Source organism: Rhinolophus sinicus, linkage group LG13 (genome assembly GCF_036562045.2).
Source record: "Rhinolophus sinicus isolate RSC01 linkage group LG13, ASM3656204v1, whole genome shotgun sequence".
NCBI lineage: Eukaryota > Metazoa > Chordata > Mammalia > Chiroptera > Rhinolophidae > Rhinolophus > Rhinolophus sinicus.
The window spans coordinates 55,297,359-55,420,805 of NC_133762.1; the positions used below are offsets into that span (position 1 = coordinate 55,297,359).

At 38.3% G+C, this 123,447-nt stretch overlaps 3 protein-coding genes across 8 annotated transcripts; 1 reads left to right on the forward strand and 2 right to left on the reverse strand.

The window, feature by feature from the left end:
- Window positions 1-909: 909 nt before the first annotated feature.
- DZANK1 (double zinc ribbon and ankyrin repeat domains 1) lies at window positions 910-97,761 on the reverse strand. Of its 4 annotated transcripts, none has more exons than XM_074317621.1 (22): window positions 97,459-97,761; window positions 95,471-95,650; window positions 94,136-94,210; window positions 92,742-92,895; window positions 85,534-85,648; window positions 83,928-84,024; window positions 82,856-82,980; window positions 76,633-76,688; window positions 60,763-60,880; window positions 47,767-47,880; window positions 40,675-40,767; window positions 30,469-30,591; window positions 29,467-29,631; window positions 27,993-28,182; window positions 16,046-16,149; window positions 14,049-14,123; window positions 11,497-11,593; window positions 10,626-10,726; window positions 7,376-7,456; window positions 6,770-6,897; window positions 2,976-3,050; window positions 910-2,535 (listed from the first exon to the last, which is right to left on the reverse strand). In XM_074317621.1, the coding sequence occupies exons 2-22, from the start codon at window positions 95,577-95,579 to the stop codon at window positions 2,412-2,414; spliced, it is 2,319 nt and encodes a 772-aa protein (XP_074173722.1). In that variant the 5' UTR covers window positions 95,580-95,650; window positions 97,459-97,761; the 3' UTR covers window positions 910-2,411. The 4 variants fall into 4 exon arrangements, with proteins under 4 accessions (XP_074173722.1, XP_074173723.1, XP_074173724.1 ...); XM_074317622.1 differs by lacking the exon at window positions 47,767-47,880 and adding an exon at window positions 53,751-53,864; XM_074317623.1 differs by lacking the exon at window positions 94,136-94,210.
- Window positions 97,762-97,897: 136 nt separating this feature from the next.
- POLR3F (RNA polymerase III subunit F) lies at window positions 97,898-112,801 on the forward strand. Of its 3 annotated transcripts, none has more exons than XM_019710716.2 (9): window positions 97,898-98,029; window positions 99,092-99,209; window positions 102,047-102,114; window positions 102,598-102,665; window positions 104,761-104,873; window positions 106,890-107,033; window positions 107,247-107,354; window positions 107,837-108,028; window positions 109,093-112,801. In XM_019710716.2, the coding sequence occupies exons 1-9, from the start codon at window positions 97,968-97,970 to the stop codon at window positions 109,168-109,170; spliced, it is 951 nt and encodes a 316-aa protein (XP_019566275.1). In that variant the 5' UTR covers window positions 97,898-97,967; the 3' UTR covers window positions 109,171-112,801. The 3 variants fall into 3 exon arrangements, with proteins under 3 accessions (XP_019566275.1, XP_019566276.1, XP_019566277.1); XM_019710717.2 differs by having other exon boundaries at window positions 97,918-98,613; XM_019710718.2 differs by lacking the exon at window positions 97,898-98,029 and adding an exon at window positions 98,039-98,291.
- On the reverse strand, window positions 111,379-119,276 carry RBBP9 (RB binding protein 9, serine hydrolase). The gene is made up of 5 exons (XM_019710739.2): window positions 119,090-119,276; window positions 117,762-117,804; window positions 116,949-117,054; window positions 114,206-114,291; window positions 111,379-113,793 (listed from the first exon to the last, which is right to left on the reverse strand). Exons 1-5 carry the CDS (start codon window positions 119,186-119,188, stop codon window positions 113,567-113,569), a joined length of 561 nt encoding a protein of 186 aa, XP_019566298.2. The 5' UTR covers window positions 119,189-119,276; the 3' UTR covers window positions 111,379-113,566.
- Between the last annotated feature and the right edge of the window lie 4,171 nt (window positions 119,277-123,447).

Here is a 123,447-nt window from a genome sequence, read left to right on the forward strand (position 1 = left end):
AAAAATCTGATGATAATCTAATGGGCTTTCCTTTGTAAGTTACCGTCTTCTTTTCCCTGGCTGCCTTGAGGATTCTTTCTTTGTCGTTGATTTTAGACAGCTTCAATACAATGTGCCTTGGAGAAGGCCTGTTAGGATTGAGGTAATTAGGTGTTCTATTTGCTTCTTGGATTCGAGGATCCAGTTCTGTCCACAAGTTTGGGAAGTTCTCATCGACAATTTGTTTGAATATATTCTCTGTTCCCTTCTCTCTTTCTTCTCCTTCTGGTATGCACATTATTCTTACAGTGCTCTTTCTGATGGAGTCAGAAAGTTCTTGTAGAGTTCTTTCATTTCCTTTAAGTCTCAAGTCTCTTTCTTCTTCCATCCATGTAATTTCCAGCTTTCTATCTTCAATGTCACTGATTCTTTCCTCCATCTGGTCAACTCTACTACCTAAGCTGGTTATTTCATTCTTAATTTCTTCTATTGAGTTCTTAATCTCAAGAAATTCTTTTTGGTTCTTTTTTAAAATTTCAATCTCTTTCGTAAAATGCTCAGGCTGTTCTTTGATTGTGTTTCTGAGTTCATTTAACTGGCTTTCTGTGTTTTCTTGAATCTTGTTGAGTTTTTCAGAACTGCAATCTTGAATTCTCTGTCATTTAAGTCACATATTTCCATATCTTTAAGTTCCTTTTCTGGAGACTTTTCACTTTCTTTCTGAGCTGTCTTGTTGCCTTAGTTATACATGGCAATTACTGATTTATTATTTCTCTTCCTAGACATCTACAGTAGTCGCTCCTGCAACAGGTTGATAGGAAGAGGTCTTTCTTTTGTTTTCCAGTACTTGTTGGTAGAATGTTTTATTTTTTCTCCGACTGCAGCCTTTTTTTTTCTCTCTCACACGGTAGTGCTGTTTTCTCTGCACTATTCCAGCTTCTCACACAACGGGGGGATTCCCTGGGAGATGGGCTTCTCCTCTGTTAATAGTTCGTCTAGGTCAGAGGGCGCAGTGTCCGTGTTGGTATGTGGATAGCTTTTGAAGTTCCAAAGCTCTTCCTGCACCAGATTCAGAGTGCGTGTGTTTCAGCAGCTCTGTTTACTCCTGCAGGGATCCGCCCTGATAGGTGGGGCCATGGGCGGGGTGAGTTGTGAGAGGTGGCCCAGAGCAATGGCAGCCACCACCACCACAGCCGGTCCTGCTTCCACAGCTCCCTCCCCTTTGCCGGAACTAGTTGGGCTGCGAATCTGTGTCTGTGGTCCACAGATCTCAGAACAGCAAATATTCGGTTGTTTTGATCTGACAGTGCTACTGTTCTGTTTCTAGCACCAGGGAAGGTGGGGGCGGGGTGAGCTCTGGGAGGGTAGAGAGGGGGCGGCTAGTCTCAGTGTCTAAGGCTTCTGTTCTCTCTTGGCAGTGAGGGCTTAAACCACCGTTTTCAGCCTTCTTCCCTCAGTCTTTTCTCTGAGGTCTCTCCCATGAGCGTTGGGTTCAGCCGTGTTATATGCTGCCCCCTCAGCCCTGTGGGCTATAAACGGACCCCTAGCAGTCCGAGTTCTTCCCTCTCCCACAGCTGTGATAGTTCCGGGATGCCGGGAGCTCGGAGTACTGAGCTAGGTCTGCGTCCTGCTCCCGTGCAGGTCCGTCTCCGTACTTCTCCCTTTCCTCCTCCCCCGCTCACGTGATTCGCCCACCTTTAGGTGAATTCAGTAGTGGACCTCTTCATCTTTCCCATCCACTGTGCAGGGAGTCCTTTGTGGTTATAGTTGTTTGATTAGGTGTAAATTCCAGGGGAGCTTTACAGAGGCTCACCTCACGCTGCCATTTTGATGACGTCTCTAAATAACTAAATCTTTATGTACTAGTTTAGAACTTCCTATGAGACATTTTAAGCAAAAGAACAAGATGCAGAACAGAGTGTGGTTTGCTACTGTTTGTTTTAAAAGAGGGGAAAGAGTATGTATGTGTTATCTATATACTTCTGTATACTCTGTATATGTACATATGCATATGTTATATACATGTGCTTACATAATCCTATACTATTTTGGGAAAGACACAGATGACACTGGTATCATTGGCTGCCTCTGATTGGGGAAAGTGGGTGGTGTGGGACATAGACAGGAGGGAGGTTTTTCATTACATAATACTTTATACATTTTAGCATTGAACCAAGTATAGTCAGTTGAGAAATAAATTAAAAATTAAAAGAAAGAAAAATATAAACCATTTAAAAACATAAAGTTCATCACCATCCAGGGCACATTAGGAAATACCCATGATGTACCGGTAGCTTACACTGTCATAATTAAAAAGAAAAACAACTTACTGAGTTCCTCTCAACCTCAAATACACATTTCAGAAAGAAATGAACAAAGAATAGCCAGAGCTGGATGAGTTCTTTAAGTGAGCCCCGCAGAGGCCCTCGGGACTAATAGTCATCCAGGCTGCTCTTAGCAGCAAAGAGCGAGGTAATGAGGCCATCCCCAACTGTCAGAGCCAGGTCATGGGCTGTCTGGCCTCTCGTATTCTTCTTTTGGATGCTTGCATTGCATCTGTGAAGGGAATGAGGATGAATAGAAGGACTCAGGCACTTGGACCTCAGGGCCTGGCTCTTCCTTAACAGGAAGGCCAGTCTGGAAGTCTCCTGGCCCCACACGCCCCCTTCCCATACCTGTCTCCAAGAGGCACCATGACCTCCACTCACAAGGGTGGCTCTACCCTGACACCTTTTGAAGGGCTCTGTGATTTCAAATGTTCAATTGCCAATCCTGGCCATTGGTCCCCATTGCATCAGAGTCCTACAACCACATGTGTTTAAAGGGAGCAACATTTTCATTGTGTGTTTAGAAGCCCTTCATGCCGGAGCCATGGTGGGATGGAGGGTGGCCCCCATTCATTGGGACAGCTGTTCAGGGCCCTCTGAAATCATCCCCGGTCAGCAAGGGGATCACTGTCACCCTCAGAAGTCTCCCCCAGAGACCAGGGAACGTACCGCAGTAAAGCACTGACGCACTCCCTTCCTGCCAGGCCAAGCAGAGTTGCTTCATGAAGAGCTGTATTTCGGAGGCTGTTTCCGGAAAAAAAAAAATCATCCTGGCTAAATCCTTAGTTAGCATCATCAAGCAATTAGAGAGGAAGCATATGACCAAAGGGGCCTTAGCTTCACCCACTGAGTTACCTAACTAACCTGGGGTAATCTCCTGAGTCTCCCCTCTCTGCCTCTTCTCTTGGAGGGATACTGTGAGGGTGGGTAAGCTTGGCTATTAGATAAACAGTGAAAAGTGTATAAACACATTCTTTTTTAAAGTGAGACACCCCACAAGGATGTGGTTTGTAGTTGACTTAATAAATGCTAATAATACTATTTTAGTAAATTTCCTGTCAGAGTTTATGGAGTATGTTGCACATAGTCTTACCCGTGGCTTAGACCTCTTGGGCATTGTCTATATGATAATAACCTTTCAGGGTTCAGGCTCCCATACTTGTGTAGGAAAAATGACTTTGGCTTCAGTGAGTTTAGCCTGTATGATATGCAAGTAAACACCAATCTTAAAACCCAGAGGGTAGGCCTGAGAGGTCATATAGAGCGTATTTTATCGCATGGCAGACTGTTTCTCCACCTTGCCTGGTCAGGTTTAGCCCAGAGAGAGAGTGATGGTGGATGGCTGAAATGAAGGATAGTACATTACCTGCATTCTAGAACTCACGAAAGGCTCCTGATCAGAAGTGGCAGGAGTGTTGGAATGTGGAGTCATGATTAGAGTACAAATGGGATGAGGAATTGAAGTTCTTCATTCTCGCAGCCCCTGCTGTTTCCCTTAATGCCACCACCTCATCCCCTGCACCTGTAATGTACCTGTAGCCACAAATTTATCCCAATAGAGAAAAAGTATGGTGGCCTCTTTTCTGAAGGAGATAAACGAAGCATCTGGTGAAAACTAGGCCAGCAATTGCTATGCCAAAGGAAGCCTTCCACTTGTCCCAGCTGGAAAGCAGCTTCACCTACCTACAAAACTCCCCAGTTGCAAGCTCCACTCATGTACACAGAATCCCCACTCATCCAGCCTATTCCCCATTATCAAACATGGATGGACAACAAAGGATCACAGGCATCTGAGAAAAACCTGTAGCATCAAAGAGGAACACTGAGATACACCAACATAAGAAAGTTAAAAAAGGACGAAAACCTAACAGGTATCCTCAGAATGACTGAACACAATAGCAAATAAAATCATGAGGCTCTGAAGAAGAAACAATCAGAACAAAAAGTAGCTCTTAGAAAGTTAAAATATGATTGTTGAAATGAAAAGTATTCAATAGAAGGGTTAAGAAAATCTCTTAAAACAGAAAAAGGGAGGGGAACACATCATAGGTTGTGTAGATGCCTGACCAATGAGCTGTACACCTGAAGCTCAAGTGGAATACTATTGAATGTCAAATATATATATACACACACATATATATATGGTCCACCATCCAACTTACAGAAATTCTAGGAGAGAATAGAAAAAAACAGAGGAGAAAATTCCAGAGCTAATATGAAAAAATGCTCAAGCGCTCAATATCACTAATAATTAGAGAAATGCAAATAAAAACCACAATGAGATACCACTTCACTCTGGTTCTATCATCAATGGCTATCATCCAATGGCTGTCATCAATAAATCAATAAGCAAGTGCTGGTGAGGGTGTAGAGAAAAGGGAACCCTCGTGTATTGCTGGTGGTATTGCAGATTGGTGCAGTCACTATGGAAAACAGTATGGAGGTAACTCAAAAAATTGAAAATGGAACTGCCTTATTCCACTCTTGGGTATCTATCAAGAGAAATCCAAAACACTAATTCAAAAAACTATATGCACCCCTATGTTTATTGCAGTGCTATTCACCATAGCCAAGACATCAAACAACTGAAATACCCATCAGTAGATGATGGGATAAAGAAACTGTGGTACATTTACACAATGGAGTATCAGCCATAAATAAGAATGAAATCTTACCATTTGCAACGATATGAACAGACCTAGAGACTATTATGCTAAGTGAAATAAGTCAGATGGAGAAAGACAAATACCATATGATCTCACTTATAAGTGGAACCTAAATAACAGCATAAACAAACAAAACATAAATAGACTCAGAGATATAAGGCAAAAAACTGATGGTTGCTAGATGGGAGGGGGCTGGTGATGGGGGAGAAGTTAAAGGGATTAGAAAATACAAATTAGTAGTCACAATACTGTCACAGGGATATGAAAGACACTTTGGGAAATACAATCAACTATGTTGTAAAGATTTTGTAGGGTGTCAGACGGGCACTGGACTTATTAGGGAGACCACTGCATGGATTGTGTAGACAAACGCCTGACCACTGCACTGTATAACTCAAGCTGAATAATACTGAATGTCAACTATAATTAAATATATATATATGTCTGTGTGTGTGTGTGTATGCAAAAAAATTGTACACAGTTTAAGAAAGGAAAATCTATTAAAATTGTAATACTCAATATATACTGATAATAAAAGATGAATACAAGTCATGTTTGACTTCTGTAATTACAAGAGGTGTTCATAGTGCTTACCATCAGTGTCCAGAGACTTCTGATTATGGCAAACTACTGCTTGAGCAACGTTGACCAAAGAGCCTACTTGTATACATTTTTTTGGCGCCCCCAGTATATATATGGTCCCAGGATGTGGAGTATAGGGAGCACAGGTAATAGAATCAATGGAATTGTAACAGTTATATACGATGTCAGGCGGATAGCAGACTGGAGCAGGTGGGTTATCACTTTGTGAGGGGTGTAACTATTACATTGTTTTGTACACTTGAAACTAATTTTAAAAAAGTAAGCATATGCTATTAGAAGTTGTGAGATGGAAGGGGAAAGAGAGGTAGCGGTAAATGTTGGGAGCACTAATATAAGGTTATATGCACTTATAAACAAGGCAGTCAAGTAATACCAATGAAAGATGATGGTCAAAACATAGACAGGAGTTTCAACATATTATTCATACTTATAAGAGTAATTAATAAAGGAACCAAAATTATTAATAGAATGATCAAAACATGAAGGTGGGGATAGAAGTGATCAGGTGGGGTCAGTGAGCCAAATCATCATCTGTCAAATTTAACAAGAAATTTATTGTTTGTTCATTGCTGTAATTCAAGCTCAGACATTCTCACAAAGGCACACAAAACACACAACAACAATAATGAACACCACTCAGCAAGACACCGCCATACATCGACACGAACACAGCTGTGAGATACTGATACACCAAGGTTATGAAACCTTATCAAGCTGTTTGTAGAGTGCTGCCAATGTCAGTGATGGTGGCAAGTTTGCACACTTAATTGTCAGACCTTGTATATCGTTTTCTTTCTGCATTAACTTCATGAGTATATTTCCACGGGACTCTCTTTTCTTATGGGCCTTAAGAGTTCAGATCATGATGAAAACATTGCTTAATACCCCAAGTGCTAAGGATCTGTCAGCCCCACAGTATTATAATTCATAAGTTAACAAAATGCATCATCATTTCTAAAAGCTACTAAAATTTAGGCAATCCAACAGTCCATTTAAAAAATTTTGTTTTACCAAGATTTGGAAAACAGAAGCAGTTGAGTCTCTTATTAAGGCCACAGTGGGTTTAAGTGGTTCTTAAGTGGATTAGATTGAACAGGGCACACATGTAGACTGATTCTGCTGCAGCAGAGCCCCTGAGCTGTCAACTGGCTGTGACATGGCACCAGAACTCTCCTTTCATTGTGTTTCACTTACGGTCCCCACTGCTGGTTTATGTCTGCTCCTCTCTGCACGAGAACCGGGATCACTTCATGGTGCTTATTGATCACAGCCACGGTGATAACGGGTCGGTTTTCATTATCACAGCAGTTAGGATCAGCTCCCTGCAGCATATAAAAAAGGACAAACTTGCCACAAAACCCTGCACTCAGCAGCATCCAATCGCCATCCAATTCAGCAACAAACATCCCCGATGGAACTAAACTGCTTTAAATCCAAAGAGAAGAGAATTAGGAATGCTGAGACCCAACATATAATAGACAAAGCTGTCATGTCAGTTGGGCGATAAAACTTGTTACCACACCAGGAGAGGCAAGCACTCAGACAACCTTGCTTCTTTAGGAAATGTAAAGGTAATATGGCGTCAAAGACCAGGGAGTCTGTCCACCTTCATACACGTTATTTAGGGTCATGGTAACAATTCATGTAAAACTTTGGACTGGCCATTTAATCCATTCCCAGGCATTTTTAAATTAAATGGCTCTGCGATTATCACAATATTGAACAAAACTTCCATCTGAAAGAGACAGAGGTGAAACACAAGCTGAAATCCTTAGAAACTTGTTCTTTGGTTGCACTTACTTCATCAAGCAATTGTTCAATCACAGAGACTCTTCCTTCCCCAGTTGGTCCAACTTCCTTCAGCAGGAGTCTGTTTTCAAGCTGCAGGATTATATAGAAGTTTGTCATCTCCACTGCCACAAAATATTTTTTTTACTGTCCAGTCCCACTTGTCCAGGCTCAACCCTCAAGGCAAATGTTTCCTCTCCAAGGTTAACTTCTAAGCCCTAGGGCCAGGTGAGCATGAGAAAGAGTGTGTGTGTGGGAGGGAGGGGGAGCGAAGGGGGAGGGTGGTCTTCAACAGCCAGCAGCACAAATAAACACATCTGAGGTAAATCTTGCTGGTCTCTGAAACCCTACCTTGGGGAAGGACACCACATTCACATTGCCTTCCCCCGCCTTCTTCTGCTTCCCCACCCCACTCTGGTTCAAGCCGTTGTTTCTCAGTCTAGTTGTGTAGGACACAGCTCTCTGGCCCATGCTGGTGTTATGAGCCTTGTACTCCTCCAGGCTGAGGTAGTTGGTCACTGGTTGACTGCTCACAGCAGCTCGCGTCTCCACTCATGCTGGCCACTGGCCACTCCTGGCAGCCCCCAGCAGCCCCCAGCAGCGCAAGCCCCGGACCTCTGGCTGCTCACAGCAGCCCAGCTCCAGGGAGAGCTGTTGTTCACAATCTTAGCTGTAGAGGATGCAGCTCACTGGCCCATGTGGGAATCAAACCAGCAACTTCGGCGTTAGGAACACGGTGTTCCAACCACCTGATCCACTGGGCCGGCTCACATTGTTTTATATTATTAAGGGATGCAATGAGAAATGGCAACAAAATTCAGAAGCCCATACTAGTTTTATTATGAATATTTCTAGGAAAAACAATCAGGTGAATCCTAAAATTTACATGCTTTATAAAGTCTTCAAAGTCAGCCAAAGTATGCCAGTTCAGAGAACATGCTCACCTGAGGCGTGAGTGAGCCAATAAAGTAGACCTCTTGCTTAGACAAAAAAAAAAGCTCTCATCTATCATCAGGAACCTGAAAATTTTATCTTTCAACTTTTCAAAATGCAATGAAATTCATCTTTATATAATCTTTCTTTACATACAAAGGATTTCAAATGCTGGTTACTGGAAGACTAAAGGAAGCAGTCTAGAAAGCAGGAGACATTACTTTTAAAGGTTTCTGCCACTGGATCCCAGGGGTGACTGTGGGTGGTCCCAGGACCACCATTTCTCTGGTGAAATAATAGAAATAATCCCTACCCCTCCCTGGCTCCCTGGGAAGCCATGAGGATGAGGACATTGGTCAAGGCTGCTGAACCTTTCAAAAGAAGAGGTTCACCCTGTGTTCTCAGGGTGAGTAGTTTGGAACAAGGTGCTCTAATCAGTAAACCCCCCATCTCCCATCTTGGGGACGCTTGTTTATACTGAACTCCATTCCTTATGGAAAAATGTACTAGAATGCATTAGAATGTCAACTTCATGAGGTCTTTATCTTTTGTTTGTTTTATTTTCAACACCTAGAACTGTGCCTGGTATACCTGTGCTCTAAAATAATCAGTGAATGAGTGAACAGATGATATCATTTCTGTTACTTATCCCCTAAATGCAGATGAGAAAATAAAGGCATGTAGCAATGGGGATTCAGGTCACATACAAAATAAGTGTGTAGAGTCTCCAAAACGGTAAAATTGTTATTAAGTTTATGGAGCGCTATACTTCTCTTATACTTATTAACAGTATTTCAAACTGGGAGAAGGTGGAGAGTGCAAGGAATCATAAGCAATAAAAGTTAAAACAATTCTCAGGTCTTCTTCCCAAATTTGTTGGTGTTTCTGACACAAGATAAGGAGCAGAGTCCCTGCCTCCGGAGAAATCACAATGCAAGCTGGGTGGCTGGTTTGTGCACCCCTGAGGATGCCCTGAGAGCTCGGCTTAACTGAAGCTGGAGGGAAGAGCTGACGCTGCCCATCTCCACTGAAGGCCTGGAGACCCGGGTTCTGGGCTTGTTACTAAGCTCATCTGTTCTTCCTACTGTAGCCAGAGGACTGCTAAAACGAAAGGAGGTGAACAGAGCAAGAGCATCCACTATCTCTTTCTTCAAAGTTCCCGTTGAAATTATTGAGAGTCTGTATTTTTAAAAACAAAACTCTTAACAGCTGAGGGAAACTCTGAAGGGGAACCATCAGTGGATCAGAAATTGTGAGGAATCCCAGAGATTGAAAGTAGATGGAATGTGACTGACAGGGAAATCCAAGCAAAGAAAATCCAGCTGAAGATACCAGAGGGATGAATGTGTTGTCTCCAGGGAGCCCTGCAGATGCTCAAAGTTAATCACCAAGGAGGCTAGAACTTGGGTGCAGGCTGAATTCATGAGTGTATTATTACAGGGCTTTATTGTGAATAGCTGAAATGGCCGATGTCCTCCTCCCTCTCCCATGCAAGAAGGACAGAAGCCTTTTGTTCTCTGCTTAAACACTGATAACTATTTTCCAGAGAGTTCCATGATTGGCCTAACAAAGGCTTCTGCTTGGAGCACTAGGGCCCAAGCAGGGCAGAGCCCAGACCTCTGTGACAGACACAGAGAAGAGTTTGGAAGACAGTTCCATTCAGGAATGAAAGACATGAGAGCACTTCACAGCATCACCTTCTTCACCAGAGAAAAGGCCTTCTTACACTAGCAACTAAAGAGACCCAAAGCTTTCTCCTGTTCCCTGCCCACAAACACTCCAGGGAGGTCAGCCGAGGCATACCCATCCTCCCACACAGCGACCCCAGGCCTAACTACCCATACCAGGTGCCTGGGATAATCAAACTAGTCCTTCATTTGTCAACATGACCTGACAACCAAGGATCATCACATTTGAGACAAACCAAAAACAAGGAGGGGAAAGATGGGCATACAAAACTGACCCAGAGGAAACAGAGGTGATACAGAAAATTGATGAGAACTGGAAAATAATTCTAATTAATAATCTTGAGATATTGAAGGATTCTAAAAAATAAAAATACACTGTTATAAAAAAGGAAAAGAAAACGAAAAAGTACCGTGTTTCCCCCAAAAATAAGACCTAACCGGAAAACAAGCCCTAGCATGATTTTGCAGGGTGACATCCCCTGAACATAAGCCCTAATGCGTCTTTTGGAGCAAAAATTAATATAAGACCCGGTCTTATTTTCGGGGAAACACGGTATTTTTCCATTTAAAAAATTTTCAAAATAAAATATTAAATAGACAGGCCAAAGAAGACAGCTGTAATGACCAAGGGATATACATACTGTAAGCTGCTCCTTCTTTTCTTGAAATATTTTGGTATTGAAATTCTTTGTCCTCTTGACTTTTTCAGTGGTATCTGAGGTGTTCTGACTGCAGTCACTCACTAGAATGACAAAGAGTCAAGGACCAAAATGATAACAACCCGGCCCTTCTCCACGTGTAAAGAATTAGAGTCCACTGCCACGCCCCTCAAGAAGCCAAAGGACAGTTTTTGTAGAAATTTCTATTTGAGTAAATGTGGCAGGAAGGACTCCTGGAGCCACACCTCTCAGTCCAGGACCAGAGGATGGCTGGGAAGGAGGGGAATAGAAGTTATTACAGTTTTTAGGCCCAAAAAACACACACACTCCTCCTCTTCTCCGCCCTCCCTGCCCACAATTAATCTCCCCAAGCCTGTGAAGACTTCAAAAGTCTCACTTCAGCTTTCAGGGAAGCCAGAGGAATAAACTGGCTGGGCCATGAAAGATGTGTGGTTGGGCGGGCAAATTTTAAGCAATTCTGCCATCCTTGCCATGTCAGTGTGTTCTTGGTCAATGACTTTAAATTTTTATTTGGCCCTTCACCCTTTATTCTTTTATTTATTTTTATTTATTTAATTTTTTAAATGAAAGTTTATTGGGGTGACAATGGTTAGTAAAGTTACATAGGTTTCAGGTGCACCATTCTGTATTACATCATCTATATATCAATCCCATTGTGTGTTCACCACCCAGAGTCAGTTCTCCTTCCATCACCATATATTTGACCCCATTTACCCACATCTCCCACCCACCTCCCCCCACCCTCTGGTAACCACTAAACTATTGTCTGTGTCTATGAGTTTTTGTTTCTTCGTTTGCAATGACTTAAAATCAGTGGAAGGGAACAACTTACCCAAGCTGGACCTGCTGCCGAACAGCCCAGTACCACCCTCGGTGACACTGCTCAGAAAGTGGTCGCTGAAATTCACGGCCTTGTTGAGGTAAAGGTTCTGGTCAATGAAAAAATTCAAGCACCATGAGTGATGAGGCTGCTGTGTCCCAACAGAATGATCTCCCTGTCAACCTACTCCTTTTTGTTAATGATGGCTCTGTACGCAGAGTCAAACCTGAAACCTGGATATCCTTCCTACAACTCCCTCACCTACCGTGTTCTGTCCATTTTGCTTTTATCTTTCCCGTTTTGCCTCTTATACAGCTCCAGTCTGGCCCCTCCTTTTGGTCATTACAGCCACAGCCCCCTTTTCTCACACTGGGATCATTACAACAGCCTCTCAACAGGTTCTTGCCAGCCCAGCTTCCACGTCGCTGCCCTAGTCACCTTTATACAATCTGTAAGTAACTATGTCCTTCCCCTGCTTCAAACCCTTCTGTGTCTTGGAATTAGGGTGGCATGATGGGAAGCTCAGGCTGCAGAGTTTGAATCCTGGTTCTTACTAGGTTAGGGATTTTGGAAGCAGCAAGTTGCTTACCTTTTCTGAGCCTCAGTTTACTCAACTGTAAAGTGCAAATATTATGACCTACCTCAAAGGGATGTTGCAAAGTAAAATGAGGTGAAATAGATGTTTATAAAATGAAAATGATACACAGGCCAGAGCTAGAATCCTGTATCCACCTTTTTCGATTCCAAAGCATGACATCCTGTCCCATCCTAATGTGGCTGCCTGCTCTTGCCACAGAGAACCACCTGCTACTTCCTGAACACTAGAACACACAGGTTAAGAAAAAAACACATATGCGGTGTGATCACAAAATACAGTGAATGCTGCTGCTGAGAGCCATCCAAGGGGAAAGCAGGGATCTTCAATATGGGAAGTGGTGCATCAAATCTTAATAACAGTGTGTGACAAGCTTAGCTTATTCGGTGCAGTCAGTTGGGTGTGCACTATGGTTGAGAGAAGGTGTGTTTTAAAGTGTGCAGTAAGTCATCCTCCATCATGACAGACAACACTCTGTCACACATCACTTCTGGTATACGGCAATTTCTGTCAAATAACATTACATTGTGTCCTCATCCATCTTATTCACTAGATCTGGCACTTCTGGCTCTTCTCAAAGTCAAAATGATTCAGGACATCAAGGCAGCCATGACAGCACAACTAAAGTCACTCACGAAAGACGACTTCCAGAATTGCTTCAGAAAGTGTCAAGAATGATGGGATAAGTGTGTTCAAAGCAAGGGAGAGCATTTTGAGGGGGATTAATGGCAATGTGTCTTTTATTGTAATTTTTTTTTTTAATTTAAACATTCACTGTATTGTTTGATCACACCTCGTAGTAAACCTGGGGATAGCTACTCACGATGTAGATGCTATTGGTGCTTGCCCAGTTCCCCTTAATAGGTCAGTATCCCAGCTACTATGTTGACTGCTAACAGCTCACAATGATCCCCTTCTCCAGCCAACTGTCCTCACTAGGGGGGTGCTGCGGTGTCTTAGAGATTATGCCCCTCCTCTCCTGCCTCAGTTGGGGACAACTGTATGGTGTCATTCACACTCCAGAGTTCCTCATGGATCAGGCTAAAGCTAGACATCACTTGTGAACACCTGCTCACTCAGCCCCTTCCCTTGCCTTGTCCAGCGTCCCTCACCCCCCTTCTCCTGAAGTACCTCCCTGACCCAAGCTCTGCTCTAGACACACAACCTAAATGATGGTATTTAGTGCTTGACTTGGTTTCAAATCACTTTCATGTGCATTATCCCATTGGATACACTCAGCCTTCCTTTGAGTTAGGCAGGGCCATGTATCTATCCTGATTTTAAAGACACCATTAGTGCCCTGCTGGGCCTGTGGCAAGGGCCTAATAAATGCTAGTTCCTCTCCTTTGCCTTGCTTTCTTTACCCATCTCCTCAATCCATTGATTCTTTTGTATATGCTGACTTCTTGTCCAATGACCCTAAAGCTGCCCATGTTTGTTACACACTTACAGGCTCTGTGGTAATGACCCAGTCACCATGTAAGAGGGCAGATCAAGGGAGACACGGCCACAAAGTTTGGTTTCTTTTTTATAGGCAAATAGGTCAAAGTACATATCAGCAAACATTTTTGTCAGTCTTTTCCCAAATCAGTTGTATCGCAGATCTGTCATCAGACATCAGTGAGTATAAATAAGCCTGAGAACTACAGGACCGATGGGGTGGGTGATAATTCCTGTTCTTACTATTAGGTTGGTGCAAAATTAAATGCTGTTTAAAAGATTGAAAATAATTGCAAAAACCGCAATTACTTTTGCACCAACCTAATATATCATTATGTGCCTGAAAGCTTCTCTGAGGCTTAGCTCAGTTATTTATCTAATTCTATGATTGCTGGCCTACAGTCAACTTTCATAATATGTGAAACTTTTCCTTTCTATGGATTACAAAGAAAGATTTCAATAAATTGTAAGCCACAGTTTACTAGCTCAGTCAATTCTCCAATGAGTAACTTCGGAAGGTTTCACTTACCTTGTTTGAGACTTGAATATAATTCAGCCTGATGCTAACTTCATAGCCGTCTTCATGGACAGTAGCAGAGATAAGCTTTAAAAAAGTGTTAGAGAAAATTCACAACTGTGGGTATGAGACTCAGTGCCCTGAGCAACAGCAAAGAAATTCTGAGATGTTAAACTATAAATTTAATCACATATTTAATTAATACAAAAGAAGGCAGGAAAAGAGAAACAGAGGAACGAAAACTAGATAAAATAGAACACAGACATAAATCCAGTGATATTTATAATTCCATTAATTATAAATGAACTAAATAAATACCCCAATCAAAGAGCAGAGGCTGCCAGAATGGATAAGAAAGCAAGACCCAAATTTATACTCCTGATAAGAGACACACGTTAAGTTTAATCAAGCCACATGGCTAGATGTCATCACCTGGAAAAGGTGACCTGGGGCCAGGCCTTGGCAATCGAGGGCTAAGTATCACAGTTGAGCAGTTTTCTCTATAAGCAGCGGGAGGGACTCAGATCAAATCAGGGATCACTAAATGCTTCAAGGATCATATAATAAATGTTTTAGCTTTTGTGTTGTTTCTGTCATGAATACTCAACATTGCCATTGTAGCACAAAAGCAGCTACAGAAAATGTAAACGAATGAGTATAGCTGTGATCCAATAAATCTGGGTGGTAGGCCAGATTTGCCCCACAGGCCATAGTTTGCAGATCCCTGGATTAGGTCAAAAAATTAATAAGCCAGCAAAATAGATTATCAAAGGAAATTGAGCAATACTTGACAATGTTGGCCTATTTAGTGGCACAGGAGCAGGCATGCTGATTTTTAAAGGTTCCTTCTAGTCTCATGACAAACAGAGGAACAGGTCTTCTCATAGAGTTCTCTTTAATGGCAGAGAAAGGGCATGGGGTCTGGAGTCTGACAACCTGCTCCAAATCCTGAATCCCCTGAGACCGAGCAGTGTGGTACTAGGCAGGTCACCAAACTTCTCTGAGCCAGTTTTCCTTGGTGTCAAACAAGGTTTGTTCTGATTATCTACTGCAGTGCCAAAAACTCCAAACTCTGTATCATTAAACAACCCCAATTGTATCATGTTCATGAATTCCGATGGGGCCCAGCAGGGATGGCTTGTGTTTGTTCCACATGTCTGAGGCCTAAACTGGGAAGAATCAAATGGCTACAGATGGCTTCATGTTTGGGGACTGGAATGACCTAGAGTCTCGTTACTCATCTGCCTGACTCAGGACTGGGTTCATCTGGAGCTGCCGGCAAGTGCACCTACATGTGGCTACTCCATGTGGCTTGGGCTGCTCACAGCAGGATGGCTGGGCTCCAAGAAGGAGTGTTGGAGGTGAGCATGCCAAGCGAAAGGAAGCCACATGGCCTATAAGAGCATCCCTTGGGATTCTCATAGCATCATTTTTGACATAATCTATTAGTCCAACAGTCACAAGCCCACCCAGATTCAAGGTGAGGGGACACAGACTCCATCCGTGAAGGGAAGAAAGACTGTCGAAGAATCTGTGGCCATGTTTTAAAAACTGCCACAATGGTAATACTCCTACCTTGCAAGTTTGTTTTGAGGACTAGACATGATGAACACAATGCAGATACTGAGTGCACTGTTAAATGGTTAAATCTTATGATTACTATTGTTGTTAAAATATCTTTAAGTATACAATTTGAAGATTAAACTGTTCTGGGTCTTTTAGCTCTGACCATCAGAATTTCCAAGGATGTGGCATGTAAAAGCATGAGATGTTCACAATTGACTGTCTTAGGTCAGGTACCCAGGAGCAGACTGTGAGACAACACTCACGTGCAAGTGATTTATTAAGGCAGTGCCTGCAGAGGAGGACAGGAAGGAAGTGTGGAAAGCAGGGCAGGAAAGGGAAAGGAGCCAAGCAAAGTGCAATTTCAGGTGAAGTCCATCGAGAGTAACTTCAGCCTGATCCCATGGGATGCTGTGGAGTGGAAGTTCCATTCAGAGTCCACCCACCTTTCCCATCCTGGGTTCAGAAATCAAGGCCCGGAATTCAGGGTTGTTCTGAGCATAAGACCTGAGGTGAGCAGATATGTGATCCAACTGTTTTCTCCAGTATCCTAAAGAAGAAGAGAAACTCATCCACATGGATAATTCTGAGGCTAAGAAGGAAAATGCTGCTATGGATCATGTATCCTCAGAGATGCTATTTTTCTTTGCCAAACTTTGTGACAGATTTTACTTACTGAACCTCAGTTATGTACTAGAATAAGCTCAATTTTTGTTCCCACCTTCTTTTTATACATAATTAAGCATAGATTCTAGAATCTCAAAACATATTTTTATTGTTGCACATGGGGGTCTTTTTTTCCCTTTTTCTTTTAAAATTAACCGTATTGAACTATAATATGAATAAAACACACCTATTTTAAATGTACAATTTGAGTGACTCATTACACAGAACATTCCCATTACTCTTACAGGTTCGCTTGTGCCCCTTTCCAGTCTGCATAGGGTATAAAACACACTTGAATGGTCGCCACCCTTTAAAACGAGGGAGATTTCACATGAGTCGAGCTTTCTGGTTTCTCAAGTGCAGGTGACAGATGCAACAGTGCTGGGCCTGCCTTCCTGCACAGGCTTGGCTACCTAAGGCAGAGGGGCAGCTACACACTTTGGACAGGGCACAGGCCTCCAACCACCCACAGCCCAGGCAGGCCCAGCTGCCTTCCGTTATTTCCTGATTGTGCCTTGTTGGCACTTGAGTCTGCAAGTCTGCATTAGATCCTGCCAATGAGGACACTAAAGCTCAGAGCAATCAGCTAGCATTTGCAAGGTTACCCAGGGTGATTTCCTAGAAAGAAAACATGATTTGGAGTTCATACAAGCCTGCATTTAAATCCTGAATTTACCATTTATTAGCTTAGTAAACTTGAGCCAGAAACTTTAACCGCATTAAGACTTACTTTCTTTGCCTATAAAATGGGACTAATACCTCTTACCTCATACGTCATTATGACATTCAATAAGAGAAACTAAGTATCTTAGTTTGGGATCTCCTGACAGCAAAGCCTTAGAACAGGTGATTTCTTACAAAGGTGACCCTGAGAAACACAAGTGCTAGAGTAGTGTGAATGCCCCAGCACTTCTGAGGTGCACCAGCCCATGGACAGGAAGTCTTCTGCAGCTTTGGAGAAAGTCTGAGGTAGAAAACCAAAGAAACGTTGTGGCACATTCAAATGTGAGGGATGCTAGCAATGATGCATGACCACCACAGCTGCACTGAAACTGGAGGGGCTGAGGGGTATGGTGTGGTGCATCACAAGAGTCCACAATGAACATCACAAAAATGGAGGCATGAAGAGTGCTTCTTGAAATCACCCCTGGAAGTTACAACAAATTGAACAGCTATAATTCAACAAAGGATAACTTAAGCAACACACAAGCATGCCTGAGAGATCTGCGCATCAAATCACCCGAAGGTGGGCTCATTCGGTGAGCAGGGGAGAAGGGAAGAGGGAAATGCAGAGACGTGGGCCGTGGGCCAAAGGATGCAGTCTAGAGCTCACTGCAGTCTTAGGAGAGGGAAGAATTCAAGCTGCAGGAGGACTCCCTGTGGCCCACAGTCCTGTCTGAGGGATCAGCATATAACATGGCTGAACTGAGTGTTCGGGGCAGAGACCTCAGGTGAGAACTGTGGTTTAAGCCCTCACTACCAGAAAGAAAACAGAAAACAAAGACACAGAGCCTGGCTGTCTCCCCCTACCCTCCCAGTGTTAGAGGTAGGCTCTGGAAGAAACGGTAGCAGTATCAGATTAAAGAACAGAATATCTACAGTCCTGACAACTGGAGAGATGGTCCCCCAGTCCAAAACACACAATGCAACTAATTGTGGTGATAGGCAAAGAGCTGTAGGGGCAAGACAGCTGTGAGCTGGTAGGAGCCATTGCTTGGGGCCACAAACGTACCAGCTGCCTCTCAGAGCCCACCCTGCCCCACCCTTCTGGGCAGATCCCTGTGGGGCAACCACAGCCACTGAGATACACAGGTTCTGTATCGCGCTGCAGGGGCAGCATTGGGATTTCAGAAGCTCAGAACTCTATTGCCCTGAACATCCTCCCACGGAGGTGGTGCCCTGATCCAGGCCACCTGCTCACAGAGGAGAAGCCTACCTTCCATCGCGTGAGAAGCTGGAACAGTGCAAGGGAAAATAAAATGTTACAGCAAAAGAGAAAATAAAAGGCTGCAGCAGGAGAGAGAATAAAATATTCCAGCAAGACCTAATGGAAAGCAAAAGAAAGTCTTCTTCATATCAACCTGCTGCAGAACCCACTCCTGTAGATGTCCAGGAAGAGAAATAACAATTCATTAATTGCCATGAATAACCAAGGTAACAAGACAGCTCAGAAAGAAAACGAAAACTCTCCAGAAAATGAACTTAAAGACATGAAAATATGTGACTTAAATGACAGAGAATTCAAGATTGCTATTTTTAAAAAACTCAACGAGAAGCAAGAAAACACAGATAGACCTCAGTTTAATGAACTCAGAAACACAATCAAAAAACAAAATGTGGGGCAGCCGGTTAGCTCAGATAGTTAGAGTGTAGTGCTCTTAACAACAAGAATGCCGGTTCAATCCTCACATGGGTCACTGTGAGCTGCAGCCTCCACAACTAGATTGAAAGAACTAAGTGACTTGGAGCTGATGGGTCTAGAAAAACACACTTAAATACATAAAAGTCAAAAAAATGAATATTTTTACCAAAGAGATTGAAATAAAATTTTAAAAAGTAGAAATTCTGGAGATGAAGAACTCAGTAAAAGAAATGAAGAATGAAATAGCCAGCTTAGGTAATAGAGCTGACCAGATGGAGGAAAGAATTAATGACATAGAAGATAGAAATCTGGAAATGACACAGATGGAAGAAGAGAGAGACTTGAGACTTAAAAGAAATGAAAGAACTCTACGAGAACTTTCTGACTCCATTAGAAAGAACAACATAAGAATAATGGGCATACCAGAAGGAGAAGAAAGAGAGAAGGGAACAGAGAGTATATTCAAACAAATAGTCGATGAGAACTTCCCGAACTTGTGGAAAAAACTGGATCCTTGAATTACAGAAGCAAACAGAACACCCAATTACCTCAATCGCAACAGGCCTTCTCCAAAGCACACTGTATTGAAGTGGTCAAAAATTAATGACAAAGAAAAAATTCTGAAAGCAGCCAGGGAAACAAAAGCAGTAATCTATAAAGGAAAGCCCATTAGTCTATCATCTGACATGTCAGCAGAAACTCTACAAGCCAGGAAAAAGTGGAATCAAATATTCAAACTATTGAAAAAGAGAAGTTATGAACCAAGAATTCTATATCCAGAAGAGATATCCTTTAGATATAAATAAGGAATAAAGACCTTTCCAGACATACAGAAGCTGAGGGAATTTCTAACATATGACCTGCGTTAAAGAAAATACTGAAGGAGGCTTTTTGACCTGAAACAAAAAACCAAAGGAATACAAAATGATGAGCAATATTACAAACAGACAGACAGAAGCAGGAAATGGTAAGCCCTACACAAAATAGGGCACTATACACTTAAAAATAACATAAAGGGTAAAGAAGATAAAAACATTTAAAAAAAAGGAAAAAGAGAAGAGAAGGACAACTTGCTACAGGCAACTCAGAAATTAATTCACAGCACAAGTGAATTAAGTAAATAAGGGACAACTTGTCACAATAAAAACATAAGGGGAGAGAGTAAAGGTCTGAATCTGCAAGTGGTAATGGAGATAAGAAACATACTGAAGAAGAAGGACTACTGTATATATGAAATTTTCTTTTACATAAACTTAATGGTAGCAACTGAAAAAAAAAATCCATAACTGAGATATCTAACAAAAAAAGAAAGAGAGGGAAAAATCATAGAATACCACCACACTAAAATAACATACAGCAACAAAAAGGCAAAGAAACAATGGAGACACCAAGTTACCAGAAAACAAAAGACAAAATGGATATAGGAAATCTTCCTATATCAATAATCACCCTAAATATAAATGGACTGAACTCGCCAATAAAAAGGCACAGAGTAGCAGAGTTAATCAAAACACAAAACCCAGTCATATACTGCCTGCAGGAGACACATCTCAGCTACAAGGACAAATTTAGGCTCAAAGTGAAAGGGTGGAAATTGATACTCCAAGCAAATGGTATCCAGAGAAAAGTGGGTATAGCCATACTTACATCAGATAAAACAGACTTCAGGATAAAAAAGGATAACAAGAGACAAAGATGGACATTTCATAATGATAAGGGGGACAGTACAACAAGAAAGCATATCACTTATCTATATATATGCCCCAAATCAGGGAGCACCAAAATATACAAAGCAACTACTAACAGAACTAAAGGGATAGATTGACCAAAACACAACTATAGTAGGGGATCAAATACATCATTGACAGCTATGGATAGATCATACAAACAGAAAATCAGTAAGGAAATGTCAGCCTTAAATGACACACTAGATGAAATGGACATAATTGACATTTACAGAGCCCTTCATCCTAGAACATCAGACTATACATTCTTTTCTAGTGTACATGGAACATTCTCAAGAACAGACCATATGTTGGGACACAAAACTAGTCTCAGCAAATTTAAGAATGAAATCATATCAAGCATATTCTCTGATCACAAGGCTTTGAAATTGAGTATCAGCTGCAAAAAGAAAGCAGGAAAAACCACAAATACGTTGAGAGTAAACAACATGTTTTTAAAGGATGACTGGGTCCAAGAAGAAATAAAAGCAGAGATCAAAAGGTTCATAGAAACAAATAAGAATGAAAATACATCCTACTAAAATTATTGGCATGTAGCGAAATCAGTAATAAGAGGGAAATTTATATCATTACAGGCTTATCTCAAGAAATAAGAAAAATCCCAGATAAACAACCTAACATTATACTTTAGAAAACTAGGAAAGAATAACAAATGAAACCCAAAGTCAGCGGAAGGAAGGAAATAATAAAAATCAGAGCAGAAGTAAATGAAATAGAGAACAAAAAGATGATAGAAAAAATTAATGGAACAAAGAGCTGGGTCTTTGAAAAGATTAATAAAATTGACAAACCGTTGGCTAGACTCACTAAGATAAAAAGAGAAAAGACACAAGTAAACAAAATCAGAAATGAAAGAGAAGTTACCACAGTAGCCACAGAAATACAAAGGATCATACAAGAACACTATGAAGGACTATATGCTACCAAATTCAATAACGTAGAAGAAAAGGACAAGTTCTTAGAAACATATAGCCTTCCAAGACTGAATCACAAAGAACTGGAAAATCTAAATAGACCAATCACCAGTAAGGAAATTGAATCAGTCATCTAAAACCTTCCCAAAAGCAAAAGTCCAGGACCAGATGGCTTCACTAGTGAATTCTACCAAACATTCAAAGATCTAATACCTGTCCTACTCAAACGCTTCCAAAAAATTGAAGAAGAGGCAATACTTCCTAACTCATTTTATGAGGCCAACATTACCCTGATACCAATACCTGGTAAGGATAACACAATTAAAGAAAATTATAGACCAACATCTCTGATGAATACAGATGCAAGAATCCTAAACAAAATTCTAGTAAATTGAATACACTGTATTAAAAAGATTATACATCACAAACAAGTGGGGTTCATCCCAGGGGCAGAAGGATAGTTCGACATATGCAAATCGATCCATGTGATACATCACATAAACAAAACAAAAGATAAAATTCATACAATTATATCAATAGATGCAGAAAAAGCATTTGAAAAGATACAACATCCATTTATGATTAAAACTTTAAAAATGGGTATAGACAGACAATACCTTAACATAATAAAAGCCATATATGACAAACCCTCAGCTAATCATAATTTACAGTAAAAAAACCTGTTTTTAGAGCCTTTTGATCTATGTTCAGGAACAAAGCAGGACTGCCCCCTCACCACTGCTTTTTAACATAATGTTGGAAGTCCTAGACAGAGCAATCAGGCAAGAGAAAGAAATAAAAGGCATCCAAATTGGGAATGAAGAAGTTAAGTTGTCACTTTTTGCAGATCACATAATTCTTTACATAGAAAACCCTAAAGACTCCACAAAAAAGCTATTAGACCAGTACAGTAAAGTTGCTGGCTACAAAATCAACATACAAAAATCCATTGTATTCCTATATACTAACAATGAAATTTTAGAAAAAGAAAATTTAAAAACCAATTCGTTTTGCAATTGCAACAAATAGAATAAAATACCTAGGAATAAACTTAACAAAGGATGTGACGGACCTATATACTGAAAACTATAAGACATTTTTAAAAGAAATTGAAGAAGACACAAAGAAATGGAAAGACATTCCATGTTCATGGATTGGAAGAATCAACATAGTTAAAATGGCCATGTTACCCAAAGAAATAGACAGATTTAATGCAATTTTATTAATTCAATCCCCATCAAAATTCCAATGGCATTTTTTAAAGAAATAGAACAAGAAATCATTAGATTTGTATGGAATCACAAAAGACCTCACATAGCCAAAGCAATCCTGAAGAAAAAAAAAGAGTAAGTCCAGAGGTATCATATTTTCTGACTTCAAATTATACTACAAAGCAACAATAATCAAAACAGTATGGTATTGGCAGAAAAACAGACATACAGACCAATGGAATAGAATTGAGAACCCAGAAGTAAACCCACATAAATACAGACAGATAATTTTTGACAAAGGAGCCAAAAGCAGACAATGGAAAAAAGAAAGCCTCTTTAATAAATGGTGCTGAGAAAATTGGAATGCCATGTGCAAAAAAATGAAACTAGGCTGCTATCTGTCACCATATACCAAAATTAACTCAAAATGGAATAAAGAACTAAACATAAGCCCTGAAACAATAAAATGCATAGAAGAAAACATAAATACCAAACTCATGGACCTTGGGTTCAAAGAAGATTTTAGGAATTTGACCTCAAAGGCAAGAGAAGTAAAAGCTGAAATAAAAGAAGGGGACTATATCAAACTAAAAAGCTTCTGCACAGCAAAAGAAACTATCGATAAAACAGAGACAACCAACTGAATGGGAGAAGATGTTTGCGAACAATGCCTCCGATGAGCTAATATCCAAAATACATAAGGAACTCATACAACTCAACAAAAAGACAAACAATCTAATTAAAAAATGGGCAGAGGACATGAACAGAAACTTCTCCCAAGACATCCAAACTGCCAACATACATATATATAAAAAAGCTCAATTTCACTAGCTATTAGGGAAATGCATATGAAAACCACGATATCACCTCACACCTGTTAGAATGGCTGTCATCAACAAGACAAATAATAACAAGTGTTGGAGAGGCTGTGGAGAAAAAGGAACCCTCATACACTGTTGGTGGGAACGCAGATTGGTGCAGCTGCTATGAAGGCAGTGTGGAGGTTCCTGAAAAAATTACGAATAGAATTACCATATGACCCAGCAATCCCTCTCCTGGGGTATACCAAAAAAATCTGAAAACATTTATTCATAAAGATGTATGTACTCCGATGCTCACCGCAGCTTTATTTACAGTGGCCAAGACATGGAAACAACCAAAGTGTCATTCGATAGATGATTGGATAAAGAAGATGTGGTATATATCCACAATGGAATACTACTCTGTCATAAGAAAAGATGAAATAGTACCATTTGTGACAACATGGATGGATCTTGAGATTATTATGCTAAGCGAAATAAGTCAGACAGAAAAAGTTGAGAACCATATGACTTCACTCATATGTGAGATATAAAACTGAAAACACCAAAGGAACAAGACAAACAAATAAAGAAACAAAAACTCATAGACACAGACAACAGTTTAGTGGTTACCAGAGGGAAAGGGGGGAGGGAGGTGGTAGAAGAAGGTAAAGGGGATTAAATATATGGTGGTGGAAGGAGAATTGACTCTAGGTGGTGAGTACAGAATGTGATATGTAGATGATATATTATAGATTTGTACACTTGAAACCTATATAATGTTACAAACCACTGTCACCCCAATAAATTTAACTTACAAAAGAAAAACAACAGAGAAAATCAGCAATACTAAGCTTTAACTTTTTGAAAAAGAGCAATAAAATTGACAAATCTTTCTCTAGACTGACCAAGAAAAAGAGAAATGATTCAAATTACTAGAATCAGAATTAAATAGGTGACATTATAACCAACATTATGACATTTACTGAAATAAAAAGGATTATGAAGGAATACTATGAACAATTGTATACTAATAAATTAGAATACTCAGATGGAGTAGACAAATACCCAGAAATAAATAAACTTCAAAAATTGACTTGACAAGAAATAGAAAATCTCAATAGACCTATAAGAAGTAAAGAGATTGAATTAGTAATCAAAATTACCCATTAGACAAAGTTCAAGCCCAGGTGGCTTCACAGGTGAATTCTATCAAATATTTAAAGGAGAGTTAATATCAATACTTCATAAGCATTTCAAAAACAAGGAAAGGAAAAAAAAAACTATAGAAGAGAAGACTAAAGGCCAATATAATGCTGATACCAAAACCTGACAAAGACATCACAAGGAAAGAAAACTGGAGACTAATAATTCTTATGAATATAAATAGGAAAATCTTCAACAAAATACTAGCAAAGTGGACCCATAAACCTATAAAAAGATGTATATACCACAACCAAGTGGTATTTATCCCAGGAACGAAAGGTTGGCTTATCATCTGAAAATCAATTAATGTAAAATACCATCAATTAAATGAAAGGGAAAAAATCACAGGATCATCTAAATAGATATAGAAATAGCATTTTACAAAACCAGAAACCCTTTCATGATAAAAACAAATATTCAAAAATTAGAATTAGGAGGGGATTTCCTCCATCAGAAAAAGGGCATATATGAAAAACCCACAGCTAACATCATACTTAATGGTTAAAGACTGGATGCTTTCCCCTAAAATCAGGAACAAGACAAGGATTCCTGCTCTTACCACTTCTATTTAACATTGTACTGGAGATTCTAACCAGGACAATCAGGTAAGAAAATGAGAAGAAAAAAGAAAAAAATGAAAAGAAAATGACATAAAAACCATTTGGATTGGAAAGTAAGTAAAACTATATTCATAGATGACATGATTTGTATATAAAAAATCCTAAGGAATTTAGTAGAGAACTATTAGAACTAATAAGAAAGCTCATCAAAGTTGTAAAATACAAGATCAATATACAAAATACACTTACAATGAACAATCCCAAAATAAAACTGGGAAAATGATTCTATTGACAATAGCATAGGAGCAAAGTTAAAAAAAGAGGTACAAAACTTATACTCTACAACCTACAAAATACTACTGAATGGAATTAAATATATAAATAATTGGAAATACATCCCAGGTTCATGACTTGGAAGATTAATACTATTGTTAAGATGGCAGTACTCCTCAAACTGATCTACAGATTCAATACAATTCCTATCAGAATTCCAGCTGGGTTCTTTGTGGAAATTGGAAAGCTGATCATAAAATTCATATAGAAATTCAAGGACCCAGAATACCCAAAACAATCTTGAAAAAGAGGAATAAAGAAGAACTCACACTTCTCAATTTCAAAACCTACTAAAAAGCAACAGTCATAAAAACAGCATGGCTCTGGGCCGGCCCGGTGGCTCAGGTGGTTGGAGCTCCATGTTCCTAACTCTGAAGGCTGCCGGTTCAATTTCCACATGGGCCAGTGGGCTCTCAACCACAAGGTTGCCAGTTCGACTCCCGCAAGTGATGGTAGGCTGTGCCACCTGCAACTATCAATGGCAACTGGACCTGCAGCTGAGCTGCGCCCTCGACAACTAAGACTGAAAGGACAACAACTTGAAGCTGAATGGCACCCTCCACAACTAAGATTGAAAGGACAACAACTTGACTTGGAAAAAAGTCCTGGAAGTACACACTGTTCCCCAATAAAGTCCTGGTCCCTTTCCCCAAGAAAATCTTAAAAAAAAAAAAAAAAAAAAAAAGCAGCATGGTTCTGGCATAAAAATAGATATATAGATCAGCAAAATGAAATTGAAAGTCCAGAAATAAACCCATGTATCTGTGGCCAACTGACAAGGGTGCTAAGACCATTCAACAGGGATATAATTATCTCTCCAACTGATGGTACTGGAACAACTGGATAGCTGCATACAAAATAATGTAGTTGCACACCATATACAAAAATTAACTCAAAATGGACCCAAGACTTAAATGTGAGAGTTAAAACTATAAAAACCTTGGAAGAAAAGACAGGGATAAATATTTGTGACCGGGATTTGGCAATGGATTTTACATATGACACCAAAAACACAAGCAACAAAAGAAAAAATAGATAAAATGTGGACTTAACCAAAATTTAAAACTTCTGTGCTTCATAGGCCACTTTCAAAAGTTAAAAGACAATCTACATACAGAATTGTAGAAAATGTTTGCAAATTATATATCTGACAAGAATCTAATATCCAGAATATATAAAGAACTCTTACATCTCGATAACAAAAAGACAACCAATTTAAAAATGGACAAAGGATCTGAATAGACATTTCTCCAGAGAAAATATACAAATGTCCAACAAACACATGAAACATGTTCAATATCATGACCCATCAAGGAACTACTATTAAGACTATAATGAAATACCAGTTCACACCTACTAGGATGGTTATAATGAAAAAGATAATAATAAATGTTGGCAAAGATATGAAGAAATCAGAACATTCATACACTGCTGGTCAGAACACAAAATAATGCAGCCACTCTGGAAATCCCTCAAAAAGTTAAACATAATGTCACCATTTGACCCAGCATTTGCACTATGTTTGTACCCAAAAGAAATGAAAACATATGTCCACAGAAAAATTTATGAATGTTCACAGCAGCATTATTTATAATAATTAATAGGTGAACAAAACTCAAATGTCCATCAACTGATAAATAGAGCAATAAACTGTCATAAATCCTTATAAGAGAATATTATTCAGCTTATTATAAAAAAAGAATGGGGGCGGCTGGATGGCTCAGTTGTTTAGAGTGTGAGCTCTCAACAACAAGGTTGCTGGTTCAATTCCCTCCGTGGGATGGTGGGCTGTGCCCCCGCAACTAAGATTGAAAAGGGTGACTGGACTTGGAACTGAACTATGCTCTCCACAAGTAGATTGAAGGACAATGACTTGGAACTGATGGGCCTTGGAAAAACTCACTGTTCCCCAATATTCCCCAATAAAAAGACTGAAAAAAAAGAATGAAGTACTAAACATGCAAAAACATGAATGAACCTTGAAAATATACTTAGGGAAAAAAGCCAGTCGCAAAAGACCATATGCTTCCATTTATATGAAATGTCCGGAACACGTAAATCCACAAAGACAGAAAGTAGATTCGTGGTTGCCAAACACTTGGCAGAGAAAATGTGGGTAGTGATTGCTAAAGAGAACAGGGTGTACTGTTGGGGTGATGAAAACATTCTGGACATAGCAAGTGGTGATGGTTGTATAATATATTGTTAATGTACTAAGTATCGCTGAATTGTATGCTTTAATAATGGTAAAAATGGTTAACTGTTATGTAAATTTTACCACAATACAAAAAGAGATAATAGCAGATAACAATAACTACACAGATTAACAACATTTCTGCCAAAATAGTAGAAATCCATATATGTGCTATTTGATTTACAAACCAGACAAGGGTGCTATGAGTCAAAATATTAGAGTACTAAAAGTTTAAGGAAGAGCAATTATTATTCATGCAAATGAAAATTACTTGAAAAAAAGAAAAATAAAGGAACTTATTTTTCACATATAAAAATAAATGTAAAGGAAGATAAAGTGAAATTTTGCTGTCAGAGAAAAAGTGTGTTCCCTCCTGACAAGAAAGCATATGTTTTTCCTCACCTCTTCCTGGGCTGATGGCTGTGAGGAGGGGTTTATGGTCACTCATTTTCTCCTGCCTCTGCTTTTGGGAAGCCATTTCCAGTTCCTTTTTTGCTAGTAGCTTGCCAGATGGGTAGAACAGACCAGTGGTCTGTGTACCTATATCCTTCTTAGTCCCAATATCAGGTTTGCGCAAAGGAACATTTAGGGACTGCCAGGCAGAACAGGGTTATGAGCGAGGCAGAAACATAAAATATTAGAATATAACTTAATTAATCCTTCATATTATCACAAAAAACAACTGTAATCAGAAGTAAAGTATCTCCAAAAACCTGTACTTTGAACTAAAAAGGTGTTTTTAGCCCTTGCCTCATGTTTGCTTCTGTCTTTCCCTTAGCAACTCCCAGCCCCATCCCTTTGGCCATTTACTGTCTCAATTCAGCAAATCAACTGATGTTCTTGCCCTGTCTAAAGCCTGGAAGATATCTATCCTCTCAGCTCTACAATCCAATAAAGAATAGGTTATACTACCCATCCATACCCAATTACTGAACACCAATATTTCCTGTGAAATAGTCTCCTGCATCTGGACCTGAGGCCCTAAGAGGACCACCAGGTAAGATTGTGTAGGTTGTGCACTGCACTACAGCATTTCAGCTAAAGGGCTACCATTCACATAGTGGACAAATTATATATGCATATTTATTAGGACAATTTTTCTAGTAGATGGGAGAAAATATCTAACAAAATTAGTATATTGCAATCAGTTTTCAACAGATGGCATTCAAGAGTCTTTAAGGAAAGGACACATTTGCACAAAGGGCCATGTAGACTATTGGTAGTCCCAGGATCTATAACTCAATCTGGGTTAAGAAGTTATGAGCTTCCTAAAAATGAATGTAAAATTACTGAGTGCATGTGCAGTCTAATGATTATCAATCTTCAAATTCTTCTGAAGAAGAGATAAGAAGAAACCTGAAAAGTCTTTATGTGGCTTAGAGAAATTTTCAAAAGGCTAACACATAGCGAGTGAGTATTAAGTCCTTCTGAGAATAATCTTGTGAGATTTTCCTCAAATTATATCCAGTTGTTATAAATAGCAAAAGCAATTTTATATACCTTATATAAGTTTTCTAAAATATGAAAGAGCTGGGGGGAAAAGTTCTTGGTGTTCTACATAAGGAATTCAAGAGAAGGTAAATTCTTTTTACACCATGTATTTTAAATTTACTTCTCCCTAGTAACATTATATCTGTTGCATTGCAAATGCAATTAGACCTCAATCTATTATAAATACATAGATATTTGTTTTCTGAAGCAGTCGCTCAAGTTTTTAAAACCTAAATTAATTTATTTACACACCTAGTTGAAAAGTCCATGTGAAAGGTCTATATGTTTTGGCTCTTTTTCCCTGTGTTGATTCATAGGGTACTGTACACAAATACAGTTACCACCACTTCCCAGGTCCCAATTCTTACTACAGTGGAGGCCTCACCTCAGCAAAAGGGCCAGGTTCGCCAGCAGCTAGAGCCAGCCTGTTGTCCACACTAAGTTTTGCCAAGGACGTCACGTAAATACCACAGGAGCCACAGAATCGGGCAGATGGGTGATTGCTGGCCCTACATTTAGGGCAAACAGAGTAGCAAGCAGGAATGCCAGGCTAGAGGACAGGAAAAAATTTTATATTTTCATGAATAGTAGAGTCAGAATTTTCCCAAATGAATTATTACCACAGTATACAATCTCCAGCCATCAAAATAACACATACCCGTACCTTCTGACCCTGCAATTCTACCTTCTAGAATTTATTCTACAAAGTACACAAAGAAGTATATTCAAGATCATTATCTGCAGAATTGTGCTTTTATAAGATATATTAATAACTGGAAACAACCTAAATGTTCAGCAATTGGGGATGACCTAAATATATCATGATACATACCAACCGTGGATTATGAAGCCATTGAAAAGAATGAGGAGGTTACTAACAAGAAACATTGCTAAGTGAAAAGAAATGGATCGTGTTCATATTAAACTACCAGTTTACTTATAAATGCATTGAATGTCTAAAAGAACACCACAGAAACTGGGTAACGGTGATGACTTCTGGGGAGAGAAGCTGTGGAACTGGGATGAGAAGGAAGACTAAGCCTCACACTAAACCTTTTGTATTATTTACATGCAACACTTATTTAAATAAATAACTTTTAGTGTTTTATTGAAAAGGTAGGCAGACAATTCATAAAAGAACTACCAATAGTTAACAAATCGGTGAAAAAGTTTAACCTCAAAGAAATGCAAGTCAAGACAGCAATGAGAAACTATTCTCAATTTAAGAGATTTAATTAACTCTGTCTCCAGATTCTGAAGTAAACAGATGCTAGTACCGAAATTCAAAGCAGTGATTTCTGCAAGGCTGTGGAAGCGGAGGAGCCTGGCTCTCTCTAGGTGGTGATAAGGTGCTCAGCACAAAGAAGCTCAGTTTTTAAATACCCACCGTGGCTCCACACCAGTCGCAGAAGCAAGCACCCCGGCGATTCCGGTGACCACATTTGGAGCAGGAAACCATCTCCCCTTTCTGAGTGGGCGCAGGAGGAGCTTTATCTCCACTGCACATGGACTGGTGAACACAACGGCATTTATAGGCAGATCAATACCATATCCTCCAAACCCCCTCCCAATCCAGAAAAGAAAAAAGTCCCAAATCAATGCAAGCCCTGGAAGTAAGGTATTTCTGCCCCAAAGAGGAAAATTATCATGAGCTTCAAATGAGTTCAAGGAGCACACATTCCTTCACAGAAAGTCGATGAAACTGGTGCCTCACACGTCTTGATATTCCTCAGTATTTTTAATACCAAGTGTAGCAAGACTACTGCTGATTTACTATACTAATATTAATAAAGAATATAGGAGAGCTGAGCTACCTAAGGCGTCACAATTGAGGTTTATCGTCTATCCTTTGGGGTTTGGGTTTCCATATGGAAATGTGAATTTGTTTTCCACTCCCAACAAATGAAAATAATTGTTTTATTTTGAGGAGGAGATAGAATAGAATGGTTTTGTGAGAATTTCTGACACTTCCTAACACTTTGTTAGGTAGACCTGGATTAGAATCTTTGTTCCTACTACTTACTCACTATTGCCTAGTAAGAGATGCGTATGTGATCACCTACCATGTGCAGGCACTGTTCTGAGCACTGCACCTGTACCCTTACATCAAATCCCATGACAGACCTGTGAGGTGAGGTTTTACAGAGAGGGAAACTGAGGCACAAAAAGGTTACGGCACAAGATTTGAACCCAGGCCATGGCTTTTATCCATGACTTCATGCATCCAATACAACAGTTTCCTCACAGGTCTGTAGGGGGATTTGAGATAGTTAATGGCAATTAAGTATGTACGAATGCTTAGCACAGGGTCATACTCCATATGTCAGCTTCCTTCCCTTTTCATCTTGCTTTCCACTAGATCCTGATTTCTTTAAGGAAAATGGCTATCATTTCACATTTCTTCCCCACTAGCACAGTATCAGGTATATTGGCATATGGAAATCAGTCAAGTAGTTACTGAATGAATGAATAATTGATTCAATTGATAACTGAATATATGTACTGTCATATATTATGTGTCATACATGTATAATACTAACAATGAGCACACTAGGAAAAATGTTTTCTAAGGACAACTTTCCCTCAAAGACTGATGTTATCTTAGAACAGACATCTCTCCAGAAAGAGGCCACATCAGCCCCCAACATCCACAGAGACTGAGAAAGATATGTCTTCGTGTATACTTATCCTCGCCCCATTTCTGTGCAACTAGGGGCGACTTCTTGGGATAAATCTAAAGAGAAACCCTTTACACACTTTGGCTTCAGACTTAAATTTCAATTTATCCTACTGTTAAAATAGGGTTTTGATAAAACTTGCTGACTGGATTTCCAAATATAAAGCCTTCAGACCTTTTGTTTAAATGCATCTACTGTTCATGTGGGTTTTTTGTTTTTTTTATATAACATTGCTTTAAAGAAAGAAAAGTAATCTTACCCCATTCATATTAATGCTGCTAAACAAAGAAAAGACATAAAGCTATCAGATGGAACATGCATTGTTACTTCAATGGCACTTCAATGATACTTTCATTGTGACCTCTAAACTCTCTGCCATACCATTCAGACAAAAATACAATGATGAAAACAAATTCAATTTTGTAATTGTCCTTGAAACAGTTTTGTTCATAGGTGAGATCCAGAAACAACTATATCACTGCAAATTAATACAATCAATTAAATTATTTTACTATTTATATAAGAAATCCAAAATGAGAAAATAAATCTTTTGCTCGGCAATTTACATAAATCTATCACCAAGATCACTCCAATAACTCCCAAGTGCCACTTTTCTCTCTTTTTATGCTTTCCCAATCTCACTACTTTTTCTCCCTAGTGCCTTGGAAAATTATAAACTGCAATTTCATAATGGGAGAGTGACATAAAGTCTGAAGCTATGTTAAGTCATAGAGATAATCAAATAACTATCAAAAAAGACTACTCTAAAATTGCAACAGATTTGATTTGGGAAAAGGTGGGTTTTCTCATCAAATTTGCCAGCTCATTAGCATAGTTTTAGTCTCAGTTCTGAAAAAGAAACACATATTATGTAACAGAAATCATCTTTTAAAAAAACTATACAGATTTTCCTTCTGGTCATGGTGGAATAAGACCATACCAAATGATTCCCACACAGAAACTATAAAATCTACTCATAATACATATAGGAACAGAAGCAGACAGACACTTGTAGCAAGAACATGTAAGCGGAGGGTGATATACAAAGTTAGTTCTGTTTTAGCCTGGGGCTGAAGGCAGTCCACATAGTGTATGTGAAGTGGTGGGAAAGGGGCAGTATTTCTGACTATGAGAACCAGAAGCTGGGTAATGTTTGGCTACTGAAGAGGTAGGGAGCTCCCAGAAAGAAAAAAGACAGAGAGGAGCTACCCAAATTCTGTGCACTCACATCTCTTACTGACCCATGAACAACACATGCACAAAATAGTCAAAGCAGCTCAGCCAAAGATGAAGTATCTGAACAGAGACCAGACTTTTTGCTATCTACTTCCCCGCCCCCCCAAAAACACACACACACACACAGTTTTCTTGGTTTTTCAGTATCTTGAGGAATTTTAGATTGTATCCTGGCATTATAAATGTTAAGTTGTGGTTATTCTGGATTCTGTTAATAATCTCTGGTAAGTGCTGGATTTCTGTTGCTGTAGTTGTTTTAATTTAGCAGGCAATAAAATACATGACTAGTTTGAGGAATGTACTGCCTAGAATGAACTAGAACTAAATGCCTCTGACTTCTGATCAGAAACCATGGAGACAGTAGAACATCCTTAAAGTTCTGAAAGAAAGTCAACCCAGAGTTATATATCCATCGAAAATACCCTTTGAGAATGAAGGCCAAAAAAAGACATTTTTGGATAAAAGAAAACATAGACAATTCACTGCTAGTAGACCTGCACTGTAAGAAATGATAAAGATAGTTCTCCTTGAAGGAAATGACACTGGAGAGGAACTTGGATCCTCAGATAAGGGTAAAGAACTTCAGAAATGATAAATATCTGTGTAAATACAAAAAAAAACAAAAACTAGTTTTTATCATTTTTGCTTTTTCTTCCTAATTCTTTATATACCATATAATTGTTTTTAAACACTTTTCATTTTTCAATTACAGTTGACATACAATATTGTATTAGTTTCAAGTAAGCAACATAGTGATATAGTGATAGATCTAGTACTCATTGTGATATAGTGATAGATCTAGTACTCATCTGACACTATACATAGTTATTACAATATTATTGACTATACTCCTTATGCTGTACTTTACATCCCCATGACTATTTTGTAACTGCCAATTTGCACTTCTTAATCTCTTCCCTTTTCTCACCAGTTCTGCCCAACTCCTCTCCCATCTGGCAACCTTAAAAATGTTCTATCTATGAATTTGTTTGTTTGTTCATTAATTTTGTTCTTTAGATTCCACATATAAGTGAAATCATATGGCAATTGTCTTTCTCTGTCTGACTTACTCCACTCAGCCCAATACCTTCTAGGTCTATCCATGTTGTTGCAGATGGCAAGATTTCATTCTTTTTTTATGGTGAGTAATATTCTGTTGTATATATGTACCACCTCTTCTTTAACTGTTCTTCTAGTGATGGACACCCAGGTTGCCTCCATATCTTAGCTATTGTAAATAATGCTGCAATGAACATATGAATGTACATGTTCCTTCGAAGTAGTGTTTTCGGTTTCTTCAAATAAATACCTAGAAGTGGGCTTACTGGGTCCTTCTTTGTCTCCTTATAGCCTTTGTTTTAAAGTCAATTTTATCTGGTTTAAGTCTTGCTACCCCAGATTTTCTGCTTGTTGGTTTCAATTTTTATGAAATGTCTTTTTCCATCCCTTTACTTTTAGTCTGTGTTTGTCTTTCGATCTGAAGTGAGTCTCTTGTAGGCAGCATATGTAAGGGTTTTTGTTTTCTTATCCATTCAGCCATCTAACGTCTTTTGATTGGAACACTCAATCCATTTACATTTAAAATAATTGTAGATATCTATGTATTTCTTTTTCCATCATATTTTTTATACTCTTCCTCCCCCTCCCCCCTCTCTCCTCCCCTTGGCCCCTTCTCCCTTTCCCCTTCCCCCTGCCTCCTTCCATCTCCTTCTCCTTCTCCTTCTCCTTCTTCTTCTTCTTCTGGAATTCCCTTTATCATTTCTTGTAATACTGGTTTGGTGTTGATGAACTCCTTTAGCTTTTTCTTGTCTGGGAAGCTCTTTATTTGTCCTTCAATTCTAAATGATAGCTTTTCTGAGTAATTTATTTCAAGAAAAAAAGACAGAAAACTTCCCTAACCTGAAGAAAATAGATATACAAGCCCAAGAAGCACAGAGAGTCCCAAACAAGACAAACCCAAAGAGGCACACAGCAAGATATGTCATAATTAAAAAGCCAAAGTTTAAACACAAAAAGAGACTCTTGAAAGCAGCAAGAGAAAAGCAGTTAGTTACCTACAAGCGAGTGTCCATAACAATGTCAGCTGATTTCGAACAGAAGCTTTGCAGGCCAGAAGGGATTGGCACGAAATATTCAAAGTGATGAAAAGCAAGGACCTACGATCAAGATTACTCTACTCAGCAAAGCTATCATTTAGAACAAGGGCCCCTTTGGTGATGGAAGGAGAACTGACTCTAGGTGGTGAACACACAATGTGATATATAGATGATGTATTATAGACACTTATTATTGTACACTTGAAACCTATGTAATTTTACTAACCACTGTCACCCCAATAAATTTAATTTTTAAAACATGAGGTACCTTAAACTATCCTTTTTTTTGTTATTTTTTTCTTTTTGCTGCTCTGATTGGGTGTTTTCTGCTACCTTATCTTCTAAATTGCTAATTCGATCCTTTGCTTCATCTAATCTACTATTGATTGCCTCTAATGTATCCTTTATTTCATTTATCGTACTATTCATTTCTGACTGGTTCTTTGTTTTTTCGCTTTCTTATTTTTGTTTCCTATCGCTTTGTTAAAGGTCTCACTGATATCACCTATATCACTGAGCATCTTTATAACCAGTGTTGTGAACTCTGAATCTGGTAGATTGCTTGTGTCCGTTATTTTTAGTTCTCTTTCTGGAGCTTTGTTCTGTTCTTTCATTTGAGGCATGTTTATTTTTCTCCCCATTTGGGCTGTCTCCTTGTTTTTGTTTCTAGGTAGTAGGTAAAACTGCTATGTCTCCTGGACTTAGTAGAGTGGCGTTATGTAGTAGATGTGCTGTGGGGCCCAGTGGCACAGTCTCCCTGGTCACCAGAACCAGGTGCTCCAGGTGTATCCCTTGTGTGGATTGTGTGTGCCTTCCTGTTGTAGTTGAGCCTTGGTTGCTGTCTGAACATCAGTGGGAGGAATTGACCCGCAGACTGATTGGTTGTGAGGACTGGCTGTGATTCCAGTGGAAGAGCTGCTGTGCAGGGGCTGACCCTAAGCAGCAGGATTCACTTTAGTATGGCTCTGGTGCCTTCCTAGTCTTCCCTTTGAGTTTCTCCTTTGTGGAGGTGATTGGGTAGTGCTCTGGTGTTATCTGAAGCATATGCTGAGTGTGTTGGTTCTGGAGCTTCTTGGGATGGGCCCTGCTGCAGTCCAAGGTCAGCTACTCCCTGTGCCCTGCCTGGGGCCACTTGGTATGAGCTACAAAGTGATGGTTGCCATTTGTGCTGGCCTTAGAGGTGCCTGAGAGAGGCTTAGTTGGGAAATGATGCCAGTTGCTGCTAGTGCTGGGCTCAGGGCTGCTTAGCAAGAGGTATGGGGCACGCCAAGGCCAGATGCTATTCGTCTGGGGTTTGTGAACCTTTGGGAGATTATAGTAAAGTGCAGAGCATGAGCCAAGACAGGCCATTTGTATGGAATAGCCACTGGAAGCTGCCTGGGTGGGCCTGCAAGTTGGGTTGGGCAGGGTCTCGGGGAATCAGCAGGGCAGAGCAAATGGTTAATGGAGACTCAGGTATAGCAGCCACCTGACTTTGTATACTGGGTTGGGGGTTGGCTCAACAAAGGAACAATGGCTTCTGCCAGCATATCTCTCTGGGAGGGAGCTGCCTCTCCAGCCCTCATGCTGAAGCCAGACAATTCAGTTCCTCCCCATATGTCTCTGGCACCTTTTGAGCTACTGCCCCAGTGACGGAGCTCAGAGTGAACGAGTTTGTCAGTGAGTCAGTTCATGTGCAGGCCCTTGAAGAGAAATACCTGGGACTCCAGCATCTCACCAGAGCTGCTCAGTGGCTCAGCCACAATCTCCACTGATTTTCACAGCCAGTTGTGGTGACTTTTCTTCCTGGCACCAGAACCCCCTGGGCTGGGGAGTGCAGCGTGGGACTGGAACCCCTCACTCCTCAGGGGTGACCTCCGTAGCCAATATACCTCTCCTGATTTTTAACCTCCGTATGTGAGTGTTGGACCAGCCTGTTTTGTGGCTCTATCCCTCCTACCAGACTCAAGGTGGTCTCTTCTGCATATCCTTAGTTATATCCTATATCCTATATTCTATAGGACTTCTGTTCAGCCAGACTTCATATGACTCTCAAAGATGGTTGTTCTGTAGTTTAGTTGTAATTTTGATTGACCATTAGAGGAGGCAAGCACAGCATTTACCTACTCTGCCACCTTGACCAGAAACCCACCATATAATTGTTTAAAGCAGAAATCACAACATTGTTATGGGGTTTATAATGTATATAAATGTAACATAAAGGATGGAGGTAAAAAGATGAACCTATCTAACTGCAAGATTTCTGTATTTTACCTGGTGTGATACAATAACTAATTAAACTAAAAAGTTAAAGATGTATACATTAATCACTAGGATAATTACTAAAAAAGAATGCCAAGATATTCCACAAAAAGCCAATAGGAAAATTAAAATGTAATTCTAAAAATTATCGAAATAGCCCAAAATGTAGGAAAATAGAAACAAAGGAAACAAAACAAATGGGAAAAGTAGAAATCAAGTAATAAAACTGTAGCTCAAAACCCAACTATATCAATAATTACAATAACTTTGATGGACTAAACATTCCAGTTAAAAGGCAGAGATTGTCGCAATGGACTTTTCAAAAAAAAGAAAACGAAAAAGAAACTACATATAAGCCACACACAAGACACAAGTAAATATACAGAAAACATATTCCATTTAAACAATAAAAATAGTGGTTCTATCATATGGGATAAAACAGGTTTCAGGAAGAAATGTTTTATGAGAGATAAAGAACATTTTATAATAATAAAAGTTAAATTCATCAGGAAGCTATAACAATCAAAAATGTTTATGTGCCTAACAAAATACATGATGTAAAAAGTGACAGCATTAAAGAGAGAAGTAAACAATTCCAGAATCATAGCTGGAGGTTTTAATACCTCTTTCTCAGCATTTGCTTGAACCATTAGACAATGATCAGTGAAGGCATATAAAATCTGTGTAACATTACACTTTGACTTAAATGATTTTTATAGAATACAATATCCACAATAAGAGAACACATATTCTTTTTAAGTGTGCCTAGTATGTTTTCCAGGTTAGACTATATACTGGCCATAAAACAATTCTCATTAATTTAATTGAAATCATACAGAGTGTTCTCTAACTACATTGGAATTAATAACCAACTTATAAATCATAGGTCAAAGAAGAAATCACAGGTTAATTACAAAAGAAATTATAATAAAAATATAATAAAACTGAAATGAATTACAATAAAAATTCAATTTATATAAATTTCTGGAATGTTAGTAAAGAAATTCTTAGACATAAATTTGTAGTTTCTTTTAGAAAAGAAGAAAACATTTAAATCAATAATCTGAGTTCTCACCTTAAGAAATTAGAAAAAGTCTCTTAAATTAAACCCAAAGCAAAGAGAAGTAAATAATAAAGAATAAGACTCAAAAAAGGAAAACCAAAAAATAGAGAAAACCAGTGAACTAGAAGCTAGTTCAATAAAATTTAAAAGTATCTAGCTGGAGACAAAGATTGGTAGAGAGAGTAAGGCAGAGAGAGAACACAAATTACAGATATCAGGAATAAAAGAGGGGATAGCACTACAGAGCCCATAGACATTGAAATAGTAAAAAAGGGAATATCTTGAATAAAATGACTGATAATACTAAGTGATGACAATGTAGAGAAACTGGAACCTTCATATATTGTTGGTAGGAATGCAAATAATGAGGCCATTTTGGAAAAAAGCATGGCAATATCTTATAAAATTAAACATGAACTTAGATAGTACCCAGCAGTCCTACTCCTAGGAGAAATGAAAACTATGTCCATACAGACTTTAACGTGAATGTTCACAGCAGCATTATTTATAATAGCCTATAACTGGAAATGACACAAATGCCCATTAACTAGTGTATAGGTCAATTAGTTGTATTATATCCATTCTGTGGAATAGTACTCAATGATCAAAATGAAAACAATATTAATACATTAAATAACATGAATAAACCTTGAAAACATTGTGCTAAGTAAAGGAAATCAACACACAAAAAATTACATAGTTCTGTAAAAGGTAAAACTATAGTATCAAAAGAGATCAGTATTTTCTGGGGCTAGTGATCAAGGGAGGACCTCAACTGCAAAGGGGCATAAGAGAACTTTTTAAGGTAGTGGAACTGTTTTACATCTTCATTGGGATGGTGGTTAAAATGACTGTATATAATCACCAACATTCATTAACCTGTATAATTAAAGTAGATGAGTTTTATTGCATGTAAATTATACCTCAATAAATACTGGAACAAAAAGAGTTCCTTCAAATCAACTAGTCTCAGACTGTCAATAATTAGACACAACCATAAAGATATCTTGTCCAACTCCCCTGTTAGGGGATGTCTCCTCCAAAGAGATTATGTTGGAGTCCTAACCCCCAGTACCTCAGAATGTGCCCTTATTTGGATATAGGACCTTTACAGAGGTAAACAAGTTAAAATGAGGTCATTATGGTGGGTCTTAATCCAATATGATTAGCGTTTTTATAAAAGAGAGAAATCTGGACATAGATACAGGCACACACAGAGAGAAGATGATGTGATGACATACAGGGAGGAGGCAGCCATGTGACTGGAGTGATGCATCTACAGGCCAAGGGAAGCTTGAAGCTACCAGAAGCTAGAAGAAGTATGGAACAGTACCTTCCTTAGAACTTCAAAGAGAGCGTGACCCTGCCAACACCTTGATTTTGTACTTCTTGCCACCAGAACTGTGAGATAATAAATTTCTGTTGTTTAAGCCACACAATTTGTGGTGTTTTGTTTCAACAATACCAGCAACTAAATACACCCCCATTTGATACTAACCATGTTTACCACAGTAATTACTACCCACCTGTCCAGTTTCCCAAGGAATCTCCATAAGATGAGAACAAACCCCCCAAATATACATATTTATATTTATTATATTTGTGTGTGTGTGTGTGTGTGTGTGTGTGTGTATATAAAATGGCCCCAAAGAAGCAAGATATTTTTCCTTCTAAGTTGGCTAGTAAATGCTGAGTTCTTTTTCGTATTGTTAGGCCAGGGCAAGAGTCAGCTGGAAGCAATTTTTAAAGCCTCCTCTTCATCAGAAACATTTTATAAACATAAAACAGATCATCTAAACAGAACCCATTCTTGCTATATAAACTGTACATACTCCTATGCCTTCACTTTAAACACTCAAAATTGGCTGGTAGGAAAACCAGAAATTGAGTGCCCATAGTGCACTCAATTTCAAAAAACCGCATGGCACAGTCAATGAAGACATACCTGACTGTACATGAAATATGAATGCATCCATTTTCCCACTGGCTGCTCCAGGCTTCCATGTAAAGTTACTCAACAAAATTGTAAGTAATGAATTTTATTGAATCCCCTTGAAGACTTTGAAAACAATTTTTTATTGGTGAATATATAACATTCTCTCCACATTTAGAAATGCTGCTTTCTTTACTATGAAAAGTTTCTTTAAAAAAAGTTTCTTTCGGTCTCTCTGCCTCTTCCTACTTCCTCCCTGTTCTGCAGATTATATTTATTTATTATCATTAAACATTGAAGATTTAGCAGCCACTCAGTATAGGACTGGCACATGCAGTCAACCTACCTCTTGTGGTGAAGGCAGGGACCTCTCACAGGTAACACAGTATTTAAGGTGAGCAGGATTCCCTGTGCCACAGGTATGGCAGATCAGTTTCTCCTTGAAAACAGGAAATAAGAAATACATGTTCCTCTGGGCAAAGAACTGTGCAAAGAAATCATCAAACACAGTCTTTTCAGTCAATCAGCCAGCTACAGATCCTACTTTAACACCCAGACCTTGAAATTGATTTGATTTAGGAAGTATTACAACATAAATAATACCAAACGAATGTAATTTTAAAAGAAACAAAACCCCCCCAAAAATATTGAAAAAGAGTATTTGTCTGACCTTGGGAAGACAAATGAAATATTTTGCACTAATTATGTGTGAGTTATTACATTTTTAAGTGTGGAAAAAGTGACAGTCAGTAGGCTCTCCTCCATCTCTTGGCTTGAACAATAAACAAAAGGCCTAAGACCAGTAAAAGCTTATCTATGTTTTTATAAGTAATCTAGTTCTTGGACTGGGGTTTACCCCAAGGGGCTTGATGTTAAATATCAATTTAGGTTTGTTCTGTAGTTTCTCACCTAGAAATGGCAAAGTGGAAAGATTGCCTTAGAAAATGAATGGTAAGTGCGACTTTCCAAGTCAGGAACCTGGGGATAAGCTGCAATACAGAGAGAAAGAAAGAAATGATGGTGAAAGTAGTCTAACTAGAGTACGGTTATCAGAGGTTTAGTCACTGGACTACTCTACACTAGCATGATACTATCGCTTTCAATTGTCAATGACTGGTGACACTCAAACATCCCTTTCTACTTTAGTACCTGTGTTCTCCAGGTGTCCTGAAACTCATATAGTGTGTTTTAACGCTGGTACAGATAAAGATGATCAAGAAAAAATTTACTTCTCATTTGTTTGTCTTGTTTTTTTGTTTTTGGTTTATATACCGCATATCAGTGAAATCATATGGTTCTCTTTTTCTGTAATAAATTAATTTAAAAAAAGAAAAAATTAAAAAAGCCCAACTCCTGAGGTTTTAGTTCTAATGCCACTAGGTAGGCCTATGAAGCTCAGCCTTTCCAACACTGGTTAACTCCACTTCAGTAGAAGACTCCAAAGTCTTCCTAGTAAGTTGAACCAACTAAGGGAAATCACAGTTCCCAACCCATAAAACTTCTAAAGTGCACAGGCTGACTGACTGCTCTTCAAAATGGCAGAGAATCACAGACTTGCTCTCACTGGGTCCTGACACTCCCTGGTTTAACCTTTCTTCAAAGTGGCTCAGAGTGTCCACATGTAATCTACAATCGCCAGTTTTTCTGTGAGATTTAGGGTTGAGATTGTTCCGAAGATGTTCCTCAGAAATGATCTGGTGAAACCCACTGAGAAGTGAAACAAATTTCCTGTCCCTATGCTAAAAAATATTGAGATCAAACCAAAATAATCTAGCTGTTTGCTGCAGGAAACACTTATTCTAGAAAGAAAACACTGTAAACCAAGTAAGACTGCTTACTTATTAGGTCCAATAGCTTACCTCAAGACCCTCAATCTACTGGGCCCACAATCCAAAACTAGTATGACCACACATAGTTACTGTGTGCATGCGCGTGTGTGTGCGCGCGCGGGGGGTGGGGGTGGTGGGGTGGTGACAGCACCTGAAATCTACTCTTAGCAAACTTCCAGTATACAAAGATGGATATGTTAGCTTGACTGTAGTAATCATTTCACTATGTATATGAATACCAAAACATCATTACCGTAAACATATAAAATTTTTATTAAAATAAGTAAATAAAAATTTTTAAAAATTAACATGTCAGAACTCTGCCCAATCCCAACCCACCTTGCAAACTCTCTTTTTAAATTTTTTAAATTAATAAACTTTATTTTGCAGAGCTGTTTTAGGGTCACATCAAAACTAAGCAGAAATTATACAGGGAGTAAATATAGGGAAACTACCTGTTCCCACACACATACAACCTTCCCCACAATTACATTCCCCAACAAAGTGATACATTTGTTACAACCTGTGAACTTACACCAACACATCGTTATCCCCCAAAGTCCATAGTTTACCTAAGGGTTTACTCTTGTCAAATTCTCTTTAAAATCACCCAACTGCAGCACTAAAACCCTATAAATACCTTTCCCTGTCTTATCCCTTCTAAGACACTACTGAAACAGTCATACTGGTAGTCTATCTTACTGCATTGGGTCCAACCTTAGACACCAGGTTTCTCTAGTGGTTTTTGTGATGGCTTCCTGACACCATGCCTTGGCTCACTTCCTTAAAGAGCAGTGATCATGACACACAGATAGAAATACTTTTATATCATAATCACTACACTCACAGATTAATATATATTCATAGGAATGATTTGGGACTGAGGCCACAAATCAGCCTGCCTTAATGAGGATGAGAAACATCAAGGACAAGGACTTTAAAAAAGAAGCCAATACCCTCAACTGCCATCTCATCCACAGCATTAGCAACCTAGCTAGTTGAATGGTTCTAGGCAATTTAGTGAATGCAACTTAGTCACTAGGTAAAACTTTTACTTACAAAGTACATAGAAGATGAAAGCAATTTCCTAATCTCCCAAATGATAAGCTTTAATTAACACAATGAAATGAAGAATGTTGGAAACAAACTAGTAGGTCATTGCAAACTTAATCTCAAAGTTGATTTTGTAAGATGCCAAGTCAAAGTTCTGCTTGATGCAGAGCTGTGGTTACACTGGCTTTAGCCCAGAAGCTGGGGTCTCATAGGAGGTAACTGTGCCCCAGTTGTAGGAGTAATCAGATCGTTTTCAGAGGATCCCAGTCTTAAGCCTCTGAGGTTTGAGGAACCCCATATATGACTAGAGTTCTGGAGGTAATACCATATGTCACTAGTTAAAGTCCAAAGGAAACTGAAAATTTCTTACTAAAGGAGAGTTCGTGCATTTTGGTAACAAGGGAGATGCTACTAGTTTTCAGCTTTAGAAAATGGCCAATGTGATACATTTGTTTAAAAAACAAAACAAACTCTAAATGTGTGAATATATATGAATATGTTTCTGTGCATCTAGAAAAATATATAGAAAGACACCTATTAAACTGCTATTATTGGTTATTTCAGGGGAGTAGAAATAGAAGTGGGTGGAAAAATTATGCACTTCTTTATATATCTATGAACTATTTCACTTGTTTCAAAAATTGGAGAATTTAGAAAAGTATAAAATCCTCTCTTATTCTGAAACACAGACACCTTTGCCAGAGGGTAAAAGAACAAACTCCTGTTACTGTATCTTTTAATCAGGGAAGGTGAAAAAAATATATGATAGAGCAAAATTCCTCAACATTGACAACTACTGACAGATATTCCTGGGAGGACATTTTCTAAAAATCTATCGCCCTCGTAATATCTGAGAAAGTCACTGGGATGAAGAATTTCAGCCCAGGATTTCCAAACAGGTGTCCTTTTGTGAGTAGAAGCAACAACACTGATTGTCCAGGTTTAAAAATGAGGCGTTTCCCTCCAGGATCGATGTTATGGTGATAAAAGTCTCTCTAAAAATCAAGTGTGATTAAAATCTGTTCCTGCTTTCAACACTTCAAGGCCCAGCAGAAGAAAATCAAGCTGGGGACAATAGAGAAGGCACCATCTTCCACAACCCACTGCTCTCCAGCATTTAGCTCTGCAAAACCAAACTGCTTGCTAAGTTTTGAAGCACACCCTGCAGTTTCCAGTCTCGGTGCATTTTCCTGGCAAGTCCCACCTCACACATAAACACATACTCACAAGTGACTTCTCTTTGGCCCACCCCTTCCCCATCTGATAAATGCGTATTCCTACACAATATCCATTCAGATGAGACCCCCTTTTTCAAAGCTATCCCTGGCCCTGGTCCCTGTTAAGAGTTACTGAATTCCTCTCCTCTGTGCTTCCCCACTGTTGTCACACAGCAGCCTAGCAGACTGTCTCCTCATGTCTTTCCTTGTAGAAAGAAAAGTCTGTGAGACTGTGCCTTTTTGGGACGTCATTTATCTCAATGTTTTATACCTCATGTCTCTCTATCTAGTCTCCAAAAGAGGGTTTGCAGCCAATGACGATTAAGATTCCCCACGGGGGGGTGGGGGGGCGGACAACTCAAGCCAGGTGGAACCCCATGGAGACCCCCCAATGAGCTGCCTTAGAAAGATCTGGGAAGGGGCCTTGTTTCCCCTTCCCCCTGCCTGGGAAAAGCCGCTGCTGACTCTAGCTTTCCCCTCTCACCTAATTGTGAGAAAAGTCTTGAGAGGGATAAGATTAAGCTCTCTCTGCTCAGCTCTGTGAAATAATTTCAACATGTGATATATGTCCCTTAAAAGAGTTGCATACCTCACCTCAAGGACTTTCTGCTTCGGCTGTTTGAAGATCAACAGAATTGGTTTGAGTTGTTTCTATAACGTAATAAATGAGTCCCACAGACCATGCCAGAAAAACACTACTACTCCCTTATATACTTATCAATAAAAACCTCCAGCCGGCTTTATTCTGAGCTCCAATCTTTCAGAACTGTGAGACCCCTGGCCTTCTGAGATTTAAACTACATTAAATCTCTGTATGTTTCTTCCTTAAAAGCTTAACCCAAGCCACCCCTTCTCGTACCCTCACTGCCCATGTTGCACTGGACGCGATACCCCACCACCAAGACTGCCACCTATACCATGGCAAGAAGCCCAGGTCATTAGATCAGGCACTGGAGCAGGAGGTCTAGGGGTCAGAGCCCAGGGACTGCAGTGTTCAGAGTGGTTCAGGTAGCAGCATGCTGGGAAATGTCACATCAAAAGGCATCTTTGAAAAAGCCCCTCAGTACCTGAGGTCTTGCACTGGAGGTATAAGACGGAACCCAGAAAAATTGGGTGAAACTGAAGGAATGCTCATGGCTACACCATGGTGAAGGATACCAGCTGCCTGTGGCAATGCCCAAATGCCTGTGACTACTGGAGGCCTGCCTCGAGGCCTCACTCCTTCCTCAGATCCCTCCCCCCACCAATCCTCCCTCTTGTGGGGACCATAAAGTGGGTGGCTAGAAACTTTCTCAGGCTCACACCAATCCTTATGCCATCTTGGCACTGCTGGGAGTTTAAATGTATTCAAAATTCTTAGGGTGCAGAATATACTGTGTGTATGGTTAAGTTTCCAACCAAAACAAAAGAAGAGGGAGTATCAAAAGTGATTCAAATGTTTTGGTAAAAGTGAAACAATTAAGTGCTTCGTTATTAATAGTATAAGATACACACACTTGTTGAAGATATGTCTTCATTAAGAGTGATAGTAAATCATAACAAGCTAATGCTAAAACAAACAAACACCAGGGAAAAACATGGTGCCAATAGAAATAATCACGAGATTCTCAGTTCTGGATAAAATGAGAAAGGCAATACCCTAAATCATTATTTCCTGTGATCTTGAGAAAAATTAACGTTTCAGAGAGCCCTTTATGGAAGCTGTACCAGTTCCAGGAATATTTAGCTAACGTTGAAGCTTGTTACACAGTAATTTCAAAATTCGTAATTCCCTTTGAAAACTCAACATCAAAAGTTAAACAGGCTTGAATTTCTCAATTTCATCTTTGAATTCTTAGCTGGTTTCCTCATTATGAAGTACATGTTCTGACTTCGGCCCATAAATAGAGTAGAAATAAATTGCAAGTGATCATCTCTCGCTCATAAAAATTCTGCTTTAAAAAGGGATCACTTCTGGATTTAATGCTACTAATCACTATAGAAGTCCTGTGTTTATGCTCAATATAGGATCTACAGTTGAAGAAAACAATTACTTACTTAGACCTTTTACTTCCCTGCCTTTCCACCAAATGGGAAGAACTCTGGATTTCAAATGCTGAAGGTGACCTGATATATATATATATATATATATATATATATATATATATATATATATATATATATACACACACATATATATATTGAACTTGGCTCATAACCAATACTCACCCTTATTCTTCCAGAATAGTTCAAAGAGTTTGGATGATATACTCTTCAAATACCCTGGGTATGTATTAGTAAGAATAGGTTCTGCTGTGATTAACAAAACATCCAAAATAACAGTGGCTTGAATAAGAGAGAAATTGGTTTCTCTCTCATTATAAGAAGTCCAGAGATAAACTTCCAGGGCTGTTTGGTGGCTTCCTGGGGTAACTTTTAAAGTTGTTTTTTTTTAAGATTGAAAATAGTCATCTAACAAAAAGAGCAGTAAATTTGCATCTACCTGACTTTGACCCAGCAGTGCTTCAAAATCTCGTTTCTGAAGGCTTATCTAGCCTGGGACACTTTGGAACCTGGCACAGTGAAGGGGAGCTTGGAAATGGAAGGAAAGTCAACTTATTTTTTCTCTCATAAAATTCAATACATTTGCCCATATAAAATCCACGTGGTCATTTTAGGAGTGTTACAGTTCTAATTTTACATTAAGTCCACAAATTTCCCTTATTGTTAATAAATTCTTCCTTTTTTATCCTCCGAATTCTCTATTAAATCTATTTTATCCTCTAGTGATCTTTACTTGAGATTAAAGAGGAGGTGAATAGGCCTGTACACTGAAAAATGAAGAAATGATACAGTTGTGTATTCAATAATTCTACCAAAATTTTTTTCACAATATATCATTTATCTAGAAAATTTTTTGGATGTATGCAGTGATGCTTAATTTTTTTGCCCATGTGACTATTAATAGTTCTAATCATTCTTTTCTACATAATAGGGACCCATAAACAAATAAAGCAAATGAAACCATGAAGCCACTTTAAGGACAAGATTAAAATTCAATATTAATTGCAATGATCAAGTTTAAATATAGAACTAAAAAATTGTCTAAGTTAGCTTTAGTGCAATTTGTCCTCCAACCACATTCAGTATATTTTTATATATTTCTCTTAACATTATAGATCCAATTGGCAAGTTAAACTCTTAGGCAGCATGCCTTTACAAAAATTAGAGTGGATTTTGTTCACAGATTTAACTTATCAATTGTAAGCCAATTCCATCAGCTGAAGAAAGACATTTAATTGTTCAAACAATACTTTCTATATACTTTATTCATGTTTTTATAAAATCACATTTCATTACCTTCAAGCGGAGGCTGGCCTGTGGTTGCAACTGTAGAGCAAGAGGAGTCTCACACACCACACAGACTGGAGTGTTCATGGGCACCAAGTTTCCACATTCTGCACATAAGTACATCTGCACAAAGAAAAAGGTCAAGTTTATCTTGGGATCTAAAAATGGAAGGCGTAAGTAGACCTTAGAATGTAAGATTTAGCTTGCTTTTGTAAAAATAATTTTTAAATAATTACTTTTATTTTTATTTTTTCCTATTAAGAATAAAAACATGTCTATTGTAGAAAACAGAGGTGCAAAAAAAAAAAAACATAAAACACAGATAGGCAGTTAAATGAACTCAGAAACTCAATCAAAGAACAGCATGAGCATTTTACGAAAGAGATTGAAATCTTAAAAAGAACCAAATAGAATTTCTGGAGATTAAGAACTCAATAGAAGAAATTAAGAATGAAATAACCAGCTTAGGTAGTAGAGTTGACCAGATGGAGGAAAGAATCAGTGACATCGAAGATAGAAACCTGGAAATGACACAGATAGAAGAAGAAAGAGACTTGAGACTTAAAAGAAATGAAAGAACTCTACAAGAACTTTCTGACTCCATCAGAAAGAGCAATATAAGAATAATGGGCATACCAGAAGGAGAAGAAAGAGAAAAGGGAACAGAGAATATATTCAAACAAATTGTCGATGAGAACTTCCCAAATTTGTGGACAGAACTGGACCCTCGAATCCAAGAAGCAAATAGAACACCTAGTTACCTCAATCCCAACAGGCCTTCTCCAAGGCACATTGTATTGAAGCTGTCTAAAATCAACGACAAAGAAAGAATCCTCAAGGCAGCCAGGGAAAAGAAGAGGGTAACCTACAAAGGAAAGCCCATTAGATTATCATCAGATTTCTCAGCAGAAATTCTACAAGCCAGGAGGGAGTGGAAGCAAATATTCAAATTATTGAAAGAGAGAAATCATGAGCCAAGAATAATATATCCAGCAAAGATATCCTTTAGATATGAAGGAGGAATAAAGACCTTTCCAGACATACAGAAGCTGAGGGAATTTTCTAATACACGACCTGCACTACAAGAAATACTAAAGGAGGCTATTCGACCACCATCAACAGGGACAATTTGTGGCAACCAAAACTCAAAAAGGGGAGAGTAAAGGCCTGAACCGAATATGGGAATGGAGAAAGTAAGCGTGCTGAAGAAAATGGAATACTCTAAATATCAAACTTTCTTTTACATAAACTTAAGGGTAACCACTCAAAATAAATCCAGAACTGAAATATATACTGAAATAAAAGAAGAAACAGAGGGAAACATCATAGAATACCACCACACAGAAATAATAGACAACAACAAAAGGCAAAGAAACAATGGAGACACAGCCTTACCAGAAAACTAAAGATAGAATGACAGGAAATCCTCACATATCAATAATCACCCTAAATGTAAATGGACTGAACTCACCAATAAAAAGGCACAGAGTAGCAGATTGGATCAAAAACTAAACCCAACCATATGCTGTCTCCAAGAGACACATCTCAGCTACAAGGACAAGCATAGACTCAAAGTGAAAGGGTGGAAATTGACACTCCAAGCAAATGGTACCCAGAGAAAATCAGGTGTAGCCATAATGATATCAGATGAAACAGACTTCAAGGTGAAAAAGATAACAAGAGACAAAGATGGACATTTCATAATGGTGAAGGGACTGTACAACAAGAAGACATAACAGTCATCAATATTTATGCCCCAATCAGGGAGCACCAAATACACCAAGCAACTACTAACAGATCTAAAGGGAGAAATTGACCAAAACACAATTATACTAGGGGACTTAAATACATCATTGACAGCTATGGATAGATCATCCAAACAGAAAATAAATAACGAAATAGTAGCCCTAAATGACACATTAGATGAAATGGACATAATTGACATTTATAGAGCACTTCATCCTAAAACATCAGACTATACATTCTTTTCTAGTGTACATGGAACATTCTCAAGGATAGACCATATATTGGGACATAAAATCAGTCTCAACAAATTTAAGATTGAAATCATACCATGCATATTCTCTGATCACAAGGCTTTGAAATTGGATATCAACTGTAAAAAGAAAGCGGGAAAAAACACAAATACATGGAGATGAAACAACATACTTTTAAAGAAGGACTGGGTCAAAGTAGAAATTAAAGGAGAGATCAAAAGATACATAGAAACAAATGACAATGAAAATACATCCTACCAAAATTTTTGGGATGCAGCGAAAGCAGTTTTAAGGGAAATTTATCTCATTACAGGCCTATCTCAAGAAACAAGAAAACTCCCAAATAAATAACCTCATGTTACACCTTAAAGAACTAGAAAAAGAAGAACAAGTAAAACCCAAGGTCAGCAGAAGAAAGGAAATAACAAAAATTAGAGCAGAACTAAATGAAATAGAGAACAAAAAGACAATAGAAAAAATTAATGTGACAAAGAGCTGGTTCTTTGAAAAGATTAACAAAATTGACAAACCCTTGGCTAGACTTACTAAGATAAAAGAGAGAAGACACTGATTAACAAAATCAGAAACGTAAAAGGGGAAGTTATCACGGACACCACAGAAATACAAAGGATCATCCAAGAATACTATGAAGGACTATATGCCACCAAATTCAACAACCTAGAAGAAATGGACAAGTTCTTAGAAACATATAGCCTTCCAAGGCTGAACCATGAAGAACTGGAAAATCTAAACAGACCGATCACCAGTAACGAAATTGAATCAGTCATCCAAAACCTTCCCAAAAGCAAAAGTCCGGGACCAGATGGCTTCACTAGTGAATTCTACCAAACCTTCAAAGAGGATCTAATACCAATTCTGCACAAACTCTTCCAAAAAATTGAAGAAGAGACAGTACTCCCTAACTCATTTTATGAGGCCAACATTACCCTGATACCAAAACCTGGTAAGGACAGCACGAAAAAAGAAAACTACAGACCAATATATCTAATGAATACCGATGCAAAAATCCAAGATAAAATTCTAGCAAATCGAATACAACAGTGCATTAAAAAGATTATTCATCACGACCAAGTGGGGTTCATCCCCAGGGCACAAGGATGGTTCAACATACGCAAATCCATCAATGTGATACATCACATAAACAAAATAAAGGACAAAAATCATATGATTATATCAATTGATGCAGAAAAAGCATTTGACAAGATACAACATCCATTTATGATTAAAACACTTAATAAAATGGGTATAGAAGGAAAATACCTTAACATAATAAAGGCCATATATGACAAGCCCTCTGCTAATCTCATAATTAATGGAGAAAAACTGAAGCCCTTTGCTCTACGTTCAGGAACACGACAGGGATGTCCCCTATCACCTCTGCTTTTCAACATAGTGTTGGAAGTCCTTGCCAGAGCAATCAGGCAAGAGAAAGAAATAAAAGGCATCCAAATTGGGAATGAAGAAGTTAAATTATCACTCTTTGCAGATGACATGATGCTATATATAGAAAACCCTAAAGACTCCACCAAAAAGCTATTAGAAACAATCAACGAATACAGTAAAGTTGCGGCTACAAAATCAACGCACAAAAGTCCATTGCCTTCCTATATACTAACAATGAAATCTCAGAAAAAGAAATACAAAAAACAATTCCTTTTGCAATTGCAGCAAAAAGAATAAAATACCTAGGAATAAACTTAACCAAGGATGTGAAAGACCTATATGCTGAAAACTATAAGACATTTTTGAAAGAAATTGAAGAAGACACAAAGAAATGGAAAGACATTCCGTGCTCATGGATTGGAAGAATCAACATAGTTAAAATGGCCATATTACCCAAAGCAATATACAGATTCAATGCAATCCCCATCAAAATCCCAATGGCATATTTTAAAGAAATAGAACAAAAAATCATCAGATTTGTTTGGAACCACAAAAGACCCCGAATAGCCAAAGCAATCTTAAGGAAAAAGAACTATAATGGAGGTATCACACTTCCTGACTTTGGCTTGTACTACAGGGCTACAATAATCAAAACAGCATGGTATTGGCAGAAAAACAGACACATAGACCAATGGAATAGAATTGAGAACCCAGAAATAAAACCACATAAATATGGACAGATAATTTTTGACAAAGATGCTTAAAACATACAATGGAGCAAAGACAGCCTCTTCAATAAATGGTGCTGGGAGAATTGGATAGCCACGTGCAAAAGAATGAAACTGGACTGCTATTTGTCACCATGTACCAAAGTTAATTCAAAATGGATCAAAGACTTAAGCATAAGACCTGACACAATAAACTGCATAGAAGAAAACATAGGTACTAAACTTATGGACCTTGGGTTCAAAGAGCATTTTATGAACTTGACTCCAAAGGCAATGGAAGTAAAAGCTAAAATAAACGAATGGGACTATATGAAACTTAAAAGCTTCTGCACAGCAAAAGAAACCATTGACAAAATAAAGAGGCCACCAACTGAATGGGAGAAGATTTTTGCAAACAGTGCCTCCGATAAGGGGCTAGTATCCAGAATATACAAGGAACTCATGCAACTCAACAACAAAAAACAAACAACCCAATTGAAAAATGGGCAGAGGACTTGAAGAGACATTTCTCCAAAGAGGACATACAAATGGCAAATAGACATATGAAAAAATGCTCAACATCACTAATCATCAGAGAAATGCAAATCAAAACCACAATGAGATATCACCTCACCCCAGTCAGAATGGCTATCATCAACAAGACAAATAGTAACAAATGTTGGAGAGGCTGTGGAGAAAAAGGAACCCTCATACACTGTTGGTGGGAATGCAGACTGGTGCAGCCGTTATGGAAGGCAGTGTGGAGGTTCCTCAAAGAATTACGAATAGAATTGCCATATGACCCAGCAATCCCTCTCCTGGGTATCTACCCAAAAAATCTGAAAACATTTAGAGATAAAGACACGTGTGCTCCAATGTTCATTGCAGCTTTGTTTACGGTGGCCAAGACATGGAAACAACCAAAATGTCCTTCGATAGATGAATGGATAAAGAAGTTGTGGTATATATACACAATGGAATACTATTCGGTAAGAAAAGATGATATAGGAACATTTGTGACAACATGGATGGATCTTGAGAGAGTAATGCTGAGCGAAACAAGTCAGACAGAAAAAGCAGAGAACCATGTGATTTCACTGATATGTGGTATATAAACCAAAGGCAACAAGGAACAGGACAAACAAATGGGAAACAGAAACTCGTGGACACGGACAATAGTTTGGTGGTTGCCAGAGGGTAACGGGGTGGGGGTGGGGGTGGGATATGAGGATGGGGGATCGAATATATGGTGATGGAAGGAGAACTGAATCTGGGTGAAGAACACACAATGGGATTTATAGATGATGTGATGCAGAATTGTACACCTGAAATCTATGTAATTTTACTGACAATTGTCACCGCAATAAATTTAATTAAAAAAAAAAAAAAAAAAAAAAAAAACAAAATTTTTTTCACAATATATCATTTATCTAGAAAATTTTTTGGATGTATGCAGTGATGCTTAATTTTTTTGCCCATGTGACTATTAATAGTTCTAATCATTCTTTTCTACATAATAGGGACCCATAAACAAATAAAGCAAACGAAACCATGAAGCCACTTTAAGGACAAGATTAAAATTCAATATTAATTGCAATGATCAAGTTTAAATATAGAACTAAAAAATTGTCTAAGTTAGCTTTAGTGCAATTTGTCCTCCAACCACATTCAGTATATTTTTATATATTTCTCTTAACATTATAGATCCAATTGGCAAGTTAAACTCTTAGGCAGCATGCCTTTCCAAAAATTAGAGTGGATTTTGTTCACAGATTTAGCTTATCAATTGTTAGCCAATTCCATCAGCTGAAGAAAGACATTTAATTGTTCAGACAATACTTTCTATATACTTTATTCATGTTTTTATAAAATCACATTTCATTACCTTCAAGTGGAGGCTGGCCTGTGGTTGCAACTGTAGAGCAAGAGGAGTCTCACACACCACACAGACTGGAGTGTTCATGGGCACCAAGTTTCCACATTCTGCACATAAGTCCATCTGCACAAAGAAAAAGGTCAAGTTTGTCTTGGGATCTAAAAATGGAAGACGTAAGTAGACCTTAGAATGTAAGATTTAGCTTGCTTTTGTAAAAATAATTTTTAAATAATTACTTTTATTTTTATTTTTTCCTATTAAGAATAAAAACATGTCTATTGTAGAAAACAGAGGTGCAAAAAAAAAAAAACAAAATAAAACTTCCTCCATGATGGAGTGAGGAAGTTGACAATCCTCTCCCCAAAAAGCAATTATAAAGTTGGATAAAACTGTCAAAAAAACAATCATTTCAGGCTCTGAAAGTAAGCCAAAGACAGGCAAAAAACTGAAAAGAACTGAACTTCAAATAAGAACACAAGTATGTATGGTTCTAGCATGAGGCCACTCCCATTCTTCTCTAGCTTTATTAGCATGGTAGCTCTACCAGGGCAGAGCCGGCTGTAAAACTCAGAAGCCTTGTGACTGCTCATAAACATGGCTCACTTGATTTGGAGAATTTCTAAGGTGACTATCTCAGTGGCAAGCAAACAGGGAGGGCCAGTGGCTCCACTGTCTTGAGACTGTGGTTCTGTTTGGGGCAATCAATGGACCAGCAAGTAGCCAGGAATTTAACAGGGAGTTAAATTCAACGATATATAATAAGTCAATTATAGGGGACTAGACAAATACTCCACATGCCCTTAGTTCAACTATATATAGTAAGTCAACTACAAGGGACTAGATAAACACTCCATATACTCTTAGTTGACTGGAGGTTATGTGCATGTGCAGCATAAGCCAGAGTGAGCCCAAGCCACCCACACATTCCTGACTGCACATGGAGATTCAAGAAAGCTCAGCATAGGGGTGGCCGGGTAGCTCAGTTGGTTAGAGTCTGAACTCTGAACAACAGGGTTACTGGTTCAATTCCCACATGGGGCAGTGAGCTGCGCCCTCCACAGCTTGAAGACAACGAGCTGCAGCTGAGCTTCCAGAGGGGCGGCCAGATGGCTCAGTTGGTTAGAACCGAAGCTCTCAACAACAAGGTTGCCAGTTCAATTCCCACATGAGATGGTGGGCTGCGCTCCCTGCAACTACAGACTGAAAACAGCAACTGGACTTGGAGCTGGGCTGCACCCTCCACGACTAGATTGAAGGACAATGACTTGGAGCTGATGGGCCCTGGAGAAACACACTGTTGCCCAATATTGCCCAATAAAATTTTAAAAAAGAGAGACAGAGAGCTCAGCATAAAGTAAAAGCCAGGGCACACTTCAAGACAGCCTGAAGTTTGAATGTTCTATACCCACACATAACTCTATCAACAGAGAGTGAAAGCCTTACTTATTTGAGCACAACTTCTGGCCAATCTTCAGTTATGTACTCACTAAGTTATGCACACCCAGGGGTAATCCCAGACTCATAAGTAAAAATAAGGGGAAAAAACCCCGATATTATTGGCCAGAAATTGCAGGAGACACTGCAGGAGAAACAGACATTAAGATTTAATCCAAGCAAACAACAAAACAAGAACACAAGGAGAAAAGTCAAAATCCACAGTTATTACAATATGTTATGTAAAATGTCCAAAATTTAAAAACATTGAGACATAGCCTGCTACCGCCCACAAAAAAATCCACAAAGTGCAACTCATACATACTCAAGGGGGAAAAATACAGTTAATAGAAATGGTCTTTGAGTATCCTGAGATGTTGAATTTAGCAGACAAAGATTTCAAAACAGCTATTATAAAAATGTTCAAAAAACTAAAGGAAACAATGTTTAAAAAATTAAAGAAATCATGATAACAATGATCCAAAAAATAGGGACTCTCAATAAAGAGATAGAAATTATTCTAAAAGAACCAAGCCAAAACCTGGAGTTGAAAAGTAAAATAATTAAAATTTTTAAAATTGTCAGAAGAATTCAACAGCAGATCAGAGATAATAGAGAAAGAATCAGTGAACTTAAATATAGTTCAATAGAAATTTTCCAATCTGAAAAACAAAGAGATAAAAGATTGAAGAAAATAAACAGACCATCAAGACCTGTGGGGAAACACCCAAAATACGAAAATACATGTAATGGCAGTCCCAGAAGGGGAGTAGAAAGGGAAAGGGGAAGAAAAAGAATTTGAAACAATAATGGCCAAAAACTTCTCACATTTGAAAAAAAATAATAATCTACAAGTCAAATAAACTCTATCATTCTCAAAAAAGATAAAGACAAAGAGGTCTACACTTAGACCCATTATAGTCAAACGATTAAATGTTAAAGACAAAAAGAAAATCTTGAGAGCAGCAAGAGAAAAAACTATTTATGATATACATCAAAACTGTGGAGGTAGTAAAATAACATGTTCAAGGGGCTGAAATTAAAAATAACTAACAAACAAGAATTCTGTAAAACTGCCTTTCAAAAGTGAAGGTAAAAGGGCCGGCCCGGTGGCTCAGGCGGTTGGAGCTCCGTGTTCCTAACTCCGAAGGCTGCCAGTTCGATTCCCACATGGGCCAGTGGGCTCTCAACCTTTCCCGCAAGGCATGGTGGGCTCCACCCCCTGCAACTAAGATTGAACAGGGCACCTTGAGCTGAGCTGCCACTGAGCCCCTGGATGGCTCAGTTGGTTGGAGCGTGTCCTCTCAACCACAAGGTTGCCGGTTTGACTCTTGCAAGGGATGGTGGGCTGCGCCCCCTGCAACTAGCAATGGCAACTGGACCTGGAATTGAGCTGCGCCCTCCACAACTAAGATTGAAAGGACAACAACTTGACTTGTAAAAAAGTCCTGGAAGTACACACTGTTCCCCAGTAAAGTCCTGTTCCCATTCCCCAATAAAAAAAAAAAAAAGTGAAGGTAAAATAAACATTCTAAGATAAACAAAAACAGAGAGAAATTGCTAACAGACATGTCTTTAGTAAAGGAAGTCCTGTCACAGTAGATGATAACCTGAGTTCACAGTAAAGAACATGCTCTAGGCTCAAAGACACAAATACGTTGAAAGTAAAAGTACAGAAAAAGATATATAATGCAAATAGTAACAAAAGACAACTGAAGTGGCTACATAAATATCAGGAAAAAAAGACTTTAAAACAAGAAATATTACTAGAGACGAAGAGATATTTTGTGATGATAAAACAGTCAATAAAGTAGGAAGATACAGCAATTATAAGTGTATACGAACATAACGACAAATCACCAAAATACATGTAGCAAAAACTATGAATCAGACTTTTGGTAAGACTCCATCTAGCATCTGATCACTCTAAGTCTCGGTTTTTACTGATGGACAATAGCGGTATTTTGGATCTCCAAGAATTAGCATCATTTCAGAGCCAGTATCTGGTAATCCCCAAAGTTTGGGGCATTACCTTTTCCACAATGCATAGTCACTCTATTGACAGCAACAGGTTCCTTTGGAAAAGGCTTTGAGAAAGATTTATGGTTGAGACCCAGTCTCCTTCAATCAAGGAGCTCTGGGTTTGTGACTTGACTTAGATCTGAAAACTAGCTGACAGACTTAGATGTTCTATTGTGATGACTCAAATCAGGTTTCTGGCTACAAGACCTAGTGTTTTTGTTTGTGTGTTTGTTATATAGACCATGCAACAAATACATCTATTTCATTTCTAGGAACTACATGATCAGGTTCTGATTACTGATGTCACTGCTGCCCTTTACAGTAGATGTGTCCACTTTGTCTTTGGCAGTTAATGCTGTCACTTGACCTCTGCTATTCTGGACCCTGTTAGCCCCACTCAAATCAGGGAGCCCATCTCATGGCAGCATCCCCCATGATCACGTCTGGCCTACAAAGGAAAGCAGACACAGAACTTTTCAAGGATGCAGGTACTCCTTTCACTAATGAATCCAACAGTGCCTTAGTGAAGGAAGTATTCTGGGCCTTCTTGTGAAATGTAGGTGAGAGTTGGGGGTATAGGGCACACATGGTAGAGCTACTCCAACATTCCTATCTTCCCCCACATGATGTCAAGGAGGTTCTGATATCTCAGTCTTACTACACACAGGCCCCTACTGAACCCAAGTTTTAGTCAGCTAACCAAAAAAGCAGTCAGAGCCACCTCCAGCTGTGTTAGCTAATATCCAGGATCTATAGAATGTGTACACATTATCAATGAATTTGGCCAATTTAGTGTTATAGTCTGCCTTCATTTAAAATCCACTCCTATACCTGTTCACCAAGACCCTGCCAATACATATTAGCAAAACTGGGCTGTTGTTTTAATGTGTAAGCTATTTTCTCCTGATCACAGTGTGCATCTGTCCCTCTACAGCAGGCTTGGAATGTCACAAGTTACTTGTGATGGGTCTAGAGGAGAATACCTTTCAAGGTACTGCTCAGGTGAGGTTATCACAAAGATGTCAAGCAAAAGAAGGCCAGTATCATCAGACAGGAAGGCAAGCTACATCCATGGGGAAAGAGGCTCAGAGTGAGTTAGGGGTTCAAGATTGTCCGTTTTATCTGGGTCCAACCCGAGATCGCCATTGCAAGTTTTAGGATCTCTTTTTTCCCCACTTAATGTCCCACCACAAAAGAAACTTGGTAATAAGGTAAATTCAGCTGATGTTATAACTCATCAACATATACAATTAAATTTCATGTTTGGTTTCAGCAGTATAACCCTGGTTATAATAGTTTATTTTAGGACAGTCATGGGAGCTCTGGTTCTCACACTAGGACTTAACGGTCCTGAGCTTGTCAGTTTCTGTGAATGCTCCTATGTACCCAGGAGAATTCCCCCCCACACCACGGTCCTTGTAGTCAGCTTTGCTGCCATTAACAGTCAAGGGCGCAGCTACCTGGCTACTCAGGACACTTGCTTCAGGTAGCACTTCATCACAGCTTAATTAGTTGTGGTGCCACTTCATGCTATGGAGCTCACACTGCTCTTGAGCAAAGGGAAAGACTAAGACATTTCCAAGACCTCATCTTTGCAGGTCTATTTCCTTGGGCCACTCCTGGTACCAATTCTGTATAAGTGAGACTCCAGTCAGGAGACAGAAATCACATAGCAATTTGAACAGGGAAAGTTTAATAGAAATAATTAGTAACTAGTAACAAGGCATTAACTACCAATGGGTAAAGCAAGCTCTAAAGAATGTAGGAATACCCACTATTAGGCGGAGGCACTGCCTCCATGACTGAGGCAGAGAACTCAAAGAGGATCGAATTTGGAAGATGCACTTATGAAATGGGGTGTGGCATCACCCACTGGAGTGTAGCAAAGTTCACTGGGGCAACACAGACTAGAGTTAGCAAGGGAAAAGCCACCCACTGGGGTCCTATGAAACTCATGAGGGGTCACTTTCAGAGGAACTGGCAGAACATGCTGGGAAACCACGTGCAGGGCTGTTGCCGCTGCTGAAACTTGTTGGGAAACCGACCAGTAGGACACTGAGACTATCTGGGAAGCTGGCTGAGGTGCCAGCACGCTGAGAGCTGTTGATAGGATGCCACTGAGATTCACTGGGGTTCAGCACAACTAGGTATCCTGCAAGTCAGCTGAGCACCGTCGGAACAAGAAGAGAGGAAAGCATCCCAGACCACGGAAGAGATACCAAGCCTATTCTTCTGCAGTGTCCTTCCACCGCAGTGTCCCTCTACTGGCAGAAATGAACATCAAGCCAGCTGGTGAAGGAGAAATGTTTAAAGGATTACAAGGCAGGGCAATGACAGGTGGAGTTGAACCTTTGCATCTCTCTAAGGAGACTCTTAGTGTCTTGAGTCTAAGATCCTAGGAGTACAATTTGACCCTCTGAATTCCAGAAACTCAGCTGAGAGCAGAACACAATAAGTACTCGGTAAATAATTTAAATTACAAAGCTGTTTATACATTATAAAATATTTATAAATATAATTTGGGGCCAGTATCGATGTTTCAAAGTTCATCATTTTAAATATTTATAATCTCTGATAACCCTTTCTCTCTGTAAAAACAAAGAAAGTTCTGAAAATCTGTTTTCTGGCAGGTAAAAACTAATTTTGATATTGCACCAATGAATATAAGCAGGGAAAACTCAAACCAATGAGATTGTTCATATTTTATTTGCTGTATTATCTTCAAGGAGTTCAAAATATATCATAGAAGTAAATTAAACGAACAACATATCCATTTAGTATCTGACCCCTAGTTTGAAGTCATAACTCAATTCTAAAACTCTGGACTTTGAACTCACTGAATTAGTGATGTGTTCTTAATGACTATCTTTTTTAAATGATCATTTTTTCACTCAACTTCCCAGAACCTTTTATTTCATGTAAACTCCAGTTTAAAAAAAACAAAGCATCAAGTGCATAAGAGATGACACATTTTGATGAAGGTTTTGATTTTTAGTAAGACACGTGTGTTTTCTAACTAACCACAAACTTAGTGGTACGAGAATATCAATTACTATCTACCTTAGCCAAAATTTTTTAATTTAGATACACTGATCAATCTATACCTTATTTAACAGAAGTTAAATAATCTCTGTTCACAGATATGATGATCTTATATGTAGCTATATATAAATAGCTTTTTTGGACAGAATGATGTATCTTATGGATAGATATAGACCTGTAATTAGTACTTCTTGTCATTTATTTCCTTATTGTATCCAGGTTATGAACAGAAATATTATGTAAGTAGAAAATATGTATTTACCCATCCACGCATCATTAAAACAATAAGATTTCAGTCTGTTTCTGAGCCTGCGCCTCTGCAAGGCCACAGAAAAGAAATGGCATTGCAAACAAGTTTTTTTCATTCCTAAATAGGTGTCTGGATAACAAGAAATTAATCTGCCAGTAATTTTTTCAACCAGTATTTATGTTTATACTTTGTGTGTGCCAGGTACTGTGCTACTGCTGCAAATAAACATCAGATAAACCAATAAAAAAAGATTTTAAGGATTCTGCTGCTCACCTGAGCTCCTTCTGGGGGTGGGAGACGACAGCCAAATATGGGTGGGACAGGTGAGCCACATTCTTGACAGAAGCGAGCAAAGGGATCAGATGGGCGGGGGGCAAGGCAGTGTGCACACCTACAACAAAAGAGGTTCCTAATTGGCCATGTTCTGACAGGTTTACATTAAGAAGTCAGATGAACATCTAAAAGTATTCAAACATTTTTCCCCCTTCTGCCGCCTTACCCCCGTTCTACTCCGGTTCAAGCCGTTGTTTCTCAGACTAGTTGTGTAGGATACAGCTCCCTGGCCCATGCTGGTGTTGTGAGCCTTGGGCTTACCCTCCCAAGCCAAGGCAGTAGGTCGTCGGTCAGCCGCTCACAGCAGTTCTCGCCCACTGCCGGCTGCTCACGCTGGCCACCGGCCATTCATGGCAGCACATGGTAGCCCACGGCGGCACTCGGCAGCCCACGGCAGCCCACGGCAGCCCACGGCAGCCCACGGCAGCCCACGGCAGCCGGCTGCCCAGCTCCAGGAAGAGCTGTTGTTCACAATCTTAGCTGTAGAGGGCGCAGCTTACTGGCCCATGTGGGAATAGAACCGGCGACCTCTGCTTAGGAGCACAGCGCTCCAATCACCTGAGCCACTGAGCTGGCCCACAAACATTTTAAAAACTAAAATAAAAAATAATGAGCAGAATACTCTCAAAGACTATGGGATAAGATCAAGATGTAAAATTCTTCTCTAGTCATTATAAAGTGACGTCACAACTGGAATCACTGGTGCCGTTCACCTGTAGGCCAGACCCATCTCACTTCCTGACTGCAGCTGAAGTTTATCAGCAGCCTTGATCACACTTCTTTGTGGGGCTCTGGCTTGTCCTTTCACATTGGATTTGATGTGTCTGAGGGTGAGCCTTGGGAATTCCAGGAATGTCTACGTTGCATTTTTATGACTTCCTACCTGAGCACTGAGCCCAGTCTGTGTGACACTTTGGAGGGTCACTGTTAGTCAAGCCCTGCCTTTGTCTTCACTCACCTGGTCAGAATCCCAAAGCCTTGCCCCAGCAACATCTGACCCCATTTCTTGGGAAGCTGGATGCCATCAATTAGTTCTCATCAACCTACCTGGATTCTGGATATCAGCCAAAGGGAAAGCATTGACAAAATTCAACACCCTTTCATGTAAAAAAAAAAAAAAATTCCATAAACTAAGAACAGAGGGAAACATTCTCAACATGATAAAGGCCACATATGGAAAAACCCACAGCTAACATCATACTCAATGGTGGAAGACTGAAAGCTTTTCCCCTAAGTTCAAGAACAAGACAAGGATAGCTACTTTCTATTCAACATAGTATCAGAAGTTCTAAAAAGAGCAATTAGGCAAGAAAAGAAATAAAAGGAATACGTTAAATTATCTCTGTTCACAGATAGATGATCTTATATGTAGAAAACCTGAGAGAATACACACACACAGTAAATTATTAGAACTAATAAATTAATTCAGGCAAGTGGTAGGGTAAAAAAAAAAAACCCAACACACAAAAATCAATTGTATTCCTATGAATAATTTGAGAAAGAAATTAAGGAAACAATTTCATTTATAATAGCATCAGAAAGAATAACATACTTAGGAATAAATATAACCAAGGAGATGAAAGCTTTCTACAACGAAAACTACTTCTCTGAAAGAAATTAAACATAAATTAAAGGAAAGATGTCCTGTGTTCATGAATCAGAAGACTGAATATTGTTAAGATAAAAATACTCCCCTAAGCCGGCCGGCCCAGTGGCTCAGGCAGTTAGAGCTCCATGTTCCTCCCTCCGAAGGCTGCCGGTTCAATTCCCACATGGGCCAGTGGGCTCTCAACCACAAGGTTGCCAGTTCAATTCCTTGAGTCCCGCAATGGATGGTGGGCTCTGCCCCCTGCAACTAAGATTGAACACAGCACCTTAAGCTGAGCTGCCTCTGAGCTCCTGAATGGCTCAGTTGGTTGGAGCGCATCCTTTCAACCACAAGGTTGTCGGTTTGACTCCCGCAAGGGATGGTGGGCTGTGCCCCCTGCAACTAGCAATGGCAACTGGACCTGGAGCTGAGCTGCGCCCTCCACAACTAAGATTGAAAGGACAACTTGACTTGGAAAAAGAAAAGTCCTGGAAGTACACACTGTTCCCCAATAAAGTCCTGTTCCCCTTCCCCAATAAAATCTTTTTTAAAAAAATCTACAGATTCAGTGTAATCCCTATCAAACTACCAATGACATTTTTTGCAAAAAGAAAAACTCATCCTAAATTCATTATGGAATCACAAGGAACCCCCAATAAACAAAACAGTCTTTAAAAATAACAACAAAGTTGGAGGACTCACACTTCCTGATTCCAATGTTTACTACAAATCTAATAAAAGCAGTGTTGTTGTAGCAATAAGGGCAGACAGAGACCAATAGAATAGAATAGAGAGCCTAGAAATAAACCCTTGCACATATGGTCAAATGGTTTTTGAAAAGGGTGCCAACACCATTCAAAACTGTCTTTTTAACAGTGGTGCTGGGAAAAATGGGTATCCACATGCAAAAGAATGAAGTTGGAACCTTACCTTATACCATATACAAAAATTAACTCAAAATGGTTCAAAGATCTGAATGTAAGAGGTAAATCTATAAATCTCTTAGAAGAACACATAAAGGACAAGGCTTTATTACACTGGACTTGGCAGCGATTTCTTGGATATACCAAAAAGCACAGTCTATAAAAGAAAAGAAAAAAACAGATAAACTGCACTTGATCATAATTAAAAACTCTGTATCAAAGGATACTATCAAGGTAATGAAAAGACAACCAAAAAATGGGAGAAAATATTTCCAAATCATACATCTGATAAGGAATTAATGATATCCAGAGTATATAAAGAGGTCCTGCAACTTAACAAGAAAAATAAACAATTCATTGAAAAATGAGCAAAAGACTTTAGTAGATATTTCTCCAAAGAAGAAATACAACTGGCCAAGAAAGATATGAAAAGATTCTCACTATCACTTGCCATTAGGGAAATGGAAATCAAAACCAAAATGAGATGCTGTTTTTTGTCATTAGGCTGGCTATTAACAACAAAAATGGAAAATGAGAGTTGACAAGGATGTTAAAAAAATCGAAACACTTGTGCATTTCTGATGGAAACATAAAATGATGCAGCTGCTGTAGAAAACAGTTTGGCAATTCTGCAGAAAGCTAAACATAGAGTTACCATATAATCTGGAAATTTCACTCTTAGGCAAATACCCAAATGAATTGAAGGCAGGGACTCAAAATAAATACATGTACACCAATGCTCACAACAGCATTATTCACAATAGTCAAATGGTACAAATAACTCAAATATCGATCAACAGATGACTGGATAAACAAAATGTGGTATATACATACAATGGAATATTATTTATGTTTAATAAGGAATGTAATTCTGATACATGCTACAGCATGGATGAACCTGGAAAACATGCTAAGTGACATAAGTCAGACACAAAAGGACAAATATTGTCTGATTCCTCTTACAGGAGGTAACTAGAATAGGTAAATTTATAGAAACAGAAAGCAGAGTAGAGGTTACCAGGTGTTACAACGAGAGGGTAATGGGGAGTTCTTGTTTAAGGGGAATCAAGTTCTATTTAGAATGATGAAAAAGTTCTGGCAATGGATAGTGGTGATGGTTGCACCATATTGTGAATGTACTTAGTACCACTAAATTTTACATTTAGTGTTAAAGTGGTAAATTTTATTTATGCATATTTTGCCATTATAAAAAAGTATAAAGGACCTCAAAAATAACTGATTATATGAAACAAAAGTAGTATTGCATTGTGGGTTCATAATATTTATAAAAGTAAAGTGTATGACCACAATAATAGAAAGTCTATTGGTATTCAATTATTGGAAATATACTGTCATAAGGTTCTTGTGCTAAAAATGAAGTAGTATAACACCACTTGTATATAAAATGTAATAAGTTAAGAACATATGTATACTATAAGCCCTAGAGCAACCACTAAAAATAAGGTATAACTAATAGACCAACAAAGGAGATAAAATAAAATGGAATTATATTAGGTTGGTACAAAAGTAATTGACGTTTAAAAGATTAAAAGTAATTGAAAAACTGCAATTACTTTTCCACCAACCTAATAAAACATATCCAATTAATCCAAAAGAAGGCAGAAAACAAACAAAAGACAACAAAGAATAGATAAGACTAACAAAACAAATAGCGCGATGGTTGATTTCAATTCAAACTTATCAATAATCAGAATAAATATAAATACTCTTAACATTTCAATTAAAATGCAGAGATTGTCAGACGTGATTTTCAACAAAGCAAGACCTAATTCTATGCTATTTTTGAAGAATCCAACTTTATAGAGAGACACAAATAGGTTAAAAACAAGAGGATGAAAGATTTACCATGCAAACACTAATTTTAAGAAAGCAGGAGTGACTACATTAATATCAGACAAAACAGATTTCTGAGCAAAGAATATTACCAGAATTGAAGGTTATTTCATAGTGAAAAGGAGGGGCCAATTCAGCAAGAGGACAAAAATCCAACAGGTTTATATACTTCATAATAGAGTTTCAAAGTACATGAAGCAAGCTGATAGTAATGCAATGATAAGTAGACAAATTCACAATTATAATCATAGATTTCAACACAATTTTCTCAATAGTCGATTAAACAATAGACAAAATCAATAAGGACAGAGACATTTTAAACAATACTTTCAACCAACTTAACCTGACATTTATAGAACAGTCACCCTAGCAAAATACACATTCTTTTCAAGTGCACATGAAACATTTTCCAATCAAATCATATAATATATGTTCTCTGACCAAAAAAGGAATTAAATCTTAAATAAACACCAGGAGATATAAGGAAAATCCCCAAATATTGAGAAATTCAATAAAACACTTCTAAATAGCTCATGGGTCAAAAAGAAATAACAAGGATAGTTAGAAATGGTTTGAACTAAATAAAATTAAAACACAATGTATCACAATTTGTGGGCTTCAATTAAAGCAGTATTCAGGAAGAAATGCCTATATTAGAGTTCTAAATGCCTATATTAAACAAGGAAAGGCTTCAAATGAATGGCTTCGTCTTCCACATTAAAGAAATTAGAAAAAGAAGACCAAACGAAACTCAAGATTCACTCAAAAAGAAATAAATATGAAAGATGTATCTATTAAACAAATTGAATAATGTGCAGTTTTAAAATTGTCCTTAAGACTCTGGACCTCAATGCTTTCACTGGTAAATTCTACCAAACACGTGAGGAAAAAATACCAATTCTACACAAAATCTTTCAGAAAATTGAAGAAGAGAGAATATTTCCCAACTCATTTTATGAAGTCAGAATTATCCTGATAAAAAAACTAGACAAAGATATTATTACAAGACAAAAAACTATACACCAATATCTCTCATACACATACGTGCAAAAAATCTTTATAATTTAGTGGATCAGATTAAACATTATGAAAATGGAATTTTTCTCAGGAATGTATAGTTGATTTAAAACTTGAAAATCAATCATTATTATTCACCATATGAACAGAAAAAGAAAAAACATATAATCATTTTAATACATGGAGAAAATATTTTGGACAAAATCCAACATTTAGTCCTGATGAAAAAAAAAGAAAAACAAAACAAAAAAACTCAGTAAATTAGAAATAGAAGAAAATTTCTTCATTCTGAAATTTCAAGAAAAACCCTACAGCTAATATCTTTAATATCAAGAAATGGAATACTTTCTCCCAAGGATCAGGAATAAGGCAAGGATGTCTACGGTCACCATGTCTATAACAAATTTACTGGCAGTTTTGGCCAGTGCAGCAAGTCAATAAAAAGAAAGAAATGGAGCCTATATAGGAAATGAAAGAGTAAAATAACTTTTTAATTGCAGTGACCTGATCACTTAAACAGGTAATTCTATGGAATCTACCAAAAGAGCTAAAAGAATAAGTGAGTTTAGTAAAGTTCCAGGATATATGGCCACTACACAAAAATGAATTGTATTTTATATTCTAGCAATAAATAATCACAAATTTACAAGCAATAACATTCATGACAGCATCAAAAAAATGAAATACTTAGGGATAAATTTGACAAAAGATATGTAAAGCCTGTGCTCTAAAAACTACATAATGTTGCTAAAAGACATTAATGAAGACCTAAATAATGATGTGATATACTATTTTCCTAGACTTTAAAGACTCAAAACTGTTATGTCAATTTTCTTTAGATTAATATATAAATTTAATGCAACCCAAATCTAAATTCTAGTAGACATTTTACAGATTTTGACAAGCTGATTTTAAAATGTATTTGAAAATGTAAAGAACCTAGAATAGCCAAAACATTTTTGTAAATGAAGAAAAAAGTTGGAGAATTTATAATACTTGGTTTCAAAACCTATTATAAAACTCTAGTAATCAAAGCAGTGTAGCAGTAAATAAATATAGACAAAAATCAATGAACCAGAATATAGAGTCCAGAAAACAGATTAACACAGATATTGTCAATTGCTTTTAAGCATTCCAAAGTAATCAATGGGGAAAGGATCATCTTTTCTGGAATAAATGGATATCCATATGCAAAAAATATGAGCCTGAACCCTTACCTCATACCACATTCAAAATTAACTAAATATGGATCACAGACCTAAATGTAAGAGATAAAACTTCTAGAAGAAAACATAGAAGAAAATATTAGTGAGTGGGGAAATGTGTTGGATTTAGGAAAGACTTCTTAAATACATCAAAATAAGCAGGAAGTATAAAAGAAAAATTAATACGTTAGATTTCATCAAAAGTAAAAACATTAACTCTTTAGAAAAAAAAAAAACTTTCGTAAAATGAAAAGCCAAAGACTGGGAGAACATATTTGCAAAGCACATATCTAACAAAAGAGAACATGTATAATTCTATAATGACAAGGTATAGAATCAAATTTTAAAAAAGGACAAAAAGGGCCAGCCCGGTGGCTCAGGCGGTTAGAGCTCCATGCTCCTAACTCCGAAGGCTGCCGGTTCGATTCCCACATGGGCCAGTGGGCTCTCAACCACAAGGTTGCCGGTTCAACTCCTCAAGTCCCGCAAGGGATGGTGGGCTCCGCTCCCTGCAACTAAGATTGAACAGGGCACCTTGAGCTGAGCTGCTGCTGAGCTCCCGGATGGCTCAGTTGTTTGGAGTGTGTCCTCTCAACCACAAGGTTGCTGGTTCAACTCCCGCAAGGGATGGTGGGCTGCGCCCCCTGCAACTAGCAATGGCAACTGGACCTGGAGCTGAGCTGCGTCCTCCACAACTAAGACTGAAAGGACAACAACTTGAACCTAAATGGCACCTTCCACAACTAAAACTTGGAAAAAAAAAAAGTCCTGGAAATACACACTGTTCCCCAATAAAGTCCTGTTCCCCTTCCCCAATAAAATTTTTAAAAATAATACAATAATAAAATAAAAAAGGACAAAAAGCTTGGACAGTTTCCCAAAAAAGATGCATGGACAGCAAATAAGCACATTAAAAAATGTTCAAAATCATTAGTCACTAGGAAAATGCAAATGAAAACTACATCGACCACCTCACTAGAATGGACAAAAACAAAAGTGTTGGTGAGGATGCAGAGAAACTGTAATTATCATACACTGTTGGTGGGAATGTAAAATGGTACAACCTCTTTGGAAAATCGTTTGACAGTGTTTTTTAAAAAAGCATACACCTATCGGTCTGTCAGTGATGATGGTAGATTAGATAAACACTAACTGCATCTCAGGATCACACCAAAATTACAAATAAATTAAAGAACAATCAACTTCAAGATTCATCTGAACACTAGCTAAACAGAACCACTATTACTAAGGATATAAAGATGAGGCCATGTTGAGACTGGCAGGACGGGCGAAGACGCGAAATGGGCTGACCCCAAACCCACAGAAAGAGGTTGAGTACCAGGGGGGTGGGGAAATTTTGGTGGCAAATATCCCCCCTGAAGAGGGAGAGGGGTTCCCCAGCCCAGGCGTCCTGTGCTGGGAAGAGGAGTTCCCATGGCATCTGGCAGTGAAAATCAGCAAAGACTCTGCCTGCCCTTCCGTATGGGGCAGAAGGTGCCTGGAAACCCAGATGCTCTCTTGTAGAGCCAAACACGGACTCGCTCGCTGGTGGGCACTCACCTAGTCTCTGGTGGAAGGGGTGGCAGCTCAGGAGTCCCAGGGACATATGGGGAAGGACTGAACTGAGTACCTTTGGTGCAGGAACTGGAGAGAGCTGGGAGTCATTGTTTTCTGTGTGGGGCCTGCACACGTGTGGCTTACAGCGGGGAGCCATCTTTTCAGGATTAATCCCTCCCCCAAAGGCCGAAGTCTAGGACTGCACTGGTTTGGTGGAATCTTGCATTCACTGCATTGGTGACACCCTGGGTGCCCTCCGTCCCCATAGCTTGTGCTACATGGCCTGGGAAACTCTTGGTAGCACAGATGCGCGGTGGCTAGCCATAGTGTTTTTGGGGCATTTTTGTGGGGTTGTCGCGGGCCCAGCACCTGTCTGGGAGCAGAGACTGTACTGAACTTGTAGAAACCACTGACCACATCTCTTAGCCCCCTGGAACCCTACACCGCCCACACAAACGTGCACTGGCAGGGGCACTTTTGGTGCCTGGGTGACCAGTTCCACCCCACAAGCCCAGGAGGAGGTTTATTAGAGCAGTGGACAATCAGCAACAGCCTGGGGAGATTTTGGTGGTAAACAGTGACCCAAAAACTACCTCACAGTCCCTGGAGAGCAGCTCTTGGGAATTTGCAAGCCTGAGGTGGTAGTTGGCTTCAGTGTTCTCAGGGTGCTGGGCTAGGTGGTCACAGGCCAGGTACTGGTGTAAGAACTGAATCTGCACTAATGTAAAAATCACTGGTCACGTCTCCTGACTCACTTGAACTCTACCCCATCCAGCTAGCTCTGCATCACTGAAAGCACTGTCAACACTGGCTCAACCAGCCAGGCACTGGACCTAAGGAGCCTCTTTCAATTGCTGGGCCTCATAGGCAGCTGGCAGGTGGCAATAAGCCCAGGCGGCCCTGGGCCTTTTGCTAAGCTGCCTCAGGTCCACTATTGGTGGAAGTAGGCCTTAGTTCACAGTGAAGCCACTCTGACACACCTCCAAGTCCAGCACAGGCAGCAGCCAACCACATACAGCTTTGAGGCACCTACCAGGTGGCCATGGGCCGGTAACAGGCAGGGCTGAAATTACCCTGTATCACAGCCCGGGCCAAGAGACACCAGAAATATACCCAGGGGGCAGCTTCAGAACACATCAGAGCACAACCTGGTTAGACTCACAACTGGCACACCCAAAAGGGGGTCTCAACAGGCACAAGAGCCCACAGGGGTGAAGCCTTCTCTGAGGGGTCAGCCCTCCCCCCCAAAACCACAGCAGCTTATACACTGTGGGCATAGCCAATCCTCACAGTCAGCCTGGGAGTCAATCACACCCACTGACAAGCCAAAAGCAATCAAGGGTCAACTACAACAGGAGAATACACAAAACACAAGGGACAACTCTGGAACACACACACAGGAGTTAAGGAGACTGTGCAATTCGACTACACAGGACACATACTACATAAGGTCACCCAGCAAAGACTGAGAGACACAGGAGAGCTACCTAATACGTAGAAGCAAACACAGAGTAGCAGCTAGAACGAGGAAACAAAGAAACATGTCCCAAATAAAAGAACAGGAGAAACCTCCAGAAATGGACCTAAATGAAATGGAGGCAACCAACCTACCAGAGAAAGAGTTTAAAACACTGATTGTAAGAATGCTTAAGGAACGTAGTGAGAATTTCAACAAAGAGATAGCAAGCATAAAGGACATGGAAACCATGAAAAATAACCAGTCAGAAATAAAGAATACAATAACTGAAATGAAGAATACACGAGAAGGAAACACCAGCAGATTAGAGGAAGCAGAGAATCAAATCAGCAATTTAGAAGACAAGGTAACAGAATACACCCAATCAGAACAACAAAAACAAAAAAAGAATAAAAAACAATGAAAATAGTTTAAGAGAACTGTAGGACAACATCAAGCACAACAACATTCACATCACAGGAGTACCAGAAGGAGAAGAGAGGGAGCAAAGGATCAAGAACTTATTTGAAGAAATAATGACTGAAAACTTCCCTAACCTGGTAAAGGAAAATGACATACGAGCCCAGGAAGTGCAGAGTGTCCCCAACAAGATGAACCCAAACAGGCCCACACAAAGACACATCATAGTTAAAATGGCAAAGGTTAAAGACAAAGAGAGAATCCTAAAAGCAGCAAGAGAAAGACAGCTAGTTACTTACAAGGGAGCTCCCATAAGACTATCAACTGACTTTTCTACAGAAACTTTTCAGGCCAGAAGGGAATGGCAGGAAATATTCAAACTGATGAAAAACAAGGGCCTATAACCAACATTGCTCTACCAAGCAATGCTATCATTTAAAAATTGAAGGAGAGATAAAGAGCTTCCCAGAAAAGAAAAAGCTAAAGGAATTCATTACCACCAAGCCAATATTACAGCACATGCTAAAAGGGCTTCTTTAAACAGAAGAAAGGATAAAATAAACTAACTAACAAACACTAGAAATACAAATAATAAAATGGCAATAACTATGTACCTATCAATAATCACTTTAATGTAAATGGATTAAATTCTCCAATCAAAAGACATATGGTAGCTGGGTGGATAAGAAAACAAGACCCATGGATATGCTGTCTATAAGAGACCAACCTCAGATCAAAAGACACACACACACTGAAAGTAAAGAGATGGAATAAGATATTTCACACAAATGGAAATGAGAAAAAAGCTGGGGTAGCAATACTTACATCATACAAAACAGACTTTAAAACAAAGGCAATAATAAAAGACAAAGAAGGGCACTGCATAATAATAAAGGGATCAATCCAACAAGAGTACACAACCCTAGTAAACATCTATGCACCCAACATAGGAGCGCCTAAATATATAAAACAAATATTGACTGACATAAAGGGAGAGATCGACAATAACACTATCATAGTAGGGGACTTTTACATCCCATTGAAAACAATGGGAAAAAAAGAAAAGAAAACAATGGATAGATCTTCCAGACAGAAAATCAACAAGGAAACAGCAGCCTTAAATGACACACTTAGACCAGATGGATTTAATTGATATTTTTAGAGCATTTCACTCCAAGGCAGCAGAATATATATTCTTGTCACATGTACATGGAACATTTTCTAAGACAGACCATATGCTAGGCCACAAAACAAGTCTCAATACACTTAAGAAAACTGAAATCATATCAAGTGACTTCTCTGACCACAGTGCTATGAAACAAGAAATTACAAGAAAAAAACTGGAAAACACCCAAACACATGGAGTCTGAATAACATGCTACTAAATAATGAATGGGTCAACAATGAGATCAAGGAAGAAATCAAAGACACGTTGAGACAAATGAAAATGAAAACACAACAACCCAAAATATATGGGATGCAGCGAAAGCAGTCAAAAGAGGGAAATTCATAGCAATGCAGGCCTACCTAAAAAAACAAGAAAAATCTCAAATCAACAGTCTATCTTTACATGTAAGGGAACTGGAAAAAGAACAGCAAAATAAGCCCAAAGTGAATACAAGGATGGAAATAATAAAGATCAGAGTGGGGAAAAAATGAAATAGAGACCAAAAAAGATAAATAAATAAATACAAAAGATCAATGAAACCAAGAGCTGTTTTTTTTAAAAGATAAACAAAATTGACAAACCTTTAGTCAGACTCAACAAGAAAAAGAGAGAATCCAAATTAATAAAATCAGAAATGAAAGGAGAAGTGACAGCAGACACCACAGAAATACAATACTATGAGCAACTATATACCAACAAATTAGACATTCTGGAAAAAATGGATAAATTCCTAGAAGCATACAATCCTCCAAGGCTGAATCAAGAAGAAACAGAAAATCACAACAGACAAATTACCAACAATGACATCGAATCAATAATCAACAATCTCCCAACAAACAAAAGTCTTGGACCAGATGGCTTCATAGGTGAAATTTACCAAACATTCAAAAAAGAATTAACACCCATTCTCCTCAAACTATTCCAAAAAATCCAGAAGGAAGGAAGGTTCCCAAGCTCATTTTATGAGGCCACCATTACCCTGATTCCAAAACCAAAGACATTACAAAAAATAAAAATAAAACTATAGGCCATTATCCCTAATGAACATAGATGCAAAAATCCTCAAGAAAATATTAGCAAACTGAATTCAGCTGTACAGTAAAAAGATCATATACCAGGATCAAGTAGGAGTCATTCTTGGTATGCAAGGTTGGTTCAATATCTACAAACCAATTAATGAGATACACCACATCAGACAAAATGAAAAATAAAAACGATATGGTCATATGAATAGTCAAAATCCAGCATCCATTTATGATACAAACTCTCAGTAAAGTGGGAATAGAGGGAACATACCTCAACATATGCTAATGCTAAAAGCATTCCCCTTAACATCAGAAACAAAACAAGGATGCCCAGTTCCACCACTTTTATTCAATATAGTACTGGAAGTTCTAGCCACAGCAATCAGACAATAAAAAGAAATGAAAGGCATCCAAATTGGAAAGGAGGATGTAAAATCGTCATTATTTGCAGATGACATGATGCTATATACCGAGAACCCCAAAGATTCCACCAAAAAAACTATTAGGATGATAAATGAATTTAGTAAAGTAGCAGGATACAAAACTAATATTCACAAATTGGTTCCATTTTTATACATCAATAACAAACTATCAGAATGAGAAATTAAGAAAACAACTCCATTTACAATTGCATCAGAAAAATACTTAGAAATAAATTTAATCTACGAAATAAAAGACCTGTACTCAGAAAATTATAAGATATTGAAGACAGAAATTAAAGAAGGCACGAATAAATGGAAAAACATGCCATGCTCATGGAAAGGAAGAATTAATATAGTTAAAATGTCCATACTACTCAAAGCAATATACAGATTCAATGCAATTCCTATCATAATACCAATGGCATTTTTCACAGAACTAGAACAAATAATCCTAAAATTTATATAGAAGCATAAAAGACACTGAATAGCCACAGTAATTCTGAGAAATAAGAATAAAGCAGGAGGTATCATGCTATCTGATATTAAATTATACTACAAGGTTATAGTAATCAATATAGCATGGTGTTGGCATCAAAACAGACACATAGATCAATGGAACAAAATACAGAGCCCAGAAATAAATCTATGCCTATATGGTCATTTAATCTATGTCCAAAGAAGCAAGAATTTACATTGGGGTAAAGAGAGTCTGTTTAATAAATGGTGCTGGGAAAACTGGACAGTTACATGCAAAAAAAAAAAAAAAAAAAAAAATGAAACCGGACCACCTTTTTACACCATATACAAGAATAAACTCAAAATGGATTAAAGACTTAAATGTAAGACCCTAAACCATAAAACTCCTAGAAGAAAATGTAGGAAGTAAACTCGATGACATTATCCTTAATAATATATTTACTAATACATCCCCTCGGGAAAGGGAAGCAAAAGAAAAAATAAACATATGAGACTACATCAAAGTAAAAAGTTTTTTTCACAGCAAAGGAAAACATCAACAGAACAGAAAGACATCCTACTGAATCTCAGAAGATATCTGCCAATGATACATCTGATAAGGGGGTTAATATCCAAAATTTAGTACAAAAACTCATATAACTCAACACCAAAAAAACAAACAACCCAATTAAAAAATGGGCAGAGGACATGAAGAGACATTTCTCTAAAGAGGACATACAGATGTCTAATAGACATATGGAAAGATGCTCAACATCACTAATCATTAGAGAAATGCAAATAAAAACCACAATGAGATACCATCTCACTCCTCTCAGAATGGCCTTCATCAATAAATCAACAAACACCAAGTGCTGGCGAGGATGTGGAGAAAGGGAACCTTCATGCACTGTTGGTGGGATTTCAAATTGGCGCAGTCACTATGGAAAACAGTATGAAGGTTCCTCAAAAAATTAAAAATAGAACTACCTTATTACCCAGCAATTCCACTCCTGAGTATTTATCCAAAGTAATCCAAAACAGTAATTCATATGTTGATTGCAGCACTGTTTCAAGATATGGAAACAACTGAAATGTCCATCATAGATGAGTAGATGAAGAAACGATGATAAATTTATACAATGGAGTATTACTCTGCTATAAAATGAATGAAATCTTACCATTTGCAATAACACAGATGGACCTAGAGAATATTATGCTAAGTGAAATAAGTCAGACTTTGAAAGACAAATACCATATGATCTCACTTATATGTGGAATGTAAACAGAGTAAATGAGCAAACAAAACAGATTAGACTAAGAGATACAGAGAAAAAAAACTGATGGTTGCTAGATGGGAAGGGGTTGGGGATAGGGGAGAAGGTGAAGGGATTAGAAAGGAAAAGGTCACAAAACAGTCAGGGGGATGTGAAATACAGTATGGGGAATATAATCAATAATGTTGTAAAGACTATGTAGGATGTCAATGGGTACTGGACATATGGGGGGATCACTTCGTAGACTGTGTAGATGCCTGACCACTGAAGTAGAATAATATTGAATGTCAACTGTAATTAAACACACACGTGCACGCGCGAGATGCCGAGAAAATGTATACAAAATTTAGGAAAGGAAAACTGTATTAAAATTGTAATACTAAATGTATACTGATAAAAGATGAATACAAATCACGTTTGACTTCTGCAATTACAAGAAGTGCTCAAAATGGTTACCATCAGTGTCCAGACACTTCTGATTCTGGCAAACGACTGCTTGAGCAACGCTGACCAAAGTGTCCACTTGTATACATTTTTTTTGGCACCCCTGGTATATAGTCATGGGATGTAAAGTACAGCACAGGGAATATAGTCAATGGAATTGTAACAGCTATAGATGATGTCAGAGAGGCAGTAGACTGGAGGGGGGTTATCACTTTGCGAGGCATGTAAATGTCTAATCATTATGTTGTGTTGTAAACCTGAAACTATTATTTAAAAAAAAGTTAAAAGAAAAAGAAAAAAACCATACACCTATCATATGACTCTATCATTCCACTGCTAGGTGTTTACCTGAGTGAAATGAAAGTATCTGCACACAGTATCACTTGGGTACAAATGTTCATTCATTGCAGCTTTATCTGTAACAGCCAAAAACTGCAAACAACCCTGATGTCCATCAATAGGTAACGACTAACTGGATAAACAAACTGTGATATATCCATACAATGGAATACTATTTAGCAACAAAAATAAATAAATGTTTGGTACATGTAACGACATGGGCGAGTATCAAAATAATTCGGCTGAGTGAAAGAAGCCTGGCCAAAAAAAAAATGGAGTACACACTGAATCATTCCATTTACATATGGAATCAAATGTAAACTAAGCTATGGTGACAAGAAACAGATCTGTAGTTGCCTAGGGATGGGGAGGGGCACAAGAGAAATTTCAAAAAGGTACCATGTAGGAAACTTTTGGAGGTGATAGATTTGCTCATTTTCTTGCTTGTGGTGATAGTTTCAAGGTTACATACACATGTCAACTGTATTCATTAAATAAGTACAGTTTATTATATGCCAATTATACGTTTAAAATCTGTAAAATTTAATAAGAAACCGTTTGGGGTGGGCAAACACCATTGTTATGTCCCATGATTGAATTCTTTTTGACCTTAATGTGTCTTAGCAGGATTTAAGAAACAGTGAAAAAAATGCGATACTTACTTGAGAAAGTCTGTCTCCCTTTGAATTCGCATGATCTCTGTGCTTGTCAAACTCTTCTGAAAAGAATAAGTGAATGAACTAATCAGAGACAGTTTTGGAAACATGGAGGAAAAACAGAGGGTTGCTAGAGGGGCGGGGGGGTGGGGATAAGGGGAAGGTGAGAGGTTTTGAAAAATAGTCGGTAACCACAAGATGGTCATGGGGGTTTGAAAATTAATTTGGGGAATGTACAGAGGGATAGTGGATGGGGGGAGGGGGGTTCACACAGTGTGAGGGATATAAATGATAAACGTCTAAGTTTTGCTTTGTCTTGTGCACCTGAAACTAATAAAAAAAATAAAGAAAGAAAGAAAGAAAAAAAAAACTCTTCTGGCCAGTTATGTGTGCAAAACTAGGGAACTGAAATTAAGAATATAATAAAATCATGGTAAAGCTGTAATACAATAAAATTTCATCAAAAATTCATTTTAATGTTTTATCTTCTATCCAGCACCCATCCTTTAAAAACCATGATGGGGACGTCATAAGTAATGATTACCTCAGTACCCAAAATTTAAAAATTGAAGTGCTATTCATAATCAGATATGTATATTTCATTAAAAACATGAGTTTACAAACAAAAATACCTGAATTTACCATCAAACACACCAGATTTTAGAATTTGTAAACCTAAGTTAGCATCCATTTTTCTCTAAGATTACATCTCTAGGAAATTCAAGAGGACTCACTTAAAAGAACAAATGCACCAACTCTCTGCCGTTATCCACAAACATTTAACTCACTTTGACATATTTTTATTTGAGCATCCACTTTGTACCAGGCACTGTGTTTGATGCAAGGAAGGGGACAAAGATAAATATTACAGTACATGGCCTATCCTGGGACTCAGGTAGCTTCATGGGGTTTATAGGTCCAAGTGGTAGAAGAAAAGGACAGAAAAGAAGGTTGAATGAAGAAGGAACGTGAAGGGGAGAAGCTAACACTTATGGAGGGTCTGACAGTAATCAAATATGCCTGACATTTTGTAGCCATTATCCCCTTGATATTTCACAATGACCTTATGAGGTGGGTAGTATAATCCCATTTTGTTCTACTTTTATTAACACTTTCTTTTGATAATTTCAAACTTACAGAAAAGTTGCATGGATTGTATAAATAACTCCTGTATAACCAGTTTGACCAATTGTTCACATTAACATTTTGCCACAAATACTTTCATTCTCTGTCTCTCTCTGAATCAAGGAGAATAAACTGCAGCTAGGGTGCAGTCTCTAAATACTTTACTGTGCATTTCCTCCAAACGAGGATGTCCTCTTATACAATAGTATAATGATCAAAACCAGAAAAGTTAACAGTACACAGTACTATTATCTAACCCATAAATTTTTACTCAAATCTTATTAATTGTGCCAATGATACCCTTTCACAGCTGTACTTTTTTCGTCATCTAGGATTCCGTCTAGTATCACATTTTACATTTCATTATCATGTCTCTTTTGTCTCCTTTAATCTGGAATACTTCCTCAGCCTGTCTTTATCTTTCATGATGCTGACATTTTTTAGGAGTAACAGGTCAGTTAATTTGTAGATTCTCCTTCAATTTGGTTTTGTCTCATCTTTCCTTGTAATTGGATTCAGTCACGCATTTTGGTACAAACACCAGAGAAATGATATTGTGTCCATCTTTAGTGCATCATATCAAGAGACACATATATTCCCCATTTTTGAGATGAGAATGCTGAGGCTCAGAAAGTCTAAGTCACTTGCTTGAGGTCTCATCACCAGTAGTGTACTGTCTCATGTACTGAAGCCTATCTGACCCTAGTAAACTCCCTGTCTACCACCATGACTGCGGGCTGAGTTTCGGACTCAAGACTACGCTGCAGGCAGTGGGGATCAGTCAAAGGTTTTTAGTTGCTTTTGTGTCAGATCCAACATGGCCAAGAATAGAAGTCACAAAGTGGTGGTCTATTGGCCAAATTTGGCCCGCCATTGAGTTGTGTTTTTTTTTGGCCCATATATACAAATTTTGAAGCAACAGCTAAAATTTAAAATTAGGTTATAACACATAAAGATGCAGGTTTCTGGCTTCTCTTGTAAATTTTCAGATGTGGCACCAATGACCCTGCAGGCCTTCTCGTCAAAGTTGGCTAGAGCTGAGTAGAGATAACCTCTTTAGCTGGTGGGGGCATTCCAGCTGGCCAGAGAGTCCCCAAACCTTGTGTCCTGACACTAAAGCCAGATGTCACTGTTATTTATCTTCCACTCAGATTGTTTCATGCATTTACTCTGCTGTCTGGCACCTTTGATGCTCTGAGACCAGCAGCTTAGCTCAGAGACATCTTCTCCCTAGTGATTATTGAGGTGTAATATCACCAGCATCATTAATTCTGATGTTTGCTGAAGTATGCTTCTGATGGGATTGAGCAGGAATATTGAGAAAAATCTTTTACCAATATGAAGAAAAAATGGAGGATGAACATTTTGTGATCTTTTTCTGGACTGCTTGGCCCTCTGAACTTTAAATTTCCCAAACTTGTCCCCATATTCCCAGTTTTTTGAGATTCTGAATCTTGAAATCTTTACATATTGTTTTACTCTATCTTTCCCTTGGAAACAATTCTTGAATAACTAGGTGGGCAAGGTAATCCAAATATCCTTGCACAGAGAAAATAATTCTTTCTAGACATATTATAAATAATTAAGGTCATGTGAGACTGCTTTTCTGAAAATAACTGTGCTTGTGTTTTGTCATATACCATTCATTCTTCACAGTGATATTAATCTCAGAAGCAGTAACCTTTTTTTTTTTTAAAAGGAGGGCACAGCTCACAGTGGCCCATGCAGGGATTGAACCGGCAACTTTGGTGTTATTAGCACCAAGCTCTAACCAACTGAGCTAACCGGCCACTCCCAGAAGCAGTATTCTTATTTGGGTGACACCAGCAAGCATTACTCACAGGAGTTGCCTATGCTCACTAGTCTATTTGTGTGGGGGCAGAGCCCCAGAAAGTAGTTTACAGGCTCTCGGCCTCACGTGGAAAGGTGCTGGCTCAGATGGTGGATGGCTGTCAGCTGTGGCTGATTGGCCGTCGGCTGTGGCTGGTTAGCCGATTGGCCGCTGGTATAACTGCTGTGGCTATAGAGGAGAGCCGAGGACTGCTGAGGACTGCCGAGGATTGCCGAGGAGCCGAGAAGAGCGGAAGAGAGTAGAGGAACAGAGTCGAGGAGAGTGGAGGAGAGTCTGTCGGTCGGTTGGCGGAAAGGCGGACGGCAGGTCGTGCGTCCGGTGGGCCCAGCCTCCAGTGAGACCATAGTGGTATGACTCCCCTACCTATGGCTCCGTGGGTGTTCCTTTTTGGCCTCACCATGTCCTGCGTTCTTGTGTGGGGAGCGGGAGCAGAGACCCCACAGGCCGCCCCGCCTGAAAAATGGCGCAGCGAGCAGGGTCTCCCGCACGACAATTTGGTAACCAGGTAATCATTCTTTCCGCAAGACAGGGAAGGGCAATATTCTATTGTAGGGATCATTGTCCTTTTGTTTGGTGGGGTTTGTGAGCAGGCCTTTCTAGGTCTGTGGTCCCCTGGCCTGAGTTTTGTGGTCCTACAGGAAATACAGTGGGTGGATGGAAGAACCCAGGAGGTCAGGCTGAGTTATACCACAGTTAGAGACTGGAAGTGAAGGAAAGGGCTTGACCTCAGCATAAGGAGAGTTAGTCTGCTAGGCCAGTGATTCTCAGACTGGGCTAATCATCAAAGTCACCCATAGATTCCATCCAGAATCAGATTATCTAGGAGAACTGAAGGAGTGGTAGCTGGGAATCTCTCTATGTATTTAAAGTTCCCTTCAGATGATTCTGATGTGCAACCAGGCTTTGGAACCATGCTTTCTAACCTCCTTTATACTTGATGATAAGTGTGAGCAACCTTGGAATCATAGGTACATAAGAAGCAGTCGTGATTGGATAGAACAATGTGACTCCATGTATGTGCTACCTGGGGCTCAGATTGGAGGAAGAGAGCAAGGGCTTCTGGGTTGCTTTTAGATGCCAAAATTCTAAATTGGATTTTATGAATATTGAAAAATCAAATTGTTATAATACTAATAGTAGTAGTAGAAGTAGGCATTGGCATAGGAAACTAGTACATATAGTTGTGTTATATAGTAAGAATGTATTGATATAGCTTTTATTGCGATCATAAATCACCTCCATCTTGTCAAATCCAATGGGCAAGTCCCTGTCCTTGTCTAATTTGAATCCCGTAACATTTCACATAGATGACCACTGCCTACTCCCAAAACCTCTTCTTCTCTTTGCTTCTATGACATCACATTTTTTGGTTGGGTTTTTTCTTTTAAATTTTTCCTACTCACGCTCTTCCTCCTCTGTTCAACCTCTGAGTCAAGGATTTTGCCTTGTGCCATTTTCTCTTCATTGTCTGTACAACCTTGGTAAGTGATCTTATTCAGACCCATGCTTTAAATACCGTCTATATACTGAATATTTTTAAATATGTGCATATCTCCAGGCCTGACCTATTCCCTGCATTTGAACTTGCATGGCCAACATTCTTTTTTTTTTTTTTTTTCATTTTAATTAATTAATTAATTTATTTTTAATTAGTTTCAGGTGCACAAGACAAAGCAAAACTTAGATGTTTATCATTTATATCCCTCACACTGTGTGAACCCCCCTCCCCCCATCCACTATCCCTCTGTACGTTCCCCAAATTAATTTTCAAACCCCCATGACCATCTTGTGGTTACCGGCTATTTTTCAAAACCTCTCACCTTCCCCTTATCCCCACCCCCCCGCCCCTCTAGCAACCCTCTGGAAACAACCGAAATGCCCATCAGTAGATGACTGGATTAAGAAACTGTGGTACATTTATATAATGGAGTATTACGCAGCCATAAAGAAGAAAGAAATCTTACCATTTGCACCAACATTCTTTTTAATACCTTCACTTGAATGTCTAATGAGCCCTTGAACACCTGCTCCTTCCTCATCTTCCCCATCTTAATTAATGGTACCATCACCTCCAGATGCTCAGGCCAGAACCCTGAGAGTCATCCTTGACTCTTTCCTTTCCCTCATCGCATCCATCTGATCTCTCAACCAAACTTGTCATCTCTACCTCCAAAACACATCTGGATTTCCACTGCCTCCTATGATCATCATTTGTATAACCTTGGTACAGGCCAAAGTTTTTTCTACATTATTTTCTACAGCCTAATCTCCATACTGTGGCCAAAGAGAAAATGTTTAAATGTAAATGAGATAATTTCTTATCCTCCAAATGGATTCCCTTTACAATTAGAAGAAAATTCAAGCTCCTTACAATGGGCCTCACCCATAGCATCTGTGATTCCCAACCATACCTGCCCATTAGAATCACCTGTAGGTGAATTAAAGTAAATAAGTAAAACCATTCCCAACCCCACACCAGAACAATTAAATCAGAATTTCTGAGGTTGGGTTCCTAAGATTGGTTTGAAGACTCTCAGGTGATTCTAATGTGCAGTCATGTTTGAGAACCACTGCTCTCCGTGCTGTGGCCTCAGCCTACCTCTCCCACCTGATCTCCCACACTCCATCCACACCAGCCTCCTTGTAATCCCTCACTTTGCTGTACTTGTCACTGCTGCCAAGATCTTTGCAGGACTGGCTTCTGTTCATCTTGAAGGCTCAATTGAAATGTTACCTTTCCAAGGAAGCCCTCTTATCACCCTGAATTAGAACACTGTTCTTGTCATTCACTATCCTAGGGGTTCTCAAACTTGAGTGTGCATCAGAAGAAGTTCAAATTAAAACATAGTACTCGGTCCACCTCCAGAGTCCCTAATTCAGTAGGTCAAGGGTGGGGCCTGAGGATTTGCATTTCTAATGAACTCCCATGTGATGTTGATGGTACTGGTCTGAGGTCCACACTTTGAGAACCACTGCTCTATTCCATTACCTAGTTTTATCTTTCTCATGACACTTATGACAATTAAAAATTTTGTTGGATTATTTACATATTTATACCTGCCTACTCCCACCCCCAATTAAATGTAAGCTCCATAAGTACATGGGACTTTCTTGCCCAACACAGTATTCATAGCTCTGGAATAGTGCCTGGCACGAGGGGAAAAGGCTGGGGACGCTGCCTTAAAGTATTTCATGGGAAATATAAAAATATAGTAGGTATTTAGTACCCTAAAGAGTTTCCTTAGAAGTTACCTGGGACTGGTGGGGGCGTGGTCTAGAACCTGATTCTTCATGGTAAGCTGGAATTTCCAGGGGACTCTCTGAGAAGCGAAGATCTTTCAATGTTTTAGGTTCAGTTCTTTCACCTACCTCAAGGTCTACAATTACATGAAAAACATTATTTTTTGAACATCTGTAATTATATATATAATCATGCAAATACATCTTCATAGTTGGAAACCTTTAAATAAGGGACCACTGTCATTACATTCTTTCTCTAAAACAGCAATTATATAAAGAAGCCCCCACTCAGTTGAATTAGCACCGAGAAAGAAAAATTAACCTTGGCAGAAAATTAAAATCTGCCCTGCTACATTCCACATTTCATATCAGTCTGGTAAAATAGGTTAAGTCCAACTGCAAGGTTATCAGGAAATATTATTTCTCCCCAGGACACATTGCAGCAGTAAAATGTCATAACAGTACCCACCCACCCCACACCCTCTTTGAGTGACTATTGTTTCTTACTTGCCAAAAAACCTTATTCTCTAAAATCAGATTTTCAGTCACTTCGCTGTTTGAAATCATATCAGTAAGAACGAAACATCTGACTCTTGCCCGAGGACCTGAGTCACTTTGACACCGAGAAACAGCCTCAATTTCCAACCCTTCTACAGAGCTTCAGAGAAGGCTTTCTGAGTACAACAGTCACATACATCTTCATAGTTTCCAAGGTAACAGAACCCTAGTTCCTTCCCAGTCCATACCTGATGGTGACTACTTGCTATGCCCTGAGCCTATCAAAACTCTTTCGTTTACATTTCACCCAAAGTCCACCCTTTCACTAAACCCTGTAACTTTATCTTTCCCTTTGTTTGGTGAGAGGCTTCATGGGTCCTCAGGTATATAGTCTCTCTCCTCTGCTGCAGTGAGTTGATAAACCTGACTTTGTTGGACTGCTTGATTAGATGGTCGTAAGCTGTTAGCTAAAATAATTAAAAAACTCAAATATCTTAATCCTACCCTTCTGCAGACAGGAAAACAGCAGTGAACCTGTTTGGGGGTTTAGAATACTAAATCTTATCTGCATTCTCTCATGTCATACCTGGAAACTTTCTAAGGTTAACATTCCAACCCAGTTTATTTTCAGCATTCTTAGATTTCTTCCTTAGTTTTGATCCAACAAATCCATTTTTCAAATCCTAGGAATGAAGAGACTGCATGTCAATCACTTGATTATGCCCATGTAGCATATGAACATTGAAAGTTACATGGTAGAGGCAGTGTCATAGCATGTACTTCTTACTTGAAAGGATTTACAGTAGTTTCTACAAAGGCACCACTGTCTCACCTTCCTCTGGAAACATGGCTTTGCATCTGGGCTGCTTGGTTGGCAGCATGTCTAGTTAGTAGGCCCCACCAGGTCAAGCAGCCAAAACAAGACACAGGTAGCAACACATGTAGGCAGGATGTTGGCATCATGGGAGACTGAGTAATAACAGAGGGACCACCAGATCCAGGGGGCAAAGACAGGGTGGACTCAGGCAAAGACAGGACTTAAGTACACTACTTGCCCACATAGTCCTTAAACACTCTTGTCTCAGACTTTCTTCTCCATGGACTCAGTCCCATATGTCTGATTAAGCCTGAGTACCCACTGATACATGTAAGGCTCAGTCTCTGCCTAGTATCTTTCCCTCTGTTTGGTGACAGGCCTCATGGGCCCTCATCATACTGGAGACCTGCATCATGCCTGCATTTACTTCTTTGGTGCTACAGCCTCCTCTCTGGCCTCTCGTCCACTGTTGGGCTGAAGGGACTCCCAAAAAATCTTCCCTTGTCATTCCCAACAAGACCCCCATGACTGAGACTTTTTGGTTGATTGCTTTACCATGGGTTGGCCCATCCTCTGGCCCATGAATCTATCTCACTGATGCCCACAACCCAGTGATCGAAGTTTCAAATATCCTTTTTAAATAGGTCTAGTTCACTCTCCAAAGATGTGAGGCTTTGCAGGTATTTTGGGATGAAGATTTCAACATAACAGAAGGTTATGTCCACTGATATGTTCTACCAGTCTGGTACATCTATTCAACAAATATACACACACTACCCTCTCCTACCTGCCCCTGTACAAGGCATCGAGTATGGCAGACCTGTTCTCTGCCACCTTGGAGCTTATAGTGCAACGGGAAGATAGACAAGGAGCAAAGTAATCAAATATTCAAAGCATTTTATAAAAGGGGAAGGCCTGGGTGCTAGGGGAGCAGTGATACAACACAGAAAACAGTTTAGTTGGGCTGGAGTATATACAGGGGGGTCACAAAGCAAGAAAGGATGACTGAGGACAAAAACTGATCCCTTGGGATGCCAAGCTAAAGGTTTCTGTTTACTCAGCAGGTAAGGGGGAGTCATTGAGGACACTGGAGTATGGGCAATGATGATGGGTAGAAATATCTAATGTGCAGGGTGGAAGAAAGAATGACCAAAGAGGGTATAAGTCCACAAAGATACTTCGCAGGGTTGATAATGATCTCATTGTAAGAACCTGACTGTGGTTAGAATGGCTGTGATGATGAAATGAAAGGGAAAATGTGGCGGCTGAGAGCCTGGAAACTGCTTTCTGGGACTCTGTCCCTGCAGTGGTCACTGAGAAAGAAGGAACCAATAATGTGGTGACTACCTGAATGTAGTACAGTTTAATTACTTGCCTGCTTTGAAGAATCTTTGAGAACATCTTCAACACTGTCTTCCGAAGAGACTGTATTTGGTGGTTCATAGTCCACCTGAAACACCTTTGTTACAATGCCACTCTGTCTGCAGTCTCTGAAATATTTTTAAAAAGAAAAAGTCTGTGTATTACAAAAAGATTCCCAAAAAGGTGACTAGCAATTAAGATAACTTTATTAAAGTCCCTCAGTCTAGCTACTAAATTTATTACATTTTAAATTGGAGAAATCAAAATACAAGTTCTATAGTCTTTCCTTACCTTCTTCTCATTTGGGTTATTTATTGCTTTGTAACAAACCACTCCAAAATGTACTGTCTTAAAACACAAATCTGTGGTTAACCAGGCTCAGCTGGGTAGTTCTCATCTGTGGTCTCTCATGTGGCTGGGTCTGGAGTCACCTGAAAGATCGACTTTGCTGGATGTCCAAAATGTTTTCTTCCCTCATATTCAGAACCTAGGATGGGGTCTCTCAGTCTCTCTGTCTCTGTCTCTCCACATGGTTAGCTTGCATACACAAGTCTCAGGGAAGTCAGACTTCCTACATGGTGGCTGGCTTTGCCCAGTGTTTGTTTCAAGCGACCAGAGCAAAAACTGCAACATTTTGTGAGTGATCCAGCCATTGCATCATTTCTGAAGCATTCTATTAGTTAAAAGTCATAGGGCCAGCCCAGATTCAGCTGGGGAGGCCACACTAGGAGGCATGGTTCATTGGGGGGGCATTTTTGGAGACTGTCTGCGACACTCACCATAAAGATTTCATATCGTAAGTCTCAAACTAATCTAAAATAAAGAATGGGGGTTACTTATATATATCATTACCACAGCTGTAGGTAGCATAATGTATGATGCTCTGGTAGATTTTAACTATTATTCCTCAAATACTAGCATGTTTTCAACTTATTCATAATATTTCACAATTAATCTTGTTCCTCTCTTACGCAAAAGAAGTTTCATGAGAAAGCAACATAGAGGCACTCATAACTGAAAACTGGTGGTGATTTATTCTCAGCACCAGCAGCTCACCTATACTCCTTATTTTTTTAAACAGCTTTATTCAGGTGTAATTTAAAGGACATAAAATGCACCTATTTTGAATATATAATCTGATAATATTTAGTAAACTTAATAAATTGTGCAATTATAACAATCCAGTTTTAAAATACTTCCATCACCCAAAAGAATTCCTTGTGCCTGTTTGTTGTAGGCACTCCGTGCTACTACCTACTATTCTAGGCAATCATTGATCTGCTGCCTGTATCTACAGTCTTGCCTTTCTAGAAACTTAAAATAAATGTAATAATACAAATATAGTCTTACATGTCTTATTTCTTTTGCTTATTTTTTTTTTGAGGCTCATCCATGTCATTACATAGATGTATCAGTATCAGCAGTTTGTTCATTTTTATTGCTGAGTAATATTCCATTTTATGGATTTAACACAGTTTGTTTATCCATTCCCTAGTTAATGGTCATTTGAATTATTTCCTGTTTTGAGCTATTATGAAAAATGCTGCTATGAACATTCACATATAAGTCTTCATATGGACATGTTTTCATTTCTTTTGGATATACACCTAAGAATGGAATTGCTGGGTCATACGGTAAATATAAGTTTAACTTTTTTAGAAACTCCTAAATTGTGGCTGTTCCATTCTACATTCCCACCACCATTTTCTGAGGATTCCAGTTTCTCTACATACTTGCCAACACTTGATATTCTCAGCCTTTTTTCATCACTTGTACTATTGGATCGTGTCCTCTGTAAATATTTGCTTGCATATGCCCCTTGTGTATTAGGATATAGGCTTGGCTGTTGTAACACAGAACCAAAACAATAGTGGCTTAAACAAGATAGAAGCAACAAGGTGTAATCAGCCCAGAGCTGGTATGATGCCATGGTGATGGGGGTGTGGTGACAAATTTCTACCTTGTTGCTCCACCATCTCTAGGTCATTGCACTTGTCTTCACGATCTAACATAGGTGACCACCACATTCACATTCCAGCCAATAGGAAGCAGGGCCCACTCCTTCCTGCTGTCACATACTTCAGAAGTCACACACATCACTTCCGTAAATGTCCCACTGACCACAATTTGATGACATGGCTCTTGCTAGCTGCAAGGAGAATTGGGAAATATCTTTCTTCTGGGCAACCATGTGTCTTGCTAAAAATCATGGGCCCTATTATTATAAAAGGGAAACACAGATATCGGGGGACAGCCAGCAGCTGTCTTTGCCACATCATCATGACTGCACTTGCTGTATTTATTTGATTATGTTTAACTGTCACTCCCACTAATTTGTGTTGAAAGCTCACAGCTGGAACACAGGTGATTCTGTTTGATCTGTCAAGGTACTTCATATTTTTTACATTTTCAGTTGACTTCTTCCTTCAGTGTTCTTTGCTTTGTTCTTACTGATTTTCATATTGGTATTTGATACATTTTACCTACTTCATTAGCATTTCTTTTGAAATTTCTCAGATTTCTTACATGCTAGCTTTTTATATTTCTTAAAATTTTTGAGCCTTTTAGTAAGTGTTCAAACTTAAAATTCTTAAAGTAAATATTCAGACATGCATAACCATCAATTCTAAAACAGTTTAGAAATGTTTTACATTAAATAATATGAGTTTTAAACCACATTTTAAAAAACTTTCTCAGAAATACACAGTTTATAAAAACAACCATTACCTATCAGTAAGTGACAATATTTAAGAAATAATATGCTTGGCTTTCTGTGATCAGTGGATACTTGCATATTCACTGGCTAGAGTGACTTAAGGATGGCTCAACTGTGGGGAAACTTGTTTTGTTTTGTTCTTAGTAACAAAACCAGATTTACAGACACATGAATCTGGATGCAGGCAGAGATGATCTTTGAGATGAACCACTTGCTGATTCATTCACCTCAACATATGAATGTTCATCTTTGGTCCCAGGTCTATCATCCAAGATACAGTCGTCCTCTTTATTAACACACTTCCTGGACATCACAAACATTGCCATCCAGGGATCATTCAAACCCTGCATAATCTCAGGGCTCCCTGAAGTGCACTTACAGCCCCACCATCACACTGAATAGAAGCATGGTTCCCATCCACTTACTCTATCTCTTTAAGGTCTAGGTTGTCTCCACCACAGCTGGCCCTTTCCTTGGTGACCCAGGCAGACTTTACCTGTGTACTTTGTTCCCCCCAAATAGAGCCCAGAAACTAGCTTAAACTGCCTGCTAAGTAGAAGGATTTCCTGATTGTAATCCCAAAGAAGGATTAAGTTTCGGGTTGGAGCTAAAAATCCTACTCAGAGCCCAAATCGCATTTGAGTAAACATAAATTTTTGTCAGAGTTAGGATCAGAGACCTTAAATATGTATCTTTAAGAATACCAATATAAGGTACACTCAACATAAAAAAATACATATAGCTCTAGCCCCACAGAGTATTATCCCCTCAAGAAAACACCAGAATTACTTGAATAGTTGCAAGGGAGGTATGAAAGTGGATCTGTAACAATTCTGCAACTTGGTTTAGATCAGATTTCCTCAACCCATTGAAAACTATTCTAAGTTTGGGCTAGATAACTCTTTGTTATGGGGGGTATCCTGTGCACTGACTGTAAAATGTTTAGCAACATACCTGGCCTTTACCCAGTAGTTGCCACTAGCACACTCCCACGTCCAGTTGTGGAAACCAAATATGTTTCCAGACATTATTAAAGTCCCCTTAGGGCCAAAATTATGCCCAGTTGAGAACCTCTGGTTTGGGAACCTGAAGGAGTTGATTGCAAACCATTTATTCAGCAGGCATGCACTTTTCAAATACGAAACATGCCTTTTGAATTGGGTCACACAACAGCAATTTTTCAGTCCTTTGTTAGAAATCTGGATAACAATCAGTAACAGCTACTACATGTGCAATGCCAATTTATACTAAGTAGATTACGTCTGATCTTCACAATGGCTGTCAAGTAAATTCTATTAACCTTATTTAACAAATGATGAAACTAAGACTCAGAAGAACACATAACCTAATCAGCGCCACACAAAGAGTGAGTGATAGAACTGGGATTAAAATCCATATCCGCAGGTCAAAAAATTTCATCTTCTTTCCCACACTCCAAGCTACCGCTCTCAAAGCAGTTATCTTCTTGCCTTTGTTGCTGCCTGTGGAGATGACATTCTGGATCTTTCCTCGATACAAACACAATATTTTAGGGTACATTATATATTCCAAAGGGCTGCAAATTGATGCTCTGGTAACCTGCTGATAAGTTAACTTTATTCTCCATTGTTACAAAACTGGGGAGTCCCTCATGGTTCTGTTAATGAAAAACGATTGTTCTCAACTAACCCAACTACCTACTTTCGGTTCAAGGCAGCTTTTACCTCAGTTGCCTCGATTTACCTTGACTGTCATATAAGGTCATTGACAAAAACGGAGAACCATGCAAGTTCATTGCCAAAACACTACAAAATTGTGATATCAGAGATAAGAAGTTCCTGACCACAAAGGTAGTTTTTAAAGAAGGCAGATGTCAGAAACCTGACAACAGGCCCCTGCCCACTATTGCTGAGATGTTTCTGAGTTTCTGGCCCCTTCTGTCCACCTGTGTTCTTTACTGACCATTCTCTGATGTGAAATTCATGTATATATGGGCATATGAAAGCACATATATGACAATGCCCTTATTCCTTTCCTTTCATTCTAGAATATTACACTTTAATAAAAATGTATTTCAAAAAGGTTGTATTGGTCAAATTTCTCTAAATGGAAACCTATTTTTTCCTATTAGCTTGTCAGTTATTATCCTTGGCTGCTTATTGGAATCACCTGGAAACTTTAAAAATACTGATGCCTGGGTCCCACCTCAAAAGATTGTTATGTAGCTGGTTTTGTGTATGGCCTGGGCCTGGAGATTCTAATGCACGCCTGTGGCAAATTGTTAGAATAACAGTCCATGTCTCATGCCTCCAGGTAGCCACACCCTTGTGCCCTTGTAGAATCTCCTCCCACATTGACTTTGCGTGTTGCCATATGGCTTGCTTTGGCCAATGAAACATTAACAAATACGACATAAGCAGAGACCAGAAAAATATCTGTGTCTGAGCTTGACCTTTCTTACTGCTTTTGGAAGTGAGACAACATGTGAAAAAAACAGCCTAGCCTGCTGAAGACACAAGGATCAGCCAACACCCAGCACCAACCACCAGAAATGTAAGTCAAGTTTTCTTCGACCATCCAGCTCAAGGGGGTCAAAAAGTGACTGCAGCCACCCACGTCAGTGATCTCAGGCAATACCAGCAAAAAAAACTGGTTTCTGGCCCTTTCTGTCCACCTGTGTTCTTTACTGACCGTTCTCTGATGTGAAATTCATATATCACTCAATACACAGCAAATTGCTGACCCACAGATTAATGAGCAAATAAAATGACTGTTCTTTTAAAACACTAAGTTTCAGAGTGGTTTATTATGCAGCAATAGCTAACCGATTTAGCAACCAAGGTTGAGAGGCACTGGTTATATAATGTGGGAGTTCTTTTACTCTATTTATTATTTATTTGTTGATTTATTTCTTTATTACAAAAGTAATGCTCGTAGTTAAATTTTGGAAGCTACAAAAATTATCAAGAAAAAAACATGACTGTATCACCAGACGCAATGACTGCTGAAGTTTGGCATGTTTCCTTCTGGGTTTTTTTTCTATGCATTTTCAAACAGTGTCAAAATAAAATAGTGTTATTTTTATCCTAATATTTTTCACTTACTATATCATAAATATTTTCCTATTATCATTAAAAATTTCATGACCATGATATTTCCTCTTAATATGTTAACAATGACCTTTAATAATTAACAATATCATTTAAAGTTATTTGTCTCTTTATTAAGAAACTAATTACCTTTAGTACTTAGAAACAGACTTGAATGAAGCAGTATAATTTCCATAAAGAACTACTTTATTGCAAATGTATACAAGCACTAATTTTTCTGTGTTGAAAACTCAACACTTTTTTGTATAAATACTTTTCTTAAGCTCAACACACTTGAAATACTAGCAGTGCTTTCAGAATAGACACTTAGTGGGCACAGAGCAAGATGGTGAGAACCATAATGAATCACCTTATTTTTAGACTCTTTGGAAGCTTCATTAATTCCTTGAAACTACACAATATGCCATTATATAACTACTTCATTTTACTACTACTACCTGCAGCTTCTAAATGGGCCTTTACAGCATTAGTACTATTTAGCTTGTTATTTTTAATGATAATTGAGATGACTTGTTTTGATAGAAGTGGTCTGGCAAGTGGGAAAAGCTGCAAATGTCAATATTTAATAAAGAAGAATAATGTGTATTGGGGATTGTGTTCTTTCATTTTCACTTTGTTCTTTTTTTTTTTTAAATTTTCAAATGCCCGAAAAATTTTCTTTGGTGCAGAATTTATAGCTCTCCTCAAAAAACCATGCAGTGGTTCAGCAACCGGGGGAGCCTGGCAAATCTTTTTTGAAGTACGTACCTGGGCCAGCCAGGTATTGGTTTGGGGCTTAAGTGTTCCAAAAATGTGGCCAAACCTGTCTTGCTGCACAAAACAATTTCCCAATCACAGACTTCCAAAGCATTTGAGTTTTTTCTCTATAACAGAAGGTGACGGTTTCCAAATTAAGATGTGTTTCCATATATGAAAATTGGAAAAAGTCATTGAGTAGGAAAGAAAGAATAAAGAAAGGAATAAAGTAACTAATGTACAACAAATTGAAGTGACAGTAGCTTTGAAGGCCTATTAAGTCAATACAAAATAAAATAGAGAATGACTATGGTAGTTGTACCGTGTCCTAGGGAGTAAAAGAACCATCAATTAAAAACGGACTTTTCTTCAGAGCCAGACGAATCTCTTCAGAGGTCCCAAACCCTGAAAAAGTTCTCAAAATCCCAATGTGGAATTCAAAATATAAATAGCATTAATATACATAGCACTTTATTGAGCTATAATCTTATGATTTGTGCACTTAACAGTATACCTCAATAGAAGACAGAAAACAAAAGTTACAGATATATGCTGAAATTAAAATAACTTTCTTTAGTGCCATTCTAGTTCAACACTGATTCTCACAGGAAGAAATAAATAAAATTAAAACATAGTATCATTATATTATAAATTATTTTAATCACCATGCTCTTAACTTACTTAGAGACTGCAATAGCTTTAACTTGTATTTTTCCATCAGGTAGAGTAATAGGCTTCGTATACTTAAATGTATTATTTTCACCATAATGAATTCTCTTTAGAAATTCAGGCTTGCTGCCATCCAGGGTATAATATATGTTGACATCTGGGGTATCTGAAAAACCCAAAACAGGATAGCTGGCATTACCACTAAAGTAATAAGTCCCTGAATAAGGCCTATGGGTCAGTTATTTAATGAGAGTTTTTTTTATATATGGTAGAAATGAGTAACAATAACAACAATTGACTTCTTCCTCTATGCAAGGCACTGTGCCTCACATGAATAAGCTCATTTCATCTGTAAAACACTATAAGATAGGTCCTCTTTTATACCCACTTTATAGATGAGGAAACAGAGTCCCGGAGAGGTTAAGAAATTTGTCAAATAACAGAATTGTGGTTTGACTTCTGCTGGATCCATAGCCCATGCTCTTGAACCACTATGTTATTCTGCCTTTCTAATAGGGCATTGATAAAAATAGAGTAGGGGTCTATTTCAAAAGTAGAACACCTCTTTAGAAAGCAGAAGCTAAGTTTTCATTTTTGGAGCATTGCTTAAGAAATGCTTTTATTATATTTTATTTTGACTTGGTAAATGATTCATCCCTACACTTCTTAGAAAAATTGTAAAGGTAATAAATTCATATGATTCAAGGCTCGAAAGGTAAAAAAAAAAAGATATATAATTAAACTTCTCCCTCTGGCTCCTGACCTCAGCTGCCCAAAGGCAATCAATGGTATCTTGAGTATCCTTCCAAATATATTTTATATCCATACAGGCATATATGTCCATATTATTTCCCCCATTCTTTTTATACAAATGGTGGCATACCATACCCTGTTCCACACATTTTTTTTTTATTAACAACATGGATTTTATTCTATATTTATACATAAAGAGCATCCTCATTCTGTGTTATGGCTGAATTGTATTCTCTCTTTATGTAGATTTAACCTATTCCCTACAGACGGACATTTAAATGTTTTCCTTTTCTGTTTCTTTCATTTTTTTTCTTTGCCATTACAAGCATTATAATGAATAAACTTGCAAAGAGTTATTTTTATAAGTACATCTGTAAAATATGTAGAATTAGTACTGTTGAGTTAAAGATATGTGTATTGGTAATTCTGGTTAATATTGCCAAACTTCCCTCCATGGATGCTGAAACAATTTACACTGCTACTAGCAATGCATAAAAGTGCCTGTTTACCGACAATCTCACCCATTACCGTGTGTTATCAATTTTTCTTTTGTTTTTGCCAATCTCCTATGTTAAAAAAAGAAGTATCTTGCAGTTTTAACTAACATTTCTTACATTTTGAGTGATTCATTCATTCCTTCAACAAATATTTACCAAGTACATATTGTGTGCCAGATACTGTTGTAGGCACGGGGAATACACCAGTAACTCCTTGTTCTAATGGAGCTTCTGTTTTAGGAAGGACATACAAACAGTAAACAAACAAAAATTATATATTATCTGTTGAGTTGGTGATTAAATGCAATGGAGTGAAGAAAGCAAGGGATAAGGTCTGCTCAGCAAGCACATAAAGGGGTAAGTAGAACTGTATTCTCATATGATTAAAAGACATTTATATTTCCTTTCCTATAAAATGTCCTTTCACATCCTTGGTCCATTTTTCTATTGGGTTATTATTCTGTTTGTCACTGAATTGTAGAACCTCTTATTTATTAGACATTTTAAATATTGAAGAATTTGAATACCCTATCATTCACATCATCATTTGTCAATAACCACCCAATGTCTAAGAGTCATGGGCAAATATGTTAAAATTTGTATTTTGCTCTGAGAATTTTAAAAAATATTAACTTTTAAGATAAAGGAGACAGGGTATAATGTAATATATTCTTACTTTGAACTCTCAGTCTAGGAAGCATAGTGGTTGTAACATAACTAGAGATAAATAACTTTTACACATATCAGTTATTAAAGTATATAACTGGAATCTCAAAGTCTGTTTTAAACAAGTATTTATTCATGCTTTATCTATAAAACTTTCCTTCCTTCTTATGTTATGTATAAGTACATAAATGTGTGTGTATACACACACACACACACACACACACACACACACACACACTTCTGGCATTAGGGAATACATTTGCTGATTTATTTCTGTCATTACAGAAATAAATTTTGTCATTACTATATGCTAGATCCTGTGTACCTCACATCAACTCATTTAATCCTCACAATGGTTCTAAATAGTGGATATTATCACTAACTTACAATGAGGAAACTGAGACTCAGAAAGGCTAAGTAATGTACCAAAGATCACCAGAAGTTGTCAAAGCCAGGATTCATTCTCCAACCTGTCTGACTGGAAAGCCTGTATTAGTACATCAAATTTATTATCCCAGCAAAATAATGAGCATCCTGGGAATGTTTGGGATGGCACCAGGCATCCTACCTTGGTGAAGGTGAGTCAAGGCATTGCTGCAACTATGGACCTATACAAATGAAAAGGTGATCAAAGCTAATTGTTTCACTCTAAATACACACCAGTCTACAAACCACCAAGTAACACTGTTTCAAATTTTGGAAGTTTTAAAAACTTCCAAAGGTCCTGATTATAGAAAACACGCAAAGAGGTAAATCAACAACCAGATGAACATAAAGAGTATGGCAATATTATTTTAAACGATTTCGAGTACTTTTGATTCTTACCTGATTTCATTTCCAAAAGTGTATTGTTATCAATTTCATGGTTGGCTTTTCCAGGCTGAGGCACTCGCAGTGGTATGATCTGAGGAACACACACTGAACCAGCAGTCATTTTCCCTGCTTATATTTTTAAAAAGTGTATGAAAATAAATTCCAATGGCCACCTATATTTCAACACAAAAGCTGAAGAGAAACACCTTGTTTACAAAAATATAGTAAAACTAGAAAAAGCTAAAGAGAATACTGTTAATATATCACCTACAAATATTATTCAATTTTTAATTGAAATAATTGTTGTTTCAGCTGTATTTTTGCTGTTGAGATTGTGTGTGTGGTTTTGATTACCTAAATACTTACTTCTGTGAAAAGAGCATGGATGAATGGGATGGGGGAATGGAATTATTTTAAATGGCCAAATTAAATGAATGTATTAGAACAGAGACCTTCACTAATGACCTGATCAGAGCTTCCTCTGGATCATTATTATTACACTTTCCTGACTCTTATTCATCTCCCACCTCTCTTGGCTTCAGGGCAAGTCATCACACAGGAAAAACAGAAGTAACTCTGTATGTACCCTGTTTTCCCGAAAATAAGACCTAGCCGGACCATCAGCTCTAACGCATCTTTTGGAGCAAAAAATAGCATAAGACCCAATATTATACTATATAATACTATATATTAAGTTATATTATATCATATTATATTATATATAAGGTATTATATTATATAAGACCCAGTCTTATAGTAAAATAAGACTGGGTCTTATACTAATTTTTGCTCCAAAAGACTCATTAGAGCTGGTCCGGCTAGGTCTTATTTTCAGGGAAACACAGTAGCATGTAGTATGTTCATTTAGAGCCAACTCCTTTGAGAAAGCTCCAGGTTCAGGGTCCTTCCGTTGTAGCCAAGTACTTACATTTGTTACCTGCAAAGAAACTTTAGAAGGATGGCAGATTATCACACCTCAGCAGAAAGTAAGTTGGTACCAACATCAACAGTGAGCAACAGATACAAAAGTCTCCCACTCCATCTACTATATTTATAAACAATTAAGTATGACTATGGAGATCTTACTGATCTTTTTACTGAGAGGTGTCATAATTTTTAATACCTAAAAGATTCAGAGGGAAAAAAATAACCCTCACCTTAATACAGCAACCATTGACATCTCTGAATAGCCTTTTCAAATTATGAATACATGTCTTGCTCATTTATAATCTATATATTCATTCATTTTTAGTCTAGTTATTGCACCCTCGCTCTATTATTATTATTTGCAATTTTTCTGTTATTTACAATTTTCCACCTACTCATATAATCTTATTTATCAATTTGTGGTTGGGCATTTAACATATTACTAGTTTCTTTTTAGTTTTGGTTGTTACAATTCTAAATAATGATGCGCTTGTGGTGTGAGTTTTGTCGCAGGCTGTATTCCCAAAACTGGGATAACTAAATTTAAGGAGTGATCTTAATGCCTGGTTATATAGCTCCAGGTCAGAGGCCAAGAATTTGAACTGCAAATACTGGTGGAGCACTAGCCCCTACAGAAGGGTGGCTGGTTTAGGGAGGCTTGTCAGTCCTCACTTTCCATTTATGTGAGAGGCAGTTAAAGTAAAAATAGTTCAAAATCAGTTCAAAATAAAAATAGTTGAGGAGGAAGTAATTCGCGCGCGGCAACTAGGAGCTGCCCTTGTGAGGCTGGGACGGCGAATGCGCCCCAAGCGAAGAGAATCAAGAAGGAGACCAATCCGCTAGGCCCAAATGGAGGGTAGGACAAACAGCACCTCCAAACCCAACAACACTGCCTCCTTGCCGCCGAATCCGAATCTGGAACCCCGTCTGGTCTGCGTACCCGCCCATCAGGAGCAGCCAAAACACTTGCTTCCTTTCGGCTGGAGTGAGGAATGCCTTCCTCCTCCTCTGGCTACCGGAACCCAGATTGTAACCCCTAAGGCACCTCCGCCACTGGCAGCCAGTAAACCCACCTCTCACTGCCTCTTGCCTTCTCCTTTGCCACGGTCTGGGTTACCACAGACGCGGGGAGACGCGTCCCGCCCACTGAGTTGGGCAGGTGATTGGCGGAAACCCGGCTTCCTAGCAACCAGATCCGCCCTGCTGTTTGGCTAGGAGAGTGGAATCCGCCTGAAACGCCTTTCCTAAGGCTTCAACATAGGCATCCAAGAATATGCCTTCACAGAGATTGGAAAGTGCTAAAGAGTGGCGTTCCTATTCAGAATGATGGAACCAGCCTCGTTAGTCTGACATACATTAACATTCTGGAAAACAAGAATAAGGTGTAGCGGCTCCAGCCAGTGACGAGTAACAGGCGTGGCTTGGGCACCTCAAGCCGACAGGCAAGGAAGGACCGACTGCGACACGAGGAAAAAGACCCTTCGCCCGGGCCTGAAGCTGTCTTTGCCAATTTTGTGGATCCCCAGCTCGCTATCTGGCTGCTCCGTGCGTCTCTTTTCCCCAGAGGTGGGAACTGCGCCCCATGGCTGAAGTGAAGGTGAAAATGCAGCCGCCTGACGCGGATCCAGTCGAAATAGAAAACAGGTAAATCAGTGAGATTCGATTCCCGGCTCGGGAGCCCACGCAGGCAGGCGGTCATCTGGGCAGACTTTTTTCGGGACAGTCAGTAGATACTGGAGCAAGTTCAGTGAGCGTCCGGGAAGGGGATTACCAGATTTGAACACCTTCCACCTGTGGAGAGCAGAACTCTTAATATGTTTAAAACGAGCTTGACACTTTGCAACTTTGCGTAGCTGTCCGGATGCTGTTCGGAAGTTGTGATGATGCGCTTCCTTCCTGCGTTAAGGTGGTCGACGCTCAGATAAAACTCGGTGTTTCCGCGTGGTACTTGAGGATACATGTTCTCACACAGGATTGCCGGTGTCGCTATGGGAACTGACACCACAGAACGTTTGGGCGAAGTTAGAGTGCATTAGTGATTACGAAGCAACATTAATCCAAAAATAGTTTCGGGGCAGTATTTAAGTCAAGATTTTAGGGCACGTCAAACCTTTCCTGATGTTATGGTCTCTATCAGTGCACTGCTGGTTTTTAGGTTACCACATACTTTGAAAAGATCCCAACTTCCTCAAACTTATGAATAACATACATGATGATCCTGTGACAAGGTGAAGATAATGGGCTTATTTTTGTTTGGTGGGAATAATTCCAAAAACCAAGCCCCAGTTGTGGATTGTTATAACCAATTTTGGCTTCCCACCAGAAACGTCTGATTTGACTCCTGCTTGCAGACTTATACATGCTCAATGCTGTATCTTAATTTTGTCATACCTGCTGCATCTTAAAAAATTGAAGCCGCAGTGTTAATATCTTTTTCTGTGTTCTCATTTGACTTTTACTCTACTTTAAAGATTATGTTTATGAGAAAAACATATTTTCCTTAAAGAACAATAATAATGTATACATGTATTTCAAAAACATCTTCCTCAATTTCTAACATGCTTTGATTTAGAACCATCATAGAAGCCAGACTATGTACCAAATGTAAAAAGGACACAATTTCAAATTCTTCTGCTAGTATTTACCCCCACTGTCTCTTGAAATAAGTAAAAACATGAGTAATATCATTAATACCTTTGTTCCTAGGATTATAGAATTATGTCACCAGTTCCCTCATGGAATCACAGACCAAGTAATTCAGAATGAAATGCCTCATATAGAAGCCCAGCAGCGGGCAGTGGCCATCAATAGACTTTTGTCCATGGTAAGATGAATCCAGCTAGTTCATGTAATTACTTATATATTACGATTGTCATTACTTCTGTTATTAGTCATGAAAACGTTAGAAGGTTGTGACTGATAAGATTCTAAACCAGGAAACAACTCAGATTACCAGAACTGAGCAAAGAAGAAGTAATTATGCATTATTTTACAAGATGAATGAAATAAATGTATTTTGTTTTCACTGTTGTATTTGTTAATGTAACTGTCGCTAAGATACCTAAAGGCATATAGGCATAGTCTGTTCTCATCTGTTTTCTTCCTACTGCTGATATTGGGCCTTTCCATATGAAATCTATTCCACTGATTTTTCTGTGAGTCATCACAAAGCCAGCTCATTAGGGTATCACTCTTCACAATCTCTGAGCATTTCTAGAGGCCAGAATGAGTCCAGTTGAATATCAACAGTGCTGGGCCTCTGGGTGGAAGTGCAGGCTCAGCCCCCAGTGACGTTTTAGATGGGGTTTTCAGTGAAGCCCTTATACCTGCTCTTACCTCTTCTGTTATACCTGCTCTTATATATCAGGGGGATATATTTCATATACCTGGTCTTACCTCTTCCTGGGGCCCTAATGTCATTCTCTACTGCCCAAGAACACACCACCTGTTAGTGTGCCACATGCTCTTACCTATTTCTCTTACTTCCTTTCACCCATCATCAAAACTCCCATGTCTTGAGAGCATTTCAGTTTGTCTTAGTAGCAACTAGGTAAAAGATTTATATACTGAGGACTCATCTGAAGCTTATTTGCTTTTTAAATCTACCAGCTCTGTTGGATTTCTAAGGGCTCTGGATATGGAGATGTGAGGACAGGTGAACTTTCTGTCAAACTGTTTCTTTCAACCTTCTAGCTCAGGGTGGCAAACTTTTTCTATAAAGTGCCAGATAGTATATGTTTTAGGCTTTGTAGACTATATGGTTTCTGTCACAAGTACTCAACTCTTCAGGAAAGTAGCTATGGGCCACCCATATAAACAAATGGGTGTGGCTGCGTTCCAATAAAACTTTACTTATGAAAACAAGCAGTGGGCCAGATTGCTGACCCCAGTTTTAGCACAAGGAGAAAAGGACTGATGGTGATTTCTAGGTAGTTCACCATGGTGAAGGTCTTCAAATCCAGGAGGATAGAGGAAGGGATGCTGGGAGGTTGTGGCAATGGAAAATGCTTTTGTCCTCTGACCACCCTTTCAGCCCTTTCTTTTCTGTCTGAAAATCGATCTCAGCAACTCCCTCTCTTTCATCACCTTTGTGACCCCACCTACTGCCAGTTCAATTGACTATAGGCAGTAGGTAGTAGTGGAGCTATTGAAGAATTTTAAGCAAGGAGTAATTATTAATAAATCACAAAGTATTACTGATTTTAGCTCTTAAACAAGTCTCAAATTTGTCCACCTATTTCCATTCCTATTACCCCTTCATGTGTTTAGGCTCTTGGCTTTTACCTGGACTATTACAGTGCATCTTAAGTAGTTTTCCTGGCTCCATCTATCTCAGAGCAGCCAGCCTGATCTGTCTTTAAATACAGATCTGACCAAGTCATTTTCTCAGCAAAAACCCTCTCAACATTAGAGATGCAATTCCAAACTCATGGGTTGACTACACTGAGCCTACCAACCTCACCCACCTCATCTTCCATCACTTTTCCTTAAAAGTTAGTTTTCAGAGGTAACAGATTGTTTTTGGTTCCCTGCCACATCATGCTGTTTCATGTCTCAGGTCCTTTGCTGATGCTCTCTTCCCTGCTTAGAAGGCCCTTCTTTCCATTCGCAGACTAACTCCTCATTGTCCTTCAAGACTCTGCTCTGCTGTTGTCTCCAGGAAGCCTCCCTGAATCCCCAGGTTGGGCCAGAGCTTCTTCTCTAAGAGCCCATCCCACCCATTACTTACCTCTATATTAATGCCAACTAGATGGTATTCAAGTTAGCTGTGTAATTCTCTTTCAGAATTCATGTTCCCCCCCCCCAACAACAATCACAGCACAGGTGTGCAGTAAATATTCATAGGCTGAATTAAATGACTGAATGGAGTCTCTAAATTGAGCTTTGTGGTTTGATTTTGCCATTTAGTGGGGTCAGGGGAGGGAGGGAGGGTATTACTGTTTATCCATATGTAAAATCACTTTCAAGTCATGGTTGTGCCCAGTCTCTTAACACATGGTAATGGGGCCTCTCAGCCATGGCTTCCCCAAACTGCTAGAAGCCCAGTGGTACAGCCATTTGGGTGCTCCTAGGTTCAGACTCAAGGAAATTCAGAAGCACATCAGACATGCTTTATTTTACTTTTGTTATAGAAAAACCTGCAGGCCTTTTATTCATTGGTTGACCTTTCTGCCTAATGTTCATGTAACACAATGGAAATCACACATACCATTAACGGTCACCATTAACTTTGTAAATTTTATTTAATCATTGTGTTATAGAATATTTATGCATGTTAGCCTTTATTTGAACCTTTTGTTACATAAATTTTTGTATTATATTTATTGAATTTATTTTAATTTGAATATAGCTTTTTATTTATTACTCTAAAACTGCTTGTTTATAATTCTTTATGCATTGATCATATAACCAAGCCAGGATCTAGCATATATGAAATTGTTAATTATTAATGTTTTAGAAAATGAAGAGAAAGAGCCAATTTTTGAAAAATGCACTGCATGTGATACATAGGCAAAAACTTAAATCTCAAGTGAGGAACTGACAAATAACTATAGGAGGTAGGATGTTTTAGTCTGTGTAAAATTTTAAAGAATGTATTAACATTTGTCATTGGATTTGACAAAATAACTGACTTATTGCTTATTAAAAAACAAACTTCAGGGTCAGTTGGATCTCTTAAGGAGCAATACAGGCCTTCTGTATAGAATAAAGGATTCTCAAAATGCTGGGTAAGCACCTAATTATATTATTTTAAGAAAATTTCAATTATTATAAAAGTAGTATATGTTCTTGAAAAAAAGCGAATACAGAATTGCATAATGTAAATCTGTCCTACATACCATCCCTTCTTCCTATCATGAGTTCTATTTACCAGAGATAACTGTTCTTAAATAATTTGGTATACATATTTTCATATATATATATATATATATATATATATATATGATTATATATGTATATATAATTTTTTTTCTTAAAAATTGGATCATGCTATGCATACTGTTTTGCAACTTGTGTTTTTCACTTACTGTGTCTTGGACATATTTTCATTCTGGTACATACAGCCCTGTCATTCTTTCTAAGGTAAGCCCTTCTTTTGGTAAATAAGTCAATGTGATAACCTTGTCTGCTAATTCATTTAAGTTGTCGTGTAGATTATTAGATTATCCTGTGCCTCTTTGCCTTTTAAATTCTACTTTATTCCTCTGCAGTAAAATGAAGGGATCAGATAACCAAGAAAAACTAGTATATCAAATCATAGAGGATGCAGGAAATAAAGGTAAGCCTGTAAAGGAAGAAGCAGAAAAAAACATTGTCTTTGGGACTAGATACAGGGACTGAGACCCTCGCTTCCCAGGGATATAGACTATGCTGCCATTGTTTAAAAAGGAGAGGAAAGTATACATATATATACTATACATATGCATGTGCTTGAAGGACACCCAGGAGTTGCATCAAAGGAGGCAGGAATTAGATGGCTCTGGGCAGGGATGGTAAAAAAAAACTTCTGAATTCTGAACCATGTGAATGTATTACCTATCCAAAATAAATAAATTAAAACTTAAGGTTCTTTTTTAATCCTCACTCAGTAAACTTTGGAAACTTTAATTTCTTCATCTTATCTGTAAATTGTGGATAATAACATCTCTCTGTTTTTTTCAAAAACCAGAGGGATACTTAGTGCAGTGTGGCAATGTCTGACATAGGTCCCTCAACAGCTATTTAGTTCCTCTCCTATCTTCATTGAAGAACCATATTTAAATTACTGTTATTACAATTTAGGATCTATTTGATCTGTTAGCTTTAACAATTAGATGTAATCTGAAAACATGTAATTCTTATATTTAGTAGTTAGAAGGTTAAATTAACATTTTAAAAATAGACCTATGAAAAAGCCATTCTCTATTAAAAAAAAAAAATTTCTTCCTATCTCATTATGCCTCCACATTGGAAAGAAAATACAACCAAATATTTTTACATAAAATTCCCTTTTCACATAACACTGATTTCCTTCTTTAAAAGAAAAATCATAGCTTCCCGTGCATGGTTTTTAGTGGCTGTAGGAGCTGCAATCTTCCTATCTTCCATCTCCTAAATATTGTGTTTTATAAAATAATGGACATAGATGCTCACATAAAGTGTTTTTTTGCTCTCCATTGAGGATGGCAGCTGACCCTGGCCCAAAGTTGAGTTTGTTTTTCAAATATACGATCTAAATGAAATTTATGAAAAACAGGTTGCGGTGCAGGAGGGGATGGAAGAGACAATAGTCATGCACCACTTAATGAAGGGGATATGTTCTGAGAAATGCACCGTTAGGCATTTCATGATTGTGTGAACATCATAGACTGTACTTACACAAACCTCGATGGTACAGCTTACTGTACATGTAGGCTGTATGGTATAGCCGATTGCTCCTAGGCTACAAGCCTGTATAGCATGTTACTGAACAAAACATGAGATTAAATCAAGCACAAGAGAAGATAATATAATTGAGAGATGCCATAAATGGGAGATATATGAGTCTTCTGCCAGTGTAACACAGCATACTGTTTTACAGCAAACATTTTTTTCTAAGTAGAAGGAGTACACTCTAAAATCACAATAAAAAGTATAGTAAATACATAAAATAGTAACATAGTCACTTATTATTATTATCAGTATTATGTACTATACATAATTGTATGTGCTATACTTTTGTATGTGACTAGCAGCTCAGTAGCTTTGTTTACACCAGCATTACCACAAACACACGAGTAATGCATTGTGTTACCACATTAAGACAGCTACGATGGCTGTGACATCACTATGCAATTGGAATCTTACAGCTCCATTATAATCTTACGGGATCACCATCATATATTCTGTCCATCATTGACTAAAACATCATTTTGCAGTGCATGACTATAAGTTAATTTAGTAACATTCAAGATTTTTTTTTGCATTTCAGAAATGTCCTTTTCATCTGTTTTTTTTTTTAATTTTTTAAAAAAATTTATTGGGGTGACAATTGTTAGTAAAATTACATAGATTTCAGGTGTACAATTCTGTATTAAATCATCTGTAAATCCCATTGTGTGTCCACCACCCAGAGTCAGTTCTCCTTCCATCACCATATTCATCTGTTTTTTAAAAGATTCCACACTAGGATTCCAAGAAATTTCCAGTTAGAAAATAGAATATAACTTATGTATTATTTTGCATATTTTTGTTACTTTATCTGAGATTCTTCCTCTAAGTCACTTAATTTTTCCTATAGCTATGCTGTAGTAATATATACATATATATTTTGCTAGTTTTGGAATGAGATATAAGCAGCAGTATTATAAACACATCCTATAGTGTTCAACTTATTTTACTTTACTTTCTTATAGGAATATGGAGCAGAGATATCCGATACAAAAGTAATTTGCCATTAACAGAAATTAACAAAATTCTAAAGAATTTGGAAAGTAAAAAGCTTATCAAAGCTGTTAAGTCAGTGGCAGTGAGTAGTTTTCTCTTTTCTTCTCCTGAATGTTGATTGTACATATATTGTTCCTAGTATATTTCAGGTTTTTATTGTCCTTTAAGCTGTATCATGATTAAAACAACTGATTAAAAACGATTTTTACACATTTAGTTCATATTGATTTGGTGATGCTGCTTAGATATGTCACTGCCTAATTAACTCTTAGTGTCTCACTTAAAAATCTAAAACTAATTCAGGAAAGAATTTTGGAATCATGAACATTTTTTCTGGATTTTCTGGTGTATAAGATAATTTACTTCATCCTGGCATATTGTTCATTGAACAAATATCTATTACCAGTTTGCTATGTGCCAGAGACTGTTCTGGGTGCTTGGAATACATTAGTGAATAAGTCAGAGAAAGATCCCTGACCTGGTGGAGCATCTGTTCCAGCACATGGTGTTTCTCCTCCTCCCCATCCCTCCCCATCCATCACATCCCTCAGGGGCTCCAAGCTCCAGAGCTTGGCTTCATTAGGGACACCTGCTGCCGACCTCACTGATTTAAGTGTCAGACGAGCCGAGGTTGCTGTAGGCTAAAGTTTGCTTGAACACAAATTTCAGCATAGAAGAATTTGGTATTCATCAGTGATTTTATTTATCAGTGACATTTACGTCGTACCACTCCCTAAGTTAGAATATTATTTCTCTTCCACATTTTTAATGGATAATGTCAAATATATACAAAAGTAAAGAAAATAATATAATGAATCCCCACATACTCATCACCTAGCTTCATTTTGCCAATTCTACTTCTAGGTCTTTATTTTTAATAGCTTTATTGAGATATAATTTACATACCCTAAAATTTATCCTTTTAAAGTGTCCAATTCAGTGTGTTTAAGTATATTCACAGAGTTGTACAACTGTCACATTCTTCTAATTTTAGAACATTTTCATCACCCCAAAACGTGACCCCTCTAGCAGTCACTCCCCATCTTCCCTGCTCCCAAGCCCTGACAATCACTAGGGTGTTTTCTGTCTCTCTCTAGATGTGGCTATTCTGGACATTTCCTATAAATGGAATCATACAATATGTGGTCTTCTCTGTATGGCTTCTTTCACTTAGCATGATGTTTTTAAGGTTTCAAACTAAAGTATTAGATTGTAACCCAAAGTATAAAATAAATATTCATGAGTCCATATTGATAGATAAATGTTTGAATAAATGAATGAATGAATGAATGAATGAATGAATAAATAAATAAATAAATAAATGGGGGAGAATAGATATCTCCCATGCAGAAGAATTCTAAATAATTTATGTGGACACTACCCTCAAGGAAGTAGAGCATAACTCCAAATCCTTAAGTGTTCAACTTATTTTACTTTACTTACTTGCTGGGCATGGTGACTTTTTTCTGAGGAAAGGGCAGAGAAAAATAACTTTACAGTGGAGAAACCTGAGAAACACTACCTCCATCCAGGTGATCTGATACGTCATATTGATGACGGTTAATCATCACTTGGAGACAATCAGATACCCTTGATATAATGTGATAAGAAGGTCGTTTTTACCTCTGTGGTCTTTTTTCCAGTCTAATCATGAGAAAAACACCAGACAGATTCCAATTAAGGGACTTCCTACAGAATACCTGACCAATAATTCTCAAAACTGATGAGTTCATCAATAATAAGACTGAGAAACTGTCGTAACTAAAATTTGCGTTGGGAGACATGACAACTAACTACATTGTGGTATCCTGGACCAGAATAAGAACATTAGGGAAAAACTAAGGAAATATGAATAAACTATAGACTTTAGTTCATAATAATGTATCAATACTGGTTCATTAATTATAACAAATGTACCCTACTAATGTAAGATGTTAGTAGTAGGGAAAACTGGACACAGGTAAATGGGAATTCTATATCATCTTCACAAAAATTCTGTAAAACTGCTCTAAAATATAATGTTTTGAGTTTTTTCCAAATCTTAGTTTTGGGTGATTGTTACCTTATAACCACATTTGCTGTGCATGTTTTTCCTTAGGCATCAAAAAAGAAGGTGTATATGCTCTATAACCTGCAGCCAGACCGGTCTGTGACTGGTGGAGCCTGGTACAGTGACCAGGATTTTGAATCTGAATTTGTAGAGGTGCTTAACCAACAGTGTTTTAAATTCCTACAAACCAAGGTGAGGCATAATTGAGGAAACAGTCTTTTTTTTTTTTTTTAATTTCTCCATAAAGAATGTTTAATCTTGTATATCTTATTTTATAGGAATTGAAAAATATCGAAATTGATACATTTTACTAAACAAAATGTTCTACTGTTGGTTTCACTCTGTATAAACTATATTCAGAAAACACCAGTATTCTTGCTGAGATTTATGTTTCTACCCTTATAGGCAGAAACAGCACGAGAAAGCAAACAGAATCCCATGATACAAAGAAATAGTTCATTTGCTTCGTCACATGAAGTGTGGAAATACATCTGTGAATTGGGAATCAGTAAGGTCAGAACTGTTTCTAATTTTCATCTTTTTTTTTAAAACTTCCTTATTGTAGGGATAAAGTTACAATGGATTCCAATCATTCTTGACCCAGACCCTTTTTTCAGGTGATTCCTGTGAATGTTCTGCAGAACCCACTTTAAAAAAGTACTGTCCTAAGCCAGTTAGGCAAAGGTGGTCATTGCCACCTTTTATAAATCTGTTAAATTCTTGTGAAAGAAATGTTACCTACAAGACTTCTAGATTTTACTTAGGAGAGTGAAGATATCAAAAAATGTCGCACTCCACATTAGGTCCGAGTTCTGTCCTTAGCATTTAGTGGTTTGTGCTAATTTGGGCTGTTGTTCAACCTCTTTGTGCTTTTGATTACTCCCCAGCATAATGCTTCCCCATTTCACTGAGGAATTGTGGCCCTTTACTGTTTTTAAAATCCTCCAAAGGAATGTCTCTTTGTCCTTTTTGTTTCTAATATGGGCTCTTTATAGGTAGAGTTGTCCATGGAGGACATTGAAACCATCTTGAATACACTCATATATGATGGGAAAGTGGAGATGACTATCATCGCTGCAAAAGAAGGCACGGTTGGCAGTGTAGATGGACACATGAAACTATATAGGGCAGTCAATCCAATCATCCCACCCACGGGTTTGGTCCGGGCCCCCTGTGGACTCTGCCCGGTGAGTTAAAATGGCTTCACTTTACACTTGACTGCCACCAGTGCAAATCCCACATGACATAATTGCAAGCACACTCCAGTTTTCTCAGACTCGCAGGATTGACCAAGAGCTACTCAGACCTCCATATAACCTTCATGACGTTTAATGAACAAATCATTGCCTTACATTCTTTGTTAGAATAACCAGGTTAAAGAAATTTGTGTTTTCTGCTCTTGGCCCTAAAATGGGCAATTTTTGACAAGCATTAATCATTTAAGTAGGGAGGAAAGTGAGATTTGGTGAGAACCTACCATGGGCCAGACATGTTTTTGAAAATTTATGTGATCTCATTTAATCCTCCTTGTAGCTAATGATGTTATTTCCCCTTAAGCAGGAGGAACTTAGGCTCTGGAAGACCTAAGAGCATGTAGCTTGGACATATCAACCAGGATTCAAACTCAGAGATAATGTTCTTCCCCTTGCTGCATGCCCCAGCACTCTTCATTCATTCCCATATAGTTTATGAGTGCCAACTGTGTGCTATAGGTACTGTCCCAACCTCTTTGCATTATATTCTTGGGCTGCTAGTCTGTGTTTTAAATTTTATTTTTACTGGCCATTTTCTATATATCTAAGCACTTTATACCCTGTTTATAGAGTGCTAGCAGGTTGGGAATTCTGTTCAGCACCCTTCACAAAAAGGAAGGTAGCCAAACATGAAACATTTGGTTAGTCAAAATAAAGTAATTCATATAATGGCTCTCCCTTATATTCCTGTGTTACCCACTGATAGCCCTTTCCCCAGTGGGCAAGTGAACATAGTCATTTGAATGCTACAGAAAAAGGACTCCCATTAACTTTATGATCACAAATCAGGTCCTATTATAGTATGTTCTTAAATACAGCCCTAATCTCTTTGAATTGTGAAGTTTTGTTTTTAATATTGCTTTAAATAAATGTTTGGGTTTGTGATATTTTGTTAACAGAAATTTAAGTTGTAGTTGACATTTAATGTAAGACTTTACCTATTAATTTTTAGAATTTTTAAACTTCTATTTGAACATAAACTTTTTTCTTTGTTAAAGGTTTTTGATGACTGCCATGAAGGTGGAGAGATTTCACCATCTAACTGTATTTACATGACAGAGTGGCTCGAATTTTAATAGAGAGCTATGAACTTTACTGACATTTTGCAAATGAATTTTACTTGGGAGCAAATAACTTATGATGGGACATCAAATTCCCTTGAAAGCAAACTTCACAGAAATGGATATAGACTTGCTGCTATGAAAATATACGTTTTTTTTTTTTTAATCTACGAAGACTAAATTTATATTGGTAGAGTAGCCAACAGAATATAAAGAAAGTAAGATTAGTAGTGAAATCTATTCTTCAATAAATAAAATACTCTGAAGTTCTGGAGGACCACATCTTCTGAAGTTTTCGACTTTCGATTGTTAAAGGAAAAAGAAGCCAACAAATCCATGTTTACCAATGGATAATGGCTACAGCCTAAAAATGCTCATTTTAAAGTTATTTATTGAGGCCTTCATTGGGAATTATTTATATTTGGTTCACTATTACCATTTCTGTTTTCTATTTTCTCCATGGTTCCATTGTGAAGAAATTAAAAGCTGTGAAGGCAGGAATAGTAGAGGAGGCTATGCAAACTTGGGGTGTGAGTGGAGGAGAGAGTTGGAACATCCCTTTTCCACACAGTTAAATCCTTTTTTACATCAGAAATATTTTTTCAGAGGTTTATGCCACTGTATTTATTTCAAATCTAAATGATGACTGTTGTCAGGGATGTTTTCAGTGCATAAATACTATCATTGTCATCCCAAAGGGAATATTTCCACTGGTCCTTCTTTTTAAAAATCTTACAAGTGTCACTCTGTGGCTCAATTTTATTATTTACTAGAACTGTCCCCTAAATTCTCATCATTTAACTAAAATTAAAAGTTTCGCCCTCCATTCACACTTTATTTTGAAAAATCTGTCACCTTCCATTCATACTTTATTTTCATCTTCCATTCTTTTTGGTCCTGTTTTAGATTTATTTTCCTTTATTCTGCTCTAAAAGTCATGGTGTAGTATGTCTAAACTGAGCAGAAAGCCATTATAATTGTCCTCAGTTCTAGTAGCATTTTCAGTTGCAGTCTTTGGCCATATAGAAAACACTAGTTTATTTGATGAAGTGTTGCACAGAAGTTAGCTGTAGGGCTTTTTAGGATCTCAGCTGTATTTTCTCTTTCTAGCTCCATTTAAAAATTTCTGGGGCTGGCCCGGTGGCTCAGGCGGTTAGAGCTCCATGCTCCTGACTCTGAAGGCTGCCGGTTCGATTCCCACATGGGCCAGTGGGCTCTCAACCACAAGGTTGCCAGTTCAATCCTTCGAGTCCCTCAAGGGATGGTGGGCTCTGCCCCCTGCAACTAAGATTGAACACAGCACCTTGAGCTGAGCTGCCGCTGAGCTCCCGGATGGCTCAGTTGGTTGGAGCGCATCCTCTCAACCACAAGGTTGCCGGTTCGATTCCTCGACTCCCACAAGGGATGGTGGGCAGCGCCCCCTGCAACTAAAATTGAACACGGCACCTTGAGCTGAGCTGCCACTGAGCTCCTGGATGGCTGTTGGTTGGAATGCATCCTCTCAACCACAAGGTTGCCGGTTCGACTCCTGCAAGGGATGTCGGGCTGTGCCCCCTGCAACTAGAAAACGGCAACTGGACCTGGAGCTGAACTGCGCCCTCCACAACTAAGATTGAAAGGACAACAACTTGACTTGGAAAGCATTTAAAAAAAAAAAAATTCTGTGTTTGGGCTAAAAGCGTGGACCAAAGGAAAAGAATTCAAACTCAGTTACACCTGAGGCGTGAGTTCAAACACCAGTTTGAAAATACTCTTAAGTCGACAACCATTAGAAGGGTTATTTTGAGATACATAGGATTAGTAAAATAAAATGCAACTCCATAACCAATTTTTAAGAACCAGGTAAATTCTGTAGCCAGCTGTATAGAATTAGCCTTTGATGACACTAGCTCTTTGAAACAAAGATTGCTTCAAGTATTAGATACCCACAAGGTAGAGAAGACCTTGGAGCCTGCAATTACAGAAGGTTTCTCTTCTACCTACAATGAGAGCTGGAATGGTAAGAACAATGTCCTTCCTGGGACCTGACCTATCACAGAGGCGCAGTCTTGTGTAATAAGAAAACTGAAATGAGAATTAGAAATGGAGACCAGGAAACAGTTTTAAACACAGACTTTGCATTATGTCTTGATAACCAGAGACTGATTTTTTCCAAAGCTTACAATCAATGGCTAAAACATAAAGTAGTCCTTGCCTCATTAGAATAAAGAGACTTTTTAAACATTTTCCCCCATAACATGTTTTTAATTTTGAATATTAACTGAAAGAAAAGCGACAATAATTTAAAAATACAGCACCTCTAATGATAGTTAAGTGGATATTTACATACAGGTGTAAACTTTGACCAAAACAAATAGTGGGGCTCTAGACTCATGACAACACCAAAAAGTCAAATTATGAGTGAAGTCCTAATCTTTACAGTTGATTTCCATTTCATACAAGGTATTTTGCTCACCTGTGAATATATTCCCTGGGGTCTGTCAAGGCCTCTCTATGCTTAACAATGATCCATACTATATAGTCAAACAATCATAAGAATCCGTGATTCGATGGCTTAAGTGAACAGTTTATGTAGGGCTCTTCCATGAAACCCTTCTGACCTTAGTTTGGTGATGAGTAAATTTTGTGGAGCTATGATTTTTATGGTGATCAACTGAGGAAACTAGTCAAACAAATAATTTCAAGTTGATTCACTTTGAACTGTCACTCATTATTAGATGGTGGGTGAGGGAAGAATATAAAATACATGCTCTAGACTCCAGTGCTGTCCAATAGAACTCTCTGGAGTAATGGACTGGAAATTGTTTGAGGGAATACTTAGGGATCGTAATAGGCAAAAAATGTTGGGAAACGAAACAGGGGTTTTTTGAGGGGGTACATATCAAAAGAAAACTGGAATGATTGATAGAGATGCAAAAGACCATGGAAGTTAACAGAACTCTTTACAGAACAAAAATTTGAGGTATGGAAAAATTATTTTTAAAAATACTTAAGACTTGTAACAAAATCCCAGTTGTTCTCCTGATTTCATCCTTTGACATTATGTTCATTTCTCAGGTTTCATAGAGCATTATTTAAAAGGACCTGGCTAAGTTAATACTTATGGCAGAGGCCACAAATAGACGGCTTGAACTTTATGTATCTTGCAGTTTGTAAATTTTTTATTTACACTATAGTTGCCAACTAACATAATCCGTATGTATATGGACTGGACATAATTCACGTACATATGGATTATGTATACATACATATATATTTCCTGAATATAAAAACCACTGTATAGGGTGGCCGGATGGCTCAGTTGGTTAGAGCACAAGCTCTGAATAACAGGGTTGCCAGTTCGATTCCCACATGGGCCAGTGAGCTGCGTCCTCCACAGCTAGATTGAAAACAACGAGCTGCTGCTGAGCTTCCAGAGGGGCAGCCTGATGGCTCAGTTGGTTAGAACTCAACAGCAAGGTTGCCGGTTTAATTCCCGTGTGGGATGGTGGGCTACGCCCCCTGCAACTAAAGACTGAAGACGACTGGACTTGGAGCTGAGCTGTGCCCTCCACAACTAGATTGAAGGACGACTTAGAGCTGATGGGCCCTGGAGAAACACACTGTTCCCCAATATCTCCAGTAAAATTAAAAAAATTAAAAAGAATTTCACATTAAAAAACACACAAAAACACTGTAAAAGTGTTTTCATCAAAAAAATCAGAAAACTGGCAACACCTTGCCACATTCCCACATGCGTGAGCTCTCCACATTGGTCAGTCCTCATCACTGATGTCTTATACAAAGTTGACTGCTCATATCCCCTGCCTGACCCTTGCAGACCCCTGCCTCTTAGCATCCTTATGTTGCATTCTCTCTCAACATGCTTAAAGGACTGGGTGGGCAAGGTGTCAAAGTGAAGGCCTCAGTCTGGGCTTGACATCTTGGGCCAGCTTGAAACAACCGCTAATGTTTTGAATTCTAAGCCAGTAGTCTGGACGTTTAGTCATGTTTTATTTCCCCCAATAAAATAGAAGTTTTATTTGAAAGAGGAGAACAACTCCTATAACACACATGAAAACTATTCAGTTTTAATCTGGACTGGGAAACTGTTTAGTTTTAATCAGGAAAACTGGGTTCCATTTCTGTCTTATTCACTTTGGATAGATAAGGGTGGTTAAGCTGTCCTTATGTCCCTTATGTGGGAAAAATACTGCTTTAGTTCATAGCAATTTGGGAAGATGTAGATTCTATGGAAAATGGAAATGCTGTTTGTAACTTAGTTTGAACACTGAAACTTGTTTTTTTAGGCATTTTTGAAACTTTGGTCTGTTTTATGTGTCTGATAATCATCCGATAATAGAAAATTATTTACTAATAATCTGATAAGTGCTCTATATATTGGTATGCAAAATAGCAGAAATTATTCTGTCTACGCTGATACTTTCAGCATAGACTTTACCACACTAATCAGTTCAGGAAACTCCATGTTCTGAAAGTGGCCACGATCAGTGTATCTATACAATTTGGCTTCCAACCTATCAGCCACTTCTTGTTGTTCACTCCAGGGAAGGAAAGGATCATCAGTGGAGCCAAACTGTACAATCTGAGGGCAGTTGGCTTTGATCTTCTCCCACTGCCAGGGACGGTTGAAGTATCCTACGGGGAAAATATATATATAACCTATCAGTGCCCATGGATAATTTGTGTTCTAGCCATTCTAAAACATCCAGTGCAGGCCATAGCAGAAACACACAGAATCAGAACCTAAGTGTGAGTCAGAAGTCCTTTGGCTTTCAAATCTGTAGGGCTTGATACCATAGGTACTTGTGAAAGGGGAGTATATGGCTCAAATAAAGTAAGGCCTTGAGGGTTTAATTCTGGACAATGGATTAGAAAGTGGTCCACGACCTCTCAGACTGCCGAACTTACATCTAAAAATGGGTAGTAAATCTATGATATCAGATTTATTTTTTTAGCCTATTCTAAAGACAATACTGTTTTGTAATCTGAACAAGCAGCCCCATGACTAGAGGAAGGGTTTTTCTGGGGTTTCTGCCTTCAGACTTACCACTTGCACGCTCATTTTCATCCCCCAAGTCTGATGTGTATGCAGACACTAATACAATAGCATATACTCGATGTGTTTCTGCATACCTGGAGAGAGAGAAATGATGTCAGCCAGTATTTAATGTTAAATCTGATCACCAAAAAGTCAGTAAACCACGTAAAAACTTACTTGGTTTAGCTTATAGCATGTGCTATATGCTGTTGAGATTAATGAGAAAAATAGTAAAGAAACTACAGAACTACAAGCCCAATGGTTAATCAATAACTGTGGCTACCTGATGAGTTTCTACTCATTTTTCAAGGTAGTCCAAACCTCTTCTGTAATCCTTTCCAAATAAACATAGAAAGTGTAATCTACCTTTAGTATGCATCAGCATTACTCGATTGGTTAACACATGGATTCCCAGGCTCAGTGCCAGAGCATCTGATTCAGAGGGTTGGGATTGAGGCCCAGGAATCTGCATTTTAAGGCATGATACCTCTCCCAACCCAGATTACCAATGAAAGTGGTTTGTGAACCATATTTTAAGAAACATTGTATAATAGCAGTAATGTACCTCTTTTATCCCACATTCCACATTGCATTCCACTTATTTGTGTTGTATTATACCTGTCTCCCCTAATAAACCATCAGCTCCTAAGGGCACATATGAACTTTCTTGATCTTTGTAACCCTGGTGCCTAGTACAGTGCCCAGCAAGTAGCCAGTTAGATATCTGCAGACAGTTCCCTCACTCAGCAAAGACTAGGCAAAAGAACAGTTTCAAGGAGGCTTTGTGCCAGAAAAGGCTTAGGGTTGGTATTTTGTTCTTGGGCCTAAATTTTTTTCCCAAACTTTTGTTTTGAAAATTTTAAAACCTATTGAAAAGTTAAAAGAACAACAAGCACCTAGATTCATTAATTTTCCTACATTTCACTCCTAAATACTTCAGCATATACACCCTAAGAATAAGGCCATTCTCTAACATAACCACAGTACCATTATTACACCTAATGAATGTAATATTGAGACAGTAATATCTGTATTCATTTTTCCCCAATTGTACGAACAATGTTCTTTAACACTCCTTTCAATCCTAGATCTTTCAGTCAAAGATCATGCATTGCATGTGGTTTTGTGGCTCCTTAGTCACTTTTAAATTTTTTGTTTTAAATGACATTGACATTTTTTAAGAGTTTAGGCCAGTTGTCTTGTACATTATCCCCTAAACTGAATTTGTCTGTTTCCTCACTATTAGACTGAAGTTAAACATTTTTGGCAAGAATACTACATGGTGATGTTGTATCCTTCACATCATATGTCCTTCATATCAGAGTCACCTGATGCCAGTTTATCCCAGTATGGGTAAGATTAAGTTTGATTACTGGCTTCAAGTGATAGCCATCAGATCTCTCCACTGTAAAGACACTATTCCCCCTTTATGATTAATAAGTAATCTCCAGGGTGGTCCTCTGTGACTGTTCCCTTACAGTCTTATACCCTATAGTTTTGGCATCTATTTTTCTCTTTGCCTACCTTAAATTTTGAAGTTAATTCTCAGGTTACAACAATCCTGCAATAAGTTTCAGTGGTTTTTAAAAGAAGGCACGTCTTTATTAGCCAGTGGCCTGAGAAAAATTCCGTTGGTCTTGAGTTAGTACAGATTTCAGCATAAAGGGATTTCTTCATTTTTCAGCCAACCCCTGGCAGCTTATAAACACTGTGACTGTACCATAATTCGGTAGCTCCACAATGGAAAGCATTATTATTCTAGTAGTTTTGATTACCGTGGCTGAAAGGTTATGGAATTTGGCAAGATTCTCTGACATGCAATTCATGTGACATTCTGAGGGACTGCTTGGAATAAGAGGCTACACAAAAACTAATACCTTGTCATACAGCCTGGCAAATAGGAAAGAAACTCAACCCCAACAGGCTTATTCAGCCAGCTAAACCCTTGTCCTCCAGACCTTAAAGCCTACAGGGAGAGGCATAATGTTATATGGAGAGCATCAGAGATGTGCCCATGAATCCTAAGGATTGGGGGCTTAAGGGGAGAGGGAGTAATAATCTCTACCCTCCAACAAATATTTATTGAGCACCTACCATATGCTAGACACACTTTTAGGCACTGGGTTTTCCGGATTAGAGTGAACAAAGTCCACCCTCATGGAGCTTACATTCTATTGGCAGGGGACAGACAAGAAATAAACAAATGTCAGATGGTGAGAAGTGCTTAAGATAATAAGGGATAATAAAATAAAGGGATAGGAGCCAGTGGGGTGAGGTTGCTCTTTCATATAGAGTGATTAGAGAGGGCCTCACTGAAAACGTTCTAACAGACAAAGAGGAGAAAGCCATGTAGGTATCTAGGGACAGAGAGTTCCAAGTAGAACAATGGCAAGCATAGACCTAAGGTAGGCACACTTTGCAATGAGGTCTGTAAACCAGGCTTGGGGCAGCGAAGGTGGAGATGATATCAGAGCTACTGGGGGCCTTGAAGGCCAAGGACTTTTTCTGAATGTGACAGGCAGCTGGTGGGGTTTGGAGCTGCTTATGTTTTAAAAGGATCACTGTATCCCAATAAGAGCAAAAAAAACTTTTAAAATACACTAACCAAACCAGGAAGGAATTAGAACAGATTATGTTACCACTTTTGAGGTCAGCACCGTTTCCTCTGCAGTGGAAACTTCAGATATACACAAGGTACTTCCCAAGCAAGTTTGGCTGGAGCTGACACAAGGTGATTCAACAAGGATCGCACCTCATGGCTGCAATGGCCCCAGAACTGTGGCCTATGATGATGGTCTTCTCGTCACAGTGCAGCTCCGTCTCCATGAAGGGCAGCCAGATGCTCTCTCGAGCTGTAACTAGGTTCAGGATAAAGAGTCTGTCATTTGATAGGGACAGTCTTAGTCTACTGCTACCCCACCTTTCTAACAGACAGCTTACTCAGCAGTTTACGACTTCTAAAACCGCAGAATCACATTGGGAGATGGGGCCAAAGATTTGCATGTTGCTGTTAGTTTTGGTACTTTTGTTTTTATTTTTTACCATGTTCTTTAAGAAAATACTGAGGAAATAATTAAATATAACGTATTTCAATGTAAACTTTCCAAGTTAATAAGAAAAAGTATACAATATCCATGTATATATATATTTTCTTCCCAAAACAGAAATCACTGATACAGGTCATAGCCATACTCAGAACAAACATGGCAATATTACATTTTTAATATTAGGATCTCATAAATGCTGTAAATTTTTATCATATCTCTGCCTCATTAAACACCCATAAATTGTGCCTGGACGTATATGTTAACTTATAAAAGGGAAAATCAAGTTGCTTGCAAAATTGAAAATTAAATACAACCAAGCCCAGGTGCTTGTTTTGATCCTTACTAAAATTTTCTATAGTGTTTCTTGGTTTACACCATCCTCCCCAAACTACCTGCCATCATTCATTCTTGGTACATATTCCCTTTGGCTTCTATATTATGATATTCCTGTTCACTACCCAAAAAATAGCTCTAAACCCAACAAGATGAGGCTATTTAAAAACACATTTAAAACTTACTTGGGTCAGGCATGTTTTTAGCCAAACACTGGAAACCAGGTATCTATGACATAGGGGGAAAAGAAAGCTATAATAAAGAGCTCAATTACAACTAATACTTTGCTAATAAGAAATGAGACAGCTAATATGATCTTTATCATAATATATCATAAGTATTTGCTTATATTATGAAATTCAGTAGGTGAAGTTCTACAGGATTACATATGAATATACAATCCCTTTCATAAACTCCATCTATCTGTAGTTCTATGTCTAGCCGACTCTCTATGTCTCTATATAGAAAGACCTATATCTGCATTTGTACATCTATATCGCTATAGACATATATCTATAGAGAGGGCATGAGTGAATGTGACCTGGAGCCAAACAGACTGTGCACCAGGGAGTAGGAAAAATATAGTACAGAAATGTGGTACAGAAAGTTGGAGATCCATCCTCTTGGACAGCTCCAGCCCTGATCTTTAGGTCTGTAGCTCCGGCCATGGTTTTCAGCCACAAACCTGGAATTTTATTCTAGAAATCTGTAGAGAACAGCAATCCAGAGAGCAGTCTTATTGCAAGCTTATGGAAGAGGGTTAAAAAAAAAAAAATCAAGATGTGCAAGACAACCTACAGTAGAATGCCATTTCTATAAACCTCACAAAGATGTCAAATTAAACTACTGTTTAAAGGATACACACATAGGTTGCAAAAGTACTTTAATTTTTAAAAGTGGAGCAAGTGAAAAAAATTTAGGATGGCAGGGAAATGGGATGGGAGATATACAGGTGGCTTCAAATATATTGATAATGTTCTAGATTTTAGTTTGGTGATGGGTTCTCAGGTATTCACTACATTATGGTTCATAACTTACATACATGTTACATATATTCCTTGTATATGTTAAATATATATACATATATATATATATATATACATATACATATACATATATACATATATATATATGTGTGTGTGTGTTTTTTTTTTTTAATCTGAGCAGGGAGCAAAAAAGATAGATGTAAAATCATCTGGGAAGTCCCAAATCTGAACCAGCAGCAGATACGGGGAGAGGTAGTAGGCTCGTTCTCTGTAGTTCTAAGAGGTGGTGCCTTGTAATCTACTAAGTCCTCAGAAAAGTCCTCCAGGCAGTTTTATTAACCAAAGTTCCCACTACTAGTTCTAGAGTTTAAGACAAGGCATTAGGGGATAGGAATTAAAACACACAGGGCTGGGAGGAGTTGGGGGGGGGGGGCGGAGGGGAGAGAGACGTTCAAACTCCAGTCCTCCCCATTTCGTCTTCTCCAGCTCCAGGTTGAATTCCCAGGGCAGTGAGATGTGTCTCTTACCTGCTCCAGCTCCTTTTTCACCCAGCCATACCAGCCGTGGGTGGCCACATCACCGCCTCCGTTCCCGGGAACAATTACTGCCTTGCTAGGAGAAGCCATTGAAGGTAGAGAGGCCAGTGTATCCTAGCTGACGGCCCTGCAGCGCTCAGAACCCGAGATTGCGTCTGCCGGCGAGCCCCCACTGCGGCATGCTGGGAATTGTAGTTCGAAGGTGCCAATAGGGCAGTTCATTTACTCTGGCATTCCTCAGTGCACAGGGCAGCCAAAAACAAAACTTGGGTTTCCATCAAATGTAAATCACCTTTTATTTGCCTCTTACTAGCGCTCTCATTTTACCCCTTATTTAGGCAGGCTATGATGCGCCAGAACACGAATTACTGATATTTCTATAATAAACTGTGTTTTTAGTTCCAAATATATACAGAAGACAACTGTTTACTGTTTGGGGATTCTTGGAATCCGTATTATTTTTCCTTCTAATTCCAAAACAGTTCTTAGAATAGTCAATATCAGCCCTAGTTGCTTTTTTTCATTTATTTAAACACTGTCCTTTAAAAAGGTTTCACAATTTGTGTAGAGCATGCGGATAACATTCATAACTTAAACTAATTTAGAAACTGGGAAAATTGAGGTACCAATGAAATTGTTTACACATTATAATATGGCAGTTCTGAAATTTTAGGAACTGGTCGTATCTTATAGATATATCCAAACCTTATTGAATTGAGGTGCGCGAGTGTGGTTATAAAGGGGAATGAAGAGGAAAAGTGCTTCTTACTCCTTGCCCCTCCCATGGACTTACTCACTGTGGACATCACATTTGTGTTAGCCTCTGACATTGAGATACACTCTTTGGTAGTTTATTTTTTGAACAAGCACAAGTAGATGATCAATGATACACTGCCCCACCACCACCTTCTTTAGGAAGAATAAAACATACTCTTTCCTCTTGCACTTTAGATTCTGGATTTCTTAGAAAAGTCAATGTTATTTAACTTTAAACGTAAACTCATTCAGTTAAGAAGGAATAAACTACTGACGCACAAACACTATGGATGAGTCTCAAAGGGATTATGTATGCTGAGTGAAAGATGCCAGATAAATAATACATACCATAATACCGTAAGATTCCACTTATTTAACACTAAAAAATACAAAGAGCACAAAGAAACATTGCAAGGTGATATACATATTTACTCTTTATTGTGGTGATGAATGTCAAAACTTAACAAACTGTACACTTTAATTTTATGCAGCTTACTGTATATCAATTATACTTCAATAAAGCTGTTTAACATTTAAAATAAACTAAAACAACCAGAGGCATTCCTACAGCCAAGTGGTTGTTTGCTTAGTTTTTAGTTCAAATAACAATGACGGGAACTGTCATTAACAGGAACTTAACAGGAACTATAGGCTGAAAAGGGATCTATCCTTTCTTAAGGTTTAAAATTTGTTTCTTCTCACTCACAGGGTGACTAGCTCTTCCTTTTAGGAGAACATAAGGCAATGGCCTCAACTCTCACCTTTCTCAGACCATTTATGTCAATAATGATTGCAGATAATTTTGTACGGTGACAGATGGTTATTAGACTTCTCAAGGTGATCACTTTGTAAGATATATAAATGTCAAACTATGATGTTGTACACCTGAAATTAATATCCTATTGCATGTCAACTATAATTAAAGAGATTTACATTCCAAAAAAAATCGCAGAGATTACATAATTACACATAAATCCACCTTGTTTTCTTTTCTATTTTTTATCTCTTGTACAAGCATTTTCTGAGCTTGTCATTATCAGAGAAATAACTTGGTTTCAAAACAATATTTTTATAAATTTTTAAAAACCTGCAAATGTACATTTATAATTGGTACATCATTTGTTAATATAGCAAGAGCTGTTCACAAGAACTTGCCAAGGAAATTTTAGTCTTTCTAACGGATTCAGCCACCCTCCTCTAAGGCCCTCCTTCTGGATAATCTTCTTCTGCCTGAACTTTTCTTGTCAGTTCAGGATCCTTCTGTAGGCAGTTTGTATCTAATCCTTCAAATTCACTGTCCAAGCATTCTCCCCTCTTCTATTTTTCCATTTCTTTCATGTGTTATTTTTTTAACTATCTTGAGGAGAAAGGGAAATAAAAGGAAGGCTTCTTCAGATTCTTAATGAACACATGGGAGTTAACAGCGAAAGGGAGAGAAGTAAAGAGTTTGTTCTTAGCAGAGTGGAGGGCATGTAAAAGGGCACAGAGGCTAGACACACAGCACAGGTAGGTTGGGAAAGACAGTGGTTCAGTGCTGTAGGAATGAGGTATGTATGTAGATTATGGAGCTCCTTGAGCCCCACAGTAATGGGCCTCTACTTTATCCTGTGAGTTATGGGAAAACTATGTAGAATTTTAAGCAAGAGAATGTCCAAGTCAGATGTATGATTTTGAAAAATCTGACAACCAATGTTTGAGATTTGTGTTTGGCAAAATTTGGGCAAAAGATCATTTAGGAGGCTGTGGCAGTAATCCAATGAGAGGATGAGGGTTTGAACTAAGTAAACAGATGGAATTGAGAAATATTTGTAATAAAAGATCAACAGGGCCAAATGATTCATTCCTAGTTTCAAGGTAGGGAGTTAGAAGTGTAGGGGGGAATACAAATTTATTTAAATTTTACATGACATGGGAACCTTCATAAGGAAATGAAGACCCAAAGAAGCAGTTAAACCTGACTGCTTTTATTTATTTAAAAAAAATTTTTATTGGGGAATATTTGGGAACTGTGTTTTTCCAGGACCCATCAGCTCCAAGTCAAGTCAGTTTTAAATCTCGTTGTGGAGGGCGCAGCTCACTAGCCCACGTGGGAATCATACCAGTGACCTTGGTGTTATGAGCACTGAGCTCTAACCATCTAAGCCAACCGGCCGCTTCTAAACCTGACTGTTTTTATGCTAGATTTGATGAAGAGTAGAAAGTCATGGGGAAAGGTGATAGGACAGAATGAAATGAGCAGTGTGGACAGTAAACTCTGGGACACTTAGCAAGTCCTGTTCATCCGATTCATCTTCAGAGGTAAGAATGCTCCTTTCTTAGGAGGGCATTTTTCACATGAAAGTCAGGACCTGCTTTAGAGGAGAGAAAGGTCAGAGAGACCTTCCTTACATGTATCATTTCTCATATTCTTTCAGGTTAAAATATTCAATATGCTAAGGTGTCATATTTTGGGGTAGTGTGTCTCGAACCCCTTCAGAGTAGGAGAGGATAATTCTCTAGTTTCCAGGCTGAGCAGCCGGTAGAAGAATGGTATCTCCACGTGAAATAGAAAGTACAAGAGGCAGAAGGTTAGGTGCCAGGGGAAATATTAATTCAGTTTAGAACATAATGAGATTGAGATGCCAGGAAGACCCAGATATATGCAGGAAGTTGCTGAATATATTAATCTGATGTTAGAGAAGTATAAGCGAGAAATACAGAATGTAGATTATAGATGATGAATCATGTTTCAGAAAAACTGTGAAAGATTTTGAAATAGTCAAAAGAAATTACTGGGTGAGCTTTCTATGGAACGCTGGGCATTTTTTAAAGGAACCTCTAGGGTCAGTTGATTGTAAGGGTGTGTGCTTTCATCTTTGACTAAACTATTTTACAATTCTGTAGAGATAGAAATTAACTTACAGAAAATGGATGATAATACAAAATATTTCCTGCCCATAACAGTGCAAATTATTCCTGTCCACAGTAATGCAAATGAATTTTGTGTGATAGAGAATGTCTCTATAAACCAAATTTTTCTTTAAACCAGTTTGAACATTCTTACTGGTTTCCTTATTAATGAATGAGTTATGTAGAATCTTTGACACATTTTCATTTTATATTTGGATGAGGGCCATAATTTTACCTTTTTGAAACTTTCTTTAACAATTCCAGAGGTTTCACCAGCATCCCAATGGATCCACCTGACAAAGCCAGGTAAATCATGTTGCTGAAGAACATGAAATTAGGTTAGTACATCTTTTAAAGGAGCTCTGTCTGATTGGCTTATGGAGATAAATATACACTTATATAAATCATCTATTCTTAAAATTCCCATAAGGAAATTAAATACCTAATACTTTAAATGTGCCAGATTTAAAAATATATATCCTTCTTACTGAAATTTCTAGTACAGAAAGAATCCATGTACAAATAATGAAAGCAAATCCTTGCCAAGTGATATTTTAGTGATTGGTTAAAAAAAACACAGCTCTGTCTTTTCTCATTGTGAAGTATAATACAAGCGTGTATTTTAATTGAGCTTTTTTCCTGAGAATTCATTTGAATTTCCTAAATTTATACAAGTGTAATAATGAAATTACCTAAAATTACTT

Coding starts and splice junctions, on each gene's coding strand:
- DZANK1 (XM_074317621.1), bottom strand. CDS start 95,579: ATGACTGCTGGTTCAGTGTGTGTTCCTCAGATCATACCACTGCGAGTG. Junction 92,896..94,135: donor TGGCACACAATATGTACTTG/GTAAATATTTGT, acceptor TGGGTTTTTCAG/ATACCCCAGATGTCAACATA. Junction 40,768..47,766: donor AGGCCAGCCTCCGCTTGAAG/GTAATGAAATGT, acceptor CCTGTTTTCAAG/GAGAAACTGATCTGCCATAC.
- POLR3F (XM_019710716.2), top strand. CDS start 97,968: ATGGCTGAAGTGAAGGTGAAAATGCAGCCGCCTGACGCGGATCCAGTC. Junction 99,210..102,046: donor TCAATAGACTTTTGTCCATG/GTAAGATGAATC, acceptor AACAAACTTCAG/GGTCAGTTGGATCTCTTAAG. Junction 107,355..107,836: donor GTGAATTGGGAATCAGTAAG/GTCAGAACTGTT, acceptor GGCTCTTTATAG/GTAGAGTTGTCCATGGAGGA.
- RBBP9 (XM_019710739.2), bottom strand. CDS start 119,188: ATGGCTTCTCCTAGCAAGGCAGTAATTGTTCCCGGGAACGGAGGCGGT. Junction 117,805..119,089: donor TGAAAAAGGAGCTGGAGCAG/GTAAGAGACACA, acceptor CCTATGTCATAG/ATACCTGGTTTCCAGTGTTT. Junction 114,292..116,948: donor GGGGCCATTGCAGCCATGAG/GTGCGATCCTTG, acceptor CTCTCTCTCCAG/GTATGCAGAAACACATCGAG.